The 122,530-nt window shown below is 42.9% G+C and overlaps 1 protein-coding gene across 3 annotated transcripts; it reads right to left on the bottom strand.

Annotated features, from left to right (window-relative positions):
* Nucleotides 1–3,801: 3,801 nt before the first annotated feature.
* On the bottom strand, nucleotides 3,802–71,388 carry MME (membrane metalloendopeptidase). 3 transcript variants are annotated; one of them, XM_053390323.1, is made up of 23 exons: nucleotides 70,893–71,377; nucleotides 59,722–59,891; nucleotides 56,893–56,928; nucleotides 45,771–45,932; nucleotides 43,741–43,821; nucleotides 41,236–41,331; nucleotides 41,012–41,130; nucleotides 39,630–39,695; nucleotides 37,245–37,379; nucleotides 35,619–35,720; nucleotides 33,071–33,207; nucleotides 32,871–32,964; nucleotides 27,208–27,336; nucleotides 23,912–24,010; nucleotides 23,016–23,096; nucleotides 22,363–22,466; nucleotides 20,946–21,004; nucleotides 15,862–15,981; nucleotides 14,158–14,291; nucleotides 11,894–11,959; nucleotides 8,287–8,382; nucleotides 7,154–7,230; nucleotides 3,802–4,571 (listed from the first exon to the last, which is right to left on the bottom strand). In XM_053390323.1, exons 2-23 carry the CDS (start codon nucleotides 59,879–59,881, stop codon nucleotides 4,472–4,474), a joined length of 2,253 nt encoding a protein of 750 aa, XP_053246298.1. In that variant the 5' UTR covers nucleotides 59,882–59,891; nucleotides 70,893–71,377; the 3' UTR covers nucleotides 3,802–4,471. The 3 variants fall into 3 exon arrangements, with proteins under 3 accessions (XP_053246298.1, XP_053246299.1, XP_053246300.1); XM_053390324.1 differs by lacking the exon at nucleotides 70,893–71,377 and adding an exon at nucleotides 60,097–60,207; XM_053390325.1 differs by lacking the exon at nucleotides 7,154–7,230 and having other exon boundaries at nucleotides 70,893–71,388.
* Between the last annotated feature and the right edge of the window lie 51,142 nt (nucleotides 71,389–122,530).

Here is a 122,530-nt window from a genome sequence, read left to right as displayed (position 1 = left end):
CATGCTGTTTTGCATGCAGATAACCAACAATGTGGAGAAAAGTGTTGCTGACACTAAGTGGATTTAATTGCACAGCCAATTCTGTCTTTATGGCTTGGGGAAAATATAGTGGCAATTTCAGAAGCAGCTGCTGGCTGAGTGTTTGTGTGTGGTGGGCCACTTGCTTCACACCAGCGTTGCTGCAAATGGCTTCTGTGATTCTGTGTATGAGATCATGTGGAGAAAATAAGCATGCTGGAGTCTATGAACTGGCTCTTCGTTCAAGTCCTCAACCTTGGGCTTTGAGGGTCACTTGAAACAGAGCAGCTGAAAGGCCCAGGCCATGAAGCAAGGCTCATGTGCTCCTTCCATGTTTTCCCTCGGCAGGTTGCTTGTCCTGATAGGAACCTTTTGGATCTCTATTTTAGAAAGTGTGAACAAAGTACTCAAAGGCACTCTGAACAACATTCCCTCTGAGGTCCATCATGTCTAGGGATAGAGGAAAATCATAGAATTGTAGAGTTGGAAGGGACCTTACTGCCAGAAAGTTATTCCTGGTGTTTGGTTGGAATCTCTTGTAACTTGAAGCCATTGGAGCAGGAGAAAACAAGCTTGCTTCATCTTGTGTGTGACAGTCCTTTAGATATTTGAAGATAGCTAGAATGTCTCATATCTGTCTCCTCTTTTCTGAATCTGTCTTCTGTGGCATTAGCTATCCCTCTCAGTTTGGTGTCATCTGCAAATTTCATGAGCACCCACCCAATTCCTTCATCCAAGTCATTTATACTGTAAAGATGTTGGAACAACAATGGGCTCAGGTCAGAATCCTGCAGCACCCCACTTGTTACTTTTTCTCCAGAATTAATGAGCACCCTGTGGAATTTAGTTCGGTTCTTAGTTAAATGTGAACCTATGTCAGTTGTGCTTCCTGATACAGGGTGCAAACCACAACAGAGCCATCCTTCAAAATTCACACTTCTCTGAATTTTGCAGTGCAGGTCTCCAGGCAAGCAGTGCGTACAACAGTGCATATACTAGGATAAAGTGTGCATAGAAACACATATATTCATGAAAATAACATACAAAAATGCAATATATATGGGGAAATGGCTTGAATAATTGTGCCTACTGGGCAGAATTGCATACAAAAATGTGTATGTGAGGGAGAAATTCACCCTAAAACGTTGCTGAGTTTTCATAAGAACTGTTTTTTTTTTAATCATGTGGAAATGTGAAGAACTGAATTTAAGATGGGAAAAATGAGAAACTGAGGGAAACCTAATTTGACAGATTCATTTATCTTCGAGCCAATCATTCTGCCCAGACTAGTGATCAAGGAATATGTATATGATCTCTCATTAATCATTTGTTCCTCCCACACTTTTCAGTGTATTTCACTATTACTTTCCTAACCACAAAAGTTCTGGGTTGGATTTTTTTTATAAAACAATGGATTTTCTGTGCCAAGCTGACACAAATAATGCACTTGTGCAATTGTGCAGATGTACAATTTTCAGCCCACAAAATACTGAGAGTCTGAAGGTGACCTGAGTCCTTTCTTGGATTGAACTGAATCTAATAAATATAATTTCTAGAACTAATCCAATAAATAATTTTTTAAGGTCTTATTAGGTTGAATTGCAACAATACAGTGAGTTTCAAGGACATGTTTTACCTGATGGTTACTATAGCAATGTAATAATCAGACATTCAGTCACAAGTGTGTTAAAATAGAGAGTTGGCTTGAAATATAATTACTCATGAGGAGTTGGTCTGAAACTTGGAGGGAGGTGGGCGTTCTTAAGATATGCACCTGGTTCCCTGTGTCAACTCAGTAACCTGAAGGTCATTGCATGCCAGACAGAGGTGCTGTTAGTGGGAAGTTCCTCTGCCCATTTATAAATGCTATTTAACTTGTTTTGGATGTGACTGAACTTATGCTAAAGCAGATTACTGAAACACATCAACCCCAGTGACCATTCTGGTCTGCAAGGTGGATCCTTTGCCTTCGATCTCAGAAGGTTTCTGTCCACAGGCATGAGGATCAAACAAAACAATACTAAGGTGACACTGGTACTCCTTGGAGATTAGAAAAGTTCAGACCTAAGGATGCACCGCACACTAAGTATTGCTGGAGAGGTGTAACATGCCAATTTGACAAAATGAGATGGCAGTGGAGCCTGAAAAAGAAAATGAAAGAAAAGGGCAGCCATAGAAGCAGGTCACCAGACACCTTCACTGCAAGCAGAAGTCAAAATTTTCCAAATCATCACTCAAGGCGCATTGAAGAGATTTATGATGGCATGTGGAATTTCAGCTTCTGAATCTCAGAAATCATGGCAGTGAATCTGATCGTTCTTCTGCCAAAGAAAGCTGTGTAATCCCATGTACAGGGCACGCTCCAAGAGCCACTTCCCTCCAACTCAATAGTGTCAAATGAGTGTGTGTGTGTGTGTGTGGTGTGTGTGTGTGTGTGTGTGACACCTTTCCACGCCAAGCAAAGATGTACTGCAACAGTACAGGCAATAAGGGACACGTGGCTTAAATTTAATTATCACAATGCTTTATCAGATGACAAACTTGAAAAGAAAAGAATTTGCACAGGCAGTCCTCAAATGCTCAGAAATGGACCCATTCGAGTCATCCGAGGTATCAAGTAGTAATTTATTTGGAAAGATCTGTGTGTTTCACTGCCAGAAGCAGTAGGTTCCTTGGCCACCTGCAGGAGGGCATTTGAAAACTATTGTAGCAGATTTAAAAGACTTATCACTAGTAAGGGTCCACGTAATGTAAATGCCTACGTATGCACCATTATTACTGAAGCAAAATGTCCTGTTGGTTCAAAGGAATCACAAGCAACTTTTGTGCTACATTTGAAAGTCCTAACATTTGTAGATCCGGGTTCTAGAAGTTCTTCTCAAAACCAGTCAGTCAGTCTGTATATCTTATTAGTAGAGATCTCTGTGTTGAGGCTTAATCACCTGTTGAATGGTTTGTACCTCGACACGCTAACAAAATGCACCCATTGTAATAATATATAACAATTCATGTCCGGTATAATTCAGAATTAAATATAAAAAGTATGGTCATATATATTATTACAAATACTTTTTCATCCTCTTCTTTGGAAAAAAAAAGACAAAAGTTTTGAGAAAAAGCAGGAAAATCTTAGAAAAAACATGAAGGAGTTTTTGATTACAACTGCAGTGATTACAACGTACGCTAAAAAAATTTCATAAATTATCTACAGTATAGGTTTTGGCTGGAAAGCAGGAAACAATAAATTTGGTCAACAGTTAATCCCTTAAGTAGATTACACTTTCGTCTTTGGGTTGTTCTCATGAAGATGGCTTCACACAAAAAGAAAAAAAAGAAAAGGAAAAGAAACAGAAGAAAGCTTGGAGATGAGTCCACAGGGTGAAGACGTCTTGTATGGGCAAGGGTGCCATATGTAATATGTAAGTCAGAAGCGCTTTGCACCACTACCTGCCTCCCATGAGGATGAAAACCGCAGTGAGGAAGGAGAAGATCTACTTGGTGGCTTTGCCTTCATCCAGTGATTGTGGATGTCAAAACAGAGCACAGGACAGTGCCAGCCACAACCTCTCAAGAAACAGCACCCATAAGCAGATGTTTGCAGGCAAGCACTGCCATCTCACATATGGTTCCACATCTCACCTGTATTGTAACACTCACCTGTTCCCTGCTGATCGTGCACGTCTTTTGTTGTAAATACAGAAATTCCTTACGTGTGACAAGCTTTCTGCCACTATGGCTGGGGCCATTGGTGTTGTCTAGATGCAAATCACTTTTTTTTTTAAAAAAAGGGTGCACCGATTTTTGAGCATTTACAAATGGCAAATCGCTATCGTCCCTTATAGGGTTCTTTTTTCCTTCAGACCTCGCAGTTCCCAAGGCCACCTTGGGAGACACAAGCATTTGGTGAAGCACGCCAGCCGTAATAGGAGATGTGTGAGAAACCACATCGTAGGCTTTGGACTCACTTGACACATGTCCAAGCTACCGTGTGGCTTGGTGCTCCCTTCTTTCGTCTGATTTATAAATATCGGAACACCTTCATGGGACGGCAGGTCATTAAGGCTGAATGCGCTTTCCTGGAAACAAGTTTCACTGGAATCGGTGGGACTCACTTTCACAGAAAAACGTGGCGATGGAAAGGGTAAAACATGAAATAGAATCTGCAGGCTAAATGGAAAGCAGGATTAAAATGGTAAAGATCATTGTGGGGAAAAGAAATGAAGAACCCTTAAGTATGCAGTGATTTATCATTTCCCAAGTTTCGCCAGAGTAATTGTTGGCAGTCGCTGCCTTAGCGAGGTTTTCTCCTCCTCCTCCCTTTCTAGAAAATGCATCACTTGGTATGTCTCTGTTATCGTTCCTTTTTTTGTGACAAATCCACTCTGGCCATCCTCAAAACATTCTCAATTTCTGGAAAGCTTCTTCTCCTTCGAGTCCACTCTATGTACCTTCATCACCAAATGCGGCACTTTTTCACGGGGTCCATGTATTCCGCATTGGTACACTTAAAGGCTTCAGAAAACTCTGCTGTGTTCTGCAGTGTTCCTAGGACCCTTTAAAACAAGATGAGAATATGTTAGTTCTGCTTCATAAATAACTACACCCAGAGCAGCAACTTCTGCTTCTTGCTCAGGAAGCATACAGTTTATAGGGAGATGACTATGGCATCTTAGCACTGTGTGAAGAAGATCCTAGTTTCAGTCCTCAGTACCTTCAGGTAATTAATAATAATAATAATAATAATAATAATAATAATTTTATATCCCACCCTTCCTGGCCAGAGCTGGGCTTAGGGCAGCTAACACCAATAAAATCACAGTAAAAACATAATAGGGGGAAAAGAGGGGGGGACCCAATTTAAAATACAGGTTAAAATGCAATTTCAAATGCAGCCTCATTTTAAAATAGCTGATAAATCAAGACCATAAGGGGAGGGCAACATAAGGGTCAGACTGAGTCCAAACCAAAGGCCAGGTGGAACAGCTCCATCTTGCAGGTCCTGTGGAAAGATGTCAAGTCCCTCAGGGCCCTAGTTTCTTGTGACAGAGCAGTCTACCACGCTGGGGCCAGTGCTGAAAAGGCCCTGGCCCTAGTTGAAAGCAATCTAACCGCCTTGAGGCTTGGGACCTCCAAAGTGTTGTTATTTGTGGACCTTAAGGTCCTCCATGGGGCATACCAGGAGAGGCGGTCCCGTAGGTACGTGGGTCCTAGGCTGGGAGAGATGAATCTGAAAAACTGGAGAGCTATTGCCAGTCACTATTGAGCTAGATGGACCAGTTGTCTGACTTGGTACACAGCAGCTCCATGAAATATACATTTTTTAAAAGCAACCATCTTCTTTGCAATGTGGTTGTCATTGCAAAACCACTCCCCCCAGAGCTGGTTCTTACTGTGCACGGGGCAATGTCTTTGCAGAAAGGCAACTAGGAACTGGGAGCTGGAATATATAGCATAAAGGCAGGCCAGGAGACCTGTGCATTCTTTCCCTCACATAGATTACCAAGGAAGAAGGAAATGAACTCTGCTATCCCACAATGCTTAAGTGATGATGTCCTCCCACTCACCACTAGGAATTACTACCCAGTGGTTGCAACAGTTACTATTGGCTGAATGAGCTGTCCAAAGTGGAGTGTATATATTTACAGCTGTCTCGTCAGTAATGAAATGCAGTGCTTGTTACGGAACGCTAAACCGTGTCCAAACAAAAGATATACAATGATCTCAAAGAATGAATCAGCAATGCAAGTGGATAAAAGGCACACCAGGCAAATGTCCTGGGAACTGCCCCATCCAAAGCAAACACTGTAGCTGAGAAATTCAGCTGAGTATAGGATTTTGGAATATAATTGCATCAGGGAGAAAGTCGCAGATTTCCTGGAAAAACAACAACAAAGCCTTGAGAGCACACCCACATGAAAATACCATTCTGAGGCCAGCTTCAGGAACAGTTGATGCATTCAATAAATGTTTGGTTATGCAGGGTATACTGATAAACTGAGCATTTGCAAAAACAAAAAAAATAAAGGAATACTGACGAGAAGTATACCAGGAAGGTACACAGGATCAGAATTGTATAATAGCAGCACAAAGGCTTTCACTCATCTATCACAATATCTTTATATTTTCCATTATTAATCCACTTTGATTTAATAGAACATTGCATTTCTCAAATGATATTCATCTGGACCATCCTGTGAACTCAGAACAGGGTGGAGAAACCGATGTCTTATGACGGGTAATCAATGTATACATTGCAAACTGGATTTTTTAAAACCAGTTTGTGTTTGTGTTAAATGCGTTCAGGTACGATGAACACATTTCTAAGGCTGAATTTTTGTGTGGCTCTCCACGCAGTACTACTGCTACCCAAGCAGCCATTTGCTGTTTGGGTGATGTAGTACTGTTGTGTACCACTGAAAGAGTGGAGACATTTGCTGCTCTCCCACACTATGATGAAACACAAATTGTTCCAGGAAGCAGACATTAAAAAACATGTGGTGGAAGCCATTTGAATCCACGTCTTCTGCCCTAGAAACAAGCATATTAGAATGTAGGGAATGTGTCAGTGGTGGACCTGGGTAATATGGTGCCATGCGTGAGGCCAAAATCCACCCCCCCCAGCCCTTGTGCTGTCTTCCCAAAGGTGGGTCAGAAGGTGACTGGCTTTGGAAAGGAGGCACAAGGTTCTGGCAGGGTCCTAGAGCCTTTGCATCTCCTTCCCAAAGGTGGGAAAGTGCTAACTAGGCTTTGGGAAGGAGGGGAGAGGATTCTGTGACCCCGTCAGAGCCCTCACATCTCCTTCCCAAAACCCTCTTGTGGGCAGTTAACAATTACTGTATTTTTCCGTCTATAAGACGCCACCATGTATAAGACGCCCCCTGTTTTGGGGGACTCAGATTTAAGAAAATGGGGGGAGATGGCTCAGAGTATAAGATGCCCACTAATTTTTGACATTGTTTTTAGGGAAAAAACCTAGTCTTATACATGGAAAAATACGGTACTGCATGACAAAGAGTCTTAAAGATTAACATGTTTAGCAATGCTGTTGACTTTTGTGAGAAAGGTGTGCATTTTGTGTGTGTGTGTGTTTTTAAAAAAACACTGTTTAAGAAAATGGATGATTTAAAATACTAACCTGAATTGGCCTGGGCTGTGGACATCTGTTTTAATAGAGTTGATAGCATATTCCGGCCTGTATGTCCCACACCATACCTATAAAAGAACACACACAGACAGACAGACAAAATATTGCAGAAATGATTATTTAAAAGCAGTGACACGTTAGTTTTGATTTCCAGAGAATTGGTCATGTTGCAATTGTAGCATATTACCTGCCACAGGGTTTAAAGACTAACAAAACGTATTGTGGCATAAGCTTCAGCTGTATTTTCCTGTAGTGGGGATGTGGGAAGGCTGTGTCCCATGCAGCTTTTCTTCTTCTTCTAATTGTTTTTTAAAGTGAAGTAATATATATATATATATATTCCAGTACAGGTTTTTTTAAAAAATCAAAAGGAATTATTTAGCTTAGAGAAGCAAAACCAGCAAGTGCATCAACTTCTTGGGTTCAGTAGGCAGCCTCTGTTATCTAGCAATGGATAGCTCAGTTGGTTAGAGCACGGTGCTGATAACACCAAGGTTGCAAGTTTGATCCCCTGATGGGACAGCTGCATATTCCTGCATTGTTGGGGGTTGGACTAGAAAGTCCTCAGGATTCCTTCCAACTCTACAATTCTATGATTCTATGTAGATTCCTGCACTTCGGTTACAGCCCAGAGGAATATGTCATGAGGTAACAGTTCAAGCAGGGACGCTGCAAGGCACTGGGATAAACGTTTAATGGAAAGAAAAACACCCACACACCACCTTCAGCCACCTCACAGTGGAAAGGGAAGCTCAGCACCTATGGAAATCATAAAGACATTCTACAGAGCCCCCAGAATGAGGAAGAGAAACAGAACCATTTTTCTCTGGGGAAGGAAACTTTCAGGAAATCAGAGAGCAGGTTCCATCTCTGCACTAGTACATGACCACACGTTAACTGCGCTTTACAGACTCACCTCCTGGATGCCTCCGTGCACTTAGCTGCGATTAACTTAATCTGACAGGCCACTCTCCTCTCGGCCCTGCTGCCATGAAGGCTGCTCGATTTAGCAATTCTGCCAGTTCACATTAAAAGGAGAAAAGCCAGCCTGCTGTTTCCAACTTAACTGTGAAATTGCAACTCAAAATAATTTCCAAAGCTTTCAATCAAGCAGAGTATAATACCTGTGCAAAGTTCAGAAAGAACAGCTGCTTATGGTTGAAGTCGAGTCCGGGGAGCAGCTTCTCCTCTCCGTTCTTCTCTACAAACTTTTCATAGGCCTGCCAAAGGAAGAGGAAGGGAAGAGGGATGATGGCCACCGTGAAATCCAACCGAGCTCGAAATCAAGCGCAAAACTAGGGAAGGAGAAATCATAAGATTTCTGGTTGCTGCCACTTCGTGTCTTTGGGCACCTCCAGGAGCATTATGCCAACATGCTCTTGATCCAATAATAGTGAATTAGTGGTTATTATTATTATTATTTGAGGGACGCAGGTGGTGCTGTGGGTTAAACCTAGGACTTGCCAATCAGAAGGTTGGTGGTTCGAATCCCTGCGATGGGGTAAGCTCCCGTTGCTCGGTCCCTGCTCCTGCCAACCTAGCAGTTCGAAAGCATGTCAAGTGCAAGTAGATAAATAGGTTCCGCTCTGGCGGGAAGGTAAACGACGTTTCCGTGCGCTACTCTGGTTCACCAGAAGCTGCTTCGTCATGCTGGCTGCATGACCCGAAAGCTGTACGCCAGCTCCCTCAGCCAGTAAAGTGAGATGAGCACCGCAAGCCCAGAGTTGGTCACGACTGGACCTAATGGTCAGGGATCCCTTTACCTTTACCATTATTATTATTATTATTATTATTGTTGTTGTTGTTGTTGTTGTTGTTATTATGCGTTATTAGTTGCCCTACAATTCTTCTCCAAAGATGCCACATTTTTGTGGGCCAGTGGGGAGTGGGCTATAGCACAAAGAAAGCAGGATAAAGACAGAGACAACATGGTATGAAAAGGTTATGGGATTTCAGCAGGAAGTTACAGAACCTACAGAAAGAAAGCAATATGACCATTCCAAAACAGCTGTGTTCATCAGCTGATGAGCAGACACTTCATCCCTGCTGGGTGCTTCTTCAGAGTGCAGGGATCACAACGTGAGCATAAAGATGGCACAGTGCCACCTTCAGAATATATGTGGATGCCACACAACTCCTCCAGCACAGTATAAAGAGAAATTTAAAAGCAAGTCAGTTTCCCCTTGCGGGAGATATCGCATGACTCACAACGCACTGGGACCCATTAGTAAAAATGGTTTCCTGTATGCTGTGGAATCACATTATACTAGTATAAAAACCACATGGAAGGAAGATGGCTTTTATGTCTCTTATGCTGGGATAGTTCATCTTGCTTTACTGTGACTACGCACTTGGGAAAACTTTTGAAAAGCGTAAACGAAAGATAAAAGAGCCATAATCTCAGTACAAGCAAAGAATGACAGTGTGGTTCTTACTAGAATGCACTTTGTCCTGGACATTGGGCTAATAATTACTGTGTGTTCTGTACTCTTAATTAAGATAACAAGAATAGAAGGGAGGAACTGTTTTTTCCATGGCTGCCCTTGAGAAAGATTCACATCGGAACTGTATTTCACAGACAGAATTTGTTTTCCTTATTTTTTAGCACTATTTATTTACCTACCACAACATTTGCCCAATTCTTGCTTAACACCACAGTGAAAGTCCAAGCTTCCCACCTCATTAAGAAACATTCTTCCCAAGACACACAACTAAGTTAGGTCCAGTCATGCTAAGGGGGTCTACTCTGAATAAAACTTAGCTGAATACCACCCTGTTTCTTGTTCATGTCAAATCTGAGTTGTGTGCATGTAGTTTAGTTTATGGAAATGTCATAACTCATTTCTTCCTGAGAAACCCACACAATTTTCCTTTTTAGATATTTAATACTCTGGAGCAGGCTTCCTCAACCTTGGCCCTTCAGATGTTTTTGGCCTACAACTCCCATGATCCCTAGCTAGCAGGACCAGTGGTCAGGGATGATGGGAATTATAGTCTCAAAACATCTGGAGAGCTGAGGTTGAGGAAGTCTGCTCTGAAGGGTCTCTGCAAGTCTGCATGGAATTGGAATTTAAGTAGCAAAGCCTAAAAGCAACTTCCACAAGCAGAGCAATGATGATGATGATGATGATGATAATGAGAGGAGGAGGTAGAGGTAGAGGAGGAGGAGGAGGAGGAGGAGGAGGAGGAGGAGAAGAAGAAGAAGAAGAAGAAGAAGAAGAAGAAGAAGAAGAAGAAGAAGAAGAAGAAGAAGTTGGTTCTTATAGTCCTCATTTGTGGACAACTGTGGAAAGTTGGAAAGTTCTTAGTATATAGCTTTGGTGGGGACCCTAATGATTTGACTCATCAAAATTACGTTTGGTGATTTTGTTTTATGGCGTTCCAAATCCCACAAAAGAAGCATGATTGTAGCTTAGAAGGACAGAAAGTGTGAGGCATGGTATGAATGAGTTGCCAATAAATGGAAGTGGAAATTCTGAGGCAATGGGGAAAGAGGAGCATAACTTGTGCTCCCCTTTCTCCCTTCATGATTTATGTTGCATTTGCAAATTTACAAAGGCAACCAACTATACAATTTCTTTTTTTAGATACCTAGGATTTTCAGTATTGTAACAAGCCACCTGGGCACTGTGCTGCTCACCCTTGCTTTGAATCAGGGCTGGGCAGACTGAAGGCTTGCAGGAGCTACTTCCTTTCTCCCGGAACCTTGAACCAGTGCTTGATGCAAAAGCACAAACCTACACACTTAGAATTAAAGAATTGTGAGGCCAGGAACCTGGCGGCATCTTTTGTTTTTGTACCAGAACTCAACAGAACTCACTGTTCCTCAACACAGAGCTCTACTCTGAGTCATCACCCCAAGTTTTCTTGTGTTCAACAGTGGGGGTTTTTAGGGCACAGGAGGAGTCATTTTGTTGTTGCTATTGTTAATCAACTGGTGGTCAAAAACGCTTGTTGATCTACTGCAGATCACCTGGAGGTCCACCAGTAGATTACCACCTACCTTTTACTCACCCCAGTTACTCATCTATATCAGGGATGGAGAATCTGGTTCAGATATTGTTGGACTCACAACTGCTATCAGCACTACCCAGCATGGCCAATGGTTAGGAATTATGGGAGTTTTAGTCCAGCAATGTCTGGTGGGTCACGGGTTCCCATTCCCTGCCTTCCTTTCCTGTCCAGCCACTGGACCTTCCTCCCATGAAAAGAGGTAAATTGTGGTACATGCAATAAATGAATAGATATTTATTAAATTTGGATACTACCTTTGATTTGAGGATCACAGAGTGCTTTACAATTCCCTAACTCTCTTTCCCTAACTTTCTTTCTAAAGTTTTCCTATTGAAGAGGGAGAATGAAGGACAGGGAGAGGAGAGGGAGACAGGGGATGAAGCAGGAAGTGAGGGTTGTAGTCTTGAAGCGAAGAAACATGCATAAGGAGGGAGACTTCAGTTGTACTGAAGTGCTGCTTGAGGGTTTCCCATAGGCATCTGGTTGGCCACTGTGAAAACAAGATGCTGGACAAGATGGTCCATTCCTTATGTTCTTATGAGTACAGATGTTCTTATGAGTACAGATTAGGCCCTAACTAAACTTCAGGGGTTTAATAAAGCAGCTTGTGTGGCATATATATATATATTTTAATTAAAACCCCAAACAACCCAACATTTTAACGAATCTGCACCAACTAACAACCATATGAAGTAAGAGAAAATGGGCATTTCTTACCCTGTATGCTTGTCTGATGCCACCATTATCGGCAATGTTTTCACCAAGGGTATTGATTCCGCTGAGCTGCAGAGAAAAAGGAAGAAATGAAAACGCTACTTACTTTTTTTTTTTTTTGGCCTGAGTGCAGAATGAAATTCTTGGAAGAACAATGAGTCATGGTTTGAAGGTCAGAAAATGGATTATTCCCAACCAGCTAGATGTGGAATGTAGAATATGAAGTCTACAAGGCAACACCCAGAGGGCTATGACTGTCAACAGGGGGAGAGCTACAACCAGCAGAGCTCAGTGGGAGCTCTCCATGGTGCTGGTAAGGCCTGACTGTATCTGGTCGCATCTTGCCAAGTCCAGCTACTTTATCCTGAACCTGTTTTTTACCTTGATGTGACCCTCCTCACTGAGACTTCACATGACATGACCTTTATGGAAGAGTCTTGGTTTCATGGGAGATCTGCTACCACTTCCTCCAATCACCCCCAGCCTCAGCAAAACAGGATTTGCTGAATTACTGATTCTTTGTCGTTCTCTATTTTGAGTCGTCTTCTTCTTTGGCAATCACTTGGAGCTGAATAAGATTGTCTTCCATGAACACAGTCTTAACAGTGAGTTTGTAAGTGACTGTGAAGGCCAATTCTGGATCCACACGCCCCATTGGCTTTCTTTGAATGCAACACTGAACCATTGTTTAGTGCTACGTGCCCAAGCAGCAGTTAGCCTGAGCTTTATCAGTGAGCCTTTGACTCGTGCACATTCCCCTCTCCTCCCTCCCTTCAGAGAGGCCATGAGGAGGAGACTGAAAGCTTTTGCTTCCCGTTCTGAATCAACTCGCTTTGGCTGATACACCAGGAACCACCATAACTGGATAGAAATGAGCTGGCCACACTTTCTGGAAACCTCCTGTTCAGATTATTGCTGTGTGTGTTGGCCTTAAAATAGCCTAGGAACTGAAATTGGTCCAGAATAGGGCCAGGAATATATTGATTGGGACTGGGTGTTTCAGCTATATCACACCTGATGCTCCCCAGTTCATTTCTGGGTAAACTGCTGGCTTTAACTTTAAAAAAAGCCTTAATTGCTTGTGATTAGGTTACTTGTGAGATTGCCTTCTCCTGCATATACCTACTTGAAACCTATCCTCTAGAGAGATCCTGCTCCAATTGCCTTGTTCAAACCTCTCTGGGTTATTCCATCACTGAGAAGACCCTCTTCCGAGTGGTCACCCTATACTTCTAGGGGTGACCACTCGGAAGAGGATCTTCTCAGTGATGGAATAACCTAGAGAGGTTTGCCCAGTGGATGCTGCCAATCCCTTTATCCTTGCTTTACAGGAAGATGAGATGGAAGGGCTTAATGTGCAACCAAAAGCTCACAGACATAACACTAGACCATGATTTAATGATATATCTGAACCGCAACATTTTTTCTTCAACTTTAGCTGTGAACCTTGGCAAAGGAACCTCTAGGAATACAAATCATCTAAAGGTAAGGGGTTATTTGTACCTATGTACATGTCTTTCTTCTATGGAAGTGCAAAGTGTGGTGGCTCAACTACTGTCACAATATGCCACTACTGAATGAATTGCACTGGCTGCCAATTAGCTACTGGGCTAGGTTCAAGGCACTGGCACTGGTTTGCAAACCCCTACAGAGCTTGGGATCAGGATACCTTAAAAAATTGTTTCACCCCAACCAAGCTTTTTGCAGGAAAGGGCACCCTGCAGATACCATCCTATCAGGATGTCCAATCAGCAGGATGCTGGAATTGGACCTTGAGTGTGCTGGTATCTGCCGTTGGGAATTTCCATTCTATAACAGACAGCTGCCTTCTCTTTTGGCTTTTGGCACCTGCTAAAGATGTTCCTCTTTCAACAAGTCTTCAAAAATGTTTATCTCAAAGATATCTCAAAGAATCTGTCCTGGACCGGACCTGACCGGACCTGTTGTTTTAACCTGGTCTTAGATTTATAATTGTTAATTTTTTTTATATGCAATTGCCTTTACATAACTGTTTTATATATGTTATTATATTGTAAATTGCGTTGAGATGCCTCATTGGGAGGAATTCATAAATGAAAGAAACATAAAAATAGTAATAGAAACTAAATTTGGCCTCCAACAGGTTTGTTCACATGGTTAAGTTTCCTTTTGAAGCTATTCAGTCTCTAAACATCTCCCTCCATTACCATGTGGAATATGTTTCATCTAATAAAAGAAAAGAATGTGCATTCAAATGTAAGCATTTCAATAAGAAAGAAGGGACATACATTTTGTCCACCAGCCAGATCCCATTTGAAGTTTCCATACTGGTTTACCATGCACTCAGACTGCTTCTTAAAATTTGTTGCAGATGTTTGACTCCACCAGTCTACAAGGTCCCCATTCTCATTAAAATTTCTACCTGAAATAACATATACACATAAGAAATTTGCAATGATAGTCTTGAAGACACTGAAAATATGAAATTGCCTTGTGCTGTAGCTGACTATTGGTCCATGGAAGAATATTGCCTACTCAGAAAGGACTCAGGCTAAAGTCCCAAGGATTGAATCTAGGATCGAACGCACCAGGTTGAGGAACCTTTTGACCTCCAGATGTTGGGGAACTCCAATACCAACACCCTCAGCATGCATGGCCATTGTCAGATATGGGGATCTGCTACTGAGTGATAGCAACAAGAGTTTGCACCATGAGCACACACTTCCAAGCCAACATCAGTAGAATGTGCAGTGCTTGACTCCAGCACCGCTCACTTTCAGCACCATCGCTGATCCTTTTTGTATAATGTTATATCATAATGTAAGGGACGTGGGTGGCGCTGTGGGTTAAACCACAGAGCCTAGGACTTGCCGATCAGAAGGTTGGCGGTTTGAATCCCCGCGACGGGGTGAGTTCCCGTTGCTCGGTCCTTGCTCCTGCCAGCCTAGCAATTTGAAAGCACGTCAAAGTGCAAGTAGATAAGTAGGTACCACTCCGGCGGGAAGGTAAACAGTGTTTTCGTGTGCTGCTCTGGTTCGCCAGAAGCGGCTTAGTCATGTTTGCCACATGACCGGGAAGCTGTACGCCGGCTCCCTCGGCCAATAAAGCGAGATGAGCGCCGCAACCCCAGAGTTGCTCACAACTGGACCTAATGGTCAGGGGTCCCTTTACCTTTATATCATAATGTATGGTGACATCAGACAAAATATGAAGGTCTTCGACTTTTCTGATGGATTAATCTGATTCCAGCCAGGTGCTCTGCTTGATTCAGGAACCTGGGGTCCTTAACATTCCCCAAGAATGTTTCCCAATGTAGGCAATGATGTGCTCATCCAATGGTTGGCAGGAAGCTGCCATTTGCACATTCACCGTTCCTTTGGAATCAGTTCAGTGGCTGGCCAGGACCACAAGATCATCCCTTTTGGAAAGATGCAGGGGGATGGGGAAAGAGGAATATTTGACATCATGGCGTGACTGATGTTTCATTCAGCTGCTTTGTTAATAAGGTGCTGGTTGTGAATGAGGAAATGATATGTTGCTGGCATAAATCTTTGGATCTTGCTTTATGGTAAGGGTGGGGAAGCTGTGGCCCTCTAGAGGTTGCTAGATCACAACTTCCCTCATCCCTGGTCATTGGCCATGCTGTCTGCTGCTGATGGGAATTGGAGTTCAACAACATATGGGGACCACTGGTTCCCATCCCTGTTTTATGGGTAGTATCATGTAATGCAATAAATGCCAAGAAGCACGGGAGCGAGGGCCTTGCACACTTGCTGTTTACAAGATAATAATAATTGGTGCTTCTGGTAACATGTAAAGCCACCCTTAGCCCCTGGGAAATATATAATAGAGATTTTTTTTCCTGGTGCAAAGCACACTGCTATACACAAGAAACAGGGCTTGATTAAATTAAAACAGGATTGCCTCTCTTCATGCACCATACAGATTGGGTAAAGTAATACCAATGGTGAAACATGAGTTCTCTTTCTTACCGTTATCGTCAAAGCCATGAGTGATTTCATGCCCAATGACCATGCCAATGCCACCATAATTCAAGGATTTAGGCTGAGCTGCACTGAAGAAAGGTGGTTGCAAAATGCCAGCAGGAAAGACTGCAGAGAGAGATAGGACACCATAGATGACAAGTTAATCTTTTGCACCAGTTCAAACTATTTGCAAAAACACAAGCTCAATTAAATAAACACCCTGGAAATTTTAGCCAACAGTGTGGCTGATTAATTCAAACTACCTCTCCTTCCCCTTCCACCCAATTTGTCTTCCTCTTTGATCACCAGGTGACCTTCAAATGCACGCTCAACTGTACAGGATCCAACAGCATGATGCCATCCAAGGCTGGAGGGGGACAGCTGTGAATTATGTGACCCCTGCAGGTAGGGCCAATGGTGTGAGGATGTAATTGAATGTCACAATTAGTGCAAGGATTTTTCTGTCCCTCTCCTCTCCTCACCTGCCTCTTAAACCTGCTCTAGGAGTTCCCCAACTCAACTCTCTGGACCTCTGGAGTACATTTGGGGAGCACGTGGGACACATGCGTGGGGAAGAGAGTGGGAACACCCCACTGTACAAGAGGAAATCCTTGCTGTGATGGGACATGGTAGCTGCATACCTCCCTAAGTCTTTCCTATGAAAATGAGAGAGACATACCAGGGCAGGGCTGGGGAATTTGTGCCCTCCCCCCAGATGTTACTGACTACAGTTCCCTTTATCCCTGTCTATGGTCATGCTAGCTGATGGAGTCCAATACTATCTTTTACCTACATGATCTGCACTGACCACAAGGTCATATTATTTATGGATGTGCCCTTCTACCCTAGGTCAGCATGATGCTGAAACAGTTGCTATTTTCTGGGCCTGCAGGTTCGGGGCACATGAGTTTTCAAAGCCCACCCACTCCTTTCTTGCCTAGAGCACAATGGCTCTCCTGTCGATAAGCCATGGGTGTGGTTCCCCCTCTGTTTCCCCTCAACAACATGAGTTTTCCATCCCTCCCCTTCCTTTCAGTTTCCTCCACTTCCCAGATTCCAACTCCATTTCTCAGCCTATTGCCTACTCTTTCGTTTTGTATTTTGTTTTCAACTATCCTGCTTTCCAAAATTGCAGTTCTGCTGTCCCATAGCTCGCATAAGTTTTCCTCCGATGCTTCAAGCTGAAATTCCAGGATCTGATTAACAGGACCTATTATGTTTCTTCCGTAATCACCCAACTCTCAGAGGAACTGGTCCAGATGTTGCAGCCAGCAACTGTTGGCTTGTCCAACCCTTTGCTAAGGTCACGCTAACCATCTGTTGTCTTGTGGTCCTCCAAAAATTAGGGTATTGCCATCGTTGGTTGTTTAGAAAGGAAAGGGAGCTGATTCCAACTTGTGACAATACACCATGGAGGCATTCCATTTCCCACGGTTTTTACAAATTGTAAGCTGTGATTGGCAAGCACAAACCAGCTTACCAAGGAAAAACAGAAGGTGACCATTGCCTCAGGGAATAAAATTATATTGATTTGAGGTTAAATCCCATACTACCTCCACCACACATTGGTTTAGGGTAAAAGTACGCACAACAATAAATACACCATTCCCTACACATAGGCTTATTGTGTTTCCTTTGCAATTTTATGAACTGCTTCACTTTGCATTGCAGCCCTTGAAAGTGTCAAAACGTTCTGCTATTAACTCTCTTAGAGAAATGCAACTCTAATGGATGAGATGTTTATTCTAAGCTACTTCATAGCAAACCAATGCTTGCTTATAACACTTGCAAAACTTGAGCAATCTCAAGCAATGCCAGAGAGATGAGAATTATTCCTACGCGGCTCCCCCTTCCTAACTAGTAAAACATTTGCCCATATCCACGAGCCATATAGCTGTGAAGAGGGAATTGCAATTCTTTTCCCGGCTGCCCATTTAAAGACTGCCAGGAATTGAAGCCAAATTTCCTAAATTCTTGTAACTTGAGTATGTCCACAGAGACTTTTGCCATAATATGTTTATGCACTGAATGTGGGCACGGTGGAACTAACTCTTTTTGTTAATGGATGAGTAAGCATTCCTGCTAATGTGCTGCTTCGTTCTGTCTTGCTTCTACATAGCACAGCATTTTGCTGTGCTGCACTAGAACCCTTCATGGCTGCCTAAAGTTTTGTGGCTTCATTTTGACCCAAAGTATATTCCAACCTATTTCAGCTTATTCCAACAGGGCCAAGCTCTCTTCCTCAATGTCCATCAGATTTCACACCAACTGTGACTAAGATGAATTTCACACAGCTGTGTCAAGGTTGTCCTCACTTAGCCATGATTTCAAGCAAGATATTCTGCTTGTTCTTCTTCAGAAAGAAAACAGCTCTAGGCCTATGACACCAGAGGCCTAAAACTGGTGTGTGAAGAAGCGTCAGGAGCTGTTGGGATCTGTGGTCGGCTCCTTCATATGGTCAGCCCCTGAATTGCAGGCAGCAGCTTCCAAGGAGAAGTACCTTCAGGTCCTAGACAGAGTCTGTCCACCCATAATGTCCATTGAGTCCTTCAGGACAGGAAGGAGTATAAGAGGACTTCCTGTCCCAGTTAATCCTTGACTGCAGAACTGCATTGCAAAATTCTGAGAACTGTGAATTTTAAAGGATGGCTTCATTTTGGTTCGCTTGTTTCAGGAAGTGCAAATTAGGTAGATTCACCTTTCAGTGGGAACTGAACTGAATTTCTGCCCCATCCCTAGTCTAGACTCTTTTACTTTCTTGATTCTGTCTCCATTCATAGGTAATTTCACTGACTCCAATGCAGCTAGATTTGATGCATAGAAGAATCAGTGTAGGATTTTGTTGAAGATGTTATTCGGATGCCTAATTATTATCTTCCAAAGCAACTACTCTATTCTGAACTTAAAAATGCAAAGCATAATGCTGATGGTCAACAAAAGAGGCTTACAGACTCTCTCAAGGCAAGTCTAAAAATATTGGGAAACACTGGCCTGCAAGCATTCCAGCTGGAGAAAAGCCTTTACCAAACGTATCATAGACTTGAAGACACTCAACTCAGGATAAAAAGGAGAAAGGGAGAAACATGCTAAGATGAAGGTGTGTTTGGCAAACTCTCACCATAATCAACTCCCACCCGGAAACCTATATCCCCACTGTGGAAGGACGTGTGGATCCAGAATTGGCCTCCACAGTCACTTACAGACTTACTGTTAAAACCTTGTTCATGGAAGACAAACTTACTCGGCTACGAGTAATTGCCAAAGAAAAAGAAGAAGTCCATCACAGTGAACTCAGATGTCCTTGTTCAGGGTAAATTCCACTTTCTCTCGTGTTAATAAAGTGTGAAAATATGGTCCCAGAATAGTTGCAAACCATCACTTTCATTTCAGCATTACTGCTGGCAAGGTCATCTCGCACAAAAACTGACATCATTCTTTTTACACCCCTGCTATGAAAGTTCAGCATGCAAGACTTGCAATCTGGTTTGAACCTGGCTGAATGCTTAGCTTAAAACCAGAAAAATTCATTAAACAATTTCGCTTTTACTGGGCAAGGACTGCAGGGTCACAACTCATGCTTTTCTTCTATGTCTGTCTGTCTGTCTGTCTGTCTGTCTTTCTATCCCAATTTTATACTATTTAATATAATAATAAAATCTAAGTGTTTTAGATAAAAATCGATAAAAATGCAACAATGACATTCAATAAAATTCCCTAAAAACTAGATAAAAACTAAATGCCATATTAAAACAAAGTAAAGCTATATCTCACAAATAAAACCGAGCAGTAAATAATAAATACATGGCTGACTTCTGGGTTCACAGGCACTTCAGGTATAGAGGGCTATGGTAAAATATTACTTTTAATACTGGTGGTCTGTGGAGAAAACATATTGCAGAGGGATAGAGAGCTTTGATGCTTTCTTTCCAAGCATTGGGGAGGGGTGGGGGAACCCCACCCCTGTCATCTTGTTTGTAAGTAAGTAAGTAAGCCAGCCTCCCACAGTTGGAATTTTCCCTTATCCAGAGAAATGAACAGAAATCTCCCCCCCTTTTTTCAATGGAAGAATGAGGCAAATAAAACGGAAAGGCCGGCTGCAGGCTTCCCCCATTCTTCCAGAGAGCTGGCGGTAGTGACTGCATCAGTATAATGAATACAAAATAAATAAGCAATAGATTAATTCAGCAAAAGCACACGCTCCAGTAAAATGCTTTGAAATTATCCCCCTCCAACTTGATTTGTGCTTTGTTGAGTGTGTCAAGTCGATACTCTCATATTTTCCAAAGGAAGCAAGAATGAAAAAGATGCTTCCTTTGCTAAAGCAGTTCATCTTTAAAGCATCTGGCCAATGTCAATAGGATCAGAAACCAAGGAAACTACGAACCAGAACATGTTTTTGAATGTCCGTAGTAGGACAGCATTTTGGATAACAAGACTGCTTGCTGCAGGTCAAGGACACACAACACCAAAATTATAGTATGGCATGGTGTAGCAACGTCCTCTAGATGTGGTTGGACTACAGTTTCCATCATCCCAGACCACTGGACTTGCCGGTTGGGGCTGATGGGAGCTGGAGTCCCTGATGTTATTGTACACTACAGTACAGCATAAATCTGCTGAGCCGGTGGAGAGATGGACACTGTGTTCCTACAGCAATTTATTGCATTTCCCTGGTAGTTCCCGAACTGTTAATTTCCGCATTATATTTGAGCTTTCACATATTGTAAAGCCCGCTTCTGTAAACATAGCAGATTATAGCATGAGTTTAGAGCTCATTCATATGTTATTTGGGGGGCGGGGAAGATATTTTTTTCCAGAAGCATATAACACAGAAATGGATACTAAACTTGTGCTATACTCTGCTATATTTCTGGAAGTGGCTTTTACATTGTGTGAAAGCTCAGAGTGCAGAAATCAAAAGTTAGGAAAACATCGGGAAAGCAGAATAAACTACCATGTTGAAACAACCAGAGAGATGAACAAGTGAAAAAGTCCACTTTCTGACCTGATCTGAGCTGAGACAGGGGACAAGAAATAACCCATTTCTCACCACATGGCCAGAAAGTGTTTCTAAGAGAGACTCAGCTTACCAATTTGATTCCTGCTTGCTGAATAAAAGGCATTGACGACAGCTGCGCCACTTATCCACCTATGAAAAATTGAAGAGACATGGAAATGTTGATGATGGATGGCATCAGGGCCGGATTTAGGTTTGATGAGGCCCTAAGCTCCTGAAGGTAATGGGGCCCTTTATATGTCCAGCTGTCCTTTGTCAACAACAAATTGTCACTGTTTTTTTGTGTGTGTGTTGAATATATGCTATATAGTAATTTATGCACCTCATAGGTATCTAAAGCCATTTGCCCATAAGAAATAGGAGCCTACACAACACAAAACACTGTTGCTGTATGTAGGTTTTATTTTATTTGTTTTTTTATCTTATATTTTGGAAGTGTACATCCAGGTGTTTTTTTCCTTTAATTTTTTTGGGCCCCCAAGAGAGTGGGGCCCTAAGCTATAGCTTGTTTAGCTTACAGTATATGTAAATCCGGCACTGGATGGCATCAGCAAGAGGAGAAAACTGAAAGGCATTGAATCGCTCTAAATCTGAATTTCATTTTTAAAAATACCCAGTAAAGTAGAACCATAAAATTGTAGAGTTGGAAGGGATCCTGAGGGTCATCTAGCCCAACCCCCTACAATGCAGGGGTCCTGGGTGGGCTCGAACCACCAACCTTCTGGTTAACAGCTGGATACACTGACACAATGTGTCACAGGAGGCAAAATCCCACTGGCATGTTCTCATGAATTTTAAGTCTCATTGAAATGAATGTGTGCCATGGAGGAATACACTATAGCATACTGTTAGAAGACTGAAAGCCTGATTCAGCATTCAGTTCCCTGGTATGCTTGTTTGCCTGTCAGCTCAGCTGGGCAAATGGGTGGGCAGCATGACTGAAGGCCACTGCACCCATGGAGGCTCCCTACCGACATGCTAATGAATGCCCATAGATCATGACAGAGGCTGCTCCCTAGTACATGCATTCAGTTTTACTCCTACTGGACCTTTGCAAGGCGCTCTGGTTTAGTGGGAACCTGAGTTAGCATTAATCATAGCTAACATTGGTGCTGACATACCACTGAACCGCAGTTAAGCTCAATGGGGGACAGTTGAGGGGAATTGATCCTGAGACTATGTGTGCATTGCCCTCCCCACAAGAGCTTTCCATTCCAGTCCCTTAATAAGAACAGTGCACACAAAGAAATTGCGAGGTACAGTATTTCAATTCCTGATTGCTGTGATACTAGGAATAGAATTCAAGATTCCCCAACTTTGTTTTAAAATCATGAGACCTGGTGCAAAGGCAAGGATCCCTCCTTTAACATGAAGTTAAAATGAACCCTTCTGGCTATTAGCAGGGGCCACTTTTGCAAATAGCCAGAACCAGATTATTATTATTATTTTTTAAGCACTGCATTCACAGTATAAACCATTTAAATACGTACTCTTCCTTGTCCACTTTTTCTCTAAGCTTCTTCAGCCTTTCCTTCTGGCTAAAGTTTAAGTTCTGAATAATGTTCTCAAAATATTCTTCTTCTTTGTAGTGCAGCTTACAAGAAAGAGAGAGAAATGCTCGTGTTATTTGCTGGAGGGTAGGGAAAAACTAGAGGAGCATTGTTGCTCGAGTAGTATTCTTCCCCAACTTCGCACCCCCCATATATTTTGGACTATGGCTCCCATCAGCTGGAAAAGAGGAACTGCTGTGTGGACTGTGTAATAATAATAATAATAATAATAATAATAATAATAATAATAATAATAGTTTGGATTTGATATCCTGCTTTATCACTACCCGAAGGAGTCTCAAAGCGGCTAACATTCTCCTTTCCCTTCCTCCCCCACAACAAACACTCTGTGAGGTGAGTGGGGCTAAGAGACTTCAAAGAAGTGTGACTAGCCCAAGATCACCCAGCAGCTGCATGTGGAGGAGTGGAGACGCGAACCCGGTTCACCAGATTACGAGTCTACCACTCTTAACCACTACACCACACTGACATAAGGCTTTTCACTTATACCTCCAATGTAGACACTTGGTACCTGCTACCATTAAATCCTAAACACTCTCTGCTGTCCAAAATAGTTTTTCAGATGTACTTACATCTTTGTATTCCGCATTCAGCTTATTAGTATCCGTCAGAATCTCATCAGGGTAGCCAATTCTTTCTCTGATTGCTATGGCCTGAAAAATAAACCATGGTCACTGGTGAACTGGAATCAAGTTGTACATTCAGACATCATAGGGATGGCGAGAAGTCATCTATAGGCTTTTCAATTTGCTCTTCTAGATTTTGCAAACCAGACCCAGTCAATGAGTGGTGGTCTGGGCAACTGCTACTTTGTTTATGATACCAGTTCCCAAAGTGGTTTTGGAAGTGATGGGAAAGTCAAGTCTTCCTTGTCCTTGTTGTATGCTGAAGATGCTCTTCTTTCCCATGGCCTCAGACACATGAGATATGTATTTTTATGGCTCTGTTCTTGTGACTGTGATATATTTTAACTGTTTTTCATGTTGAATTTTAGATGGCTGTAACCTGATCTGCTAGTGAAGAGCAGGTAATAATAATAATATCACCCAAGAAGGGCTGGGAGAGCAATTTGCCTGAAACCCAAGGAAGTCACTGGCAGTCAACACAGACAATACTGATCTAGTTGCACCAGCATGAAGAAGCTTCCTATGTTGCTATGACCATGAAATAAGCCCATATGTCACATCAGGGCTTCCACAACTTGGGTCTCCAGCTGTTTTTGGACTACAATTCCCATCAGCCCTGACCACTGGTCTTACTAGCTAGGGATGATGGGAGTTGGTCCAACAACAGCTAGAGACCCAACTTTGGGAAACCCTGTGTTACATGAAGAATGTTCTACCTGTTCCACTCTTTGCAATGAATTATTTCTGATCTTCTCTTTTGGATAAAGAAAGTAACAGGCTTTCGTTGGCCTCCAAATTTCAAATTCTTTTTTTTTTTATGTATATAAAAATTAAAAACTTGCCTTTTCTTCTGCTTTCTTTTTGGTTTCTGCATCCATCCAATTGAGCTCATCAAGTGTTTGTATAAAAACCTCACGAATCTGAGTGATCATCTCTTGCACCTGAGGATGTACAGCACAACAAGATTAAATCATTCAGTTTTTATCATACATGGGTGACATTCTGGCATGTTGCATCCCAGTTGCCACTGATGGAAGCATCGACTTTCGTTTTTCAAAATACACCGACAACGACTATTTTTATTTTTCAAGGTCAAATCATGGCAAAGCCAAAGTTACCAAGGAGTGCAGTTATTGCAAAAGGAAAAAAAAAACACCTTTGTTACTTAAAACATTTCTATGCCTTCAGATGAAAATATAGTGGGATGTTGCAGACTTATATTGTTTTAAATACTAGTTTAGCTGCCATGGCTTCCACTAAAGATTCCTGGAAAGGGGAGATTGGTGAGGTTGCTGAGAATTTGTGGTCCTAGCCTCCTCCTAACAGAACCATAGATGCTAGTAACAAAAAAAGGTAAAGGACTTTTTACGGTTAAGTCCAGTCAAAGACGACTATGGGGTGCGGCACTTATCTTGCTTTCCAGGCCAAGGGAGCTGGTATTTGTCCACAGACAGCTTTACAGGTCATGTGGCCAGCAGGACTAAACCACTACTGGCTCATGGAGGACTGTAACAAGTGCCAGTGTGCACAGAAATGCTGTTTACCTTTCCGCTGCAGCGGTACCTATTTATCTACTTACCCTGGTATGCTTTCGAAATGCTAGGTTGGCAGGATCTGGGACAGGATCTGGGACAGAGCTCACCCCACTGTGTGGATTTGAACTGCCAACCTTCCGATCGGCAAGCCCAAGAGGCTCCGTGGTTTAGACCATGGCGCCACCTGTGTCCCATAGATGCTAGTATCCCTTAGTGAGAAGTGAATACTATTAAACCAGTAGCAGCTTGTAGTTTAGAGCCAAACTAGATATGACTCGCATGAAACCCCATAATGTGCACATTTTTGGTTATGTAAACAGGAGCCAAGCTGGGAAGCTTGAAGAGCCTCATAACTGTGATGGCGGGCGGGCAGAGGATGCTTAATTCTTTCTCTTCCTGCTGTGGTCCTGACTAGAATCACCATTCCGATGCTACAATTTGTATTTAGGAAGGGCAGTAACTCAATGGTAGAGCATTTGTTTTGCATGCAGAAGGTCCCAGGTTCACTTCCTGGTGCCTTCAGGTAGGACTGGGAATGTCCCCTAGTTAGTGCAAAGCAGTGCACATCTATGGTTCCACCTCCTGTTAACCTGATCCAGCATGGCCAAAGGTCAGGGACGATGGGAGTCTGCAGGGCACCACACAGACAACTACTGGGCAACACTGACCTGGAAGGATCAATGATCTGTCTCAGTATAAGTCATCTTCCTGTGTTCTCATCTCCATGTAAAGAGAAATTCCCCATTGGCACCATTTGCAAAGCTGCTTAGGCTTCCCCGCAGCTGCTATTAGTGCAACAATATATGCATTCTCAGGATTGGAGTCACATCTAGTTTGGTCCTAAGTGACCCTCCAAGGCTCCTTTATGAAAATATAATCACCAGTCCTTCTTGAGCTGCTTCCATCTTATTCGTATGGTAGACCCAGGGAAACCTCACTCTGCAGCAGACTAATAATGAGACATGTACACTGGGGTAAGTCCTCCTGCTGCTTTGGTGCACACATGCATGCAGTGCCAGATTTCTGTATAAGCTAAACAAACTACAGCTTAGGGCCCCACTCTCTTGGGGGCCCCAAAAAATTTAAAGAAAAAACAAAACACTGGATGTACATTTCCAAAACATAAGATAAAAAACAAATAAAATAAAACCTACATAAAGCAACAGTGTTTTGTGTTGTATAGGCTCCTATGATGTAAGTGATGGGCCCCGCCTCCTAGCCTGTTCCGTAAAATATCGCTATCACTATCACTATTAATATACTTCTTCTTAGTTGTATTTCACTATTAATATACTTCTTAATTGTATTTCAGTTCAACCATTACTTTGATAAAATACTTATTTTGTTATGTGCAAATGGCTTTAGATACCTATGAGGTCTACAAATTACCATATAGCATATATTCAACCCAAAAAAGCAGCGACAATTTGTTGTTGACAAAAGGACAGCTGGACATATAAAGGGCCCCATTACCTTCAGTAGCTTAGGGCCTCATCAAACCCAAATCCGGTCCTGCATGCATGTATACAAAGGTTGTTTTTAATCACCTTTGTGGCTTGTCTTTCTCTAGGGGTATGTATGCCCGTTGTATAGATTCCAGTCTTTGGCAAGTCATTTAACTGGTTGCTGAAATTTGTGAAGATGGAACACATTCACAAAACTCCCAGTCCAGCAAGGAATACTCTGAATGCAGGCGATTCACCCACCATAAGATGGGTGGAGGGGTAACTGCCTGCATCAGGAAGCCCATATAATCAATATAATCCTTCCAGCCACAAACTCATAGGTACAGGGCCAGATGGCAATACCTGCTGCTCTGCTTATGGAGACACCCCCACCCCCAGTTGTGGGAGTAAACTTCCCATCTTCCATTGACCATCTGTTCAGCAGGAAGAATTCAAAGCTCTGTAGATCACCATTTCTTTCGCGGATACACAGATCCAGGGCAATTGTGATTATATGAGGACTCATGGTTAGCTTGGGATACATTTTTCTTATTGGCATGTTTTGGCCACTGCTCCTGAGGAGAAGGCTGAAAACCCCAATGGTTTCTTTTGAAGCATTAGACAAAATAAAAATAAAATGGTATTTGGAAATCTATTCTAAGATTGGGGGGGGGTGTCAATTAACACACCCCTCCCCAATTTCAGCAAAGTGCATTAAACTGAATTTCCTTTCCTGTAATCTACTGTTCTTTAGCACCTTCACTCTACAACATGCAAGGACTTCTAATCTGCATCATTAGCTAATAACTTGGCTTACAGTTCAGGAAGAGCCACATAATCCCATCATCAGCCTGTCTGCCAAAAGATGTCTCGTCCAGCTTCTTAAGCCTACTTTTTCAAAAAAACCTCAGTGTGTGAGATGTAAAATTTCATCTCTGCTTTTGGCACCAGAATTCTGTCCTACTGAGTGCCAAACAGAGAGAGTGATCTCTTTTGACTTCATCCTCATTCACCACTGCACTAGGGGGAGAAAGTGGCTTGAAGTATTTTGTGCTGCAACAACATCACTGCTTTTGCCATTCCCACCAATAATCCAAAGCTAACGTCTGTTTAAATACCCAGTAAATAAATAATCAGTTAATGATCAAAGAGTGTTACCACGTGTTTACTGTCTCCAGCAAATGCTTCTTGTACATACAGCCTTCCCACAGCATTCTCCATGTTGCCATTGACATAGTTTGCGCAACGGCGCCAGACAGCAGCATCCGAGGTTGTGCCATAAAGCACCTGTTAAGCATAAGCATTTGAGAAATTAGTGACAAGCAAGAGGAGAGACTTTGTAGCATCACTAGGTGCTTTCAGTTAATCTCGAGGGCTTGGTGTTAATAGACATTAAGTGATATTTAAACAGGAACACAGGTTAAGTGAGCCCATGCAACTCTTTCTGCATCTTCATGTTTGCAGCTCTGAAATGTTCTCCCGCCCATCTGCTGCTCCTGCCATTGCATTAGCACTGCACCTTCCACTTGGCCACCACCACCACCTCCTCCTCCTCTTCTCAGTAAGTGACAATGACCCACCTGCAGGAAAGCTAAAGCAGTGGCTCTGCCCCAACCAGTGAGCCTCTTCTGGATATAAACCCACACTTTCTGGGTAATATGGAGGGCCCAGTGTGGAGACACCATTCATTCAAGGCTGCACCCTACAGGGAATGAGCCCTATGAAAATCAAAGTGACCTAGACTGCTGTAGAACACCTGGCTTTGCCTGTGTTCGTTGCGTACTACTTTTTGATACAACAGGAGTTCCTTCCTTTCCCTTTGGTGTCCTTTAAGGATGCTGGGGGCAGGTAGTTCAGTGGAAGAGCAGTGGTTTTGCATGCAGAAGGTCCAAGGTTCAATCCCCAACACCTCCAGGTAGGGCTGGAGAGGTCCTCTGTCTGAAACCCTAGAGAGCCACTACCAGTCATTGTAGACCAGGAGTATTCAATGTGGTGCCCTCCAAAGGTTGTTGTATTCCAAGTCCCATCTACTGTAGCCAGCATGGCAAATGGTTGGAGATGATGGGAGTCATAGTCATGGAGAGTGTGCCATGACAACAGCTAGATGACCCAATGTCCTGTCTCGTTATAAGGCAGCTTCATCTGTTTATATGTTCCTGTGAGAAAGCTGGCAGGGCAGAACTCAGTCTCAAATTCAAAACTCCAGCAACAGGTGGGCTGAGGAATTTCCTGAAGAACCAGTTTGCAAGTGCCATACGGATTACTGTCATATCTCTCCCCTGCAGAAAGAGCTCCCAGTCAATTTCACAGCTCTGCATGCAAACCATTAGAGCTAGATGAAACTTTGCAGCTTCAGTGAAACTTACTACTGTTTCGTGTGCCTTCTATTGGTTGCAAAGAAAGCGGTATCCTTGGGCTGTGCAGATTCTACCTTCAGTGACCTTGCTGCACTAGGTGGGAAGAAGCTGAGGCTTAAAAACTACGCTATGGTAGAGAAATCTGATACAGTCGTGTTAGTAAGCATCAAAGCAATCTTCTGGCAAGCTGAGTTCTTCGTTCCACGGCCCACCACAGTGGTTTTCTTGCTTTATATTTTGAAAAGAAGTATATTATTACGGAAGGGTCAGTTCAAAGTTATTCTGACATCAGAAAGACGCTGGCTTTGGGGTGATAGCAGTGTAGAAGATTTCATGGTTACGTTCTGGAATGCAGTTTTTATTCACCAGTTTTTAATTTTAAGACAAACAAACATGAATCCATTCATTGCTTTGTTTTCAACTGTAGCCCACAATAACTCTTAAGGTCCCATTATCTCCTACCACATCAGTGTGCTGTCAAAAGAAAAAAACATTCTTTCGGGTCCGGTTTCGCTACAAGACCTTGAACCAGTGTATGAGGGAACTCTTGGAATTCTATTGCTTATTTCTGCTTGGATACAGAGTGATTCTGAAGCCTGCTCACTTGCGGTCCGCTCGGCTGGCCCCGCCTTCACCAAAGCCACTGATTGGATTATTTGAACCGGGGTTTGGCGGGAACCCCCAATGACTGTGACATCAGGGAGGCAGCCAGCACAACCAGCTGGTAAGTCTCATGTGGCTCAGGGGTGCTGTGCGCGGTCCCGCAAAGGGCGCCCACAATTGGAGGCGTTAGCATTCATTCTGCTGCCACTACCACCCCTGGCACAGCACCAAAAGTGTGTCTGTGTGGAGCCCACTTTATCAGTCACACGTGTTGCCAACAACCTGTGCATTTCAAAAAACCTTCATTGATCACAGTAGAATCTTTCCATATGAATATATCCAGCGCTATATGGGGGTAACATGGCCTGTGCTGAGAAAACTGTTCACCCCACCTGGCATGGCCAATGGCCTGCAATGATGGGAGCTGCAGTCTAACAGCAATTGTTCATTGCCCATGCCTGGCTTACAGCTTAGTGCGTGGACAGTGAATTAAGCTAGCAAGGATGCAAAAATGATGTCGTTTCCCCTCACTACTGAAATAGTTATTTCTGTATCTTTCTCCACAGTTGCCAGTTCACTTGACCTTGTGTCTGAAGTTCTAAGTAATCATTTATGAATTCCACCCTTTGGATGAAATTAAAGGCGCTGGGGAAAAATAGGTTGTTTTCGATCCTAATAAGTGCATAAAGAACAAGGCAGAGAGGAGGCCTTATCAGTAAAACTGGAAGAAAAGAACAGCCTGCCTCTAGTCTAACTCCCTTGCAGACTGCATTGTTTCAGAATCCCCCCCCCTTTCTTTTCAACGGGCCTGTGATTTAGCGCTGCAAAGGAATATCGGAACAGAGTGGGGCCATCTTCCGACTTCTAATTTGTTTCACCGCTACAAACACTCATATAGACAACTCAGATCCCGAAATAAGGACAACATGGGCTGCAATCCAGCCAAAGTTAAGCTCCTTTTGGCCTTCTTATTTCAAGAGGACAACTCGGCTCATGTACGCTTCCCCACTGAAATCAATGGGACTTAACTTTGGTTGGATTGTGCCCTGTGTTTGTAACACAATGCAGCATATAGTGATGACGGATTTGCTATTTCTATGTTTCATTAACTGCCTTGGGCACTTTTTCTTAAAGATGGAGTAGCAAGCTAGAAATCGAATGCATAATATAAGCAGCACCCATCTGCTATGGTCAATTCACTAGTGGCCATGGAAAGCACAGACTACAGCAGACACACACACACCACACACAATTCTCCTATGGGTGCAATCTCCTGTTTAAAGAAGAACAAAATAAACTCCAGTTTGCTGAACAGAGAACTAGTGGAGCAACTTTCTTCAACCTGGGGCAAGAAGTTGGGGAAGGCTGTATTAGAGGTAACATTTACCGCTCTGTATACACTGTCTGAAAACATGCATGGCCCCAATCCAATGGCAGTGCATTTTTCAGAAGAGAAATTGCACATGAGTTTTCTGGCTCTGCCTTTGTTTATCCAGCTATACTGACCTTTCTTTCCTTCTAGAGATGTGCTGGCCCAACTCCATGACTCCTAATCACAATGACATTTCCACAGCTCAGCTTTTGCCCGTCCCCATCTAGCCAATGTCTGGGCACCCCCAACAATCACCATGTACTTTTACCTCTATAGATTCTGAAACCTGTTTATCCAGTTCAAGAAGAGGACAAGTTGCACTTATATAAACCTCATGCCCCTTGAGCTTCTTGGAGAAAAGGCAAGGTAAACAAACAATTGCCTGCTTTTTCCCTTGAGCGATTTGCAAGAGCCGTTTGGGTGATCAGGAGGACACCTCTGAAATCCTTGGGATTTCAGAGAACATTTTAAAATCTGTTTTCTAAATATTGACTCACCCATATCAAGTCTACCTGCCTGTCCCAGTGCAGTTTTTGTTGGCTCAGTTTTATATGTGCCAGAGCAGAGATAGGGATGAGATGTTTTGCTTTGTTTTTTTCAAAAACGTGCATTTACATGAGGACAGGTGCTCCCTTCAGGTATTTGGGACCCAAGCCATTTAGGCTTTAAAGACAAATAGCTGCAGTGTGCATTGGGCCCAAAAGGAAACAAGACAGCCAACGGTGTCATTTTATATTAGGTTTGATGTGCATAGACCTGGTTGAATTACCAGCAAGTGGTATGAATGCAGATGCTGGTTTATGGCAGCAATACACTTTATGAACACCTACAGCACCCTCATACTGAATCATCTAGCTTGGCATTGTCTACACTGACATTAGCTCTTCAGGGTCTTGGGCAGAGGCATTTCTGATATCCTTAAGTCAAGACCGCTTCTTAAAAAAACATCTTTAGATGCGGCCAATATGGCCAACTATCACCCAGTCTGAAATATTCCATTCTTGGGCAAGGTGATGGAGCGAGTGGTTGCTGAACAACTCCAGGCACGCATGGAAGAAGCGGACCATTTGGATCCCTTCCAATTGGGATTCAGGCCTCGTCATGGGACAAAGGTGAGAGCTGTTTCCTAGTTCTGCTGGATCTCTCAGCAGCTTTTGATACCATCGACCATTACATCCTTCTGGACTGTCTAGAGGAGCTGGGGGCATTGTTATACAGTGATTCTGCTCCTTCCTCCTGGGCTGTGTTCAGAAAGTGGTGGGGCTCTCACTTGTGGGGTGCCTCAGGGTTCTGTCCTCTCCCCCATGCTTTTCAACATCTACATGCAGCTGCTGGGAGAGATCACCAGGGGGTTTGGGCTGGGTGTTCATCAGTATGCTGATGATACCCAGCTCTACCTCTTTCAAATCAGAACCAGTGAAGGTCCTGTGTGAGTGTCTGGAGGAAGCTGGAGGATGGATGGCGCAGGTCAATTCTGTGTCCAGGGCAGCTGTTTACCAGCTCCATCTGGCACGCAGGCTGAGACCCTACCTGCCCGCGGACTGTCTTGCCAGAGTGGTGCATGCTCTAGTTATCTCTCGCTTGGACTACTACAATGCGCTCTATGTGGGGCTACCTTTGAAGGTGACCCGGAAGCTACAACTACTCCAGAATGTGGCAGCTAGGCTGGTGACTGGGAGTAGCCACCAAGACCACATAACACCAATCTTAAAAGATCTACATTGGCTCCCCGTAAATTTCCGAGCACAATTCAAAGTGTTGGTGCTGACCATTGAAGTCCTAAACGGCCTCGGTCCAGTATAACTGAAGGAGCGTCTCCACCCCCATTGCCTGGACACTGAGGTCCAACGCCGAGGACCTTCTGGCGGTTCCCTCGCTGCGAGAAGCCAAGTTACAGGGAACCAGGCAGAGGGCCTTCTCAGTAGAAGACATCAGTAGAAGCCCTGTTTAGGGAAGCTTTTAATGTTTGGCGGACTATTGTATTTTAATATTCTGTTGGAAGCCACCCAGAGTGGCAGGGGAAACCCAGCCAGATGGGTGGGGTATAAATAAATTATTATTATTATTATTATTATTATTATTATTATTATTATTATACCTGGGCATATTGTCTTCTGCCAAATATTAGGGAAGGGCGATAACTCAGTGGTAGAACATCAGAAAGCAATTAATTGTTTAGACCAGGGGTCAGGAAACTTTTTCAGCAGGGGGCTGGTCCACTGTCCCTTGTTGGGGGCCAGACTATATATATTTTTTTGGGGGGGGAGAATGAATGGATTCCTATGCCCCACAAATATCCCAGAGATGCATTTTAAATAAAAGCACACATTCTACTCATGTAAAAACACGCTGATTCCCAGACCGTCCGTGGGCTGGATTTAGAAGGCGATTGGGCCGGATCCAGAACCCAGGCCTTAGTTTGCCTACCCATGGTTTAGACACTGCAAATCTTAAATGTTAAATATAAAACAAAATATGAATTTCTGCACCTTACGGAAATTATTCCTTGTGTCCCTGTAGTTACGACTTAGAGTGTTTACCATATCCATTATGTATCTCCAGCTCATGTAGTTCTGAATTTCTCTAAATGATAAAACAAGAAGTAGAATCTGGTGACTTTTCTTTTTAAACAGTGGAACGTATTAGCAATGTAAAAATTAAAACTTTAAAATGTATCTTGTATACATACCTGGGAGAGTATTTATTAAGGATAGCTTTTAGCTTGTTGAGATAGTCTGGAGCATAAACAACCACATCTTCAGTTTCGTCAATATTAATTTGCACAGTTGACATGATATGGTTTATGAATGTTAACCAGTTGAATTGCTGGAAGAAAAATGCATGCACTTTAAGTAGGTTCAACTTATGACATGTGAACAAAAGCGTAAGGTACAAGGTACCACTGTACGCTCATTTGGAAGTAAGTATCATTGAACACATTGAGACTTTTTTTCTAAGTAGACATGCATATATCTGTTGTGTTCTGTATTCCTTAATTATATATTGGATTTACATCTTGCCAACCTCACCTAGGATGGCTCACAAGCAAAAATAACTTGCCACAACTATAATAGCAAGCTAATATTATATATTGGGGTGGTGTGAGGAATCTAGTGAAAATCAGAAGTATATTATATAAAAATTGAAATTTTGAAAAAGCAACCATTTTTAAAAGGAAACAGTGCTGGCCCATTAAAACTGTCCTCATCATTTATGAAAAGTGCCATTTGCTTTTGCCTGTTGCCTTTTGGCTCTCCACAGCCAGACTGCTGCTGTAAATTCCTCATACATAACAAGGGGGGGGGGAGCCCATTTGGTAGATAACAACAAACCTCTGTCCAGTAACGTGTCTTGAAATCTCTTGGCCAACAGGCAATAAACTAAGCTGAATTCATTTCAATTAAGGTTAATGAGCTGTAAAACAATCCTAAGTGCCCTTATGTTGTGATAACTCTCTTGATAATCAAAGGGACTTGCTGGACATGATCCAACCATAGTTGATTTTGGCACCCTGATTCAAACCAATTATTATTATTTTTTTAAAAATCAACATTGGATGCAATTTTATATTTCTTTTTTTCTTTTAGGATTTGATATTTGAATTTGAGAACTGGAATCTGGCACAAAAAAATCATATTTGACTGTTAACATGTTTACAATTTCCCCTCCAAATGGTAAAAGAAGTGATGAAATTTACTGAACATTATTGCAAATGTCATGTCCAATGTTGACTACTACATGATAGCTGTGTATACTGCCAAATACAGATTGCTATTCAGCTATTAGATGCTAACTGTTGCTGATGTGGAATATTGATGTTTTTGAGGGATAAGAATTCATTTTAGTTCCAAACCTGATCTGATGAATCTGCTTGGCTTGCCATCCTCCCTTCCCAAAAGTCACTGTTGGTTTCCTGGATGTGGCCAGAATGGAGTGGCAGCAAAGTTGGGGCCACACAGTTGTACCGGCAGGTAGTATTGTAATATGCCCAAGACCCATGAATACTAGTTTTGTTTTATATTTTCTCTATTTTTGATTAAATGTCTCTCCCTCCCCTTGCATATAAACACATACCAAACCAAACCATTAATAGGTTGAAAGGCAAGTTTGCCGACACAAAAGTCCCTTAATCAACTGACAGGCTTATAAATAGATCACAAAGGCCAAGGACCTCAGCCTTTGGACTTACAGATAGTGCCACATTAATCATCTTTCCTTAATGCATATTAGATAAACGGAAAAAGGTAAAGGTAAAGGGACCCTTGACCATTAGGTCCAGTCGTGGCCGACTCTGGGGTTGTGGCGCTCATCTCGCTTTATTGGCCGAGCGAGCCAGCATACAGCTTCCGTGGCCAGCATGACTAAGCTGCTTCTGGCGAACCAGATCAGCGCACGGAAACGCCGTTTATCTTCCCGCTGGAGTGGTACCTATTTATCTATTTGCACTTTGACGTGCTTTCGAACTGCTAGGTTGGCAGGAGCAGGGACCGAGCAACGGGAGCTCACCCCGTCGCGGGTATTCGAACCGCCGACCTTCAGATCAGCAAGCCCTAGGCTCTGTGGTTTAAAAATATAAATATATGCTAGACTTCAACCATTTTTGATCCCTACCAGTAAACTTTGTCTAGCTGTCAACAAGCGTGAAACACTTGATATATTTTCTGTGGATCCTGATCTACACAGCAAGATATGCATGCCGAAAGAGCCTCATTAATTAGCATAGTTCCAAGGCTTCAGCCATTCTTAATCTGGCTTGATGCTTGTATGTTTTATTTTATTTTTTTAAAATAATGCTTATTACTTTTAACAGATCCCATAAGTTCCAGTAAAGAAACCTGCTCCCACTTTCCAGAGATATGATGCTGTGGCAAGGTTGGGGCTGCATGAGTGTGCCATTGAAATCACTGGACTGGCTCTGCACAGGCTTAACCTCAGCACCACTTCATTTCTAGGAAGAAGCAGCCATGCTGCAGCTGGGAAACCAGCACTGCAGCCCCGCCTTGCTGGACAAGCCACTTGTGACTATTTAGCACGATCATCAATTGTTTCAAAGGGCACCCCATGCACACCATTGGATCAGGACCTTTGTTGTCTTTTTTTCTTGCTTTCACGGCAGAATACAACAGGCTGACAAATTTAGGTCATCATTTTCAGTTCAAAAGATGAGTTCATGTCACACTACTGCATTGATTACAGCCAGTCACTGAAGGTGAAAAAAACTGTTATTGATCTTTTACCTGGTTATTAACTTCAAAAGTGAAGTTCTTCTGGACATTGGCGAGTGTCATTTTATTGTACAGCAGGAGAGGGTCGTTTCTGTCATCAGCTTTGGTTGTAGCCTAGAAAAACAAATTAGCAGGAGGCAGAGGAGATTCTTTGAGGAAGACGGAGACAAAGAGAAGCATCAAACAAATAGGCACCAAGGTCTCTAAAGTTATATAACTGAAGGTGCTTAAGCTGTCTTGTTAAAATATGGCAGAAATCAGAAATCACATAGCTAGCTAATTCTATCAGTCAAATGATGTTGTTGAAAAATAGATATCCTGAAAAGTTATCTGCCTCTTTCCCCCTTGATCTGTTTAACTAGGCTCTCAGTTGTAAGCTACATCCCTGAGAACATAGGAGGATGCTGTCTCCAGGAGCCCAGAGAGACAATCGCAGCAAGGAAATTATCTTCTCCCCCACTTAGCCACCTGTTCTGCCCTCCCAACCCATGTGGTAGCTGTGAGCATCTTCAGTCTACTAAAGCAAGTATACAATTCTTCTTCTTCTTCTTCTTCTTCTTCTTCTTCTTCTTCTTCTTCTTCTTCTGAGTGGGAATGTTCAGGGAGGCAGGGTAGGATATATTGTTTAATTATATCCTTCCCAACTTGTGTTAACAAGTTCTACAATTTAGCAGAGTAACACCCTCCATTTTTTAAACTTACACAGCAGATAATGTTTTGCCAGGCTTGCTTAAGCCTCTAAAATAAGTTTCCTGGTAATTCCCCTTTATTCCCTCCTAAAAGGAATAGACACAACACAGTCTTATATAAAAGTATAAAAGAGTTTACTCACACGTTCTGTACTCAGATGGATCCCAGAAGTCAGACTTAAGTTACAAAATATATACACTTGGAGTCTATCCCATAGGGAGATAGTTCCTTTGTCCTCTCTTGGCCGGAAGCATCTCAGGCTGATGCTTCTTTGATTAAAGTAAAATGGAGAAGAGAGAGATGTGGTGGCCAGTCCTGTGCTTTTGTTACCTGCACAAGTGAGGTCACGCCCATCTCCGGTCACATGTAGAGGAAGTTTGTCCCAGCACAGGAGGAAACAGGAAGTTTATCTACTGGCTGGACAAACATCCCTCTTCATGTCTAAACATGTCCACTCTAGGAATGTTGTATTTGACTTTTCTGTGTTTCACACCCAACGCAGAGGTGTCATCAAGGCATGACTTTGGGACAGAAGTCAAAATGCCCATGCAACAGAATCAGCAGAATTGGGTTTTCAGTTTGAAATGAGTGAACCAATACATGTTATCATCTAAAGAAGGAGCCACCCAACCCCACATAAGACCATTAGATCCATAGTGTGCACCACTGATGGTATCCGTTTGTAGAAGGAGAAGGAAAAGGGCTGAATCTAATTGTGTCCTTCCATTAAAGAAGGGCTTTTCATCAGCTCCACTAGCAAAAAAGGTGGGGAGGGTATTTTGACCATTCTCGCCTTCTCCTTGAAAATCAGTTCCAGTGGGTTGGGTGACCCTCCAAGAACAAAGAACAGCTTAAGATCCCCACACTAAACATTTTGTGTGCATGAAAACAGTTAATTGTGCATGAAAACCGTTAATTGTGTGCATGAAAACAGAAGAGCTTATTTACATTTGCAATCTCCTTCTCCAGATCCATAACTTTGTTCATTTCTGTGGAAATTTGGTTCTCGTCGATCGTAAGACCTCTTTCCTGGCGGATCAGCTTTGCTACGGAAATCATAAACTCAACATAGGCTGAACATGCCTGTGAAGGGGAAGGGGAGGTTGGGAGGAAGGGAAAGAAAAAAAACACTTTTGCAAATGCATGTTGGATGTTATGCAGAACAGTCAAGTTGATACTTGTGTGATGTAGGCATTGTCTTTTTCTTGCAGCTTAGGGCAGAAATAAACTTGGCATGGGGCTGCCACCCAAACCAGCATGCCTGTATTGGATTCTCCACATTTCCCATGAATTGTGTTGAATTCCATGATATGGTTTCCCCTCCCTTTGTCTGCAACAGTGGCAGCTGTTGTGCAAAAAACAAAACAAAACACCCCACCACATTTTTTTCTCTCCAGCTTTTTTTTTAAGTGCTCTGCAAAATATGAAAAACAAGCATAAAAAATAACAATCTATCCAACCTAGCTCAGTGCAGATCATGTTACAAGAAATGAGAGCCCGACTAAACATTTGGAAAAAGCTTTCTGATCGTAAGAGCTTTTCAGCAGTGGAACAGACTCCCACGAGATGTGGTGGACTCTCCTTCCTTGGAGGTTTTTAAGCAGCAGCTGGATGGTCATCTCTCATGGATGCTTTAGCTGAGATTTCTGCATTGCAGGGGGTTGGACTAGATGATTCTTGCAGTTCATTCCAACTCTAAGGTTCTGTGATTCTACCATTGAAAGACAAGTATGAGACTAAAGGCGCAAGAACACAATGTGCCCAAATTAACCACCAGCAGTTTACATTCATTTAATTAAACAGGATGGGGAGATGCACAATCTGGTGATGTCCCATTTGTGGGTAAGTGAACTTACATACAATGGGGAGGAGAGAATGTGCTTTAGGGATGCTGCTGTCTCCACAAGTCTGCATTGAGGACTGAACTAGATGTGATGCTAATCATGACATTTGTTCTTAAGTCCAGGATTTTTCTTGTAGAAATAGCCAGTGAAAGGGGGCACAATATGGATCAGGATCCTGGCCTAAGGGACTTTAGCCGTTTGTCCCCTACTGTGATCCTGAGTCGAATCAGGCCTCTTGTGCATTCAATTTGCAGGAGAGAAAAAACTCCCATCTGAGTGAATGGGAAGTCCGACTTCCCATGGCAGGATTAACATGACATCTGGTTTGACTCTCAGTGTTCTGTGCCATTCTACTTTATTTTACCCTTTCCCTGAACAATAATTTCTTTTACATGCACCCTGTTTTATTTGCCCTTGTGCATTATCTTTTTAAACAGTCACAGCTTTGTTAAATTACTATTATTGAAAAGGAAAATGAATAGTTAGCTCAGGGTGTGGGTGGGAGGGACTCACAACAATCCATGTCAAAATAATGTTAACAATAATAACAAACCCAACTGGCAAATGGTTATATGTCTCTAATTAAGACCAGTCACAATGCTGTACCAGTCCTTCCTTATGAGCATAATTACATATTTCCTAATGTGTACTTAAAACCTACTGCATAAATTGCAGATTTCCTAAGCAGCTTACTTAATTAGAGTTTCTGAAACTGTGGTTTCTAGACTGCGGCATCAAGCGGATGAGCTGATATCATATACTCATTACAGGAACAATGATTCCTGTGTAGTCAAATAACCAGTGTATCTTCTTCAGGTATCTGTAGGAAGTTCTGTGATTGGAGCCGGCCCCACCATGAGGCAGAATGATGGGATGGGAGGTGCTATCCCATCACCAGTGCTGAAGTACAACTGAACTGTGGGTCCAGTTGGATTCTACATGTGAAATTAAAGGGTGCTATCTTGCCCTTGGACTCAGGCATCAGAATGACTTGGGCTAGCAGTGCCTGTGATGGATGTTCTGCTTCTTATCAAAGATTCTACTCTCAAAGTGAGCATAGGAAGCTGCCTTCTGTTGAGTCAGACCATTGGCCAATCTAGCTCAGCATTATCTACACTGACTAGCAGAAGAGAGGCAGATTTAGGTCAGCGCAACCAATTCCACCACACTGGGTGCTGGCTCATATGCAGGCTCACTTCTCATCTATATGCAGGGTAGGTTCCTGCACAATGGGGCCCATGTGAATGAATTGAATTTCCTGTGCCAGGTGTCAAAAGGGCATAACTTGATGTGACAATATGAACGTAAAGAATTTCAAGATGTGGTGGGACAATTTCATTTTAAATGCAGAAGGAATTAAGATATAAAGAAACTAGGACACTACAGGCATATTAGCCTCAGTGAGGCTTCGGAATTAGTTAGGAAGCGAGCAGTTTTTGGAGCCTCTCTTTTCAAGAGAGAGCTGTAGGAGATCCTTGTCCCAGCATACCTCTTTGTATACTCCAGCGCAGTCATAGTAATCGCGGGAAGGGAGTCCAAGTCCAGGCTGATCGATCTATAAAACCAATTTTAAAAGATGTTCACAGGCTGCAGAAAGAATGGCAATCCATGGGCAGATAAAAGTTTGGGGACCACGGCACCTACTTCTCCCACAGAGATGGCTGCTGGGAAGCACTGGTGTCACAAACCTGTCATCCCATCAAATATATTGCTGTGCTTACTGGGAGGGGTAGGGATGAGTTGTTGTGCAAGGGCAAATGTGCAAGGGAAGAGTCATCCTGGTGCAAGCATAGCACCAGCCCTGCACTGACCTCCCTGCTCCTTGACTGTCTCCTGCCAAGTAAGCAATGTGATGCAGTTGATGGGAGGCCGGATGTGAGGTGATGCCCTTCTTCTCCCTATCAGCCACCTCTGTTCATGGCCACCTTGGGCTATGTTTTGAGACATCATCAATGATAGGAGGCAGCATCATGTAGGGTCCCAAGACATGCGTCCCAAGTCTCCATAGGGCTGTGATTGTCAGCCCCAAGGTGTGTGCTTCCATGGCACACTCTTTTGTGGACTACCACTGGGAGCGGGGAAGGAGGCAATATAGAACCTAAACCTGAGATGTGGAGCCTGTGGTACTCCAGATGTTGTGGAACTACAGATACCATCTCTAACCATTGGCCATGCTGGCTGGGGTTGGGTTGATGGAGTCCAACGGCACATGGTGGACCACAGGTTCCATATCCCCATCCTAAAACATGGGGGAAAGGAAATACAGAGGAGGTGGCATTGACCCACACACCTTTCTTGTATTTATATGCCCCCCAACAACAAACACATTTTAGGCAACACACATTCTGTTCACCTAAAAGTCAACTCTTACAGTGTAAGAGTATTGGTGTTGCTGTTACAGAATTTGAACAGCAATCTCAGAGAAGTTCATGTCATCTTGACTTAGCCTGACTAAGCATATTCCGTACATTGCAGGGAAAATGGGAGTCTGACATTACGTGAAACCTGAAATGAAATGATTGATTGAAACAGGTTTCCCTTAATAATAAAATATGGCTAAACAAGAAAAATGAACAAAAATACTAAGTGTAGCTAACACAGTGCACTCCACAGTGGACTACAATTTCCATCATTTCTGATCACAGGCCACACTGACTGGGGCTGATGGGAGCTGGAGTCAACATCTGCAGAGAAAGATGTTGGCTATGCCTATGTGCTCCCAGAGCATGATCTAGTTGTATATATGCATGGCACTCCTTCTGTGACTGCCACACAACTGTCTGTAGGTGAAGGATAGATGGCCACTGCTGAACTCACACCTCCTTGTGGTTGTGTGAAGCTGCAAGGCCTTTCTAAGCATGAACAACTCACATGGATTACATGTTGCGTGGAGTTTTTATCATCTGTACCAACAAACAGGCTAATGATGACCTTCTTTCCATACTTAGAGTTTAATTCTGCGATAGACTTCTCTGCATTCCATGAAGCACCTAAAACAGCAAAAACACGCTCACACTCAGCATTTTGACACATGCAACCCTACCCCTCATGAATATGCAGTATTTGAAAATGGAGCTGGAGAAGAACAGTCCTACCATAATCGACGTCCCAGGAGTCTGATGCCACAGGCCAATCAGAAAAAGTTGGCAAGATGTCAATGAGTGGTTTGCCTCCTCTGCTATCAATAGCGGCTTGTGGGTGGAGGGAAAAACTTCCATGAGTTACTTGTCTTAAAAGCACATGACACTGACATATGGAAATAAGCCTAAATACACACACACACACACACACACACACACACACACACACACTTCTTCTTTGGAGGCCTTCTATCCCCTGGCAAAATTTATTTGAGACCAAAGTTCTTGGGGCTGGGGTGAGGAAATTGGTAAGCAAAAAGGGAAATGATATCTAGCAGTTAAAATATGACAGAATATATGGTGTTTTTTAGCACTTCCTTTCAATTGTATACATTCTAAACCCATTTAATACTTAAGTCTTATGTTAATTTCCATATGAATTTATCCCCTACTGTTTCCTCTCCTCTCATTCTGGATGGATATATCTGCTAAGTTGTTGCGGTCCCTTCTTTTCTATTGTGGCTTGTTTCCACATGTTTTGAGTGGATTCCTACAAGAATGCATTTTCAGGTGTTGGCAGGACCCTCCTAAGAGATCCTGCTAGCTACTTGCATGAGAAACCCATCAACTAAGGCTGTGTACACACTATACCTTTAAAGCATATTGAAAGCACACACTTTCCTGCATAGAATTATGGGTACTGTAGTTTACCCATCTCAGAGTTACAATTCCCAGCATTCCTGAACAAACTGCAGTGCCCAGAAAATGTTTGCAGGGAAATTGTTTGCAGGGAAATTAGACAAAGTTGGCTATTTAGTGAGCATTCATTCTGGTTTGTTTGCATGGAGGTTAGATGGTGTTGCATCAAAGCAAGCTGTATTCCACTTTCCTATCAGTTTCTTTTTTTCTCAATAAGTTTGACCTGTGGGGAAAGTGGGTTTGCTGTGCAAGGGCTTCAAATGTACAACCAGAATTTGCTGGTATGTGATTGAAACCCACAACAAAACAGTGAGATGCCAGAGCTATTTTAAGAATTTCTATTGGTCTTTTCAAATACCCCCTAAATATTGCTAGGATATATTGAAATTTGCAATCAATATATTTACATATCATAATATTCTATAGGAATGGGTTTTTTAAGTTTTTTTTTTTGCTTTTTTGAATAATAAAATATGTGGAAATTAAAGTATATAAATAAATAAAATAAAATAAAGAAGCATGGAGAGAATAAGATAAGCCAGTCCTTTTGTTAATATTAGTTTAAAATAGGTTCTACTGTACTGCACTGATCATATTGTATGGAAAAACCCAGGGACCATCAACAGCCACAGGACTGCAGGGACACCTCTATTTTCATCAGCTCCTGAAGTCGGTCTGATCAAACTTTGCACCACTTGTTCCTGATAATATTTTAAATTCTAGCGTTCCTTGGGTGCCTTGGCAGAAAGCCGGTGTATAAATGCAACCAACCATAATAATAATAATAATAATAATAATAATAATAATAATAATAATGGCTGGGTTTCCCAAGCCACTCTGGGGTGCTTCCAAGACATAAAAACATAATAAAACATCAAACATTAATAGTAACAATCTGATCCAATATAAAAGTTGCAATAACTATACAATAAACAGCTTATATCAAACAAAGCAACATTCAACAATCCATCAGAACTTAATAGTAAACAGTAAAATTAAACATCAGCGAATAATAATTAATCAGTTCAACCACAATAAAGAACTACCAATCTATAATCAATAAAAGTGACAGCAAGTCACAATGCATAAAATACCACAAAACCATGTAAAAGGATCAAATTGAGAAACAAAGAAGCACAACTTATAAAACTTTTTAAAAAAAATATCCCAGAACTCCTCTCTTCACAGTAGCTGTTGTTGTTCTCAAAGCCATGGTCTGAGGCGAGGCAGGTGGAAAAGCCGTTGCCTCATGAGGAACAGAAAGTCTCTCTCCCCTCACAGTTCATACATAGTAATAATAATAATAATTTATTATTTATACCCTGCCCATCTGGCTGAGTTTCCCCAGCCACTCTGGGCGGCTCCCAATCGAGTGTTAAAAACAACACAGCATTAAATACTAAAAACTTCCCCGAACAGGGCTGCCTTCAGATGTCTTTTAAAGATAGGATAGCTGCTTATTTCCTTCACATCTGAAGGGTCTGTAGGATCAATATAAACATGTCTTTATATTGATCCTACTGGGGTGCCACAGAGCCAAATGGAATATTTTTTTGCTATAGAGTGGTGTTATCTGGGAGCTGCAAGAACACAGAACAGAGCTCCATACCCTCCAACATTTCTTCGATGGAAAGAGGGATGTCCTATTCCATCATAATAATTTTATTATTTACACCCCAGCCACTCTGAGCGGCTTCCAACATATATAAAAACATAACAAAACATTATCTAAAAACCTTGCTCTGCAGGGCTGCCCCTGGGAAACAGGGGCCCTTGGAAGGCCTGCGTCTCTCCCATGTGGCAAGTTGCAAAGGAACTTACTTTCGTTTACACAAGACCTGTAGAGCGTTTTTGCTTTCTTGACAGCTTCTATATCATCACTCTTTGCCTTGTCGAGGACGTCTGAAAAGAAGGGGGAATCAAATGTTGTAAATTAAAATTGGAGAACACTCAGGCCCAGAGGCCAAATGCAGCCTCCCCAGGTGTCTCCATGTGTCCTCATGACTGCCCCCCACACCCCTTCCTCTGCCACACATACTCTCCCCAGCTATACTCCTCAGCTGCCTTGCTCTGCACCCTCCTAGGTGTCTTTGCCTGGTTGAAATGTATCTTGGAATTTCGACCATGCATCGTGTTTTGCTGGGGCAGAGGATAAAGTGGGGTGTGCACAGAAACTATCCTACAGTCCAAGGCCAAATTCCCATGTGTTGTTCTGATCACTTTTGTCTCTAGCCCTGCTCACTGCTGGCATGTGGCCCCTGGGAGGCTGCCGAGAAGACAATGTGGCCCTTGGGCTTCAAAAGGTTCCCCGCTCCTGATATAATGTAATTTAAATTGTTCCTGTTATGTACTGAGTTGAATAGGATCCAAAATGCAGCAGTCTGATTGGTCCTAGAACAATAGGATCCAGAATGCAGCAGTCTGATTGGTCTGCAGGAGCCACCCAATCCAGCTCCAGGTGGAAATGAATCTGTAACCTGATTGGCCTACAAGAGAATCCCGGAATTAGCCAATCACGTGGCCCATTGTGTAAATAATGTATATAAAGCAGACGTTTTGGGGGAACTTCCATTCCTCACTACTATGAGCTGAATAAAGAGCATGAAATCCACACTCAACTCTGAGTATATTTCAGTTCCGTTCTGCAGGCATTGGTTCACACTGCAGCTTCAGTAACAATAACAGACAACTTCGACCAAAGAGCACAATTTGAAGCCTCTTAAGTTTGCAAATGTTCTAAGGTCCACTTCTCATTCTTATCTCGCCTCTCTTCTCAGCCTCACTGGATGTCACAGCTATAAGTAACACTGAAAGTGTTCCTAGAACTATTTTATCTAATTTGGAATGCAGGCCGCTCTTCTTTTTTTTTAAAAAAAAATATGCATGTAACCAGATGCACTAGAAACATCATATTTATGCGCCTATAAAACATTTACAAACACCGCCAGTGTGCTACAAGGTCAAATTACACTGCGTAACATACAAAGTAACTTGCTAGAGTCTCCTTCTTGAGCTCTCTTCTTCTCTGCAACAGTTGTTTTGGTCTTTAGCGGCTTCTTTCAACATATGCAACTAACTATGAACGTGATGCCTGTTTCAGAAACTGTATATAATGGAAGCTTCCTTCCTACAAATCTTAAGAGACTTTTCCCTTTATTGATTACATTGCATGCATGTTCAGCATTCTGAACAATACTTTCAATAGCAGGTACTGGAGTTGAGTTTATGGATCTAGGCAGGTGGTGGCCTGGAAAAAAATGGGAAAGCACTGTTCTAAGAGAAGTTTGAGACACAAACCAATACAGTGTTTGCTTCCAAGCCAGAATTTACTTTCCTCCTTTTTTATGTTTTGAAAAGATACATATCTTGATAGAGTTGTCATATGCTTATGTTTAGAAAATGCCTAGATTACTGTACCTAAATGCAGGATATAAGGTGGGCCAACATTTGCTGCCAGTAAATTTAGCATCGTTCCCGGCTGAGTTGCCCTGAAAAAAACCCCACCTACTTCTCACACCTAGGACAGCTGCCCACTCTTTCAGGGTCACGAGGACAGTGGATTCAGCTGTTCAAAGAGTCAGAATGCAATGCTGTGCTCTTCCTTCAGACTAGGACCGAAATTCACCCGAGTCTGAAATGGTCACTGTTTGCTTTTGCCAGACACAACAGAACAATTCCTAAGCTTGCATCCACACAACAGGAAAACAGACTAGGGTGATTTTAGGCAGTCTGGAGTATGGAAGAACTTCTATAAAACACATGACCTCCTGACACAAAGTTTGGAGGAGTGGAAGAGAAGAGAAGACCGAATGGTTCCAAATGTTTCGTTCACAAATTTATATCCCACTGACCTTTCAAAACAACTTCGAGTTCATCTCTCAAAATGTCAAAGTTACTATAACGGGAACTCGTCTCTGGAATGATGTTCTTCTTTAACCATCCTCCACAGGCATACTGGTAAAAGTCTTTGCAAGGCTCTGAAGTAGCATCCATGTTTTCGATGATTCGGGCAGCTGACATAAGAAACAGACACCAAGGAAATTATAAAAAATAAAAATGAGGGTTTTTATGGAAGAAAAACAAGACAACGTTTGAATTACTAATACAAAAGGGATGAAATGTAGTTGCATTTTTGTAAAGTTTTTCTATAGATCTTGGTAGCCTTGCAACTACACGCTTTGTTGAGAATTAGTGGAGCATACTTCCAAGCAGAGATTGATTCATTGGTTTGTACCTACACTGGGGAATAGCTTTCATGATTAACACAATGAACCTACTCAGTTACAGAGTTACGAAATTTCTTCCATTCTACCCTGAGAAAAAGATTGTGAACAGAGAGGGGAACTTTACAGCTGATTGATGTGATTCCGAACTTGGATCACTTTAAAAGATGATATGTAGTGGCACCAGATTTGGCTGATGCCCACATCACAAACCAAACCAGGTCAGTTCAGATGGATCTGGCTGAATCAGGTTGAGACAGCCCCTGGTTGCCCCCGGTTGGGTCAGCTCACTCAGAGCAATTTGGAAGTGTCAAGAGATTGCGGGGAGGGGAAGAAAGGGAGGTAGGTGACAGGCTTTGCAAAAAGCTGAATGGTGCTGTTTGCAATAAAGCTTTCAATAGCCCTGCCCTGCCGCTGTGGGTTAAACCACAGAGCCTAGGACTTGCCAATCAGAAGGTCGGCGGTTCGAATCCCTGCGACGGGGTGAGCTCCCATTGTTCAGTCCCTGCTCCTGCCAACCTAGCAGTTCGAAAGCACGTCAGTGTGCAAGTAGATAAATAGGTACCGCTCCGGCAGGAAGGTAAACGGCGTTTCCATGCGCTGCTCTGGTTCGCCAGAAGCGGCTTAGTCATGCTGGCCACATGACCCGGAAGCTGGACGCCGGCTCCCTCGGCCAATAAAGCGAGATGAGCGCTGCAACCCCAGAGTTGGTCACGACTGGACCTAATGGTCAGGGGTCCCTTTACTTTACCCCTGCCCTGCACTTTGCCTCTATGTGCCTGTTGCCAGAGGGGAACACACACACAAACAGCCAAACTGCCCTGGATAACTCCAACCTGATCGGCAGTAATCTGGGACTGCCTCAATGCAATCCAGCTAGAACTGAAATTTGCTTAAATCATCCCAGTTCTGCCTGGGATCAGGAATTTGACTGGCTCCTACCTTTCAGGTGTATAACACATGAAGAGGGTACTTCAAAATTACTTTGAAGCAGCAGGCAGAACACTCAGCACACTGCATGGTTAAAGTTCAGAGCAGGGAATATGGTCTTTCAAATGAAGCTATGATGATAGTATATCTTCAGACCACAGATGGAGAACCTGCAGCCCTCCAAATGTTGCTGCACCACAGTTCCCATCATCTATGACCATTGACCATGCTGGCTGGGGCTGATGGGAGTTGTAGTCCAACAACATCTGGATGGCAGCAAGTTCCCCATCCCTGTTTTAAATTTTTGGAGTTCGCTGAGAGCTCTAAATAAGAATAGGTTAGTCATCTGGTGGTTGAGGAGAGATTGCCAAAGTGAGGGCTCTTCCAGACAATCTGCTCATTCCTTCCTTCATTCATCCTGATTTGATTGCACAAAGCTTAGAGTTTGATCTATAGCAAACAAACATTCTGATTTGCTTATATCACAATGATGGTTCATCCTTCATTGTTTGCAGGACATTTACATGTCTTTCTGTTAATCATTCATTCATCCCACACTTTTCAGTCCATTGCTTTGTCACTTTCCAAACTGGAAAACGATGTTTCCTTAATTGAAATAAGTGGACTTGCTGTTTTGGGGCAACAGAATGCTTTAATCCACTTTACTTGTGGGCGTTTCAGTACAGTAGTACCTCGTGTTACGGATGGGATCCATTCCGGAGGCCTGCTCGTAACGTGAAATGCCCGCAACTCGAAGCGCTGCATCTGTGCAGGCGTGAAGCGCGATTTGTTACTTCTGTGCATGCACAAAGCACAATTTAGCACTTCTGCACATGCGTGAGCAGCGAAACCCAGAAGTAACCCATTCCAGTACTTTCAGGTTGTGTGGGACATAATGCAAAAAGACGCAACATGAAGCGGCCGCAACACGAGGTATGACTGGACTGTATATGATTGAATTTGTTCCACAAACAGTCTGGAGCAGGCTTCCTCAACCTCGGCCCTCCAGATGTTTTGAGACTACAATTCCCAGCATCCCTGACCACTGGTCCTGCTAGCTAGGGATCATGGGAGTTGTAGGCCAAAAACATCTGGAAGGCCAAGGTTGAGGAAGCCTGGTCTGGAGGATTCTAGCTGGGGATGCAGGTAATGAGTAACCTGCATATACTTGTAATTATAAAGAAAACCTTTGTTAAGGAAGTGCCCTCTTCACAAAAGCAATGCTTGAGCACCAAGATAACAGGAGTGAACATTGCGAGTTTGTAGAGGTGCTCAAATGACAAAGCAATGGGAAGCTCCAGGAAATGTATGCTTGATTCTGAATTCCGCCAGTGACTTGAATTGTTTCATACAGAAGTTAGACTTCCCGCATAAACTTGCCCATAGACCAAGATTATATTCAGAATCAGTCTCCAGAGGTTAAGTAATGGTTGTAGAACAGTGTGCCAACCATACCATTAGGCAGAGTGAGGCAGCTGCCTCAGGCGGATGATTTTCGAGTGTTGTGAAAGGGCAGCAAATTGTTACTTGCTTAATTTATTACTGTTGTATTTTTACTACAAGGGAAATATTATCAAAAAACAAGCAAACCTTGGCTGGCCTTCAGTAGTGTGCACCTGAAGGAGAAACCATTTATATAGTAAAGCACCCTGTCATCTTTGGGTGAAGGGTGGTATAGAAATTAAACAAACAAACAAACAAACAAACAAACAAACAAACAAACTGCTCACTCCAGCCATGGAAACAAAATCTCCAGGTTTATCTTGTACATTGGGTGCATACATGCCATACTTTAAAGCACATCTCCCCCCCACACACACACCCAAAAAGAACCCTGGGAACTGTAGTTTTTAAGGGATGCTACAAGTTGCAGCTCTGTGGGGGTAAACTACAGTTTCCAGGATTTTTTTTTGGGGGGGAGGGAATGTGCTTTAAATGTATGGTGTGTACACAGCCCTCCTCTTGCATCCCTTCTGGTACCGGACAAAGATTCTTTCTTTCTCTCAGGTCATTTAAACTGTAGGAAATCTTACAGGTTTTATTTTGCTACTTGGTTTTGCACTTTTCCCCCTTAATTGCCTTGCTGTTTTACACATGAACCTGTTTGAAATTATACACTGAACAGTTTTTATGGTTTCCTAGTTTACCCATTTATTAATGCTTGGGAAATCCTAGAAGCATACTAGGCGAGGGGTCTGTCACTCTTGCACCTCTGGGTTGCTGCACAGCATTGCCTGTAGAAAACTAATTTATTTTATCCTATTCTCTACACTCAGATTGTCAAGATGAGGTTCTTCCTTTTAAATTATAGTTAAGGACTCTCTTCTTTCATGGAGTGCAATGTGACTTGAATTATTTTGTGATTTTCTCTCGGGAGATGGAAAGGTATTTCAGAATGCATCTGAAGAGAGCGTAATGAGCCTTACTACCCATGGATGTCTATCTGAAGAGCTGGAATACTAGGGATTTGCTTTAAAATAGCAAATTAAAAGTTTGCCTGGCTGGCCCTCTCTCTCCGCAAAGGATCTTAGCCTTGGTTCAGGTGTTCACCTCTGTGCATTCTCAGAAGGCATGGAAGGAGGAGACTAGAGCTGCAGGAACTTGGTCCATCTCCAAAATCCCCATCCTTGATGGCTCCAGCTCTGACTTTCATGCATTGAATTGGAAAGTTTGAAAGGGGGACTCTCTGAGAATTTCACAGAAAGTGTTTAGAATTTTCTGTAGGTTTGGGAACTCTGATCATGCAAGGCTTCCAGTCATGTGAAACATTCTATACATGTCCTGATGAACCCTTCACGCTCAACACAGGAAAGCTACAGCCGGTGAGGAAGGAGGCATCATGGGTAAGGCTAGCATGTGAAGTCCAAATGGTACCACCATGTGTTCTCAGGCCAGTGCACTCCCAATTCATGTTGGAAGGAGGGCAATAACTTTGAAAGGGGGCATTTTTCCAGCGGCTAACCCACTGAATTAAAAACTGCAACAGATGGGTTCACATCTCAACTTTGAATATAAAAAAAGGTAAAGGTAAAGGGACCCCTGACAATTAAGTCCAGTCGCGAACGACTCTGGAGTTTCGGCGCTCATCTCGCTTTACTGGCCGAGGGAGCCGGCATTTGTCCACAGACAGTTTTTCTGGGTCATGTGGCCAGCATGACTAAGCTGCTTCTGGTGAAACAAGAGCAGCGCACGGAAACGCCGTTTACCTTCCCACCGGAGCGGTACCTATTTATCTACTTGCACTTTGATGTGCTTTTGAACTGCTGGGTTGGCAGGAGCTGGAACCGAACAACGGGAGCTCACCCCGTCGCTGACCTCCTGATCAGCAAGTCCATGGCTCAGTGGTTTACACCACAGTGCCACCCATGTCCCAACTTTGAATATAGTGGGCCACTAAAATACTGCTCAGCTCCTACCTAGGTAGGTAAAGGTAAAGGTAAAGGACCTCTGGATGGTTAAGTCCAGTCAAAGGCTATGGGGTTGTGGCGCTCATCTTACTTCAGGATGAGGGAGCCAGCGTTTGTCCACAGACAGCTTTCCAGGTCATGTGGCCAGCAGGACTAAACCACTGCAATGGAACACTGTGATGGAAACCAGAGTGCATGGAAACGCCGTTTACCTTCCCGCTGCAGCAGTAACTCTTTATCTACTTGCACTGTTCTGCTTTCAAACTGCTGGGTTGGCAGGAGCTGGGGCAGAGCATCAGGAGCTCACCCTGTCACAGGGATTTGAACTGCCAACCTTCTGATCGGCAAGCCCAAGAGGCTCTGTGGTTTAGACCACAGCGCCACCCACACCCCCTACCTACCTACCTACGCCATCCCAGGTGTAGTGCACGGAACAGATAAGGTATTAGAAATACCTGCTAGAATAGTGGCTAGCCTGTTAGGACCATCAAACAAATGGAGACATTCCTACTCTCTCCTTTTCCTATCTAAATGCACATATAAGGTGAGGTCCGGTCCTGGCAATGTAGGCTGCTGTGCATCCACACCTGCCCAGTGATGTTGTGGATAGGCATGTACCAATATTGTAGTGACCACTTCCTTTTTCATTCAGCTGGAGCATGTGCAGAGAGGAAAAGACATGGATAACCTAATCAAGGGATGGGGTGTCTGTAAGCAAACCCAGGCTTGTGGACGGCAGAATCTAGAATCAATCTTGATTGAAAGCAGCATGTTGGATTCTGCATTGAGAAAACACTACTTCTTAGCGCTACAAAGGAGTTACGTGCGTACACAGGCTATATCTATGCAAGTCTCTCTCATAATCATGGAGTCTACAAAGCAAATGTCCCAACAAAGAAAATGAGTCACTGCTGGGTAGACTTTGCAAACCACCTATTAGGCAATTTAAGTAGTGGATCAAACACTTTCAGTCTTAAAACTATCTAGCATCCACATTTGGTTAGCTAATAGCTATGCTTCTATTTCATCCAAGTTACAAAGACTTCTCTCTTAAGTACAACAACAGAAAAACCTGTGGTGGAGGGTTCTGCAGATGAGACAGCTGCAGACAGATGGCTTATGAGCTTTATGGTTGACGCTGCCAAGATGTTAATTCTGTGAGACCACAACAAATAACACTGAGGGAGGTATTTTAAGGCAGGCATGGTTTTTTGGGTGGTTCCCCCCCCCCACTTCTTCTTCCATGACGAACATGGATTCCTCCCAAATAAGATATAAGGGTGGGAGTCAAAGGAAGATATGCTTGGCAATGTCAAAGGTGAGAAGAAAGATGTCTGTGAAAAGACGTTCAGATCTGAGGAGTAGGAAGTGGGCGGGCACAGTTTCAATCACAGAAAATCCAATCAGAAATGGTCAAGGCAACAGCTGGAGGTCAAAACGTAAATCTGCAGATATGCCTGCATGCACGCTGTACATTTAAAGCACATTATTTCTCCCAGCTGTTTAAGGGTGCTGGGAATTGTAGCTCTATGAGGTGGACACTCTCCAGCAGTTAGCAGCTGGACAGCAGACTGAGCAGGCAAACAGGTTATCCTTTGCATGCAAGGGTGGCTTTCCTTCTGAAATTTTGCCTGCATTTGCATCTATACGTATAAATCATCATATGAAAAATCTATGCAAATGTGTGCCATAGGCTTAAGCCTTGAGTTCTTTAAGCAGGGTCCTGGCAGCCTTGCTGAGGGGCAGAGAAGGCAAGCTGCCTATGTCAGAGGTGTAGAACCTCTCGATTTCATCCCGCCCCCCCCCAAATTGACATCAGGACAAAACAAAAAGCAGGAGGATGTAGGGTGTGTGTGTGTGTGAGAGAGAGAGAGAGAGAGAGAGAGAGAGAGAGAGAGAAGCAGGCCTCTCCAATAACGTTCTAATTTATCTCTACTAACTGTCATACTTCTCGATAAACTACCCAAGGGCTTCAAATATCTCTTTCTCATTTTTCGATTACTCAGCACAGAACAACATTGTCCAATCCCTCTACGGCATATGGCTTGGGCTTATTTAAAAATAGTAAACAGAAAGGGGGGAATCACACAATTCCTGTGTTATAGAGCTTCCTTCCAGGAGAATTGGTTCCAAGAATGACAGCCACAAATAGAGTGATCCTGAGACACTCCCAAAGTCCACCTGAGGCACATGTCAATAAGTGTGGGGTGATGGGAGAAGGAAAATTGAGGACAGAAAGGAAATCAGCCCCTAACAGCTTAAGCAACACATTTAATCAATCCGTTCTCACTGTTTGCCTTCTCATTATTTTAGTGCCACCCCCTCCTTTTTCTCCCAGGAAGGAAAGAAAAACAGCCCATGGTGGGAACGAATAAGTCTCATAAATTTAGCTTGGCTGTGATTAGTAGCGTCCCAGAAGGCTGCACAGACACCATGCATCACTGACGGAGGAAGAGGAGTGGGGGGGGGAGCACACCGCCCCCGGCAGCATGATCCCGGCAGGGTGCCATTGCGACTGCCCCTCCCACCCGCGCTGGGCGCCCCGCCCCCACAGGCAGCATGCCACACCCCCAGGATGTGCTCCACGCCCCCAGGACGAGCGCCAGCCCTGCCCCCGCCTGCTCTCCACCACTGCCATGCATTGCAGCCAATTGCCAATGGGCACTTGACATGGTGCGGCACAGTAGTGCAGGCAATCTGCTGCACCTATTGCTGCACCCACATGCAGCTGAGCTCCAAATGTATGTATTTCTGCATCCCTGGGAACCCCCTAAGTACCACTCCTTTATTTTTGAGTTGCCTGGCTTCACTTCCGGACTGAAAAGCACTTGAGTTTGCTCTTGAAAAGAAATACATGAATCTTAACCAGTAGAACAGTCACTCCCATCTGCAGCCAGATAGTATTCAAAGAGGCTATTAGAAAAGTAAGCTGGTTTTTTTTTTAAAAAAATCCAATTTAAACCCCCATAATTGCAGACGGAGAAGAACATGGATCACAATCTGAAATCCTGGTATTATTTGCCATTGTCGGGTTTTTCATATATTACTTAGCAAATGCTGTGGTTCTTCACAACATTGAATTTATCCAATTCTTTGTAGATTGCTTCACTTTGCACTGGTTCCAGGAAAATGGAATCTGTGATATGAGCTTGCTGAATGCCTCTAGATTATCGCTGCAAGCTGTAACCAGTTTAATGGAGTACTGTGCTGGAAGTGTCTTTTAAAACAGAAAACAAAACAAAAAACCCCCACCCACCATCAATTAATGAGAGAAGAAATTGCATTCAAAAATTATTGTTATGAATTTGGGAGCAGGGTGGAAGAAGGCTGTATGTGAGCTCCTTCTAGGCTAGCTTCCTGTGTTGAGGCAATAGCCTGGGTGATGGGCCATTAAGGGAAACAAAGGAAAGGGACAAGGCAGAAGGATGAGGCAGAGTTTAGAGCTGAGATTCAGTGACAGTGACCCTAGAAGTAAAGAAGCAAGCTGGAGAGAGAGTCAGAGAAACTTTTGAGAGCAATGTTTGATTTGAATCCAGTGCTGTGCTTATGGAGGAGGCAAGACCATCTTGGGGTATAATGCTGGGAACCCCTCCATTGTAGGCTCGGGTTGCATATACAGTCATACCTCAGGTTAAAGTTGCTTCGGGTTAAATCTTTTACCGGGTTACTTCCGGGTTTCGCCGCTTATGCATGCGCAGACGCTCAAAATGACATCACGCGCATGCACAGAAGCGGTGAATTGCAACCCGTGCATGCGCAGACACGGGTTGCGTTCTGCTCAGGATGCAAACGGGGCTCCGGAATGGATCCCGTTCGCATCCAGAGGTACAACTGTATGTGTAAACAAACCATATATCATAAAGACACCTTTCCATGAACCCTGGGTGAGTGCCTTGAACCCCTAGAATCTTGCACCACTCAGAGACTGGGGTTGCAGTGGCGTGCAACATTATTAAAGGGGAGAAAAAATGTTGGCAAAGTTCTCGTGACTGGGGTTCAGGCTATTTGTTTCCCTTTCCTTGCTTTTTTAGGCAGCTGAAGGGAGTTTGTGATGAGTTTCCTTTATTTCACCCTACAAAGTATCTCGCCAGTGGTCTGCACTCTGCAGCCTTCCTTGGTGCCACAGTTTAATTGAAAACCCTGAGCAAGACACATCAGGAGAGAGGCATGAGGCATCTTCAGATCAGGAAGCATAGAGTGGCTGTGAAGTCCTAAAGCATGGGTAGGCAAACTAAGGCCCGGGGGACGGATCTGGCCCAATCGCTTCTAAATCCAGCCCGCAGATGGTCTGGGAATCAGCGTGTTTTTACATGAGTATAATGTGTCCTTTTATTTAAAATGCATCTCTGGGTTATTTGTGGGGCATAGGAATCCGTTCGTTTCCCCCAAAAAATATAGTCCGGCCCCCCACAAGCTCTGAGGGACAGTGGACCGGCCCCCTGCTGAAAATGTTTGCTGACCCCTGTCCTAAAGAAATGTTTGCAATCATTTACCTATTGATCAGTTGTTTACACAGCTGAAAAGGTTCAAATAGTTTGTATCCCTGATAGAGATTAATTTAGGTTAAACAGTAGCCTAGTTTATCAGATAGATTAGCTCCCCTAATAAGCAAAGTAATCATAATACCTGCATCAACTATGTCCCATTGACTCATGGAAACCTGATAGTGAGACCTTGGGTAGTCAAGATCCAGCTTTGCTGTCGCAGTTCAGATTAAAATGTATTAATCATCAGTGGTTCTTTTGACCCCATGTAGACCCATCTGACTACTGTAATTCGCTCTACGTGGGGCTGCCCTTGAAACTGTCCCATAAACTCCAGCAGGTGCAGAATGCTGCAGCGAGGCTCCTCACGGGGTCCCTGCCATGGGAGCATATTCACCCAGTGCTTTACCAGTTGCACTGGCTCCTGCTGGAGTATCGGGTCAGGTTTAAGGTGCTGGTTTTGACCTTTAAAGCCCTTTGTATTTACGAGACCACCTCTCCTGGTATGTCCCGCAGAGGACCTTAAGATCCATGAATAATCATAGTTTAGAGGTCCCGGGTCCTCCACCAGGGCCAGGGCCTTCTCAGTGATGGCTCCGACCTGGTGGAATGCTCTGTCCCATGAGACCAGGGTCCTGCAGGATTTAACTTCCTTCCGCAGGGCCTGTAAGACGGAATTATTCCACCTGGCTTTCAATTTGAACTTAGTCTGATCTTTTATTCCCCTTCCTTCCCTCCCCCTCCCCTTTTTATGAAGATAACCCGCTCTGGGATCCCACAGCTAATTCTCCCCTGGTCTCCTCACTGGCCCAAATAGGACTAATTTAGCCAGCTAGCCCTGGTGATCATCTAATATTTATTGGATGGATTTCCCCCCTAAATTGATTTTTTATTTTATTGTTATTCACGTTTTATACCGTATTTTATGCTGTTTTTTCTGTAGCATCAATTAAGTGTTTTAAATTTGTTGTTAGCCACCCTGAGCCCAGTTTTCTGAACCGGGAAGGGCGGGGTATAAATAAAAATTTATTATTATTATTTATTATCATGGATATAAAACTTCTGTGTGGTATAAAAATGGACATTTGGCAACATTATCAGCTCTGCTTGGAGTTGTGTGTTTCTAGTGACATCTCATCACAAGGTTCTGTATTTGCTGAAGTCTGTTCAGAGTATGTGCCATCCCCATCCATATTATACAAAATGTGTAGCGTTTTGAATTTTCTTTAATAAATTACAGGTGCAAAGAGTGGGAGAATGGGCTCTAGGTTCTTCAAGTGACCACAGCAAGCAGGGAGGAGAGTTTTATCTCTTCCTTCCCAAATTCCACAAAAAAACTTCTCAAACCCACAGCTTTAGAGATAGCTCTCATTGGCACCAATTAATAAAACGAACAAATGATCTGAAGACATAGCTGTATGTATGGTACTCAATTTGTGACCCTGTACCCTGTGCTAATCTGATGTTTCTCAAGCCACACCAAACTAATGCATCTACTTTTTGTGTGTGAAGAAAGCACCAACTCCTGATTTAGAGAAAGCTCCACCCTGTTAGTTCCTAGCAATCCATTGTCTCCAGTATGACCGCCTCTCCCCATATGAACCAACCCACACCCTCAGATCATCCTCTGAGGCCCTTCTTTGCGTGCCTCCTCAACTAAATAAGATCTTATAGATGTATTGTGCTGCACTCTATTGTACAGCAGCTTGAGAGGGTTTTCACAGCCTAGAAACATTCTAAATAAATAAACCATATCTCAGTTTTAAAAGCAGTTTGCTATATTGAATGGGAGTGGAAGGTGGGGAAGGCAGTCATTCAAGAAATGCAAACCCAGAGCCCGTTTTATTCATATCCCCAAGATACATTACTTTCAGGAAAACAAGTTGAAATGTTACAATAAAAAGAAAAAAAAAGCTTTGTAAATCTTACCTGATTTTATACAGTCTGAAGTTTTGCAAACACCATCTGGGGGGGGAATAAACACATTTATATTGTTATTAAAACCCTTAATAAACTTTAAAAAGCTCTTAACAACTTGGGACCAGTTTACCTAACAGATCACCTTACCCGATACTTGGCCATTTGACCACTTCAATTAGCAGAGTTGGCACTATTGCCAATTCGATTGGCACTTGGATTGGCAGAATTGGTGCCACAGAATACCTGTTTCGCATTTGTAAGAACCTGATTGTTTAGTGTAGCAGCACCTGCACTTTGGCAACTCCCAGCCTATTGATATCAACCAGACTGTATTATTTTCAGTGCCTGCTAGAGACGTTCTAGATTAGACAAGCCTACCCAGATGCTTAGAAATGCTGGTACGAATTTCAATCTGTTTTAGTATTTTAACCTCTTGTATGTTTAAAAGTACTGTTGTATTCCCCCCCCCCATTTTATGGTTTTCTCTTCTGGGGGTGTCATGGAGTGCCCAGGGACAGGCAGTCAGGTTGTGTATCCAGAGCAGTGACCAGAGGAGAAATGACCACTGGGAGGAACACAGAGAGAAGAAATGTCCTGGTGCTTCTGCATCAGCACAACAGGACGCCTTCATCTGCCCCAGCTGCAACAAAACATGTCTCTCCTGCATCGGCTTCTACAGCCACAGCAGGCACTGCAACCTTCGAACAGTTTGACCTCACCCCCAAAGGCACACTCCTCCATTGTCTCTGGAGACAGATGGACGCCAGCTCCACCTTGGGAGGGCAACTGCCTTCATAGATGGTGATTTAGAAGGCAGTTAATAAACCAATGCCAATAATAATAATAGTAATAGTAACAACATCATCAACAACAACACATTAACTAACTCCCCAACAACAACAACAACAGCAACAACACATTAACTAACTCCCCTTCACCATAAGGTCCCAGGACAGGTCACAACAATTTTAAAATAACAATATTAAAACAGTTTATGCATTTGGGACAAGCAATTTACAAGGAAAGGGAATGGGAAACATCTTAGGAAAATGTGGCTCGGGTGTCCCAAAGTCTTGAGCTTCATTTTGCTTGGCGTAACCTTGAACATTTCCTAAATTATGGTAAATTGTTGATTTTTTTTGTTTTGTTTTAGTATGAGAAAAAAAGAGAGATGGAAACCTGAATGAATTCTGCTGCTGATTCCATCTGGTCTTGTGGATTACAAATTGAGATTTGAATAGAAACTGCAAAAAGGGAATCACTTTGACATATGCAGTAGTAAAAGCAGAAATGATCATGTAAGACTGAGCTTTGGTTTTACTAATTGTGTACATTTTTGATGATCGTTTATGGCTTTCACGGGAAGAGCTGCTGTTTTTTTTTAAACAGCTCTGTGTGCAGGATGGAGAGTTTGGAGTGTTTGGGATGGACAGGTAAGGTCCATTGGGGTGAGAATGTCCCTGCACATGTTCCTTAGTAGCCAGTGACAAAGTTGCCAGACATGCCTTCTGTTAGGGAAATTACAGCTAAATGGCCATGGGAGGCAAGGAGGTGATTGGAGAAGATGAGTCATCCTTATTCCACTCTCCCTCTATCTATGAGGAAGTGGCAATCGAGGTGTGAGTGGAAAGCAACAGAAACCAGGCAGAGCTTCAAAGAATCATATAATGTTAGAGTTGGACGGGACCCTGAGGGCTCTGCAATCTTGCTCACAGTGGGTGGGCTCGAACCACCAACCTTCTAGTTAACTGCATCACTGGGGAATGCTTTTGAGTGAGAAACCAGAGAAAGAGAGAGAGAGGCAAGGACATCCCATGCTGTTTGTGTGTACCGTCTCTCTATGATGATCTGATACTGGGCAATGAGTTTTCCTGATGGAATGCATAAAGAGAGGGCCACCATCTATGATCAACTGGTATATTTGCAAATATACAAATACAACATGAATACCCGTTACAATCTGGCATAAGCCTCCAGTGACTCCTTCCGAAGGAAGCTTATCAGTGCTTGGAAAAATAGGACAAGCATGTAAGTCAGCAAATTCGTTTTCTACAATGCTGTCCAGGGTTGTAAAGACTGCAGAGAGAATAAGTGGGTGCACTCTTCCCACCTTAGATCAAATCTATGCTGTCAGGTGCCATAAGAAAGCGGCAGAGATAGCGTGGGATATTATGCACCCCGGAAATGATCTCTTTCAGCTTCTGCCTTCTGGAAGAAGGTATAGGGTTATAAAGGCCAGGACTAGCTTCCTGAGAAACAGTTTCTACGCAAATGCAATTCTGGTTCTAAACGCAGCATAAGGGGTCTCTATAGTATAGTGTATTTTAAAATGGGGTTTCAGAGTTGTTAGGGGTTTTTGAATGTTTTATGTAGTTTTTCAATTTCATTGTTCTGCATGGGACAATGACAATAAAGATATCGTATATGTATGTGTATATATATATATATATATATATATATATATATATATATATATCTTTTAGGCTGATCATGGGCTCCTGAAACGATCTCAGAGAAGCCAGTCCCAAACAAAGGTTTGTCGAACCGTTTTAGGCATATAGTTATTACACAAAAAGCACAACACAGCTTTTTAGAGTCAACTTGCTTCCCCCCCAAAAGGGCATCGGCTCCTTCTAAATACAGAAGCTAAAACATCCAGCAACATCCCAGCCAACAAGTTCAGATGTACCTAAAAGCATCTTACCAGGGTATTTTAATCAACCCCTTTTCAAGGTGATGAAATTTTGTGTTTTTTGCTCTCTCCCCCCCCCCCTTGAACTTCAGGTTCTTCAAAGAACTTTTGCCATAAAAGTAGTAGCTTGAGTCACTTCTACTCACCATCATAGGTTGCATACAGAATGATCATGGTGATAGCTATGATAGCAAGGAGAGCAACGACAACGGCAAGCCCGATTTCCAGAGCACTCCATCGCAGTTTTTTCTTTTCTTTTGCAAGGTTCATTTCAGTTATATCCATCTGACTTTCTGACTTGCCCATAACCTAGAGTCTGGGACGAAGAAAGAGAACAAAGAGCAGTGACTGAAATGCTTAAAGCATGGAAAATTCCAAGTTCCTTTTACCTAAGACCCTTTTTTTGTTCCAGTAGGGAAGAGGAAGTATTGGTGTTTTTTTAAAGAAGAAAAGTTAAAATACATCGGTTAGTCACGACGGCAAAAAAAAAAAGACAGTCCAATTGACATTTTGCCACTTACAATCCACAGAACAATGTCGTCCTTACACACACGAAGAACAGCTAAAAAAGGGAATGAAAACAAAGGAACACTTGGTTTTATTGCTAACATATCTACTTTAATTGCACTCCTCTGCCACAAGAGTTCACAGGCAAGCGAAATGCAGCCCTTACTCATTGAATAAAAATTAACCTAACCTTTCAATCTTTGATCCTTTGCCAATGATCAAAAGTGTTCCATTTTGCCTCTCTGGCATTTTTCAAGTCATTTCAACAATTAATGACTGAAGAATTTATGACTCCTAAAGTAACCGAGGGAGGGAACATCTTCTTCCCTCTGAACTCGAGTCTGGCAAATGGCATTGTATGGGTGGGTGGGAGCAAACGTCCAACACTGCAGGGCCAGCGGCATACCCTCCAAGTGTCCTGATTTTCCAGGGACAGTCCTGGAATTATGAAACCATCCTGGCTTCTGATTTAATCCTAGAGTGTCCCCATTTCCCCTACTGGTGTTGCTGGGAGGAGGCCGAACTAGTGTTTGCCCTGAACGGCAGCAATAGCAAGGAAGCATCCCGTTCTCTCTCCATGGTTGCCACTGCTGGCCTCCTCCCTTTGGGCAGCTCACAGCGGCTGCTGGAGAGTGGGCAAGGAGGAGGAGAGGCTGCAGCCACTGCGACCCAGCTCCATGTGACGCACTGGCTCTGAGGGGCAGGGAAAGTGCTGAGCCACCCTGGCCAGGGAAGAAAACGGGAGCAGAGCAGAGCAGAGCACAAGGAGACTTGACTTTTTGCTTTGTGCGTCCGCGTCAAATCTTGCCCATTTCCAACATTTTGTGATGGCCTGGGACTCGGGCACAGACTCAGAACCAGAGGAGACTCAGTCTGCACCAGATCCTTTGCCTCAGGCATCATCTGAACCAAGTCTGGGGCCTGATCCTGAAGAGTCCCAGTCTGCACAGGTTCCCCTGCAACAAACACCAGCTGGGCCGAGTCAGGGGCCTGAGGCTGCCCTGGCTCCAGATGCAGGGATTACCTTGTTGCCTTCATCTGGGCCATCACTTACAGCTGCTCCACTACCGGTTTGGTCAGGGGAGGCTGAGATGGCCCCTGGCTCTAGTAACCCACCGATGTCTCCCGAGCTGCAGAGACTAAGGTCTGAGAGAAGGAGAGATCTGAGTACTCGCAGGAGGAGTGCTCACCTTGGGGCAAAACAGGGAGGTGAGTCGCCGGGGGATCAGGACCAGCCGCTACCCCAACAAAGATAAAAGGCTGTTGGACCCTGCCCCAGGTTGTGGGAGTAACATTGCTATATGCTAGATCCTGCCCCTGTCCTTGTCTGGTATCCTGCCTTGGCCCTGTCAGACAGACTCCTAACGGAACCTTCGGATTCTGGACCGGTCCTGGACTGCATTTCATGGGTTACCCCTGGGACCAGCATGCATTTATTTATTGGCGTGTGTTTTACTTTTTGTAACTCTACCAAAGAATAATCAGATAAAATTGGGACTGAGGTGTTTTCTCAGGACGGTGGAGGGTGTGTGTGCTGTGTCCCATTGGTGAAGTGGTGAATGGTGGAGACCACCTTCCCTCCTGAACCTTCCAGAGAAGAGGAAAACAGTTTAGATTTACAGCAGTGGTTTGAGGAAGGTCATGGCTCAGAGGCAGACAAAGAGCAGAGTTGGGAAATAATGGGAAAGGAATTGAGGGAAGCAGAGCCTGAGCAGCTGTCTGACATGTTATCACTAGAAAACATTCCAGTCCCCTCTTCTCCCAGAATCTGGCGGGCATTGAAAGCAGGAGAGCAAAGGGCTTGTAGGCAAATGGCCCTGAGCGGCCACCGTAAGGTGGCTGGTGTTGATTGACTCAGAGCAACGCCATTACTCCAAGAGGCAGCATTTCTCAGCCTCTCTCTGTGAATATTGAATAAAATACATTGGTCAGAGCTTCTTTGTCTGTCTGTTCCTGGCCACCTGCCCTGGGGGGATCAGATTTCCTGACGCCTGACAGTGTGCAAAAATGGGGGGTCAAGGAGGGTCAGTTGCTGAGGAGTGAGAAATGTCCCTATTTTCATTTAAGGAATGTTGGAGGGTATGCAGCAGAGAACCCCCAAATCTGCTGTCTTATGGATGCCCTTCGTTCTACACGTTGCTAAAGCAATGCCTCCACTGATGCCATCACAAAAACACAAGCTTCACTGGGGCGATGTCCACTCATGAGGAAGAATGACTAGTCAGGCTTCCTACAATGCATGGGCCTCACAGCAGATTCATCTGAATATGTAGAACAGACAACACTCCAGTGCTGCTTGTTATTGTTGAGGTCAGTTGCATTGTAAACTTTTGAATGGACAAAGCAATAAATACATCTATATTATATATGAGTTTAGGGTGGGGGGAAATAGGCTGTACACAGAGAACCTCCTAACCCCCCAGATCTAGCAAGTGTTACAATATAAGCTTCCTGTTGCTACTAAGCAGCAGGAGGCAGTGGAAGACAGGAGTGCCTGGTGTGCTCTGGTTCATGGGGTCACGAAGAGTCGGACACAACTAAACGGCTAAACAACAACAAAGCTTCCTGTCACCTGGGTGATGAGCCATTAAGGGAACAAAGGAAGTGGATCTGTGGGAAATGGCAAAATGGGAGGGTAGCCTGATACAGTGTTACCTTGGGTTACAAAGCTTCAGGTTACAGACTCCGCTAACCCGGAAGTAGTACCTTAGGTTAAGAACTTTACTTCAGGATGAGAACAGAAATCACACGGCGGCGGCAAGCCCCATTAGCTAAAGTGGTACCTCAGGTTAAGAACAGTTTCAGGTTAAGAATGGACCTCCAGAACGAATTAAGTTCTTAACCAGAGGTACCACTGTAGTTAGAAAAAGGCAAAGGCAAAAACAGAGTTGTAGTGAGGTGAGCCAAAAGATATACAGCAAATTGGAGAGAGAACATTGTTTGATTTCTGTTTGACTCCAAAGCTGTGGCTATGGGAGAAATAAGGCCCTCTTGGGGTGATAATGCTGTGAACCCCTCCAACGCTCAGGTTGTCTATATGTGTAAATAAAAAATATATCATAAAGACACCACAGTCTTTGCTGTGCCCTCATTCCCAAAGGAAACATGAACTTGGGGTAAGCGCTTTGAACCCCTGAAATCTCGTAGCACTTGGAGATTGGGGTGCCATGCAACACTACACACAGAGAGAGAGAGAGAGAAAATGATGAATGTGAGAAAAATAAGGGAGAAGAAAATTAAAAGCAATAAAAACGGTATCAAAACCATCACTTCAAAATCAGCAACAGCTGAATACAGCAAGAACTGCACAGTCCAGCACTACCCCAAGGTAAATCCTGTTGAATTCAGTTAGGTAAGTGGGACTATGATTGCTTGGAAGAAAGAGAAAAGATCTCTGAACTTCTCATGGTGCTCAGCTGGGTATGTTTCCCCCCTTTGGATTTTGTATTTATCCAAAATAAGCTGCAGAGGCTGCAGTCTTGAGTGAAGGGCCCACTGATAACTGAGGAGAGCAGGGAGAGAAGAGGGAGATTAATGTCGGGCAAGTTTTTGTTGGTTGGTTTGTTGCCAGAGGCATTCAAAATCACTCCTCCTCCACTCCCAAACTGCTTTTTTTTTTTTTGGCCATGTGAGGGGAAACATAAGGACTCTCATATCATTTTCTGCTCATCTCTTTGCTGCCCCTGCCATTATCCTAACGTACCTAATGTTTCTGAAAAAACATCATTTCATGCACCAGTCCAGCCCACCCAATGCTACAGCACCTCCAGCTTTTCCTCTCTTCATGACTTGTCCATGTCCTGACTGCTGCTTTAATGTTGCATGGCAGCATTTAAAAGCTGGCATTTCTTTTTAACCATACGGTGATTTTTATGAGCCTTTTTATTGTGTGTGAAATAGTCCAGCCACCTGAATGGCTCACGAAAGCTCACATTTTGAAAACATAATAACTGCTGGCGCTCTGAGGGGTCCCGATGAGCGACAGCGGCTTTCGGAGGTCTATGTGCATCGGCTCCCATTCTGTGAAAGCAGGAGGGGGGAGTGCAGTTGAGCAGCGATGCACCACTGGCCTCCCCACAACAGTATCTCTGCTGCTCACTGAGATGGTGCGGGGATGGGATAGGGCAGGGTTGAGGGTGGGTGGAGAACCAATCAGATTCTCCCTCCAGTGTACCTGCACAGACCCAATCTCACCACTCCCATGCCCTGCCCCATCCCAGTAAATGATAATTCTGCCACTGTGTCAGAGTCCTGCCTGTCACCACCCCTGCCAGACTGTCTTCTACTGGGCATGAAATTTTTTTAGGCCTGATTTGGTCCAGTGTGATCTAGTCACATGAATTCAGCCTCAATTATTCCAGGACCAAAACGACCTTGTTACGCATGGTAAATGTATCTTTACGCACACGAGCAGTGAGCACCATGCGTCTAAAATTTCACAGTCTGAAGTAAAGTACTGTCTTGTGGCCCCTTCAGGGAAGTGTATAACTTAGTTAAGTCTACAGAATTCTCATAAACAGTGTTCATTTAGTGCAGCCGCTGTTTAGCTAAGGAACTTGGATGAATCAGAAGAGGTGAATCCAATGAAGTCATCCCATCAGCACAATGCGACTCCTTCTCCTCTCTGCATGTATCCCCTGCACCCCCTCAAATCTGCTCCAGAGAGTTGGACAGGGGAGAGGGTACCAGAGGCATGTGGGGGAGAAGAAGAGAAGTCCCATTGCACAGGTGGAAATCCATGAGCTTACAGGGTGACTTTATTAGACACACACACACACACACACACACACACACACACACATTAACTGGTGATAGAAAGTAGAAATGTGATGGGATTCTAAATGCCCAGATCCTAGTGACCACATTATATCTAAGAAGGTGAATTGGAACATACAGTATCTGAGTCAAAGTTGGGTCACCCTAATTTGCAATGTATAGATAATCATAGCAACCTGCTTTACAGCAGTTGCTGTCAAGGATTACTGAATTTATGTGAAGCACTTTGCACACCCCAAACAACTGCATAAATCAGCCTTCTCTATGCTGGTGCCCTCTTAGTTTTGGGCTGCAGAGCCAATCATTGCTGACTGCTGGCTGGAGCTGATAGTGATTGTGGTCCAATATGTCTGTAAGGCACCAGGTTGGAGGAACCTGACATAAATTCAACGTGTGATGGGTAAATTATCTAATCACATAACCTCAGATAAATTTGCCATCAAGGCATATGCGGGGATCACTTACAAGATCACTGACAATTCAGTTTTTAAAAGGTAACCCATGTGGTTAGAAGGATGCAATACCTTTTACATTTTCTTATTTCTCAATTATGATAAGCCATAACAATAAAATTGCTTCAAAAGGTAACCAAGTGTGCCCTTGAATCTCAACCCAACAGATCAGATGTTCACTTTTAAAATCTCTTCACTGACAAAGTAGCTGAAACTTTAGGCAACTGATCTCTCAGTAAAAACATGAAGATTTAAGGCTTATAATGGTTCTTGTGTATGAATACTCACCTGGGAGTAAGCCCCACTAAACTCAAGAACTCATAAATCTGAGCACACATGTATAGGATTGCGTTGCAAGACGGCCAAACCCGTCCTTATCATACACCAGTCAAGCAGAAAGTTCAATCTTAAACTTTGTAGTCCTTAAACTTTGTAGGTGCATGAAGTCAAAATTAGAAAATGCCTCAGCTTCTTAGTTTGGTGAGTGCTTTAATGTTCCTAAATTGCAATTTATTAGCCCACCAAGAATCACCCGCTTTGACATGCAAATGTGCTTTGTGAAGACAGCATAACTTCCCCAAGGGAGATAGTCTTTATTATACTACTGCTGGAGTGTTTCCATTATTTAAAGGCATCCCACTGATTTGTTCTTACCTGCAGCTTTTTAAGAAAACAAGCGAACACTATAGGCCACCTATTTATGTGATCATTCATTTATACCACCAAGACCTGGGCATAATTAAAGCAGACAGGAGCTTAGGTATTAGAGTTCTGTTCTCTTTCTCCTAGGGCTTCAATGATCCTCCCCCAGTTGCCCTCGAAAGTGTAGACAAAACAGGCAGCTGCAATTATTATGTTTGGCAGCAATGGAAATTAACAATCTGAGCTTCAGTTTTCATTTTCAGTCCACCTGCTTCAATCTGACTTCTTGGAGCGGCCTACATGTTCTTCTTTGAAATATGCCAGACCAGGTGATATGGACTTGCGAGGGGATGGGGGACAACACTGTTCCTTTTGGTTAATTGGTTTAGAAATGCATTTCCTTAGCAATGGATGATTCCAAACACTGCGTTGGCAGTTGAGGCTGAAGTTAGCTCCTGCTTCCTAGTTCCTTACTCAGTCCAGGTGCCTTGTGGGATATCTTTTTTTTGGGGGGGAGGCTAAGGAGTTAACCCTATACAAATCTGGGATGGAGTCCTTAAGATGGTTGGATGGCACCTTGTACGCCTCCTTCTGGCAACTCCTGCAGCTAAGATGGTACCAAACGTATTGCTCTACTTTCCTTTGGAACACATCAGTGGAGCCTTGTTGTCTGGGCAGCCCAGGACCTCCATATATGCTAGCTTGCTCCCTTGTTGTTGTTTAGTCATTTAGTCGTGTCCAACTCTTCGTGACCCCATGGAGTGGAGCACGCCAGGCACTTCTGTATTCCAATGCCTCCTTGCAGTTTGGTCAAACTCATGCTGTTAGCTTCAAGAACACCATCCAACCATCTCGTCCTCTGTCGTCCCCTTCTCCTTGTGCCTTCCATCTTTCCCAACCTCAGGGTCTTTTCCAGGGAGTCTTCTCTTCTCATGAGGTGGCCAAAGTGTTGGAGCCTCAGCTTCATGATCTGTCCTTCCAGTGAGCACTCAGGGCTGATTTCCTTCAGAATGGAGAGGTTTGATCTTCTTGCAGTCCATGAGACTCTCAAGAGTCTCCTCCAGCACCATAATTCAAAAGCATCAATTCTTCGGCGATCAGCCTTCTTTATGGTCCAGCTTTCACTTCCATACATCACTACTGGGAAAACCATAGCTTTTACTATACGGACCTTTGTTGGCAAGGTGATGTCTCTACTTTTTAAGATGCTGTCTAGGTTTGTCAGCTTGCTCCCTTAGAAGGTCATTTAGGTGCTGCTAACACAGCTATTTGATTTCACTCATGGAGGTGTATTCCATTGTCTCTTGAGGCAGATGGATGCCAACAAACTCAATCAAGGCATGTGGAACCAGCCAGAAGAAAGTACAGTGGTCCCTTGGTTTTCAAACGCCTTGATACTCAAACAACTTGGAACCCAAACACTGCAAACCCGGAAGTAAGTGTTCCGGTTTGTGAATTTTTTTCGGAAGCTGAATGTGCTACATTTTTAGTGTTATGCTTCCGATTTGAATGCTACACTTCCATTTTGAGTGCCACACTTCTGTTTTGAGTGTTATGCTGAGGTCTGTCTGTTTTTGCTATTTATTTTGCATTTTTGTTTTTGCGGCTCTTTTTGTTTTGTTTTTCTGACAATGTCAGAAAACTGATTTCAGCTACTGATTGATTGATTGTGTGACTGCAGTATGTTGTTTATTGCTTTCATTTTATGGCTCAGTGGTCTCATTAGATAGTAAAATTCACATTAAATGGCTGTTTTAGGGGTTGCTTTTAAAAGTCTGGAATGGATGAATCCATTTCGCATTACTGTCTAAGGGAAAGAGCGCCTTGGTTTTGGAACGCTTTGGTTTTGGAACAGACTTCCAAAACGGATTAAGTTTGATAACCAAGGTACCACTGTATGTGCTTCTCTGTCCCTATTGTTGTTTAGTCATCCCTGCCAGCAGGACACTCTCCATTATAAGATGCCAAGAATCATGTCTGGCTGCAAGTGGGAAGCAATTGCAGCCTCGTGTTTATTACCCAAATAAGCGGAAATACATTTACAATGTTTTTGCATACATAAAACTTATTTCAAGTTTCAAGCTTAGGTCAAACATTTAAAGGTAGCATAAACTGTGTAATATGCTTCTGGGAAAATCCCATTTGTTCGAGTAGCTTGTGTATACAAAAATGTACCTGGGATGTGCATTCATACATTTCAGAGTTTATGAAAATGCATTTCTTCTGGCCACATATTGACATGTATTGAAGACATACATAGCAGATAGGTGTGTGGGTTTCATTTTTTTTGCAGGAAAGTGGTGTCTCAAGGTGAAATTGACATGAAATTGGCATACAGTGGTATCTAACCAAAACGGAAACTTTCTAAGACAATTAAGGTCATGGCATTAATTGTTACAAAAAAGTTGAAAAAAACTACTTCCATTGAGAAAGGGTATGGCTACTAGGAGAGTTGAAATGGTGACAGATTCAGATTGCAGTCCTTGGTCATCAATTGACTTGTCAAACAGGAATCTAAGGTGGTTCTCACCTTTCAATTTAAATGCATGGAAGCAAGTCTTCCTGCGTCTAAGGTGCAAACATTGACTGAATGTAACAACTTCTGAGAGAAGACCTGTGAACTGTGACACCTTAGGAGACACAATTAGTTTGGAGTGTTCTCATTCAGCAAATACATTGGTATCTGAAAATAAGAGGCATTTCTGGTTTGGTTTCCTGGTGTTACTCATAAATGGGGGGGGGGGATGATGATTTAGTAAAACAGGCCAGCGACTTTCTGATATAAAACACCATCCCTTGATAGAAAGTTATGTGGCAACTTTTCAAAGAAGCAAAGATAATTGCCTACACCTACAGTTCCCATAGAGTTTGCTAGAGGACATATTTGAATTTGTTACTGATAAAAACAGATAATGCATTCACAGCAACACTTCCCTGTTCCTGGATTTCAGATTTTATTCATTTCAGCGTTCTCCTGAATGCTTATCTGCAGAGTGAACCACTAACAACACTGGGTAAAAAGATGTCAAGACTTCTGGGGGCCAATTACTACGGTTTCAGTAACATCTTCCATGCATTCAAATATGATACCCAACAAGAACAATATAAATGGCAAGGCAATAAATTGCAAAAATGAGAAAGAGAGCGAGAGGTTTCTTGGTGGGGAAATTAAAACATTGGCTTGTGGGGTTCTGCCAGGGCAAATTTAAACATCAAGGGTAAGGGAGATGGATAAAGTATTCTAAACACACACTCGTAAACTCTGGTGATCAGATATTTCAAGAACCACAACAATCTATTGTTCTCTTTGTAAATAGCTGTCTGACTGAGCACATTTCATATTTCCTTAAAAGCCACAGTAAAGGTTGCAATTGCAATTCTTTAAAATGCTTCAAAGAATAGGATTAAAATAAGTGATGTAACAAGCAGTGAAATGTTTGTGGGTGCGGGAAGATTTGAAAAAAGTTATGTTAAACAGCCCATATGTTGTTGCTGTTATAAAAAGATTTAGTACTGAGCTAATGAAGCAATTTTTAAAAAATTAGTAATGCTTATTTTCTAAGTAGTACATGATTGCTTTTTAAAAATTGGCAACGGTTAAACATTTATAATAAAAGTATGAAAAACAAAGTTTCATTTTTAATTGATGAAGAGTAATTTCATGATTATAAATAATTCCAGGATCTGCCGCTGGTTCAGATTCTTATGTCACACTTACAGGACAGTGCCTGTTGATTCTAGGTTAACCAAGAATCTGTCAGCTTGGCGTTCTGCACTAGATATCAGCACGACATATGAGAAGTTCCACTTTGCACATAAAATAGCCACTGGAATTGTATGTGTAAATCTAACCTTTTGCTGCATTTTAACCAAACTTGAGTTTGAACCCACACAAACCTGCTTCGGAAGAGAAGTGAATATGTACTTTTACTCCTATGAGCAATTGCACAGCAAGGTGAAAGAGCTCATCCTACTCTCTGGGACAAACAGAGCAATCACACTCTTCCAAAACTCTCCCAACAACTTGCAGCCTTAGGACAATAGAGGCTGGACAACCAAAGTTTCATGCTCACAGAAATATAACAATGTACAAAGCAAACAGTGCTGTTCTCTCCCCGCATAGAGCGTTTTAGAGCTTATTTTAACTGGCTCTGAAACACAATGAAGTTTAAAACGTGTACACTGCAGTTAATTTACTGATGCTGTTGGAAAAATGTAAAGAAGAAGAAGAAGGTATCAATGAAATGAAAGCCTTAAATTTAGTACTCTGATTGCTCCTAAGGCTCGGGATGAAACGCACGCTATTAAAAATACACTGAAACCAAGTTTGGAAGGTCAGCTAGCTGCTATGAGTCTACCTCTGAAGCAACATGCATGCTGAAGTTAATCAGAATCAGGTCGCTACTAAACAGCCGGAGGAAAACATGGGGTGCTTTGAGAAGCTACATAAGTTGGCGGAAGCAATGCCTTTTCTCTGCTCCCCCCGAAAAGAGAGAAACGCAGAGGCTCCAGTGTGCTAAGAAGAGACCCCTTTTCTGCTCTCAAATCCCAGAGGGCGTGGGGGGGGGGCTGATTGAGACTGCAAAGATGCAGCCCACGGAGAAAGGGGGGGATATATGGGGCACTCAAGACATGCTCAGAGGTACCCTTCTCCATTCTTGGCACTGGACAGTGATGAAAGGGCTGAGATTGGCTCGAATGAATCCCAGTTCCTGCCCGGCTCCTCTCCTGCTTTCCCTCCTCTGCAGAGAAGCTGCGCTCAGATATACTGGAGAAGTGATGCCCCACTCTTCATGCTGGGACTGCCCTCCTTTCCATCCCTCTCTACCCCCTCGCCTTTCTCTAGTCAGGATCCCGCTTCTGGGTTTCACCATCTGTACCCACCCACTGTCCTATTCCACGGCTCGCCAACTCTACCTCTCCGGTCTCTCTAGACTTACCGAGCTGTTCCTGGGAGAAGTTCGGGGCTGATGTAAATAGACACATCACCGACCGATGGAGAGAAGAAAGCGCAAGCGGAGGGGGGAAGAGAGAGAGAGAGGCGCCGCCGTGGGAAGACCCAGGAAGGAGGAGGAGGAGGAGGAAGAGAAGAAGTCAGCCGGCAGGAGCCTCCAGGGAAGCGGCGGCGCTCAGGTCCGCGAGATGGGATGGAGGGGCGGAGAGGGGGCGGCGGCAGGCGCTGCGCTCCCGGCGCTCCCCCTGGACTCAGGCGGCGGGTCGTGCGAAGAGCCACCCAGGCATTGCCAAACCAGCCGAGGCAGCCGCGGATCAGAGAGCGAGAGCGAGGAGAGAGTGGGTTTTACTCTTCCCTTGCAGGAGAGAGAGAGAGAGAGAGAGAGAGAGAGAGAGAGAGAGAGAGAGAGAGAGAGAGGGGCAGGGGCGAGCTGCGCTGTCTGGTTGCGATCCAGCCTCTCCGCTGTTCCTGGGGACTTTCAAAAGGTCTTGCCTCTTATCCTGATTTCTAAGCAGAGACTGGGCTGGGGGCAGGAAAAACGCACAACTCCTCCTCCTCCTCCTCTCTCTGTGTCTTTGGGGAAACCCAGATGAGGCCAGGAGGGAAGATTTGGTTCCTATCCCCACAAGATTAGTCAGGCCCTCCAAGAAAAAGAGGGACCCAACGGGTCATAGAAACCAACCCCTAGGGACCAAGAAGTCTTCACCTCAGTCCCATAAAATATATAAGCGGGTCGCACCCTCCCCCCGGTTGATAGGCATTGCCATGCACCACATCATGTGATTGATTATGTAGGATGGAGCTTACCTGTAACCCCGCCCCCAATATTTTATTTAAGTTGGCACCCCTGCCACAGGTAGTCCGAACTCCTGTTTGGCTTTGGTCCCATGGCCTGTGAAGAATGGGAGATGCCCTCACCTTAACAGGCAGGCAAGGCTTTGTCCATACATATGGGGTGAAGGATGATAGCTCAGTGGTACAGCACCCCTGGTTCAAGGACTAATCCTCAGCATCTCCAGGTAAGGCTGGGAGAGGACCACATTTGAAGTCCTGGAGAGGTTCCATCAGTGAATGTAGACAGTACACTTACTAGGTGGACCAACGGCCTCTCCCCCATGCTTCTGATGCAAAGGGGGAGAGCTCTGCTGGGATCCTGCTTGAAGTCCACTTTTGGGGAAAGAGTAGTTTAAAAACAACTGTCCTATTTTATTTTTTAAAGAATTGGGTTGGTTGTGCTGAGTTGGCTAACTCACAAAGGATCTTCCTCAAAGGCTCCACCAGATCTATCATGGGTAGGTGAAATATGGTGTGGCCAAATGTTAGCCCACCAAACCTCTATGGAGGACTACAGTGAACCCAAGGTGAAGTGATGGTGATCTTTCACTTGGTTATGACTGGATTTTGGATGGTTTTTCTTTTTCTTATGGGCACACACTTATTGTGTGTATAAGTTTCCAAGCATTTTGTGCACATCTGTGAAATTTATTTGCCACAGATTGAATTTCTTGCATTCATAGTATTTCTGCCCCACTGTTAACATTTTCTCTCTACATATCTCTGTTGATCTCTCTCTGTAACTAGAAGGCCTTGTTGGTCATTCCACAGCTGGCAGATTGCCATTGAGTGTCGATGGATAAGTGGACCACTTTTGCAGTGCCACTGACCCTCTGAAACACCCTCCAATAGGTTCATCTGAGGATAATGGGGCTTCCTTCCACATAAATCCTACAGCGTCAACTCCCATTGAGCACACAAAGAACCCTGCTTTGATCAGGCCAATGGTCCATTTAAGACCAGCATCCTGTACTCACAGTGGCCAACATGTGGGAAACCTGCAAACTGAACATGAAGGCAATAGCACTCTGTCTGCCTGCGATTCACAGCAACTGATATTCTGAGACACAATGCCTCTGACAGTGGAGGTAGAACAAAGCTGTTGAGGCTGGGTAAACACTAATTGTTAACTCATTTGCATGTAGTTTCCCCCAGTTTTAACCTTTAAAGCCCTAAACGGCCTAGGACCCTCGTACCTATGGGACTGCCTCTCCTGGTATGCCCCACAGAAGACCTTATGGTCTGCAAATTACAACATCCTAAAGATTCTGGGCCCCAGACTGGTCTCAACCAGAGCCAGGGCCTTTTTGGCCCTGGCCCTGGCCTGGTGGAACGCTCTCTCACAAGAGACTAGAGCCCTGTGGAATTTGACATCTTTCTGCAGGGCCTGCAAGATGGAGCTGTTCCGCCAGGCCTTTGGTCAGGGTTCAGTCTGACTCATTTTCTCCTTGTATAAGAACAAGCACGAAGGAGGTTCCCAGCCCGCTCACAGGTGCTTATAATATCAGTGGAAACAGTTGGTAACCGCCTTCAATTTTAACCTGAAGATTGCCACTTGTCCAGTTTTAATTTTAATTTGTTTGAATTAATTGTGGGATGTATCTTAATTTATTGATCGCTTGTTTTTATGCGCTGTCTTACTTGTATGATGTTAGCCGCTCTGAGCCTGGCTTTGGCCAGGGAGGGCGGGATATAAATAATTTATTATTATTATTATTATTATTATTATTATTATTATTATTATTATTGCTTTCCCTGAACATGCTGCTTTCAATCAATATTTATTCTAGAACTGGCCATCCACAGAAGTGGGCTTGGTTACTTGATATGCATTTGAAATCCCTTTCCTTGCTTGGGTTATTCATGCCTTTCCCTCTTTGTACATGGTCCAGGTGAATGATGGAGGAAGTGGTGATGGCAGTGATGTTATGTGCCCACTCGCAACTGAGAGCCAGTGTGGTTGTAGTGGTTAAGAGCGTTAGATTCGTAATCTGGTGAACCAGGTTCGCGTCTCCGCTCCTCCACATGCAGCTGCTGGGTGACCTTGGGCCAGTCACACTTCTCTGAAGTCTCTCAGCCTCACTCACCTCACAGAGTGTTTGTTGTGGGGGAGGAAGGGAAAGGAGAATGTTAGCCGCTTTGAGACTCCTTCGGGTAGTGATAAAGCGGGATATCAAATCCAAACACTTCTTCTTCTTCTTCTTATCAGGCAGGTGTAGATATGCACCCAGACCTCACACCAGCTACATGGAATGGAAGAAAAGGATAGGGAGACATTTTTCTCCCTCTTTCAGAACACTAGAACCCAGGGCCATCCAACGAAGCTGAACACTGGAAGATTCAGACCAGGCAAAAGAAATTCCTTCTTCATGCAGTGGATGGTTACAGAATTCATTTCCACAAGATGTAGTTATTGATGGCTTTAAAAGAGAATTGGGAAATTCCGTGGACTGTAAGCCTATCAAAGACTACTAGGCATGATGGTTGTGTTCTGTTTTTACTCTTGGAGGCAGCATGCCTCTGAACACCACTTGCTGTGAGTTGCAAATGGCATTGCTGCGCCCATGTCCTGCTTGCATGGACATCTAGTTGACCACAGTGAGAACAGGATTCTGGACTAGATGGGCTGTTGGTGTTGACCTTTAAAGCCCTAAACGGCCTCGGTCCAGTATACCTGAAGGAGCATCTCCACCCCCATCGTTCTGCCCAGACACTGAGATCCAGCGCCGAGGGCCTTCTGGCGGTTCCCTCACTGCGAGAAACCAAGTTACAGGGAACCAGGCAGAGGGCCTTCTCAGTAGTGGTGCCCGCCCTGTGGAATGCCCTCCCACCAGATGTCAAAGAGAAAAACAACTACCAGACTTTTAGAAGACATCTGAAGGCAGCCCTGTTTAAGGAAGTTTTTAATGTTTAATAGATTATTGTATTTTAATATTCCGTTGGAAGCCTCCCAGAGTGGCTGGAGAAACCCAGCTAGATGGGCGGGGTATAAATAAATAAATAAATAAATAAATAAATAATAAATTTATTAGTATCCAGATAGACTTTCCTCAGGTCCTTCCAAGATGCTGAAGGGTGATGGGCATGGCAAGGACAATCAGGGGCACCATCTAGTGGGGGCCAAGAAGCCTCCCCCAAAATTTTCAAGGAGGGGACCAGGCCCCCTTCAATATTCCCCTCAATGTGTGTGCATGCCACACAATGTGCTCATGCCACTTGTGCACACGTGTGACACATCAGCAGGTTGCATAGTGCTGACTCCCTCAATCATGGGGGCAATCATCCTTTTATCCACAGTGACACAATCAAGGACCCCATCTGTGTGAGGCTCAGGGCCAGAGTCAGAGGTCAGCAGTGCCACGCAAGCCATGGTAGTGTCCCTTACCCCAATGAAAAAGACAAAGGCATACGAGTCCATCACTAGTGCAAGTATATAGCGTAGCAAATGCCATTATTTGCTTTTTCAGAAATGCAAATGTTTTGAGGGTGCTCTGGATTCACTCCTGATATGATGAGCAAATGACCCAGAATGGACATCAGTGAAATGAAGATGGATAGACAGCAATTAAGTCAAAAAGCCTGATATGGCGCTTCCTGAAAAAGGATGGTGCGAAAAGTGACAAAACGTTTTCATATACCGAACAGCAAGGAATAAAAACATCCCACAGTGTGTCGAAATGTCTCCATTAAGAAGATGAGCGCTGATATCTCATTCTCTGCTAATAAAGCTATAAATGCCGACAACAATCATTATACTCTGCCTTCAAAAAGGAGAGGGAGAAATGGCCCCCAAATTAATCAAGACATCTCAATTTCAACATATATATATAAAACCTACCATGGTTCTTTCAAGCACTGCCACTTCACTTATTACACCAACCCATCTACTTAAAAGGCCCATCTTAATGTCCTTTTTAATGCAGCTTCAAAAACCAAGCCCTACCCCCATTATCACCCTCAGCTTTCTAATTTATACGCAGTGAGGGGGAAAAGTTTGATAGCCAGAAAACCACTTTGGTCTGTACATAGGCCAAAAAGTTTTCCATTTATAAAAACTTAGTTTTGAAATCCAGCATAGATTTAAGAGGGAAATGGAAATCTATCTGAGAATATGACTAGAAAAGCAAGAGAGAGAGAGAGAGAGAGAGAGAGAGAGAGAGAGAGAGAGAGAGAGAGAGAAGCAGTGACCTCTTCTTTTATTTTTATTTTTCATTTAATGGCTAATGTAATAAAGATCTCTAAACAGTTTACATTAAAATAATAAAAAATATTATTTAACAGTGGCCTCATATGTAAAATATCAACAGGCACTACCTCCTCTTCTTTCCTATACCAAGGAAGGCTTTATATTCTAAACTGCCCTCTGATCCTCAGATGAAGGGCAATAAAGAAATTTAATAAATAATAATAAAGTCTTCACCAAGGCCAACTTTAAAACAGGCACTCTGCCGGGAAATTATTTTTACTCTCCAAACATCACTTCCTCCTGTCCTGAGGTGCCTACATATGTATCACGAAAATAGAGGAATTATCTGTAACAGCAACACAGGAGGCAATTTTTCTAAGGATCACAGCTTGGGATAAAGAGTTACGCTTCCCCATCCCACATATTGCAGCCTCAATTAAAATTGTCCTTCCTGCCACCTATTATTAAATAAAGAGTACTAGACATCATTGCTAACAAAGTACTTAGCAGCACATCTAATTTGTCCCTAATACTATTGATTTTCTTTTTTGGGGGGGCGGCGTCCTGAATCATTATCAATCCAATAACTTTAAAGGAATGCCCTTTATAGTTCTTGATTTGTAAAAAGTCACATTGAAAATCCATTGCAGAGTAAGGAATGGGCTTTAAGGATGGAATTGTGGCTGTAAACCCCTTGGAACATAGATGGAGTCCATTTTGAGTTGACATGCAAAAGAGGGTGCTGAATGAGTTCGATTCAGAAATGTGACATGCCCAGCAGTGCAATTGCAAGCATGTTTACCTGGAAGTAGGGATGCAGGTGGCGCTGTGGGTTAAACCACAGAGCCTAGGACTTGCCGATCAGAAGGTCGGCGGTTCGAATCCCTGCAATGGGGTGAGCTCCCATTGCTTGGTCCCTGCTCCTGCCAACCTAGCAGTTCGAAAGCACATCAAAATGCAAGTAGATAAATAGCTACCACTCCGGGGGGAAGGTAAACGGTGTTTCTGTGCGCAGCTCTGGTTCACCAGAAGCGGCTTAGTCTTGCTGGCCACATGACCCGGAAGCTGTACGCTGGCTCCCTCGGCCAATAAAGCGAGATGAGCACCACAACCCCAGAGTCGGTCACGACTGGACCTAATGGTCAGGGGTTCCTTTACCTTTACCTTTACCTTTACCTGGAAGTAAGACCAAGTGAGGTTGATGGAGCTTACTCCCAAGTCAATGTATGAAAGATTGCCTAAGACATATTGAAATAATTGGACCTGAATTCCACTGCTCAGTACTTTTATCCATGGATTTCAGTCCCTGGGTTGTGCTTTAAATGCCAGGTTCCCATTAGTTCACTTATTTAGGCGCATTGCTTCTCCGTTATATACCCAAGGCAACTGTTCCCAACTGCTAGTGTGCCATGAGAAATTGAGTAATAAAAGAGCAAAGGTTTCCTTAAAAGCCAAAGCACCTATGAGCAGATGAATTTGTCCTCTTCGTCTCTGCATAATTGCTGCTCTGTATATAACTCTTTCCAACCAGTGGCTATGTGGCTTTTGTTTCTGTTAGGGTGATTCTGAAGCAAGGTCCTTGGGAAGGATTCAGGACTTGTTTAAAGTGAACTGGGAATCTGTCACTCACAATCGAAACAGGTTTCCTGAAGCACTTCATGGTGCCTTGGCAACCTGAACATCCGTAACAAACACTACAGACAACTCTGCTAAAAGCAAAACTAACATCCCTAAGACAGCAAGAGGGGTTGTGGGGGTGAGGTAGAGCAAAACCCAGGTGGAGAGAGGGAGGAGCAGAGCTGATTGGTCAAACTTGTAATCAGAAGGAATGATTTACTCACTCTCCAATCCCGGAGTTTTTGGGAATGGACAGTGAATCTTCTTCTGGTTCTCTCCCCAACCACATCGACTTTAAAGTTGCCTAGCAGGAAAACAACCAGACTGATTTGTCTGCAGTTTGGTAAGTTTCTTACCTAGGAGCATCTCCCCGATGTCAGCTATTTCCAGGCTAATTGACTGGGGGAAAACAAGGGGAGATTAAGTGAAACCCTTTTACCCACTCCGAAATTGTAGCAGCAGCGTTTGTGATATTTCAAAAATTAAAAACAAGACAACCCGAATGTTGTTGAGCTTTTTCTTTTTTTAAAAAAACCAAACAAACCCCAAAGTTGTTTTGAATTGACTTGCCTAAGATCCAGCACAAACCACCACTTTTGGACATTCTACCAGATGTCAATTCCCCCTTTGAAATCCTAATAATGTCTGGAAAAATCCGGACACATGGCTACCCTAGTTTGTGGGGAAATCACTGCAGCCTTCCTTCTGAAATTTGGCAGGATGAATCCCTTCAGGAGGGGTTCCCAGGCATGAAAATGCCATCCAATTCTTCCCCAAAGTAAAGAAGTTACAGATATCCTGTTTTTCTTAAAACAACAACTTTAAAGGCACCCAGCACTGTTTCCTGATTCTTGGTTTACAGAAGTAGATGGCTAATTCTGTCCCCACAATGTTACAAATTAACTTATTCAGATAATTGTGTTGTTTGCACTGATTTCCAAATTTATGTATTTTGGATCAAATTTATGTATATTGGCTCTCTCTCTCTCTCTCTCTCTCTCTGCGTGTGTGTGTGTGTGTGTGTGTGTGTGTGTGTGTGAGAGAGAGAGAGAGAGAGAGAGAGAGAGAGAGAGAGAGAGAGAGCGAGAGAGAGTATTTTGAAATGAGTAGATCTTGGGGGGGAGGGGAAATGACTTACAAACTCCACACCTGTCATATAATAAATAGTACTGCCTGTACACAAGAATGTAGCGGGGGAAAGAAGGTCATTGAAAATCTGGGAGGGAGCCTGCTCGGCAGGGGCTGGGTCCTACCGCATCGGCGACGCGGGGACCCTTAAAAACCACGGCCACGGAGGCCGTGGACATGGAGACTCGGCTGGCACTGCTAGCGCCCTCCCGACTCGTGAAGGAGCCTTTTTAAAGGCTACGGATCGGGTGCCGGGGAGAAGCGTGGTGCTTTGAGTCCTCTGCTATCCCTGCCGAGCGAAGCCGCATGCCATCCGGCGGAGAGCGCTGACTTCTTCCATTGAGAATTCGGATTTGTAACAACAACCCGTGAGTAATTTGGAAACCGGGTTTAAAAGGAGAAAAAAAGAATTTTTTTTTCGGATTTGATACGAGCGGGGGGGGGGGATCCAAAAAGGAAGTCAGTCCCCCTCCCTACTGTAAACCTTCCAAAACAAGGACTGGGAAACCAAGGTCCAAAAAGAATTGAATTGCTGATAAGAACTAAGAATTCCACGATGGGAAACTACAAGAACTGTGCTGGAGGAAGAATCGAGGGAGAAGGAAAACGTAACCCCCCCCCTGGGAACCGGGGTGATTGAGGAGAGAGCCTGGCGAAAAGCGAAGGAGATTTTGACAGCTGTCAAAGTAGCTGTCAAAGTCCGAAATTTAAAGAGGACTTGATTATGAGGACTTTGCTGGTTAATTTTGCTACAATTTGTTACAATTTGTCAAAATTTGGATATAAAATGGCGAAAACATGGATAACAATCGGACTTTTGGACTAGAGAAAACAAAGTTACAACAATCCCCCTAGAGGAGTTTCGGGACATTACAAAGAAGGTCGTAAGTGGAAAAATACCATTGGAATTCTACAGGACTGGTTATCTTCTGGGAAAGCTGCGAAACGGAAACAATATTGTGTCTACAGGGTGTTTAGCTAAACAATAGAATTTTCTATTGAAGAAAGGAAGGGACTGAACGTATGTTTTTGTTCCTGAATAACAATAATCCCTGCAGACCTACTAAACTTCTGAATTAGAACGTTTTGGCAGCGGAACAAGAGGAAACTGGACTACAACTTGGAAAGAACAATGGGGGGAGCTTTATTAAAGATTGGAAATTAAATGGCTTAAAAATAACTTTAAAAATAATCATAAAAAGAAAAAAGCCAGCAAGGAATCGGGGGGAAAATGTGATTTATGGACTTTAAGAATTCCAGGCAGACAATATGGATTAGTGGTCAGGGGGAAATTAAACCGGGGACGGGGGGGGGGAGAACTAGAATCCAAAGGCTTGTCAACTATTTTTTGAATTGGCTTTTTTTCATTTACTATACTTTTTATTCCTTGTTTCTTATTTCTTTATTGTGTGAGGTGTCTTTATCACTAAAAAAAAGGGGAAATTGTGGAATGGAAAGGGGGTGGGCCCTGGGGAGAGAACTCTTGTCTTTTATTAAGGGTACTGGTGAGGACTGAATAATTCTAAATTTAAATTTGAATAATGGTTTAAACAAATTAAGTTTTAATTAGAACTGAGAACTTGTGGAGCCAACAATATGATAGGGGAATATGGTAGGGGTGGGGGAAGGAGGGAGTCCCGGAAAGAGGGTGTTTGAAAAGAAGGCTTTGAATGTATTCTATTCTTTTTCTTTCTGTATCTTTGAAAATCTTAATAAATATTATTTAAAAAAAAAAGAAAATCTGTATAGTGTATAATTGGAATTATCCATGCATGGAGTAAGGGGAGGGTAGGAATTGATTCTGCCTTCAGATTTTTTTTCTTTTTCTTTTTTTAAAAAAAACCCATCATGTTCATGGTAGGCATGTGTGCACAAATGCTTTTAAATTATTGTAACTAAATGCTTTTAAAATAGGTTGTTAATACACATGTGCAGTTTAACCCTGTGATGTGAAGGAAGAAGTATGAACCATCCACCAAGTATTAATCAATATCCATTGATAAGCAGAAGAATGGTATATTTCAACCTCACCCCCTTTCACTCAACAATAACAGATAACCACACACACAATTGTGGCAATATGAGAGACTTTCTAATATTCTTGGGTAAAAGGGAAAAGCAAGCCATTTCTTCTTCTTTAAAAAAGGGGAAATAAAACACTTACGAAAGAAGTAATTTAATATTTACATGCTGACTGATTACAATTAACACCCCCACCCCACCCCAAAAAGGTATGATTTATTGTGGATGCTTGGAGACATATATTGCAGGATTTTTCAGTTTGTCATAATCCATCCAGGTTCCAGGTACTTCCTACAGAGGGAATGGGTAGAAAGGACAGTAGATATTCCCAAGGGACTGATGATAAAGATACCAAGTCACAGAACTAGTCATTCCATCAGGGGTTGGTCCATGTGAAAGCAGTACATAAAGAACACTTGGAATTATGAAATCTGAAAACCATAGAGAAAAGCAGGGGAGATAAGCAAGTCTAAGAAGAAACTATATTATCTATAAAACTATTGCTTCAGGCACAGGGGTCAGCAAACTTTTTCAGCAGGGGATCGGCCCACTGTCCCTCAGACCTTGTGGGGGGCCGGACTATAATTTTTTTTTGGGTGGGGAAGTGAACGAATTCCTATGCCCCACAAATAACCCAGAGATGCATTTTAAATAAAAGCACACATCCTACTCATGTAAAAACATGCTGATTCCCAGACCATCCGCGGGCAGATTTAGAAGGCAATTGGGCAGGATCTGGCCCCCGGGCCTTAGTTTGCCTACCCATGCTTCAGGGGATACCTCACCATCACCACCCAGGGTTTAAAGTGGCCCTGGGGGAAATGATCTCAGGCGGTTTTTTTTCTTCTGTAGGTGAGACTCTTTGGGTTTTTCCTGCCCATGGGGAGAGTCTGTAGGCAGATTTTATTTGCATTCACTTGAATGCAAGAAGCTCTTTCCATGCAACCAAGGACACCTTTCTGCTCAACACAGGAAGGTTGGGACCTATGCATAGAATAGTGGACACAGGTGGTGCTGTGGTCTAAACCACTGAGCTTCTTGGGCTTGCCATTCAGAAGGTCAGTGGTTTGAATCCAGGCAACAGGGTGAGCTCCCGTTGCTCTGTCCGAGCTCCTGCCAACCTAGCAGTTCAAAAGCACACCAGTGCAAGGAGATAAATAGGTCCCACTGTGGCAGGAAGGTAAAGGGTGTTTCCATGCGCTCTGGTTTCTGTCATGGTGTTCTGTTGTGCCCGAAGTGGTCTAGTCATGCTGGCCACATAACCTGGAAAGCTGACTGTGGACAAACGCCGGCTCCCTTGGCCTGAAAGTGAGATGAGCGCCGCAATCCCCTAGTCGCCTTTGACTGGACTTAACCGTCCAGGGGTCCTTTACCTTTTTTTTTACCTTTACACCAGGGATGCTTAGAGCAGGACTTCTGTGCATAATCCTGTCCCCACTTTTGTTTTTTAAAAAACCTTATACAAACACACACACACACACACACACACACACACACACACACACACTGCAATATTACAGCAGAGCAAAGACATTATATGGTTGAATGTTGCCCTTTATATGTCATTACAGAACGTAACGAAGACCAGAGTTCTAAAAAACCTTTCTGGTTGCTCTTGCTTGCTCTTCTTTTAAACATTGTGTGTTCATACATGAACATAGCTCTGGCACAGCATCTGTCTTCATCCTCTGTTTTGGAGCTGCAAGTTTGCTTTTTATGACATCATTTTCCATCACTGAATGCTTGTGAACTTAAGATGAACTTAACAGCAATGCACATAGTGTCTGAGGGTTGCTTTGGTGCGCTGGTTTTTTTTTTTTTTTTACAGTTATCATCCACTTTAAATAATGGCAAATTATGAATACTCTTGCTCTTCATTACATCAGAGGGGCAAAATGAGAATGACATCAAGAGCCTTATTCCAACCACAGTGTATAATCATGGGTAACATAATCGCAGTAAAAACAGCTGAGAGCCCTTGTGGCACCTTAGAGCCTCACAAACGCACCATGGGCGAAATGAGTTTCTGTTGACAATAGCCCACTTTGACAAAGCTGTAAAGGGATGACTTTGATTAGCAGGTCGTGTCATGCAAAGGACAGCTGTGATTTGGTCACATTTATTTGCAGAGCCCAACTGTAAGCAAAAATAAGAATAGAGGTAATGTACAGAGATAATGACCGCTCCCCGCTTAAAACGGGGGGGGGGCCCTTTGCGTGGACGCACGCAGCCCCTAGATCTGGAGCGGCTCCAACAGCATAGGCTTGGCTTTGCCTTCCCTCAGGTGGGATACCTGGAGGTCTCCGCCTACCTCAGTCAGTTGTCCAATCCCACCTGGGGGAAGCGTTGCCAAGGAGACCAGGCCAGGTAGGGGAGGGATTACCTGCCCACACAATAGAGGGAGGATCTTACCTGGGAATCCTCACTTGGCTCCAGAGCTTCTCCCACCCTACCCACCCTCAGTTAATGTCTTATTTTGCAGGTTAACTTTTCTTCACAGGTTTTGCAGGTTTTTACAGGTTTTTACAGGTATGCGGGCGCTGCTACGTTAAGGTCGCTGTTAAAGGGCCGGAAAGGAATTTCCCTGCATTGGCAGGTTTCGCCTTTCCCGTAGCAAAACATCACAACTTTGGTGGTATCAGGCCTTGGGCGGAATCATTTAGTCCATCTTCCTCTTTGCGGTGGCGATACCAGGGTTCCCCATTAAAGGGGTTTCTGAAGGGAGGCTTTGACCGTACGCCGAAAGGTCGTCATTGCTCTCCCCTGCAGTGGCGGCGTTACGGGGGCGGCTATCTCTGCTTGAACATATGTTCTCCAGAGCCGGCCCATCCCCCCCCACTGGATAACCCTGATGCTCCCTAGGTCCCTGGCTGGGGACTGGGGAGGGAGAACGCCCAATGCCTGAGCCAAGGTTTACCCACATTTGAAATTTAATAAAGTTGTGGCCAATTTAATCCCATAGCACGTTGTCTTGAGTCGTTATTCCACATGACGGGGGGACCGCGCGGGATCTGGGGACTCCGCCTGTCCACGCAATGAATATAGCAGTATTTTGTTTTAATTGTGGAAATATGGCAGGGGGGGAGCAGTTCCATAATTCCTAATAGTCCTTAGGGTAGGGTTTCTCAAACTGTGAGCCAGGATCCCCACTCACACCTAGTAGGCCTTGGGCCACTTTCAGGTGGGCTTCAGTGGCATGGCTTGCCCAGGGCCTCCTCACTTGCCTACCCAGCCCCCTAAACCATGCTGTCGCCATTTGGTTAGATGAATGCCAGCGCCAACAACTAATCGCATGCTGAATAAAGGTATCCATGAGCTAGACAAACCCAGAGGATTGAGGGGTGGAAAGGACCTCTCCCTCATGTGAGGGGGAAGGGCCAGAGGAGGTGCTGAAGGAAATTTGAGAGATAAAACATTCATTTACATTATTATCACGAAAAGTCAACTGGGAACAAAGATGAGGAAGGAGTGAATGTAAAAGAACCAGGCAGGAGGGGTGAAAGAAACTGGATTTTGTTTTTTGTGGGGAGGGCGAGGAAGGTACAAATTGAGTGTGAAAGGAGAATGGCTGGCTAGTTCCTAAGCGACCAAGTCTGTGGAAATCTCATTTTTATGGATATCTGAAATAAGTAAAAGCTGGCATTTTGTATGGTTTGTCCAGCAGGTGAGATATGCTCCACTTCTGAAATCAGTGGTGCGGCGAATCAGAATTTTGCTCAGAGGCCACATCCATATCCACGATTCTGCATTTTTAAAAAGAGCTAGCCAGTTCTTATATTCTATTCTGCTGTCACAAAGGAAGTGGAAGGAAGAAACAGGTCAAGTCAAGTCTGGGCAAAAGCTGAAGGCAGTTATGTCAAAGGCAGGTCAGCACCCTGGGTAGCTCCCAGTGATTCCATTTGCTAAGCCTTAGAATATGTTGTCTCAGCAAAGCATTCAGGCCATCTCAGGCCTTACAGAGGTCTGGCAAGGCATATACTGCTGTTGGAACCACCTTCTTGAGAAGCTATCTGTGTTGACCATTTTTCCAAATGTTTTCTTTCACAATTTGGAAGGAATTTGTCCTCCAAGTCTGAGGAAGGCAGGAGAGCTGCATTCTCAGTTTGGGAGAGCTCATGGGGGGGGGGGGTTACTAAATGTTTCCTCTTGAGTGAGGCAATCTAATTCCACCTCACTTGTATCTCCCTCAGGGTAGCTTATGGGACTGGGTTCAGGGACCCAGACATCTGACTAGTTCAGGTATTACAGTGGTACCTTGGTTCCCAAACTTAATCCATTCCGGAAGTCTGTTCCAAAACCAAAGCGTTCTAAAACCAAGGCCTGCTTTCCCATAGAAAGTAATGCAAAATGAATTAATCTGTTCCAGACTTTTAAAAACAACCCCTGAAACAGCAATTTAACATGAATTTTACTATCTAACAAGACCACTGCTCCATAAAATGAAAGCAATGATCAATGTACTGTACTATAAAATAAATAAGACAGTATTGTAGATGATTTTTTTAAAAAAAATAATAATTATTACGTGCACTGATGATAGTCGTTGTTTAGAGGGGGGGGGCTTTTATCCATTTCTACAGTCACACAACCAATCAATCAGTAGCTGAACTGGGTTCCACACAGTCACAAGCCACAGTCACAAAAACGAAGTCACAAGCCACAGTCACAAGTCAGTCCCATATAACGAAGAACAAGTCACAGTCAGAAAAATGAAAAAACCACACAAACAAAAACACAAAAAATAGCAAAAACAAAAGCTCCAAATATCGCCTCTGTGTTGTGTGGGTGCTCAGGACTCAACAGCTGACAGACTGAACAGGAAGCCTCTGATTAGCAGCTGGGGACTCAATTTACAAACGGAACACACTCAACAGGAAGAGGAACATGTTCAGCTTCCAGGGCATAGTTCACAAACCGGAACATCTACTTCCGGGTTTGCAGCGTTCTATTTCCAAGTTGTTCATAAACTAAGCTGTTCTAAAACCAAGGTACCACTGTATTAAATAAGATTTAGCCTCAGAATGTTTATTGGAGAAGAAAGGCAAGTTGTCTAACTGTTGAGAGCTCCCCAAAGAGTTCCCAGATTGCAGGCACTCTAAAAGGAGCTGTTGAGTTATATCAGAATACAGTTTGTCACATCAGAGAATATGGGCAACTTAAATTCTAGAGCACATTACATGTTGTTTTCTCCCACATGAACTTACTGATGCACTGGAATCATTCTCGGAGGGTTTCCTTTATGTGCCCCGCATTGTCTGACGAACACGGGGTGGCTGTGCAGTACCATGCTTTCTCAACACAGTGCCACCAGTGCTGTGCCACTCTGTTCCAAAGCAGTCCTCCACCTTTGCATGCTTTTAGTTACTAGGTAAATGGGTTTCTTTCTTTCTTTAGAATGGCTCTTGAAGTTCATTGACGATTTTTGTTACTCAGCAATAATTGCTGCTGTCACCTTAATTCTGCTGCTTACTATGCTCCTAAAAAGAGGACGCTTTCATAACAAAGTTTATATAGATGCCATTCCCCAAAGCAGATTGTTATGTTGAAAAACAGAACTGCTTTCCTGTCTGCTGTCACATTTATAATTCTGGTTGTGCAGGCAGTAGTGTGGAAGGTACTAATGCGGGGGGGGGGGGGGCGGCAATGATGTTGATGGATTCCATATCCCATCAGCCCCGGAAAGCATGGCCAGTTGCTAAGGATGATGGGAACTGTAGTCCTGTAACATCAGGGTGGCACCATGTTGGCTACCCCTGTGCTAATAAATGACTTGTGACATTCATATGTCAGAGAAGCAGGGCTGATTCCTGACATTTTCTATCAAGGTTATTAGAATTGTCAATAATTGTCAATTGGCTACCTGTTGGGTAAGGAGAACTTTAAGCACCACCTGTTATTTTTACATTGTGATTATAAAATGTGGTTTTAAAACATATCTGAATTGCATGCATGAGAGATGTTTTGTGATTTTTAAAAAAACAAACGTGCTTCTGTGCTCAGTGCAGCTGCACAGATCCGGGGAGAAAAATACATCAACTTTGTTCTACACAACATTTTTGATGTCATTTTTGGCCACCATGACAGCACCAATTTGTTCTGTAGTTTCTGAGTCTCAGGAAAAGCTGTTCATGACTCTTGGGGCATAATTGAGAGAAACATACTCAAATCCTGTGACCACCTAGCTTGAGATCATAACAATCCTCATTGTTTGGGAGTCTATTTAGCCATTGTGAAATGTGTAAAATAATAATAATGGAACAGCCCTGAAACAACACTTAATCCAAGCGTACAATATGTGTATTATAAACTTAGGGTGGTATCCAAGTAACTTCTTTCAGTACAAGGATTTCTGTTTGTGCAATGGAACTCCCCCCCCCCCATCTCCTTGCACACATCCTTTACCCTTTCCTACCCTGTTCTGGAGGATTGGCGGAACCTCCAGAACAGTTTTTGGAGGGCCACGGATGGAGGAGGTGGAAAAGTTCCATTGTGCAAATAGAAATCCTTGCACTGATGGAATGAGAAAGCTGGATACAGCTCATATTGGTTACATCCACATGCTACGTTTCTAGCTTTAAACTGAAATAAGCTGAGATATATATGTCACAGCTGAAGAGCTTCTTTTCTGTCTGTGAACTTCTGCTGTTGACCAACTGTAACAAACAAGCACCACCCAGTCCCTTTAATGGAAGAGATTTTCACCCAAATACTCTCAGTGAAAGACATGGGGCCCACTCACTTACCTGCTTCTCATTAGGGTCTTGTTACAGCTGGGCTCGCTTTGGGCTAGAAGTGAAGTCCTAGGATGTGGGCAGATGTACACCCTGCGTCTTCAGGACAAGCACCCCGGAGAACAGCTTGAATGAAAGCAGTAAGCTGATCCCAGCTTATGCCTTGAAAGTGTGTTCTGCAGATCCTTATACAGGAGGTGGGGTTGCCTAGAACCTCCTTTCTTTCAGTGGATCGTTTGACACTCAGGTCCAACCAGTTCTTCAGCAGGGTTGCTGCTGGCTTTTGCTGGATGCTTCTCATCAGGGCATGTTCTCTAGGGGTGAAATCAGCAGCCCTTTGTCAGAGTGACAGATAGTTCTCTGGCTCTCACTGCAATCTCTACTCATGTCCCTATCAGTTTTCCAAGCCTGTGGTTTAGGGTGTGAGTCAGCAAGTGGCAGTTGGAGTTTGTGGTTCGGGTGAACTTGCAGGACCTGAGACAAGCTTTCTCAACTAGCTCTGAAGGGTTGCAAACAGTGAACCAGCACTTTACAAAGAAATGTTATTTTCTCTCTCTTTCTGCTGCTTCCAGAAGATAGGTTAGGAAATGTTTGCTTGGCCTGGCTGCTGAGCGAGTCTATCACTTGCATAATATGTGGTTTACATTTGGCAGAGATTTCCAGAATCCTTTTTTCTTTCTGTTTTGTTAGGTGGGATTTTTTTGGTGTCTTCTGTACTTCAGCACTAGCCTGGGGCTACCACAACATTATTTATACTCGCAGCATCACACTGTAATATGCAGAATCCACACTAAAAATAGCTGGAGTCTGTTCTTCCATTTAGTTACCATTTGAATTCTCCTCATGTATTTTACTGGGGCGCCATCTTAATCGCAATTTGTTTGCTTACATTAAAGAGCATCTTTTAATTTATTTATTCTCATGATGCTATCTTTTATAGTCCTATTACAGGACTGTCTGTCTCCCCAAATCTGTCTGGTTGCCAGCGCTTGCGTGCTTTGTGACAATGTCGAGTTACAGATGGTCCCGATACTGTTATTTTATTATGTTTGGCATGGTAAGAACGCATTTGTTCCCTTGTTATTGTGCTGTGGTTGACTTGGCCTCTATATTACCACCTTATTTCCTGCTCCACAACCAGAGATTGTGCTTAGTATTGTGCCTGATTGCTCCGCTGTGACATATTAAAATTACGTAATTAATGCGAGGTGCTGGAATCTGTCTGCTGAAATGCTGAGCGTCTGCCATTTTAAAAAGGAACATTGGAACACCATGCCCCAGATTCAAAGCGCCATACTTGCTTTGCTAATAATGACGTTTGCACAGTCTTGTCAGTGTTAGGAGGTCTCCATGCTGAGAATGCAGCTGTAGAGCTTCAGCCCCCATCATGGAAGGAAATTCCATATAAGCCCTGGTGCACTTCTTATGCCAATGAAGGTCAACAACAATAACAATAACTGGTGCACCTGAAAGTGCAAGGAACATCAGGATTTCATTACAACTCATGTAATGCTTAAGTCTTGTCTTTCTTTGTAATTAGCAATTGCTGGTTGATGTCCTTCCAAGTAATAAATCATGCTTCAAATACTGTTTTTTTGGGGGGTGAGGGGTGCATATTAACTGAGACGAAACAGCATTTCTATAGCCTGTTTTCCTTAAAACAACAGGCAACAAAAAGGACATGTTTTCCATTAAAGGCTTAACTATTCTTTTCCGTTAAATAGCTAAAGCTTATACATTGCACTTAAGTGAGGTGTGTCTCTCGCTGACCTCATATCCTCCATAAGCACAGCTCACACTGATTATTAGCTGAACAGAGAAGAAACAAACCTTTTGACAAAAGAATAGCCAGGATAAAAGAGGAAGGAACTGAAGCTGAGCCAGAACCCAGTCGAATCTAGAAGGCATGCAGTATTCCTACAGAGGATGCCTGGGAACCCATGCAAAGTGCCAATGCAGTGCATAAGCATAGTTCGCATCTAAGGAGCTCAAATCAACCTCCAAGGGGACTTTGTTGCAATAGGAGGTTTGGGCAAGAAAGCCTGCGCATTTGGAGTTTTTAATTTTAACAATTGATTTCTAGGAGGGGATGCGGCAACACAGAAAACAACAACCAATGTTTTATTCAAGTTGGCCCCCCTGCTGACAGCTAACTCTCAACTGACTAGAACTGCCAGCTAGAATCAGTCTGGTATCTGCTGGACCAATAACAGAATTAACTCTTAATGATCCCTGTTGTACTTCCAACAACAGATGCTTTTGGGAAACCCTTCTTGCGGTTTCTAGCGACTGGCATTCAGCAGCATTGCCGCCTCCTTTGTACAGTTGTACCTCAGGTTAAGTACTTAATTCGTTCCAGAGGTCTGTTCTTAACCTGAAATTGTTCTTAACCTGAAGCACCACTTTAGCTAATGGGGCCTCCTGCTGCCACCACACTGCCAGAGCCTGATTTTTGTTCTCATCCTGAAGCAAAGTTCTTAACCTGAAGCACTATTTCTGGGTTAGCGGAGTCTGTAACCTGAAGCATATGTAACCTGAAGCAAATGTAACCTGAGGTACCACTATACATCATACAGAAAAGTCAGGCAAATTTAACCCAATATTTTTCTCTTGTTATAATAAATAAATAAAGTGAATCTGGTTTTACCTTTGAAGGAATTCTTTTCAAAACCTCTCCACTTTCCCTCAATTTCTGCTGTAAGGGCACAAAACTGTAAGGAGCTTTCATTGCTTCCAATGTAAGAGTTAAAAGAGAGGATTGGTAGGAAATCAAATTTGTCGGATGCTGGAAGGAAGCTGGACATTAAATGAAGACATACATATATACTGATGCTAAGATGCTTTCTGTTTTCTAGTTGCTCAGGTTTGAGCCTCAGGTTTTTCTTTTTATTTTAATGGAAAGCTTCTAGATACTTTTAATCCACAGCAGTTTCTCAAGAACAGCAATGTAAAAAAGATAATCAAGAAAAGGGGTAGTATTTTAACACCATTAAAAAGAAAGGAGAGGAGGCAGAGTTTGTTGTTTGTTTATTCATTCAAGTATTTCTATACCACTGCATCATAAAATATCTCATCATGTGTACGGCATTAAAACATCAAACACCATTTAAAACAATACAGATAATCATTAATGTGACTGGCTAATAAAAACACTCCCAGTACGTTTCCGAGCACAATTCAAAGTGTTGGTGCTGACCCTTTAAGTCCTAAATGGCCTCGGTCCAGTATACCTGAAGGAGCGTTTCCATCCCCATTGTTCTGCCCGGACACTGAGGTCCAGTGCCGAGGGCTTTCTGGCGGTTCCCTCGCAGTGAGAAGCAAAGCTACAGGGAACCAGGCAGAGGGCCTTCTTGGTAGTCGCACCCGCCCTGTGGAACGCCCTCCCATCAGATGTCAAAGAGATAAACAATTATCTGACATTTAGAAGACATCTGAAGGCAGCATGGCAGCCCTGTTTAGGGAAGCTTTTAATGTTTAATAGACTATTGTATTTTAATATTTTAATATTTTGCTGGAAGCCACCCAGAGTGGCTGGGGAAACCCAGCCAGATGGGTGGGGTATAATAACCAAACAGCTACAAAGGCCAGGGTCTTCAAGAGATGCCTGTAAGTAAGAAGAAAGGGTGCCTGCTGAATCTCTGCTACCTTACACAAACATACGTAGAGACACACAATAGTGGCACATGAGGGAGGCATGGGGCAATGGTCCACTCACAATGGTGGTCACACTGTATTTGCCAGAATGGGGATAGGGCAAGGGCAGGGGTAGTGGTGAGGTCCAGGGAACTTTAGCTTGCTGGCAGCAGTCCTGAAGGTGCCACACACACCTGTAGGGTCACCGCCACAGACCTAGAGCCTGCCCCCCACAACCTCACCACCACCTTTCCCCCAACACCCATTTCTTTGTATAATTTTAAATTAAATTTCTGTTTTGCATTTTAGAACATTCGTTTAAACAACCTTAAAGTATCAATGACTTCCCTTCTTCTCTTTCTGTGGTTAATTTTGCATACCATAAATCCCTTACGTAAACGAAACCATTCAGTATTCCATTATTACATCCGCCAAAACTTATTTACACTGTTGAATTTATCTTAATGCTGCCAACGTTTTCATGTGTACACAATTCCCCCCATATATTCAATAAACATTTCGTAAACTTCTTTAAATGTATGTTGCTCTTGTTCTCTTATTCTATATGTTAAGTCTGTAAACTGTGCATATTCCATCAGTTTAAGTTGCCATTCTTCTTCAGTTGGGACCTCACTCGTTTTCCATTTTTTGGTTGCTGCTCCCCCCCCCCCCCATAACACCACTGTGCATGCAAACACATTCGTTTCCTGTCACCTTTCAAGTACTTGCGTGGAAGCAAACAAATCAAGACTTAAAAGCAAAGCTGAAGCAAAATATACAAATGCCACCATAGGTTCCTTTGGCAGCTAGCAAATTTCATAATAAATGTCAGAAAGAGTTCAAGGAGATCAATACCTGTCTGGTTAGATTTGTGGGTAGGGTGATGAAGCAGTTTGACTGGAACAGTGACCAGACCTGTAACGTGTTCCCCACTGTCTCTCTGCTAACAGACTGTTGATTTCCATGATATGCCGTTTCTTTTCCATCTAGTGTTGTTTGAAACAATTGGGGGCAAGGTGCTATTTAAAGCAAAGCTAGTGCAGCTGAATTTATTGCAAACTGCTGTGGAAATATGGAGAACTCATTTTAAAGTTTGGAAGAATGAGAAACTGAGAGCAACCCAAATGGTCAGGTTGAGTAGGTTTGAACAATTTGGGGCAATTAAAATGTTAAAAGTTAAATAAACCTTGTGGAAGGAGGAGTGTTAAGGTATACAGTGGTACCTCAGGTTACATATGCTTCAGGTTACATTCGCTTCAGGTTACAGACTCCGCTAACCCAGAAATAGTGCTTCAGGTTAAGAACTTTGCTTCAGGATGAGAACAGAAATCGTGCTCCGGCGGCACGGCGGCAGCAGGAGGCCCCATTAGCTAAAGTGGTGCTTCAGGTTAAGAACAGTTTCAGGTTAAGAACGGACCTCCAGAACGAATTAAGTACTTAACCCGAGGTACCACTGTATAGAAGTGTATAGAATGGTTAATTTGAATATGTTATTATTGAATATTATTGAATATGTATATTATTGAATATTGTATACCCAATGTATCAGCTGCCTGGGGGGTTTCACTGTTTGTGTTTTGGTGGTTGGTAAAAAATTATATATATTTATACTAAAAAAAGAGAGAAACTGAGAGCAACCCAAATGGTCATGTGGAGCCATCCCTACATAGGAGTGACCATGTTGCACCCCTGCTCTCATGCCTCACACAGAGAGGCGTGCCTTTTAGAACAAACACAATATTGAATGGAATGCAGAAGGGATGAGTTTCCCAACGACAAGACAACAAACAAGGAGTGACATAATGAAATGTGCAGGCTAAGAAGTAAGACAAGGCGAAGAATGAAAGACTGAATGGGTGACCTAAGATGAGATAAGGGCAAATTGACTAAGGATTTATAATAATCCAACTGAGATAAAATCAAAGAATGCAGTCAATAATGGGGACTGTCAATCAGAAAGTCAAAATCAGAAAGATTCAGAAGCTGAAAGTGATGGATGGACCTTAGCAGTGCAGAAAACATGAAATGGTTTTTTTTTATTATTACTTAGAAAGTATCTTGAATACAAGAGAAGAGTGCAGAAAGTATCCTAAATGCAGAATTCATAACAGAAGGAGAGGAATAGACCAATGTGATTTAATTTACTGGTATTTGGTCTAAATAAAGTCAGGTCACTTTTCTGGGCAAACACCCATCCAAAGTGACTTATAATAATAATAATAATAATAAAAGGAAAATTAGGGGAGGCTTGCAAAACCCTCTGTTTTGAAAGTCGAGGAGATTCGAAAAGGCTTTTGCAAGCCTCCTCCTATTTTCCTTTTAAGCAAAAATTATTTTGACAAATGGGCACCTAGCCCACCTGTCAATCATGTGATGCCATAATGTTGCAAAATGATTGACAGGTGAGCAGCCTCACCCGTCTGTCAAATTTGGCCTGAGAGGTGGATTCTGAGAAGTATCTGGCCTGAGAAACCAGAAAGGCTCCGTACGCCCGATGTCAGGTGTGGAGCAGGTAAAGATGTATCTTCCTTCCAAAAGTGCTCTAAAACTTCTAAGCATGTTCTCCTGAACTGGGAGTCCTGTGTTATCAGGAGTGCTGAGCAGAGCTTCCAGTCAGGTTCAGCCACACCCTAATAGATGCCTCCTTCAGACCCTCCCTCTCAACATGGGAAGTTCAAGGGCGGAATAAGTAAACTTAGCACCCATAGATATATTTAGGGTGGGGCAGATGTGCACGCCATGCCCCCTCACACATTTTTGCCCTTGCATGTTTAGACTGAGAGTATTAATTGGGCTCCGGCAGACCTAGCTGCAGACCAAAAAACAGGATCAATATTAAATGAAAAAGCAAAATGCTTTCTGTTGAAAATATATACAGTGATACCTCGGGTTACATATGCTTCAGGTTATATACGCTTCAGGTTACAGACTCCGCTAACCCAGAAATATTGCTTCAGGTTAATGATTTTGCTTCAGGATGAGAACAGAAATCGTGCTCCAGCGGCTCAGCAGCAGCAGGAGGCCCCATTAGCTAAAGTGGAGCTTCAGGTTAAGAACAGTTTCAGGTTAAGTACGGACCTCCGGAACGAATTAAGTACTTAACCCGAGGTACCACTGTAAAGACCTTAATGGGAGCAGTTTACTTACGGCAGAGGTTTTCAACCTTTCTGAGTCCACGGCTCCCATGACCAACTACATTCTTTCTGCAGAACCTCTGTGGGACTCAGGAGTCCAGTTATGTCACCCTTTGCCTGCAGAGCTGGCAGCCTCTCACCCTTTTTACAAACACCCTCCCTTATGAAGTGTTCCCTCAGCCTCCTCTCTTCTCCCCTCTCCTTGAGAGTCCTCTGGGCAGCCACTGCTGCCAACCCTGGTCTCTGAACTGCCCCCATCCCATCCCAAAGAGAGGTGCCTGCTCACACTGCCCCATAGGGGCATGGGACTTGTCTGTCCATTCCCAACAGCAAGAGCTGGTGGACTGGTTGGCTGGGCTCCCGCGCCTGCTTGCTTGCTTGCTTACTTACTCCAAAGTCACCTCGGCTCCTGGCAACCAGCACCCCCTGGCCAGCCCCAGAGGCACTATTCACCTGCGGAGCTTGTATCCAGGGCTGCTGCAACAAACAGCTGTGCAAGCCTTTGGGAGGCAGAGACTTGAGAGGGCATCAGAGGAGGGAGGGAAGGAAAGAGGGAGAGAGACCAGTGTTGTCCACAGCACCGCTGACCATCATTCAAGGCACCCCAGGGTGCCAGGGCACACTGACTGAAAACCACTGACATAAGGCATCTTATTGCCCAATACATGCCTATTTGATCACTTTGATCTGCAGAACTCACATTTTTACAAGTGCCACATAATGCCCGGTTTATCTTTTACTGCAACAGCACCTTTAAAACTCCCTGTTGATTGACATTCGGCAGGCTATCTTCTTTTAGAAACCACCTGAAAACTTTTTTTGTTTCTCAGGCCTGCCCAGAAATACAATTTAGTTACCTAGATTTGTTTTTTTAATTTTTTTATTTCATCTTTGTTTTTAATGATAGTTTAAAAAGCAGATCTACAGGGAATATTACTTAAACCAAAGTTAAAATTTATATATATATATATATATATATATATATATATATATATATATATATAATGTATGTATGTATATATATATATCTCACTTCTTTAATCTATATAAGTTACAGAACTCACATAGTTTCTACTTATTTTCAAATTCTCCCACCCTCTGTGAGTGTTGACAGTTTTCCCCATACTTAGAGATTTCCAACATTTTCATTATAACACAGACTTGGCTAATCCAAGGAGGCTGTTTTTCCCCCCACCCGCCTGCCCGCCTGCCGAATTTCATTATTGTAATCTTAGCCATAACAGAAAGCAAAATTGGACCGATATTATATTTCTAACACCAGTAGCAAATGATTGCATCTCGCTGAGAAATCTCCTACGTAGTTTCCAACTATGAATCGGAAGAGTTTCTAAATTCCGTTTGAACATCAAGTGCACACTCCCCCTTCCATCTTTCCTCAGTGAATTGGCTTTTGAAAGGCCAAGGGCTGCTGGCTGCTGCTGAGATAACAGGGACCAAAGAATCTGCAACAGGTGGTACCAACTGTTCAACTTCAACTCCCAGCCAAAACAATCTGACATCCCATTGTGGAGAAAGGGGAGGAATAAGAGCAGCAGGCAAGTCTGGAGGAAGTGAAGGAAGGAAAGCCTGGCTTTCTTAAAGCATCCTATTTCATTTTGTCCCCAAATCAGTGCGGCATGCCATGTTGAAATTTCACAACCCCCTCAACTCTTGCAGGGAGAGAAAACATAACACACACATGCTGCATTTGCAACTTTGGGGCAATGGGAAAGTAACCACACAATCCTATGCAGGCTAAGCAGGTAGAAAGTTGCAACCCCGTGCCCCTATATGTGAGTCCGGTTAATGCAGCTGAACTTACATTAGGGATGGACAAATCTCTCAATTTTAGTTTCTCCCAGTATCTCGGTTTTATAATCTGAAGATCCATTTTCCACACTGGTTTGCTTTAAAAAAAAAAAAAGCCATCAAGAAAAGTCACCAGCATTTTAGCATTCCTTTCTTTTAATGTGAATTTTTGCCCAACACGGAACTTTTTGCAAGTAATTTTTCCTAACAAAATGCATTTTTGTACGTTATTGCCATTGATATTTGTGCTTTTATGCACACTTTCCCCTAGCATAAATGCATTTTGCCCACATTCTTTGACTAAAGAACTCTGATGAAAAATTTCAAAGGAAACCTGTGATTTGGCTTGCATATAACCTAGGGAAGTGTGAATTGGATAGGGTTGCGTTAAAATGTGGAGCAAACTGAATTTCTCCTCCACCCCTACATCTGTAGACAAACACAGGATTTTTTTTATTCTTAGCCCACTGAAATTGGGTTCTCTCTCATTGAAATAGATGGGGCTTACATACTTAAACTGTAATCTAAAATGTTGGATCCCTCTGGCTTGTGTCTTGTTATAGGGTGAATAGCATAAGAAACGGGCACCTTACATTGGGTCGGTCACTATCTCAAAGCCAACACCTTGCAGGAGGGTCATTCCATATCAAGTGATCCAACTTTTTTACCTCATGGCATCCAAATTTCTTCATATTTTGTACACTTGTTGAATGATCAAAACTACGTTTAAATCTAAAAATTTATTTTTTCATCTCATCCTGTTTTTGAGTTATAAGAGCTGAGTTATGAGGTTAAAGTTATGAGTTTGAGTTATGAGGTAAAAAAAGTTGGATCACTTGATATGGAATGACCCAGGAATGTTGCTGGGAGCAAGGGGAGGTAGGGGAGACGGCAGGTATTCTATCCTGACTTTTTAGGTGCCAACTCCCTGGGTCCCTGGGTGCCCGAGCGCCTACAGAATTCTCCATGAAGGGACCAGGCATCCACAAATTTCAGTTCCAGGGCCATGTATGCTGCATGGCACCCACAATACCAGGCAATCACTGTAATGGGGTCAAGCTGACACTCCTGCCTGACTTTCCTGAAGGAAAAATGGACTGAAAACATATTAATTAAATGATAAAATGAAGTGTGATATCTCCTACCAAATGTTTAAATTTCCATAGAAAGGATGACAATTTTGTAAGATATGTTTACAATATACAGAACTTCAGAGAGAAAGTAAAAGAAATATTTAAAAAGGTTCTCAGCTATCCAAATACACCTTAGGCAGCCTTCCAACTGCTTCTCCCCTTCTCTGGCATTAAGAATCACAACATCAATCAATCAAATGGCTAATAATTTAAGGTCATTTCCTGACACCCCAAAACAGCTGTCTGAAGTGGCCATGCCAGTCTACCTAATGACAGGGCTGGCCTTGAAAATGAAAGCTGCTCAGATGAATTTGTTCCAACTGCATTCAGAGATATTCTATTTATCAGGGGGTATTTCTTCCAATGCCCCTTTAAAAGATGAAAAGAAAGAAAGCTGCTCTTCCGGTGAGTGACTTTCATTGATGCTCAACATCTTTTCAAAGATACGATCAATGACTCTAGCATTGCCTCACATGAGAAAGGCTTCTAATTCCTCCAGATTGCAGCCCTACACTGCACAAGGCATCACCCATATATTGTCATCTGCAACAATGGCCTTTAAAAAATGGATTTGCTGAAGTGCAAATAAATTCATTCTCATAGGCTGCTATAAATAAAACATCAGAATATACCACTTTGGGTTATGAATGAATGGCTTTCTTTGTAGATTTTTGAAATATTATTCTTGCTTTTGTGAATCACAGAGCTGGCAAGTGAAATCTGTAATACAGTTCTAATGCAGTTCTGCAAATTTGTTTTTTAGAGTAAGAACTCTCTCTAAATGTAGGGAAATGATTACACAGAATATATGGGGTGATCCAGTGAAGGGAAGAAATATGTCTATGGTCCAAGACAGACATTGTTGGAAACTTGTAAGTTACAGGTGCTTCTGGAAGAGAAGAATTTTGCTATGGGGGCCTTAGCAATCTGCTTTTCCAGATGTGGTAGGTAGTGCTTCTTTGGTTGAAAAAAAGAGGGACAGTACTCATATCTTGATAAAAGAGATTGATAAAATGACTGCCATAGGCAGCAAAAGCAGAGGTGGTGGTACTTGAAAGTACCATCATAGAAAAGCATTGGCAGTAGGCATAACTGCCAAGTTAAATTAATGTTAGAATTTGAAGTTACCCTCCTCATATTTAACTACAAAGGTGCATGTCATTTTCTTTACTTAAAACTAGGCATACTTTTATAAGGGATACTGCACTAGGGGAGTTTTTAACTCCTTTCCCCGTGTCTTTCTCCATATCAGAATATTCCTCTCTCCAAAGTTGCAATTAGGGGGGAAGTCAGTTTTTGGATTGGGGGGATAATTTACTGTGAGAAAACCATGTGAAACTGCTCCCTTTCCCAGGGCTGCTTCCACAATCATATTAACTCTGCCGCCGCCGCTCTGGCTGCTTTGAGGCAATGGAAAAAGTGTCAGAGTTGGTCTTGAGAAATCGGCTGTATTTCTCTGTTTTCAGCAAACTAGAGCCACAAACCAAAATCTCACTTTACTAATATTTTCTCATGGCACTGAGATGTATTCTCTTTTCAGTCTGCCAATATCGCTCTTTAAGGGTATCTTGATGAGCATATGAAGGCTTTAGATAACATATATCACTACATTAGGCTGAATGAGAATTGGGCATTGGTTTTTAAGGAAGAAATAATGTGCACTGTGGAGCTGAATCTCAGAGAAACTGCACAGGCAAAAAACATAAGAGCCAAAGGCCCATCTAGTCCAGCATCCTGTTCTTACAGTGGCCAGCCAGATTCTCATGAGTAGCCCACAAGCAGGACCTGAGTGTAACAGCATTCTCCCCACTTGTGATTTGCAGAGAGTATAATTCATAGTCGTATTGCCTATGATAATAGAGGTAGAACAAAGCTGTTGATAGACTTACCCTCCATGAATTTGCCTCGCAGTGTTTAGTGTGATGTGCAGGCTGGCTGGCTTCCCAATGCCAAGTGCCACTGCTGCTTATTGACAGGGGATGGGGCATGGGGCATGGGGTTCATTATGGTGCTGGTATGGCAACAGGAATGTCAGAATTGGAAGGGACTCTGGGGGTCATCTGGTCCAAACCGGGAATCTCAACTAAAGCTTCCATGACAGATGGCCGTCCAACTTCTGCTTAAAAACCTCCAGTGAAGGAGAGTCCACAGCCTCCTGAGAGAGTCTGTTTCACTGCTGAATATCTCTTACCATCACTGCTGAATACCATCACTGCTGAATATCTCTTACCATCAGAAAGTTCTTCCCGATGTTTAGTCAGAGTCTCCTTTCTTGTAACTTGCAGCCATTGATTCAGGTCCTACCCTCTGGAGCTGGAGAAAACAAGCTTGCTCCATCCTCCATGTGACAGCCCTTTAGATAGTTGAAGATGCCTAACATATCTCTACTCAGTGTCCTCTTTACCTAACTCCCTCAACTGTTCCTCATAAGGCATGGTTTCTAGACCCTTGATAATCCTGGTTGCCCTCTTCTGTACACCTTTCAGCTTATTAGTTGGGCCAGGATGGGTGCAATATGCTCAACCCATCTTGCCCCAATGAGAAACCAGGTATCTATCATCTATGCAAACCTTCACTCATTCTGAGCTTTGGCCTGTCTGGCCTTCTTTCTGCAACTGTTGGCTACGCATGTATGTTCTTACATTGCTCCTAGGAGAAAGGGCTGTAATGCATAATGGTACTTAATCACAGCTGACCCAAGGTATCTGAGCCAGAGGCAAAAGACAAGAAGACAAACACACCCTTATTACATGTAGAGAAGCTAACTGGGCTGGCAGCTGAATCTTGCATCAACGCTGCTGAAGAGTGTTCTTCACTTCACCAGAGGACAGCAGGAAATTAATGTTTTATTGTGCTTTTATATATGTTGAAAGGTGCCCAGAGTGAGATGGGTGAGTGGGGCATAAATAATAAAATTGTTGTTGTTGTTGTTGTTGTACATCCCTATTTTCATTGGAGAAATGTTGGAGGGTATGTTGTTGTCCAATGGTATGCACCATAGGGATGTTTGGAGCCTGCTCACAACACCAGCACAGCACCAGTGTTACAGAGCTCCTATCCTGTACTCTTGTATATCAGCACCTTGGCTCAGAGGATGTAAAGCCAGCAAGCTCAGTCTCTGCATTCCACACCAAATGCAGACCACCAGCCAGATGCTATGTGCTTCTAGGTGCTTGGCCATTTATCTGTCTTTGAAGTCCTAGGCACAGTTCTCAAGCCCAGTGGCAAATGGCCTGCCTGCCCCTGTTTCCGGAAAACGTGGAAAGAACAACTGTCGTTCATTTTGAATTATGCCGTCACTTTTTGCTAAATTTAGCAAGAAGCATTTTGTTCTAACAACAGCAAAAAAAGGGACCCTTCGTTTGTGGGGTTACGTAAGACACACAAAGACCAGCTTTTCATGAAAAATGATTCTTAAGATTTACAAGGATATTTCTCTGAGGAAAGTTCTGTAGATGACGCAGGAATTTAAAGGAAGAAGAACATGTCAAAATAAGCCATTGAAAAGCAAACAACTGAAACATGTCCAGGCAATAAATTGAAAGCCTGGAGCTAGTCTTAATAATAATTTGTTCTTTAAAAGTTGCTGACGATTCTGATGCTCTCTGACCTTGAAACCATGCCTAGTTTTATTGAGTAGATGTAAGTTTGCAGCATACTTCACCTGAGGACAGCAGGAGAGGCCACCCAAAACATACAGTTCTGTTGTCCACTGCATCATCCCAACTTTCTACCTGTCCACCAGCATTGCCACCTTATTCTGTCTATTGGTAGAGCTGACTCTGGCCTTATAACTCTCACTTGCCATTAGTACCCATGCCTTTCATGGACGAACTTGTAGACCAGTGGTAGAGCGCATGTTTTGTATGCAAAAAGTCCTAGTTGAGAATCCTTGATATCTCCAGTTGCGGATGGGAAAGATCCTTTCTTTTCAGTGCCGACTAAAGGCCCTGGCATCGTCTAGATGTTATTTTTAACTACAACTCCTATCCCAGTTATGGCTGGGGCTGATGGGAGTGGTAATCTGAAACATCTGGAGCATACCAGATTGGCAAAGGTTGGCGTAGCAATTCTAAACTTGACTCAGCATAAGGCAGCTTATCATGTGCCATTTAGCAAATCCGAATTGTACAACACAACCAACCATCCATTTTGGAAATAGACTCCAATAAATGTGCTATAAAGAGGGCAAGTAAAGATTTGGTATTTATTATTTTTTTTAAAAAAAACCTGTAGACAAATAAGACATTCTGTAAGAAGCAAAGTCTATCAAACCCAGCGAATCTGCTCTAACGTGACCTTTCGCCTCATGTGGTCTGAATTAGTCATTTCTGCTTCACCCACAAAGCCTTGGTTTATGTCAGTAAGAGATCATTGTTTTCCCCCCACTCCCACCATGAATTTAACATCTGCATCAGCCAAGGTAAACAAGTAATTAACTTAAAAGGCATAGGCTGAGTACTAAACTATTATCACTTGCATTCAGCCTCCCCCAAAGACCGTCATTATGCTAAGCCAAAAGGATGATTAAGCCACAGGAGGCTCAGCAAAAGAGTTCGGGAGACTCATGAATCTTAAAGATAAGGCCAAGATTATTGTGATCCTGTGCCTTTCATTTCAACTGGGCCCTGCTGAAATCTGCAGAGTTAAGTTTTTAATCAGTGCCAATGAAGTGCGGCAAATGATATTATTACGAAACTTGTTATTCAGAATAAGGTTTTGCTTTGTAGCCGAGAGCATCCAAGTGAAGATCAGACCACATGAATTGGTTATCTACCCGTAGCATGAGGTAACACACACATTGACTGAAAATGTTTTCAAAAAGCTGTTGTATGAATATACCTCAAAAGCAGAACATGTGCCTTTTATTATTATTATTTTTAGTCTTGGAAACTGCATGGTTCTCTGACTGTAATGGGTGATCCTTGAGAGTTTCCTCTTGTGAATGGCTTATCAGCTTGCCCATGTTTTCCTGGTGTGAAGCAGCCCACCAAAACCTGACAGAAAACCTTTCTCATCTGCTTTTACAGTATCTTTAAAATAAAATAAAATTATAATTTTCATTTATATACATTGCAACAATTATTTTACCAAGTTTTAATATTTTCAATTTCAACTCCCTTTCCCCTCTTTCTGTGGTTCCTTATTGTCAGGGAACTGACATCCGAGCCAGAGGAGGAGGCAAGGCTCCCAAGCGATGCTGGAGCAGGGCCCAGCAGGGAGAGAGGCAGCTTATCGGCTGGGGAAAGAAATCAGCGTAACACCAGGGATAAAGGGGGGCAGATGGGGGAATCGGCGAGAGGGCTCCAGGACTCCTTGCCGGAGACCAGCGGGGAGAGCACGGGTCCTCCGCTACCCACACCCACCCTGCGCAGAAGACTTCCGCGCAGGGAAAGTAGGTGTAGACTTGGCGTCAAAGAACTTCTTTGCTGGAAGAAGTTCAAGAAACGCCCACTGACGGATTCTGCTAGCGACTGAAACAGCCACGAAGTGAAGGGCTGTCCAGACAGAAAAGGTTTAACCAGGCAACCTAGCCAGGAGTGGCGGCAACTTACGCACGAGCAACCCCTATAACCATTACACTTATATTTATTTTCATCCTTTCTTGCATACCCCAAATTGCCTTAACTTATTCCTTTAATCAACTATTCTCATATATATCTCATATATATATTTAAAACTGCAGGTTTTTACAATAATCCTGCCAATGTCTTGATCTGTTTGCAGTTTGTTTGTAAATACTCAGTAAACCACTTCCATTCCTTTCTAAAAAGTTTGTTGTCTTGATTTCTTATTCTTCCAGTAAGTTTCGCCATTTCTGCATACTCCATTAGTTTCTGAATCCAATCTTCTTTCGTCGGGACCTCTTCATCCTTCTACTTTTGGGCAAATAACATTCTTGCATTCTGTAGTTGCATACATAAATAAATTTATATACTGTTTGGGTTGTTCTAATCCTATAATTCCCAAGAGAAAAGCTTCTGGGTTTTTGTTTTCGTTTTACAAATGTTATCTTAAACATCTTTTTCAATTCATTATATATCATTTCCCAGTGAGCATTAACCTTATTACAAGGCCACCACATGTGAAAAAGGGGCCTTCCATCCGCTTTTACATTATCATGCATGCTATTCTTTTGTGATGAACAGAAACAATGTACATTCCAAGCCACCATTTCTCTTCCTGCAGTCTCCCATTCCTCTCATTTCTGCTAACTTGATTATAGAGTTGAGTTTGTGTGAGTTTCGATTATGCACAAACTTGCATTCTAAAAAAACTGGAAGCTGACACATGCGCATATCAGGGTAGGCCCACTCATGAGGTAAGGTGAGGTGATGGCCTCAGGCACTTTAAAAAGAACAGCTTGCTAAGAATAAAAATAAGAGGAGACTGGAAATGCCAGAAACTTTGTCATGCAATATCTTTATTGAAGATTAAGATCAGAATAAAAGCTGTCGTGCACATTCAATACACTATTTTATGTATCAAGTTCCAGTTCCAGGTCAGTCCTGAACTTATTTGTTTGACGGGTCAAGGAAGGAAGATATATGGAATATTGTATTGCAATACCTCCCTGGGTATGTGTGTTTATGACATAACTCTCCATTTGACAAAAAGAATTCCATTAAGAGCTCCACCTTCACATTTGTTTTTACTTTGGGGGGGCGGTGGCAGCAAAAGATGTGAAACGTGGTGTTTTAACTAGATATTTCCACTGACCACAACGTGGCTTGTTAAGCTTGTAAACACAATCTTAAGTCTCACATCCATTTTCAGTGCAATATTCATCCTCTCTATGTCTGATGCTCAGGAAGGAGAGCCATTACTTATGTAGTCAAGATGACACTATCCACAAACATATTGGAGGTATCTGTAGACTTAGGGGAACCCCAAGGCTAGCAGAAGTCTAAGAAATCAAAACCCTAAGCAGGCATGTCCATAGTCCATTTTGGGGGCCTAATCTGGCTCACTGGTCGGTTTAATCCAGCCCCTGTGGCAGTTTATTTCCTGGGGTAAAATCCTTTAAAAAGCTCAATTTCAATTTTAAAAAAAGCTCAACAGCTTCAATTCTAAAAAAGGCTCAACAACTCTGGGGTAAAATCATAAAAAAGCTAAACAACTTCAAGCCAAAAAAAGAGTCAACAACATTGGTCGGCCCCTTGGTTGGCCCTCACGGCCCTCCATCAAATCTGGACCTCTTTGAAAAAAGTTTGGACACCCCTGCGCCTAATGGGATACCACAAAAGCAGCTCAGTGAGGGTCCTGAGTGGCCATGAAATGTTGAAGGACTCTTGGGAGAAGAAAATGGAAAAAGTGATGGGAGAGAGGATACAATGGAGTCTTGTGGATGAGGGCATGGCTGGCTGGATCAGTGAACAGGAACATTCCACACTGCAGCACTGTGTTGCAAGTCCATCATCTTTATTCTGAAGTGAGAGCTCTTAGACATGGTGTTTTGATTGTGTAGAGTTGTTTTGGAACTACCACTGGTCCATGGTTCTGAGGCTCAGTCAATTTGGCACACCCCATGTCTGACACATTGTTTTCAAACCTGCTGTTGCATTTCTCTCTCTCTCTCTCTCTCTCTCTCTCTCTCTCTCTCTCTCTCTCTCTTTTATGTACAGATGCTTCTCCTTTCAGTAGGAAACATAATGCAGAAAAATGCTCCCTTGAGCATTTGGTTTCACTTCAACACTGTTCCATTGTGCTTTTCAGTAGATTTTTGTAATGGCTCCGTGACTGTTTAAGCGTAGATGCCTGAAAGTTGGAGCAGAAGTACAATAAAGCCCCTTTCTTCACCCCCTTTCTTTTTTTCTTTTGCAAAACACCAAACCACAGAAACTGATAACACAGATGTAGAAAAAGGATTGTCCGTCAGATTTAAAGTGTACTTAAGAAAGCAGACGACTATTGAAATGGGCTAAATTTTAAATTCAGATAGGGTATCTTTGTTCTTAATATTGCACTTGAATATTTAACGTTTGAAACTGATATGAAAAAGCATTTTCTGTGAAAGTTGAAATGATGAGACATCTAGGGGTGGCATAGCCTGTCAGTTTGGATTCCTCATTTTTCCAGTTTTAAATTCACTTATCTATGTTTTCAATGCAATTTTCTTTGCTTTTTCAAAAAAATCTTCATGAAAATTCATCAGTGCGAATTTCTCTTAACGTACACACTTTTATATACAGTTTTGAGTAACGGACACATTTCTGGAAGCACTTTCCACTAATATGATATATATTATTCTCAATAATGCATGCATTTTAATGCACAGTTCACTCCAATGTATCCATTTTTGTATGCATTTTTCTGGCTAGAGAACTTCATCACAACATTTAGAGAAGTGAGAATTTCAAAGAATAGTTGTGTTGCATTTTACTCTTTGAAAGAAAAGAGCATGCAAAATAGGTAGTTTCTCATTAAAATGCAAACAAGACACCACACAATTACTTCTGAGTCATTCCTTTCCCAAATGAGAACCTGGAATGTGATGTTTTTGTGAGGCAGAGACATACAGATAAAAACATATATGCTCCTAGATTGTGCCATCTTCCTGAGGACAACTGATTGAGGTTGTAAAATCTCTTCAATGCTCATCCTTTTCCTGTTAAGTTTAATGGAGATGGAAAAACTGAACAAACATGAAAACCACACCACAGCAAGCAGCAACTTATTGACAGTGTGGGAAGTTCTCAAGAAGCTGTTTGATAAGGAGATGTGCCTTGTTGATGAAACTTCTATGATATGTCATGGTGACTGGAGGTATATGCCTGGTATTGTGACTCAGGTTATATGCTATGGGAAGAGGTAGGAATGTTCCTGAGCTATCTATGTTTTCACTTCACTAGCTGCTGCAAATTGAGGAAAGGGAAATGTGAATGCAGTATCGCTGCCAGTAGTAGTAGTAGTAGTAACATTTGAACTTATTAGTCCCTTGTTACACGCACAGAAAGGTCTTCAAGGAACTAATTACTCAGCATCTAGGAGCCCTGCCCAGATATTCCTTGGTGTTAGATTCACCATCATACCATGCTTGCTGCAGACCCTCCAAGTGTCCCTATTTTCCTGGGACAGTTCTGATTTGATCCCAGAATGTCCAGCTTTTGCTTAGGACATTCCTATTTTCATTGGAGAAATGTTGGAAGGTGTGGAGTTTAGCAACCCCCGAGGCAAGAAGATAAGAAACTATACAACCTTTAGAAGACATCTGAAGGGTAGCCCTGTGTAGAGAAGTTTTTTTAAAAAATGATTAATGTTTTATTATGTTTCTATATATGTTGAAAGGAGCCCATCTGATTGAGGCTACCCAGTCAGATGGGTGGGTGTGGTATAAATAATAAAGTTGTTGTTGTTGTATGTTATGTACTGAGTTGAATAGGATCCAAAATGCAGCAGTCTGATTGGTCCTAGAACAATAAGATTCAGAATGCAGCAGTCTGATTGGTCCTAGTACAATAGGATTCAGAATGCAGCAGTCTGATTGGTCCTAGAACAATAGGATTCAGAATGCAGCAGTCTGATTGGTCCTAGAACAATAGGAGTCAGAATGCAGCAGTCTGATTGGTCCTGGAACAATAGGATCCAGAATGCAGCAGTCTGATTGGTCCTAGTACAATAAGATTCAGAATGCAGCAGTCTGATTGGTCCTAGAACAATAGGATCCAGAATGCAGCAGTCTGATTGGTCCTAGTACAATAGGATTCAGAATGCAGCAGTCTGATTGGTCCTAGAACAATAGGATCCAGAATGCAGCAGTCTGATTGGTCCATAGGAACCACCCAATCCAGCTCCAGGTGGAAGTGAATCCGCAACCTGATTGGCCTACAGGAGAATCCCGGAATTAGCCAACCACGTGGGGCCCATTGTGTAAATAATATATATAAAGTAGACATTCTGGGGGAACTTCCATTCCTCCTCACCACTATGAATTGAATAAAGAGCATGAAATCCACTCTCCACTCCGAGTATATTTCATTGTACGTCCCTATTTTCATTGGAGAAATGTTGGAGGGTATGTTGCTGTCCAATGGTATGCACCATAGGGATGTTTGGAGCCTGCTCACAGCACCAGCACAGCACCAGTGTTATACAGCAAGAAGCATTTTGTTCTAACCACAGCAAAAAAGGACCCTTCATTTGTGGGATTACATAAGACACACAAAGACCAGCTTTTCATGAAAAATGCTTCTTAAGATTTACAAGGATGTTTCTCTGAAGAAAGTTCCGTAGGTGATGCAGGAATTTAAAGGAAGAACACATCAAAATAAGCCATCGAAAAGCAAACAACTGAAACATGTACAGGCAATAAATTTAAGGCCCAAGGCTAGTCTTAATTATAATAGTTCTTTAAAAGTTGCTGACGATTCTGATGCTCTCTGACCTTAAAACCATGCCTAGTTTTATTGAGTAGACGTAAGTCAAACTCAGCTGGCAAAATCTCTCACTGGGCTGAGTTAGAAAATGCTTTGAGACACACATTGCTTCTCCTCCTTTCCTCAAAGGTTAAACAAGCACAATATGAGGACTGGATGGAGTTTATTCTTTTGAAGAGTTTTGCTCTTGCCAAATTTTGGTCATTTATATGATTTCTGAGTACTTTTGCACAACACCAGTGGCAAAGCTTTCTAATGATTTGCCCAACAACTTTTTATTTAAAACAAATCTTACAGGAGTATGATCCAGACTGACTCAAAGAAGGAATCACTTTATTTCAAAAGCATTTGTATCTTTTGGGAATGCCTTAGTATAATTGCACTTGGGAAAGTTGCTGGAGGTTGTCGTTCTTCAGGAACAGCACTGGCCTTCTGGGAACAGAGACAGCTTCCATTCAGAAAGCAAAAATGCACAGCACAACCCTATGCATGTCTACTCAGAAGCAAGCTAGACTGGTAAGTGATTATGGGATTGCAGCCTTAGGATCTAAGCCATTGTTTCCCCATTACAACCCCCTTCCTTTTCCTTTGTTCCCATTGCCATTTTAAATTTCCACACCCAGTGATTCCAGCAAATAACTCAGCAATGCTTTTAGTATGCTGGAATAGAAAGTGTATGTGTGTGTATCTGTGCTATTGAGGTTGTGGATGAACACCGGCTCCCTTTGGCCTGAAAGGCGAGATGAGTGCTGCACCCCATAGTTGCCTTTGACTGGACCTTTACCTTTACCTGTTGAGGTTGCAGAATGACAACAAAATCTATACTGCTTTGTGAAAGACATGAAAAGGGAGAAGGGAAAGGGAAGAGGCAATAGGATTTAAAAATAAATGAAAAAAATAAAAAAATTTAAATGTTTCTGGGAATCAAATATTGCTTTGATCTCCATTACATACACAAGTCTGTTTTGAATCGGCTTGGTTGTATGGCAATCAGCGTGCCTGCAGCCTTTTCCAAAAAGTCTCTCAAAATTGTGTGGTTTGGTACAGACTGTGAAGCTTGTATTTGGCTGACAAAGTATTTGGCCATAATGTGGACGTTTTGACTGAGGACTATATCTTACTTTGACTTATAAGGTAACCAGCTTTCTCCTTGCAGGCCAAGCTGTCTTCACACTTTATCTATCAACATAAAAAAGAACATGTACCTGGCAAGAACACATGATAAGTGTTTGGCTCGTGTTCTGAGCATTTTTGTAAATACCTCATTGCTCTCTTTGATTCTGTTGCCACTGCTGGTCCAGCGCTTGTGGACCAAGACTTTGATGGATGAAAAACTGGAAATTAATTCTGTTGAACTGCACCAGGAAACCAATGCCTACACAGTTGATATTAACCTGCAAAGGGATGGTGAGGAACGATCTTGGTTTCTTCAAACCAATGTCACCATTACAACACTAGCAGTGTTCAGATGGTACTTTTCCATACCATATTTGCATCCCGCCTTAAACTGACAGGGTCTGCAGAGCATGGTGAAAACATAAGTCATTTCTGTTGCATGATTAATAATAATAATCTGATAATTATTCAGTGAAAAGTCTTATGTAGGGACGGACACTGAGATCCAGCGCTGAGGGCCTTCTGGTGGTTCCCTCATTGCGAGAAGTGAGGTTACAGGGAACCAGGCAGAGGGCCTTCTCGGTAGTGGCACCCACCCTGTGGAACGCCCTCCTTTCAGATGTGAAGGAAATAAGCAGCTATCCTGTCTTTAAAAGACATCTGAAGGCAGCCCTGTTCAGGGAAGTTTTTAATATTTAATGCTGTATTGTTTTTAACACTTGATTGGTAGCCCCCCAGAGTGGCTGGGGAAACTCAGCCAGATGGGCGGGATATAAATAATTTATTATTATTATTATTATTATTATTATTATTATTATTATTATTATCTGCCTAAGTCTTGCCAAAAATGAGGAAATGCTTCTCCCAGTAACAACATAGTGATTTCCATAAGCTATTTTATATGTATTGATGCAAATGTAGAAATACAAATACAAAACATCTTACCATAGTAGAGAAGACTCTGATCAGCTGAAGTGTGTTCCTGTTCAGTCTGCTGTTGAGCAACTAGTTGTTGATGGGCAATTTCAAGGCCCCTGCTTTGCCTTCTTGTTTTTGAGACAGCTCCTCGTGTTCTGAAGGTATGAGTTTGCTCCCTGCCACCATCACTCTGAACAGGTGGGCAGCTGTATATATCATTCACTTAAGTTCCAGTTCACACACATGGCTCCACACAAATCCATTTGGGTATAACAGTTGGGTCTGATGTTATGTTTGATGTATGAGCTTGACTGGAGTCAGCAGCAGAAAAGTGTTTCTACCTAAGCAAAAACATAAGATAGGCACACACGCATGTTCACTCCTGAAACAGTCATATTACCCCCTGCTCTAGATCCCATGTTGCACAACATTTTCCAAATTATAGATCATTGTTATATATCATAATTGTACTTGAGCTGGACATTCAAATGTGGAAATAATAAACATTTGTGCCAGAAAAATGGTTTGCGTCTTTATTGGAATGAGCTAACTGGTAGCAAATTCTATGACTTTTTCCTTTCACAGTCTTGTCCAGGAATTCTACTGCCTTATCATTTTACATCGCAGCTTATCCCTTGAACATTGCAGCTGGATTCCTCATCCGAGTATTTTGTCGATATTGCTGTTGTAAATGTCTTTTTCTGGCCTTTGCTCCAAAGTGCAATAAGCACTTAAAATTCCTTTTCGGTTTGTGAGAGCGACACCCCACCTCCCTTTGCTGCTTCAGTAACAGCTTTTCTCCTCAAGTCACGTTTCAGTTATTTCGTTAACCTTGGATTAAATGAATGAATGAATCCATGCCCTACCAGGGGGTTTCCTAGAGATAACTACTTGCCCATTCAGGAACTCTTGTAGGAACTACATACTGCGTACCTGCCTGGTCCCTTTGCATCTATAGACAAAAGGTTTGGGTTTTTTATATATTTACATGTGACACATACTGTATTTCTAACTTTATTAGAGGCTGACATCTGTGTTTTTTTAATGTGCTCTAACCAACAGCAATTCCAAAGCCAACTTTCCCCTTCCATTCTTCCCTTTAAGGCAAGGTCTGTAGCTCAATGGTGGAACAACTGCTTTGCATGTAGAAGGTTTCAGATTTTTATCCCCACCATCCACTGGTAGGGCTGGGAAAGATACCTCTCGAGATCTGCACTGGTCACTGTACACAGTACTGAGCTAGGGGGATCAGTGGTGTGACTCGGTATAATTCTAGGGTTGTCTGTTGATATTTTATTTGGAGCTAGACTCATCGGTATGGAAAATTCCAGCTGCATAATTAAGTGGTTTAAGGAGGAAGGCAATTGTATTTCCCCCTTATTTTCTTCTTTCTGATTATGTTGTGGTTTGCATTGATGCATGATGTGCTGCACACACAAGATTTAATGAGCAGCAGTGTAACTACTCTCCTCCGAAAGGTGTAATTATCGTAGGATTCTAATCTGAAGACCTGAGGACAATACCACAGTATGGCGATTTACTAACAATCTTTCCTTTCGTTCGAAATATGACCATTCCCCCCCCCTTTACGGAAACTAAGTCACATTCCACACAAGAAATTAACACAAGATTTTTGTTTATTTATCCCCTTTCCCTGTTTTATAACCGCCCGTTGCTCATGTTTAGGGTGGGTCTCACGGCCTCACTACACAGGCCACAGAATTCCAAAACCGAAAGAAAGAAAGAAGAAAGAAAGAAAGAAAGAAAGAAAGAAAGAAAGAAAGAAGAAAGGAAGAAAGAAAGAACGAACAGCTTTGGGGAGGACAACTCAGAAAAGCATCAGAGAACAGGATCTTTAACCTGTTCTCTAACTGCTGCTTCTTTTCTCCATGACCCTCCACAAAGATGCGCAGCTTGGGGTGGCGAAGTACCTGTGAGTGGATGGAATGAGCATGATTTGAAACAGATTTAGTGGGCAGAAGAAAGGTTTGCAGGTCTGCTCTTCAGCCAACCCCATGTCTTAATACTGTGCATGATCTCAAATTTCACAATAGCCCTGTAATGACGGCCAACATGCCTTCAACATAGAACACCATACCTAAGGCTGCCTAGTGAGTGCATGGCTTCTAGCTCATTGCTTGTGCCGTAACCTCCCGAGAAAGGTTTAGAATCCTAACATCAATCAATATCTGGGGAGAAAAGAGGGGGAAACATAACATAACAAAACAGATGATGATGGAATCACATCAGTTTGGCTCGTTTGTTCAGGCACTTTTATGGACTCCCCCTCCCCCCATTTCAAGTGCAGCCAGAAGGTGAATTACACGTTTTTGTTCTATGGACCTCATAACACACACACACACACACACACACACACACACACACACACTTCTATTTCCTATGATTCCTATTTATTGAATTCACTGGGAGAAAGCAGCACATCTCAGGGCTTCCTGTAATATTTATGAGCTGACCACACATTCAGAGCAAGGCTTGGCATATACTAATATTAATGATCTGGTTGCAAAAAGCTGGCTCCTTGTGGTGCTGTGTCTGTTTCTTTCTTTCATAAGCACGCATTTGGAACCGAAATAAAAAGCAGTAACACACACTAGACTGCACTAAACATGGATGTTCAGAAACAACACATTGTTATGAGTTGGGGGGGGGGGCTGTGTGTGAGACCCTTCTAACTCCTGGATCCAGCAGGTGCTAAAATATAAGGCAGACTATCTTCCTGGGTTGAGGTGATAGCCTGGGTGATGGGCCATTAAAAGAAACAAAGGAAAGGGACTCTGTGTGAGATGGCAGAGATGGCAAATGGGCGGGGCCAGATTCATGCATAAGCTAAACAAGCTATAGTTTAGAGCTCCACTCTTTTGAGGGGCCCCAAAAAAATTTTAAGGGGGAAAAAACCTGGATGTTCATTTCCAGAATATAAAATTAAAAACAAATAAAATAAAACCTACATACTGCAACAGTGTTTTGTGTTGTATATGGGCGGGTGGAGCTGTGGTCTAAACCACAGAGCCTAGGGCTTGCTGATCAGAAGGTTGGCGGTTTGAATCCCCGCGATAGGGTGAGCTCCCATTGCTCGGTCCCTGCTCCTGTCAAAAAGTGCAAGTAGATAAATAGGTACTGGTCTGGCGGGAAGGTAAATGGCATTTCCATGCGCTGCTCTGGTTCGCCAGAAGCAGCTTAGTCATGCTGGCCACATGACCTGGAAGCTGTATGCCAGCGCCCTTGGCCTATAGAGTGAGATGAGCGCACAACCGCAGAGCCCTTACGTGACTGGACGTAATGGTCAGGGTTACCTTTACCTTTATGGGCCTATTAGGTCCATAAATTATCATATAGCATATATTCAACACAAAAACAGCAACACTTTGTTGCTGACAAGGACAGCTGGACATATAAAGGGCCCCATTACCTTCAGTAGCTTAGGGCCTCATCAAACCTAAATCCGGCCCTGGGTGGGACCCTTCTCCCAGTTCACAGTTAGTTAGAAGGACGAGTCCAGAGTTTAGAGTTTTCCATGATTTGGGTCAGATGTAAAGCAGCAAGCTGGGAGAAAACACAAAGGGAGGGAGCAGTGTTTGATATCTGTTTGAATCCAAGGCTGTGGTGAGGGGAGAAGCAAGACCCTTTTGGGGTGCTGATGCTGTGGACCCCTCAATCACAGACTCAGTTTGTGTATATGCATAAATAAACCAAATATCCTAAAGACACCACAGTCTCTGCCATGCCTTATTTCCGAAAGCAAACACGAACCCTGAATAAGCACCTGGAACCCCTGGAATCTCACAGCAATTGGAGTTTGGGGTGGAATGCAACAATATGTATGGTCGTTCCAATATGTATGGTGTGTGTTTTGTGGGGAAGTTGTGCACATTCTGTCTCTGCTTGAAGAAGAGTTTGGATTTGATATCCCGCTTTATCACTACCCAAAGGAGTCTCAAAGTGGCTAACATTCTCCTTTCCCTTCCTCCCCCACAACAAACACTCTGTGAGGTGAGTGAGGCTGAGAGGGAAGTTGCTTCCGCTTGCTAATACCCTTGGGCTAATATCCTCCTGACCTCAGAGGAGGAAGCCAAGGATTAGACTAGTCTATCTAGGCAAGCAATTTGTTCTCACTGTCAGTGCTGGATTTACGTATAAGCTAAACAAGCTATAGCTTAGGGCCCCACTCTCTTGGCCCCCCCCAAAAAAATTTAAAGGAAAAAACCACATGGATGTACATTTCCAAAATATAAAATAAAATAAAAATATGTTGTTTATTAGGTATATTAAGTTAGAGCTTAATAATTATTTCACTATTAATATACTTCTTAATTGTATTTCACTATTAATATACTTCATCTTAATTGTATTTCACTATTAATATACTTCTTCTTAATTGTATTTCACTATTAATATACTTCTTTTTAATTGTATTTCAGTTCAACAATTACTCTGATAAAATACATATTTTGTTATGTGCAAATGGCTTTAGATACCTATTAGGTCCATAAATTACCATTTAGCATATATTCAACACAAAAAACAGTGGCAACCTGTTGTTGACAAAGGTCAGCTGGACATATAAAGGGCCCCATTACTGTCAGTAGCGTAAGGCCTCAACAAACCTAAATCCGGCCCTGCTCACGGTGGCCATGCCATGCCTGCAGCAAGGAGTGTTTTGAAATGTACTCCCCTGGTGTCATTCTCCATATTCTCCATATAAAATAAAAACAGCAGTGTGTGGTGTGGTTTTGTGCAATATCAGGCAGAACACTTGAGGGCGGGGGTTGTAACATATGATGCTGCAATAGTAGCATATGATGCCACAGATAGAGAGTACCTGTTTGGTTTGTAAAATGTAAGGCTTATCAGCAGTAGGGGCAGGTGCTCATTGGCACTGGTGGGGCAGAAGGTAATGAGGCCCACAGTAAATGGAGCCAGAGCCAATGATTGGCAGGGCCATATAATTCTTGTTTTATCCCCATCATCCTCTCTGCCGAGATCTACAAGGGGGAGAAAGCTGACAGCTAGATCCACCCCCTGGGTTGGTTTTAAGTAAGGAAGAGGTTTGGTGAATGACAGGTTGGTGGGGCAGTGCCCCATAGCCCTAATAAATAGGCCTTCACTGGATTTCAGGTACTCCTTTTGATGAGGTGAAATCAATGGTCCACCCAGTCCAATGCTCTCGACTTTTAAGAGGTGCAAGCTACCAATGAAACTAAACTTAATTGCCTTCTTTTCAAATATATGGATTGTGGTCAGTCCCAGTAGGAAATGCTTCTGAAATAGTCATATCCAGAAAGTGAAAGGCTTCTGGGATATGATATATAATGAGATTAAGAAAATGTTGAAATATATATATGTTAAAAAAACAGAAGTGTTTCTACTGGGAATTGTAGGTACAGAAATTAACAGACCACAGAGCCTAGGACTTGGCGGTTCAAATCCCTGCAATGGGGTGAGTTGCCGTTGCTCTGTCCCTGCTCCTGCCAACCTAGCAGTTCGAAAGCACCTCAAAGTGCAAGTAGATAAATAGGTACTGCTCCAGTGGGAAGGTAGACAGCGTTCCCGTGCACTGCTCTGGTTCACCAGAAGCGTCTTAGTCATGCTGGCCACATGAGCCAGAAGCTGTACACCGGCTCCCTCTGCCAATAAAGCAAGATGAGCACTGCAACCCCAGAGTCGGTCACGACTGGACCTAATGGTCAGGGGTCCATTTACCTTTACCTTTATATGCAAAAACAGCAGCAATAATTTTATTAGCACAGAAGTGGAAACAAGAGGAATTACCAACAAAGGAAGAATGGCAATTGAAACTAATGGAGTATGCGGAACTGGCCAAAATGACGGGAAGAATCCGAGAACAGCGGGACCAAAAGTTCATCAAGGACTGGACCAAATTTGTAAATTATTTGAAAGACAATTGTATTCAATCAAATACGTTGGTAGGATTGCAAGAAGCTTTGTAAGGAAAGGTACAAAAACCACTGCAGATAAGAATAAGAATGTATGATGTTTTAATGTTTTTGATTTTAAAGCAGTGGTTAAATAGTGAAAATGCAGAAATTTGAAATGAAAGTTAGAAAATCATAAGGAAGGTTTGAAGGAAGTCAGGGCCCTAAAAAGCCAAAATGTATAATATAAGAGGAGATATTGCAATGGAAAGTATTACTGTAAAACTAATAAAAATGATATGGAAAAAGAAAGAAAAAGTCATATCCAGAAATCATCAGGAGAACATGTCAGCCTCCTTGGACATCGTGTAACAATCATGAAGGTGGTCATTCTTGGACATAGGAACTTCACAGGAAAACTCCAGTGGGAAGTCACTAAATTATAAGAATCTGGCAATTCTTTCTTCTATGGCTGTATCTCTGTACACAGTGGTTTTTTGTTTGTTTGTTTGTTGAAACCACACTGCTTTTGACCAATATCAGTATGCTTGAGCCAGTGTGGTGTAGTGGTTAATGAGCCAGTGTGGTGTAGTGGTTAAGAGTGGTGGACTCGTAATCTGATGAACCGGGTTCGATTCCCCACTCCTCCACATGCAGCTGCTGGGTGACCTTGGGCCAGTCACACTTCTCTGAAGTCTCTCAGCCTCACTCACCTCACAGAGTGTTTGTTGTGGGGGAGGAAGGGAAAGGAGAATGTTAGCCGCTTTGAGACTCCTTCGGGTAGTGATAAAGCGGGATATCAAATCCAAACTCTCTCGCTCGCTTGCTTGTATTACCACCAATGTTGCCTTGTTAATTGATCATTTTCCTGCCTTGTCAATTGGTCACCGTAGCTATGTTGTTTTCTGGTAATTGCCACTGTCTGCTTTTTTTTTTTTTTGCATTTAATTTCCCTCTGACCTCATCCTTTTGCATACCCAAATTAGAATTACACTTTATGCACCTGAAAGCTCAGAAGAGCTCATGACATAATAACTTTGTTAATCTTTAAAGTGCTATGAGACTCTTGATTGCTTTGCTGCAACAGACTGATTTTGCTACCCTTTTGGAAACTGTTGTAGCCATAATCCCCTTTCTTTTAAAAAATTCAAGTGATTTATGCAAAACTCTTTCAAAGCCTCGTCACAGAAACTGCATAAAGCATTGTAGCATTGGCTGCAGTCCAGCTCCCAGTTACATAATTTTGTGCTAGATTGCAATCATAAAGAACAATCCTGTAGGTCTACTTTTTCAGTCGTGGTTATAGAACGGAGTGCTTTGAAAGCCACAAAATGAGGGTGAGAAAAGAATTTCGGGTCTGATGGTGCCCACTGAGTATTGTGTAAAGTTGTTAGATAATCACTCCTAGAGGTGAGTGTCAGAGATGCAAACATTGGTCAAACCCAAAATACTCATCATATGTAGGGGGGCTTCACCAAAAGGATTTGCATCACCAAAAAAGGGAACAAAAAGAAGTGCCAATTGGCTTTATGTTTCCATGTGTATAGGGACGTGGGTGGTGCTGTGGGTTAAACCACAGAGCCTAGGACTTGCTGATGAGAAGGTCAGTGGTTTGAATCCCCATGACGGGGTGAGATCCCGTTGCTCGGTCCCAGCTCCTGCCAACCTAGCAGTTCGAAAGCACGTCAAAGTGCAAGTAGATAAATAGGTACCGCTCCAGTGGGAAGGTAAACGGTGTTTCCGTGCACTGCTCTGGTTCGCAAGAAGCGGCTTAGTCATGCTGGCCACATGACCCGGAAGCTGTCTGCGGACAAATGCCGGCTCCCTTGGCCAATAAAGCGCGATGAGCGCCGCAGCCCCAGAGTCGGTCACGACTGGACCTAATGGTCAGGGGTCCCTTTATCTTTACCTTTACCTTCCATGTGTATAGACACAAATGTAGAAAAAAGTATAACTTAAACAGAAATATAACAACAACAACAACAACAACAACAACAACAACAACAACAACAACAAGGCTCTTTTTTCCAGAAAGGTGAACTCAAAGCAACTTACAAAAAGAAACATAAAAACAAGAGTAAAAGCAACCTAAGATATTCAGCAGTAATATGTACAGAAGAGCAAATCAACCCCACTAAAAGATAAGTAGAAAATACATCTCATTGTAATGGGAAAGATACCAAGTGATTTGTGAGTCCCTTCAGTCTGTTGACTAGGTGCTGCTGATTGTTGATGGGTGAGTTCAAGGCTCCTGATCTCCCTGTTTATGGCTTCTTATCTTTTAACCAGAATTGGACTAGACAGCCCTCAAAAAGAGGGCACTTTAAAACAGAGCGCTATCCTCTGACAGCCCTTCAAAATAGAGGACCACCCTTGTGAAATAGGACACATGGCCAAGCTATTTGTATGTTGCCGTTTAGGCATATGGGGCCAGCTAGCCTTATTTATGGGACAGAATGAGACTACCCAACATATGACTAACCAATACAACCTATCAGATAAAAAGCATGGCCTTCCAGGGGCTTCATAAGCCTGTTGTTTGCTCATGACTGGAAAAAGTGTGTGTGTGTGTGTGTGTGTGTGTGTGTGTGTGCACGCAAACACACACACGCTGGGTGAGAGAGGTCCTCAGACACCTGGAAAGGGTAAGCATTTTCAATCTGAGGGCCAGGGCTCAGGCCCCATGCGCAGAAAGTCAATTTGACATTTTCAAGTAAAGTTATAAAACAAAATGTGAAGACAACTCTTAAGACTTTGGTGCTCAGCAGGCAGCACTATTGTTAAGGATATTTAATCACTGTTGCTAAGCAATCAGAAGAATGTATTCTGATCACATAAACCTGGGATTCAGAAGGGGGGAGTCCTGGATTGCAGAATGTGTGTGCAGGGGGCCCAATTCACATACAGTGTACCAGCCCCTGGAAATGGTGTTTGGCATTTCTGCTGAGCACCACATTCTTTCCTGGCCAACATTCTGGAAGTTACATATCAGTTGTGGTGGGGCATAGACACAAAGGCTGGCAAAGCAACTAAGGTGAATTTTACTTTTGTACAGTAGGAGAATTTTCACACACACACACTCACATGCCTCTCTTTCTTCATTTGTATAAGTTCCTGTTCCAGCCGAACAAAAACAGCAGGGCTAGTGGGGGTGAGTCTCAGCGGAATGTATGGCTGGGGGACAGGCCTGAGGTCCACCATCTCTGCTATGCTGCATGGCTGTCAGGCTGCAGTTCAAACTGCTGATTTTATCTATATTTTGATAATTGTATTGCATACAGCTTCCGGGTCATGTGGCCAGCATGACTAAGCCGCTTCTGGCGAACCAGAGCACGGAAACGCCATTTACCTTCCCGCCGGAGCGGTACCTATTTATCTACTTGCACTTTGATGTGCTTTCGAACTGCTAGGTTGGCAGGAGCAGGGACTGAGCAACGGGAGCTCACCCTGTCGTGGGGATTCAAACCGTTGACCTTCTGATCGGCAAGTCCTAGGCTTTGTGGTTTAACCCACCAGCCATGACTGAACCTAATGGTCAGGGGTCCTTTTCCTTTACCTTTACCTTTACTACTTACTTTTAAAGTCTGATATTATCTGTAGTTTTTATTAATATTTTATATTTTGTGTACCAAGTTAAAATGTTTTATTTTCTTTTATTAAGCAGTACATCAATCTGATTTTTTTTTTAAAAAAATCATATTCTTAAATAACTCGGGAAGGCCAGGAATAATGAACTAAGGCTGCTATCCCACCCATGTACCTGGAAGTAGAGATGAGTGAACCTGTCTATTTAGATTCCTCTCCATTTCTCTCTTTTAAAAAAGATTCTGTTCTCTACATTTTCACACCAGTTTGTGATTTAAGCAAAACAAAACAAAACTGCTCTGTCCCTAGCTGGGAATATGCCCCACCAAATCCAGTGGGGCTTGCTTCTGTCTAGACATGTTTAGGATTGTCCTGTAAAAGTGCTTGCTCCAGTGTTGCATGCTTGACGGCCCTGCTCATAGCTCCGACTGTGGCATTGACAGGATTTGTGCTGTTGGAGATAAAGTCACAGGAGGACAAGAGGAAACCAAGAAGGCCTCCCTGGGATTTCTGATTTACAGTTTATGTTCGGCCAGTGGGAGAGAGATACACAAGGCCTCTGGCTGCATTCCTTTCTCATAAATGCAAGCTTGGGGGGTGGGGATAAAAATGGACAAACTAGAGTATTTTTGATGTCTTTCAGACTTATGCTAGTAAATATAAAATGGCCTTTCTGTGTAATGTGCAAGTAGACCACAATTGCTGCAATTAAATAGTCTGATCTGCAGCAGGAGAAGTCTCCATTCAGCTATAACCTGGAACCGTAACACAGGGCTGGATGTAGGTTTGATGAGGGCCCTAAGCTACTGATGGTAATGGGGCCCTTTATATGTCCAACTGCCCTTTGTCAACAACAAATTGACGCTGTTTTTTATGTTGAATATATGCTATATTGTAATTTATGGACCTAATAGTTATCTAAAGCCATTTGCACATAACAAAATATGTATTTCATCAAAGTAATTGTTGAACTGAAATACTATTAAGAAGTATATTAATGGTGAAATATCATTAAGAAGAAGTATATTTTTGGGGGGCGGGGCAAGAGAGTGGGGCCCTAAGCTATAGCTTGTTTAGCTTATACGTAAATCCGGCATTGCCGTAACATGTCTAGAAAGAGCATAAATCAGTATTCTAATCTGGGGTGAGGGTGGATGAAGAACATAGATACACATTTGTGATTGAGTGGGCCAGGTCAAGGTAAAAAGACAGAGGGATGGAGCTGTCTTAGGGTGGAACAAGTTCATTTGAACAGCCAAGGTATCTAGTCGAGTGTGGAACTAGATATTGTTACCTGCCACCCCAATCTCTGAGCAGTGCAGTATCCCAGGGGTACCAGGTGCTCTTACCAGGGTCTGTGTTTCTTTCAAGATAGTGAGGCATAGCAGAGACTATGGTGTCTTTATAATATATGGTTTATTTACACATATATACAACCTGAATGGTTTTGACTTCTCCCACAGCCACAGCATTGGATTCAAAACAGACACCGACATTCTGCTTTTTGACTCTCTCGCCAGCCTCCTGCTTAGTAACTCTGTTTCATAACTCGAACCCTCTGTCTTTATCTAAACTCTGGTCTCTCCTAAGAGTCCCCACTTTTTGATGTGCTAAATGGCTCATTACTCCCAGGCTATAACCTCAAAGAAAATTTCACATTTGTTGATTGCCTAGGATTAAAGGGGGTGGCTGATACACAATTTAGGAAGCTTGCGTAGGTTAATTAATGCTTCACATATGCTAATAGCAGAGGATTAACAGCATCTAACACACACCTTACATACACATGGGTCTTGCTATTTCCCGGTTCCAACACCCCAGCCTCAAATAAATCCTAGCACTTATAAACCTGTAACAATATCATTGTGAGAGGAACATGAAGTTTCCAACCTGCTGCTTCCCCACTAAGGCAGGGGGAAATCTTGGTCAATTTATATTCCTAGATATCAGTTAGAGAGCAAGGGATGGTTAGAAACAGCATGGAAATAGTGGATCATCTCTGAAAACTAGAAGCTGGAGTCATCCGATGAAGATGAATAGTGGAATATTGATCAGATGGCCTCTGTACTAGCTCAGTCTGCTGTCCAGGTTCTAGCTGTTGATGGGCAACTCCAAAGCACTCCCTTCATATTGTTTCTTTTGGACTAGACAGCCCTCCAAACCGAGGAGTCCCTTAAAGAGAGGGTGGTCCTCTGTCAAGTAGTACACATAGCCATCCTAGTTCTCAAGGAGGTAGTACTGGTTTGCATTCAAAACTCCCCCATTCAAAGTCTCATATCAAATGAGAAGCAAATACCTGTGTCAAACTTTGTGTTTGTACAATTCTGCTTCTTCTCGGCTCTAATTGAATCAAAATAGTGTTACTCTTTTGGCTGCATACCAACGTTTTAACAACCTGTTCCCTGTCATTAGTATAACACACAGCGTCCATTTAGAAGCAAATCCCAGGTTTTCCCCAAGTACAGATAATATTGAAACAGATGTGGCCTTTCCACCAGGAACGATATGGATTGATTTATTGATTTATTGATTTCATTCTTTTTCTTCCCTGTCCATTCATCTTCAGGCTGCAGCCTTGTTATTATTGTCATAAAAATAAAATATATACAACTGGAATATTTCTGAGCTGATTCCCAGTCACTTGAAATCTGGTTTACATTAGAGAAATGACATCTTATGTGCAAGGATTTCCCATTGACCAGACCAGACCACCCGGTGAGCGAGCTGCCTGGCTGTTTTGGTTTCATTCCACCAGAGAGTGAAAGAATCCTATGACTAGCAAGGACACAAAGCAGGATTATAATATACTTGCTGACAGAATTATGCTATAGCATGAGTTATAGCAGAGTTTCTTTTTTTTTTAAGATATTTATTGAGATTTTACAAAAACATAAGTTTACAAAATAGAAAAAAGTCACATAGAAAGAAAAAGATACAAAAAAGAAGACATAGAAAAATACATAAAAAAGAAAAAAGAAGAATAAAAATACAAAAAACAAAAAACAAATAGATAAAAAAGAATTAAAAACAAATCCGGTTTTAGTAACTTTAAACTCATTAGCTTGTTTCCTTGACCTCCTCACACCTCCCCTTTTTGTATTCCCATTTAAATAATCAAATCAGCAAATCCTTACCCTCTTTCGTTTATCTTAACTCTATATCTTAACATATTATAACTCTATATTTTCACCCATTTATCAATTCATTTTTGCATATTCTTATTAACTTTGTTGCTAATGCCACTTATTTTCAATCCAACATCATTTTAACATTCATTAATTTTACAGTGCTTCTGAAGATAGTCTTTAAATTTCTTCCAGTCTTCTTCCACCAACTCTTCTCCCAGGTCTCGGATTCTGCCAGTCATTTCTGCCAATTCCATATAATCCATCACCTTCATCTGCCACTCTTCCAGGGTGGGTAACTCTTGTGTCTTCCAATACTTTGCAATAAGTATTCTTGCTGCTGTTGTTGCATACATAAAGAAAGTTCTATCCTTCTTTGGCAC

The sequence above is a fragment of the Podarcis raffonei genome, chromosome 5, assembly GCF_027172205.1.
Source record: "Podarcis raffonei isolate rPodRaf1 chromosome 5, rPodRaf1.pri, whole genome shotgun sequence".
In the NCBI taxonomy this organism is placed as follows: Eukaryota; Metazoa; Chordata; class Lepidosauria; order Squamata; family Lacertidae; genus Podarcis; species Podarcis raffonei.
Note: the sequence above shows the minus strand (reverse complement) of the source record. Positions and strands in the feature narration are given on the sequence as shown.

Coding starts and splice junctions, on each gene's coding strand:
- MME (XM_053390323.1), bottom strand. CDS start 59,881: ATGGGCAAGTCAGAAAGTCAGATGGATATAACTGAAATGAACCTTGCA. Junction 27,337..32,870: donor CAAGGAATAATTTCCGTAAG/GTGCAGAAATTC, acceptor TATGCTTAACAG/GTGCTTTATGGCACAACCTC. Junction 8,383..11,893: donor GCATCAGACAAGCATACAGG/GTAAGAAATGCC, acceptor TTCCTTTGGCAG/GCCTATGAAAAGTTTGTAGA.